This window comes from Rattus rattus, chromosome 2, assembly GCF_011064425.1.
Source record: "Rattus rattus isolate New Zealand chromosome 2, Rrattus_CSIRO_v1, whole genome shotgun sequence".
Classification (NCBI taxonomy): domain Eukaryota; kingdom Metazoa; phylum Chordata; class Mammalia; order Rodentia; family Muridae; genus Rattus; species Rattus rattus.
The window spans coordinates 42933170-43076539 of record NC_046155.1 but is presented as its reverse complement, the minus strand read 5'-3'; the positions used below and the strand labels follow the sequence as shown (position 1 = coordinate 43076539).

General features: G+C 46.4%; 3 protein-coding genes and 1 pseudogene across 5 annotated transcripts in view; 2 read left to right on the top strand and 2 right to left on the bottom strand.

The window, feature by feature from the left end:
* Window positions 1-37887: 37887 nt before the first annotated feature.
* On the top strand, window positions 37888-45005 carry LOC116893075 (annotated as a pseudogene).
* A 275-nt stretch (window positions 45006-45280) lies between these two features.
* Got1 (glutamic-oxaloacetic transaminase 1) lies at window positions 45281-69004 on the top strand. Its single transcript, XM_032892015.1, has 9 exons — window positions 45281-45495; window positions 53786-53967; window positions 61451-61574; window positions 62016-62128; window positions 62365-62469; window positions 64239-64389; window positions 64475-64640; window positions 65853-65995; window positions 68189-69004. The coding sequence occupies exons 1-9, from the start codon at window positions 45378-45380 to the stop codon at window positions 68326-68328; spliced, it is 1242 nt and encodes a 413-aa protein (XP_032747906.1). The 5' UTR covers window positions 45281-45377; the 3' UTR covers window positions 68329-69004.
* Window positions 69005-71332: 2328 nt separating this feature from the next.
* Window positions 71333-129891, bottom strand: Cnnm1 (cyclin and CBS domain divalent metal cation transport mediator 1). Of its 3 annotated transcripts, XM_032892012.1 has the most exons (12): window positions 128085-129888; window positions 105849-105992; window positions 102735-102875; window positions 99921-100090; window positions 97696-97795; window positions 97200-97247; window positions 93518-93580; window positions 85421-85584; window positions 77109-77292; window positions 76834-76983; window positions 74700-74801; window positions 71333-73541 (listed from the first exon to the last, which is right to left on the bottom strand). In XM_032892012.1, the coding sequence occupies exons 1-12, from the start codon at window positions 129655-129657 to the stop codon at window positions 73462-73464; spliced, it is 2919 nt and encodes a 972-aa protein (XP_032747903.1). In that variant the 5' UTR covers window positions 129658-129888; the 3' UTR covers window positions 71333-73461. The 3 variants fall into 3 exon arrangements, with proteins under 3 accessions (XP_032747903.1, XP_032747905.1, XP_032747904.1); XM_032892014.1 differs by lacking the exon at window positions 102735-102875 and having other exon boundaries at window positions 128085-129891; XM_032892013.1 differs by lacking the exon at window positions 93518-93580.
* Window positions 129892-135363: 5472 nt separating this feature from the next.
* Window positions 135364-143370, bottom strand: part of LOC116893074 (metallothionein-1-like) — a 10152-nt gene continuing 2145 nt past the window's right edge. Inside the window, exon 2 of the mRNA XM_032895030.1 lies at window positions 135364-135774. Coding sequence (XP_032750921.1) covers window positions 135519-135774 — 256 coding nt within the window. The 3' untranslated portion in view covers window positions 135364-135518. The remainder of the gene's footprint in view (window positions 135775-143370) is intronic.

Below are 143370 nucleotides of genomic sequence, written 5' to 3'. Positions count from 1 at the left end.
AGGAGGTGACATGAGCTGGGCACTCGGGAGGCTGAGGCAGGAGGTTAGCAAGATCAAGGCGAGCCTGTGCTACATGGTGAGATCTGTCCCAGAAAAGAGAAACGCTTGTGTGTTAGGAAGCAGCAGAACAGAAGCTGGGTTGAAAACTGCCCAGCCCAGCGTTCTTTCTGATGTATGTGAGCTTCTTGTGTCCAGATGTAAACAATGGCAGGCAGTCCGTGTGAGGCCAGAAAATTATCTCAAATATTTGGGATAAAATGGAACTTCTTGATGAATTTTTTCAAGGGAACATTTTTATTTACAGGAATAATGATGCATTGTGAGGCAGGATTCGTAATTTACATGACTTTTTACGAAAGCATGCAAGATCTCAAAGACCCCGAGACCAGCGGCTGGCGTTTCTGGCCACACTGACTCTGATGTTGTGCTTCCTGTCCCGTGCTGTTCCTGCAGATGCTCCACCGGATTCCCCCATTTCTCTTCCTCTTCATTTCTTCTTCCTTCTTGTTCTGTTGTTATTGTCCTTTATTTGGGTGGTGGGATCACCAGTGTCCCAGCGCCCGACGCCGCTAGCATATAAGATTTCTTTCAGAGGCATGAGGCTGCAGTCAGGACTGCAGTTATGGCATGAGCCAGCTTTCTCAGGGCGATGTAGGGAGGGGGGGGAGAGAACGAGTCACACCCTGGGCTTGATCTCATCACTGGGTAAAGTGGACCTGAAGTTGAACTGCTCTGCTCAAGCATGAATTCCAAGAGCCCCATGGAGGTGTATTAGTTGGCCCAGCCTGTAACAAATCGTTTAATAGTTCAATTTAGAGGCTAGAAGTTGAGATCACTTAAGGGGCCAGCATGGTCAGGTTCTGGAGAGAGCTGTCTTCCTAGAGTTTAGGTCACTACCTTCTTGCTGTGTCCTTATAAGAAAGGGGTGGTGCTGTCTCTTCCTCTAAGGATACTAATCCTCTCATCAGAGCCCCATTCTCACGACCTCATCTAAACCTAAATACTTCCCAAAGACCCAGTCTTCAAATGTCATTACAGTGGGGCTTCAGTGTAAGGCTTTGGGGGTGGGGGTGGGGGTGGGGAGTAGAATGTGGCGCATGGCAGAAACTCAAGACAGTTACAGTTATGGGTAAGAGAAGAACCAACTCAATGGGGCTTAAGCACAAAGGGATTCTGTTGACCTAGATAGCTGCAGGCAAACTGGGGCCGGCCTCAGGAACAGCTGGATCAGGAACAGCCTGTAGCATTCCTAGCATGAGTTTCAATTGAAGACTGACCATTCTGTTATTTGTAAAAAATTATTATTACTATTTTATTTTTTGAAAATTTCATACACAAGTACACTGCATTTATATTCTCTCCATCTCTTCTCCTCATTTCCTACTCCTTCCATGTCCCCCACAACTCTTTTTATTATTTATTGATCTCTTTTTTTTGTTGTTGTTATACACACACACACCCTCTATTTTTTTTAAAGATTTATTTATTAATTGTGTACAGTGTTCTGCCTGTATATGCCTGCAGGCCAGAAGAAGGTACAAGATCTTATTACAGATGTTGCGAGCCACCATGTGGTTGCCGGGAATTGAACTCAGGACCTCTGGAAGAGCAGTCAGTGCTCTTAACCACTGAGCCATCCCTCCAGCCCACACACCCTCTATTGTATGCATTTGGTGTTGCTCATGTGTACAAGTATTCAGGACTAACCACTGGGATTGGATAACCCATCAGGTGCTCATCCTTGGAGAGAATCAGTCCTTTTCCCCTCCTCAGCAGCCATTCGTTGCCTGTAGTTCATCTAGGGGTTGGGCCTTGTGAAATTCCCCTGTCCACTTTGGCATATTGGCTGGTGTGGTCATTATGTAGGTCTCATTAAAGGGAGCTGTTCAGTTGTGGCACCACTGGAGCAGAATGCCTGTCACGTCTAGAAGCCAGCGTCTCATAGTAGGTGATTTGCTGTGTTTAAAAAAAAAAACTTTCGGGGGCTGGGGATTTAGCTCAGTGGTAGAGCGCTTGCCTAGCAAGCGCAAGGCCCTGGGTTCGGTCCCCAGCTCCTAAAAAAAGAAAAGAAAAGAAAAAAAAAACTTTACTACTCTTCCTCAGCATCTCTAGAGATTGGGGTGTCAGGGTTGTGTTGGGGCTGTACCAGTTGGGACTGGGTACCCCAAATCACTCACTGTCTGAGCTTTGACCAACTGTGGATTGCTGTAGGAGCCTTGGCCTTCTTTGATGAGGAGTGGGATTTACACTTATTTGTGGAAATAGGGTCAGGGATTTAGAATACATCGAGAAATTATACTGTTTCATGAAAATGTCAGTGAAACTTAGTGTTTAGAATATTCTAGGCTTCTTGCTTCCCGGTTCAACAAATGGACACATCTCGTTCATTGGAATTATGTCATAAGCTCATTACCAAACCAGCCACTGAGGCTAGGATGATGGGCTACACCAATTTACCTAAATCTTGAGAGCTCAAGGACCAACCATCTAAATTACCCAACTGCTTCATAATCTGGGGAAGGGAAGAATAGAGGTTACAGGAGGCAACTTTGTTCTCCACTTCAATTTACCCCTCAGAAACGTTCACTTTAACTGTTGGCTCCGTCTGCAATGTAGCCGTTCTGAGTAAACATGAGTTGTCTAACTGCACGTCTGCCCGGGTATTAAAGCTACGGTGAGCCTTCTGGGAATGTGTAATGACGGGGCAGGTGCTTCAAAACGGAAAGGCCGTCGATCTTAAGGTCAGCTCTTCTCTGAACCTGTGTTGTGGCAACACAGAGGCATTCGAGACAGGCAGAAGTACCTGGTTCCAGTGCTGCATTCGGGACGAATGGGACCACGTGTCACCTGCACTGGCTCCTCCTCTCACGTCTAGGAAAAGCCACCTCCCTTCTTCCACGTGGAAACTGGGCTGTGACATATGCCTCAGCCATTTTGCAAATGTCTTGGGAATAGATCTAGTTTGAAAATTGGGAGTTCTCACTGTGAGTGAAATGTCACCAAGAGACAAACACCCCGTGGTACCACCTTAGGGACGTTCCTGGAGTAGCCATCTCCATAGAAAAGGAAAGCAGGCCCAATGGTTGGGGAAGCTGGAGGGTGAGGTGAACGGGAGTTGTGTTTAATGGATGCAGGATTTTGGTTTCACAAGAGAAGACTCCTGGAGGAGGGTGGACAACAACCTGAATGGGTTTAATGCCGTTGTACTGTGTGCTTACAAGTGGGCAAGACAGCAATTTCTACGTTAGGTGCATTTCACCACACAAGGACTAGGAGTCACGGGTGGTTTCCTCTTTCCTTTTTTAAAAAATGAGACAAAGTCACAGATAGGCATTTAGCAAAATGTTAGCTGGCATCCTAGGGGTTGGGGGCCTGTGGTAGGGTTGCAGTTTTCCCAGAGTAGGGAAGGTGTAAATGGAGTTGTACACCTGCCTCCTGGTCAACAACTGTGTGCCCAGCTCAGCATCAGGGCGAGCATCCTAAAGAGACCTCCCTGCCCTGTCTCGTGGAGTCTCAGCTTCTCATTGGTGATATTTGTGCTCTTCCTGGTGGTTCTTCCCAGGCTGAGACCCTAGACCTTTGTAGACTTGATGGGGGAGAAGCCGGCATTAGCAGCACCCACGTGCCCCAGCTGTGTGTCACACCACCCCTTTGCACCTAAACTCCAGTATGCAAAGTCAAGCTTGATGAGGTTTTAGGGACTTGAGGTGAGAAAGGGGTACCTGGTGGTCCTTGAAGCACCGCTGTCCCCAGACCTTTACTTTTCTTTTTTGCAAAACCAAGAAAGTGGTTTTGGGCTAAAGGGCACAGAAGAGGAAGCTGCCCCTGGCTCCTGTCTTGGACTAGTGGCTGCTTCTCCCAAGGGCAGCCTGGATAGGGCCTGGGCCATAGGGCACTCAATGTCCCCAGCACTGTAGACGCCACATACCTCCAACATGCCCACACAGGCCTGTTGAGACAGTATGGGGAGCTGTGTGGCTTAGGGCTATGTTACATAGACAAGCTCTTTACCTGAGGAGTGATGGGCAGGAGCCACTTGAGGCCACCCAGATGCTTCCTCTAAACTGGGGACTTCAGTGGTAGCTCGAAACCATAGAAACGGGCAACGCTGAGCAGTCCGGTCCCACTTCCACCAAGAGACAAGACCACTAGGTTTTCCAATCGATTACCATCATTCTCCTGCAGCTCTGCGGACCACGTGTCCCCGAGGTAACTAGTGAAAGATTGAAGTTAGGCTGGGACTTCTGAGAGAGCTTCACGAGGCAGACACACACCTGTGACACGTCTCTGACCTCTGACCCTGACTGAAATCCCAGAGGGCCGAGAGACTGGCCCCACCGTCCTGTGAGCGGGAGGTCTGTCTTCTCTTTTGCATGGCTCCTTGGCTTAAAGAAACGTGTGTGGTTTCTTTTTTTTTTTTTTTTATTGAGTATTTCTTATGTACATTTGGCAAACATCCTTCCTCCCCCCCTTCCTTATGGGTGTTCCCTCCCCACCCCCCCCCATTGCCGCCCTCCCCCGACAGTCTAGTTCACTGGGGGTTCAGTCTTAACAGGACCCAGGGCTTTATCCTTCCACTGGTGCTCTTACTAGGATATTCATTGCTACCTATGAGGTCAGAGTCCAGGGTCAGTCCATGTATAGTCTTTAGGTAGTGGCTTAGTCCCTGGAAGCTCTGGTTGCTTGGCATTGTTGTACATATGGAGTCTCAAGCCCCTTCAAGCTCTTCCAGTTCATTCTCTGATTCCTTCAACGGGGGTCCCGTTCTCAGTTCAGTGGTTTGCTGCTGGCATTCGCCTCTGTATTTGCTGTATTCTGGCTGTGTCTCTCAGGTTCGATCTACATCCAGCTCCTGTGGGGTCTGCACTTCTTTGCTTCATCCATCTTGTCTAATTGGGTGGCTCTATATGTATGGGCCACATGTGGGGCAGGCTCTGAATGGGTGTTCCTTCAGTCTCTGTTTTAATCTTTGCCTCTCTCTTCCCTGCCAAGGGTATTCTTTGTTCCCCTTTTAAAGAAGGTGAAGCCTTCACATTTTGATCATCCGTCTTGAGTTTCATTTGTTCTAGGCCACTAGGGTAATTCAAGCATTTGGGCTAATAGCCACTTATCAGTGAGTGCATACCATGTATGTCTTTCTGTGATTGGGTTAGCTCACTCAGAATGATATTTTCAGTTCCAACCATTTGCCTCACAATTTCATAAAAAGTCGTTGTTTTTGATAGCTGAGTAATATTCCATTGTGTAGATGTACCACATTTTCTGTATCCATTCCTCTGTTGAAGGGCATCTGGGTTCTTTCCAGCTTCTGGCTATTATAAATAAGGCTACGATGAACATAGTGGAGCACGTGTCTTTTTTATATGTTGGGGCATCTTTTGGGTATATGCCCAAGAGAGGTATAGCTGGATCCTCAGGCAGTTCAATGTCCAATTTTCTGAGGAACCTCCAGACTGATTTCAGAATGGTTGTACCAGTCTGCAATCCCACCAACAATGGAGGAGTGTTCCTCTTTCTCCACATCCTGCCAGCATTTGCTGTCACCTGAGTTTTGATCTTAGCCATTCTCACTGGTGTGAGGTGAAATCTCAGGGTTGTTTTGATTTGCATTTCCCTGATGACTAAAGATGTTGAACATTTCTTTAGGTGTTTCTCAGCCATTCGGCATTCCTCAGCTGTGAATTCTTTGTTTAGCTCTGAACCCCATTTTTTAATAGGGTTATTTGTCTCCCCTCTTGGTCTAACTTTTTGAGTTCTTTGTATATTTTGGATATAAGGCCTCTATCTGTTGTAGGATTGGTAAAGATCTTTTCCCAATCTGTTGGTTGCCGTTTTGTCCTGACCACAGTGTCCTTTGCCTTACAGAAGCTTTGTAGTTTTATGAGATCCCATTTGTCGATTCTTGATCTTAGAGCATAAGCCATTGGTGTTTTGTTCAGGAAATTTTTTCCAGTGCCCATGTGTTCCAGATGCTTCCTAGTTTTTCTTCTATTAGTTTGAGTGTGTCTGGTTTGATGTGGAGGTCCTTGATCCACTTGGACTTAAGCTTTGTACAGGGTGATAAGCATGGATCGATCTGCATTCTTCTACATGTTGACCTCCAGTTGAACCAGCACCATTTGCTGAAAATGCTATCTTTTTTTTCCATTGGATGGATTTGGCTCCTTTGTCAAAAATCAAGTGACCATAGGTGTGTGGGTTCATTTCTGGGTCTTCAATTCTATTCCATTGGTCTATCTGTCTGTCTCTGTACCAATACCATGCAGTTTTATCACAATTGCTCTGTAATACTGCTTGAGTTCAGGGATAACGATTCCCCCCGAAGTCCTTTTATTGTTGAGCATAGTTTTAGCTATCCTGGGTTTTTGTTATTCCAGATGAATTTGCAAATTGTTCTGTCTAACTCTTTGAAGAATTGGATTGGTATTTTGATGGGGATTGCATTGAACCTGTAGATCTCTTTTGGTAAATGGCCATTTTTACTATATTAATCCTTCCAATCCATGAGCATGGGAGATCTTTCCATCTTCTGAGGTCTTCTTTAATTTCTTTCTTCAGAGTCTTGAAGTTCTTGTTGTACAAATCTTTTACCTGCTTGGTTACAGTCACACCGAGGTACTTTATATTATTTGGGTCTATTATGAAGGGTGTCGTTTTCCTAATTTCTTTCTCGGCCTCTTTCTCTTTTGTGTAGAGGAAGGCTACTGATTTATTTGAGTTAATTTTATACCCAGCCACTTTGCTGAAGTTGTTTATCAGCTTTAGTAGTTCTCTAGTGGAACTTTTGGGATCACTTAAATATACTATCATATCATCTGCAAATAGTGATATTTTGACTTCTTCTTTTCGATCTGTATCCCTTGACCTCCTTTTGTTGTCTGATTGCTCTGGCTAGAACTTCAAGAACTATATTGAATAAGTAGGGAGAGAGTGGGCAGCCTTGTCTAGTCCCTGATTTTAGTGGGATTGCTTCAAGTTTCTCTCCATTTAGTTTAATGTTAGCCACTGGTTTGCTGTATATGGCTTTTACTATGTTTAGGTATGGGCCTTGGATTCCTATTCTTTCCAGGACTTTTATCATGAAGGGGTGTTGAATTTTGTCAAATGCTTTCTCAGCATCTAATGAAATGATCATGTGGTTTTGTTCTTTCAGTTTGTTTATATAATGGATCACGTTGATGGTTTTCCGTTATATTAAACCATCCTGCATGCCTGGGATGAAGCCTACTTGATCATGGTGGATGATTGTTTTGATGTGCTCTTGGATTCGGTTTGCCAGAATTTTGTTGAGTATTTTTAAATCCGATGTTCATAAGGGAAATTGGTCTGAAGTTCTCTTTTTTTTGTTGGGTCTTTGTGTGGTTTAGGTATAAAAATTGTGGCCTTCATAGAAGGAGTTGGTAGTGCTCCATCTGTTTCAATTTTGTGGAATAGTTTGGATAATATTGGTATGAGGTCTTCTATGAAGGTCTGATAGAATTCTGCACTAAACCCGTCTGGACCTGGGCTCTTTTTGGTTGGGAGACCTTTAATGACTGCTTCTATTTCCTTAGGAGTTATGGGGTTGTTTAACTGGTTTATCTGTTCCTGATTTAACTTGGTGCCTGGTATCTGTCTAGGAAATTGTCAATTTCCTGCAGATTTTCAAGTTTTGTTGAGTATAGGCTTTTATAGTAAGATCTGATGATATTTTGAATTTCCTCTGAATCTGTAGTTATGTCTCCCTTTTCATTTCTGATTTTGTTAATTTGGATACACTCTCTGTGTCCTCTCGTTAATCTGGCTAAGGGTTTATCTATCTTGTTGATTTTCTCAAAGAACCAACTTTTGGTTCTGTTGATTCTTTCTATGGTCCTTTTTGTTTCTACTTGGTTGATTTGGCTCTGAGTTTGATTATTTCCTGCCTTCTACCCTCCTGGGTGTATTTGCTTCTTTTGTTCTAGAGCTTTTAGGTGTGCTGTCAAGCTGCTGACATATGCTCTTTCCTGTTTCTTTCTGCAGGCACTCAAGCGCTATGAGTTTTCCTCTTTAGCTTTCATCGTGTCCCATAAGTTTGGGTATGTTGTACCTTCATTTTCATTAAATTCTAAAAAGTTTTTAATTTCTTTCTTTATTTCTTCCTTGACCAGGTTATCATTGAGTAGAGCATTGTTCAATTTCCACATATATGTGGGCATTCTTCCCTTATTGTTATTGAAGACCAGCTTTAGGCCGTGGTGTTCCGATAGCACGCATGGGATTATTTCTATCTTTCTGTACCTGTTGAGGCCAGTTTTTTGACCAATTATATGGTCAATTTTGGAGAAAGTACCATGAGGAGCTGAGAAGAAGGTATATCCTTTTGCATTAGGGTAGAACGTTCTATAAATATCTGTTAAGTCCATTTGGCTCATGACTTCTCTTAGTCTGTCTACGTCTCTGTTTAATTTCTGTTTCCATGATCTGTCCATTGATGAGAGTGGGGTGTTGAAGTCTCCTACTATTATTGTGTGAGGTGCAATGTGTGTTTTGAGCTTTAGTAAGGTTTCTTTTACGTATGTAGGTGCCCTTGTATTTGGGGCATAGATATTTAGGATTGAGAGTTCATCTTGGTGGATTTTTTCTTTGATAAATATAAAGTGTCCTTCCTTATCTTTTTTGATGACTTTTAGTTGAAAATTGACTTTATTTGATATTAGAATGGCTACTCCAGCTTGCTTCTTCCGACCATTTGCCTGGAAAGTTGTTTTCCAGCCTTTCACTCTGAGGTAGTGTCTGTCTTTGTCTCTGAGGTGTGTTTCCTGTAGGCAGCAGAATGCAGGGTCCTCGTTGCGTATCCAGTTTGTTAATCTATGTCTTTTTATTGGGGAGTTGAGGCCATTGATGTTGAGAGATATTAAGGAATAGTGATTATTGCTTCCTGTTATATTCATACGTGGATGTGTTATGTTTGTGTGCTTTTCTTCTCTTTGTTTTGTTGCCAAAACGATTAGTTTCTTGCCTCTTCTTGGGTATAGCTTGCCTCCTTATGTTGGGCTTTACCATTTATTATCCTTTGTAGTGCTGGATTTGTAGAAAGATATTGTGTAAATTTGGTTTTGTCATGGAATATCTTGGTTTCTCCATCTATGTTAATTGAGAGTTTTTGCAGGATACAGTAGCCTGGGCTGGCATTTGTGTTCTCTTAGGGTCTGTATGACATCAGTCCAGGATCTTCTGGCCTTCATAGTTTCTGGCGAAAAGTCTGGTGTGATTCTGATAGGTCTGCCTTTATATGTTACTTGACCTTTTTTCCTTACTGCTTTTAATATTCTTTCCTTATTTTGTGCGTTTGGTGTTTTGACTATTATGTGACGGGAGGTGTTTCTTTTCTGGTCGAATCTATTTGGAGTTCTGTAGGCTTCTTGTATGCCTATGGGTATCTCTTTTTTTAGGTTAGGGAAGTTTTCTTCTATGATTTTGTTGATGATATGTACTGGTCCTTTGAGCTGGGAGTCTTCACTCTCTTCTATACCTATTATCCTTAGGTTTGATCTTCTCATTGAGTCCTGGATTTCCTGTATGTTTTGGACCAGTAGCTTTTTCCGCTTTACATTATCTTTGACAGTTGAGTCAATGATTTCTATGGAATCTTCTGCTCCTGAGATTCTCTCTTCCATCTCTTGTATTCTGTTGGTAAAGCTTGTATCTACAGCTTCTTGTCTCTTCTTTTGGTTTTCTATATCCAGGGTTGTTTCCATGTGTTCTTTCTTGATTGCTTCTATTTCCATTTTTAATTCCTTCCAACTGTTTGATTGTGTTTTCCTGGAATTCTTTCAGGGATTTTTGTGTCTCCTCTCTATGGGCTTCTACTTGTTTATTTATGTTTTCCTGGAATTCTTTCATGCATTTTTGCGATTCCTCTCTGTAGGCTTCTACTTGTTCTCTAAGGGAGTTCATCATGTCTTTCTTGAAGTTCTCCAGCATCATGATCAAATATGATTTTGAATCTAGATCTTGCTTTTCTGGTGTGTTTGGATATTCCATGTTTGTTTTGATGGGAGAATTGGGCTCCGTTGGTGCCATGTAGTCTTGGTTTCTGTTGCTTGGGTTCCTCGCTTGCCTCTCGCCATCAAATTATCTCTAGTGTTACTTTGTTCTGCTATTTCTGACAGTGGCTAAACTGTCCTATAGGCCTGTGTGTCAGGAGTGCTGTAGACCTGTTTTCCTCTCTTTCAGTCAGTTATGGGGACAGAGTGTTCTGCTTTCGGGCGTGTAGTTTTTCCTTTCTACAGGTCTTCAGCTGTTCCTGTGGACCTGTGCCTTGAGTTCACCAGGCAGGTCACTTGCAGCAGATAAGTTAGTCTTACCTGTGGCCCCGAGGCTCGAGTTCGCTCGCGGGGTTCTGCCCACGGGCTCTCCGAGGTGGCAGCAACCGGGAAGATCTGCGCCGCCTCTTCCGGGAGCCTCCGTGCACCAGGGTTCCAGATGGCCTCCGGTGTTTTCCTCTGGAATCAGCAATGTGTGTAGAGAGCAGTCTCTTCTGGTTTCGCAGGCGTGTCTGCCTCTCTGAAGGTTTAGCTCTCCCTCCCACGGGATTTGGGTGCAGAGAACTGTTTACCCGGTCTGTTTCCTTCAGGATCCGGCGGTGTCTCAGGCAGGGCTCCTGCCTCACCTGGGCCCTCTCCCACGGGAGCCCAGAGGCCTTGTACAGTTTCCTCTTGGGCCAGGGATGTGGGCAGGGGTGGGCAGTGTTGGTGGTCTCTTCTGCTCTGCAGCCTCAGGAGTGCCCACCTGACCAGGCGGTAAGGTATCTCTCCCACGGGTTCTGGGAGCAGAGAGCTGCTGCGGGCCGGGATCCGCGGGTCGTGTGGTTTCTTTTTAACCTCACATCTGGCACTGTATTCTTAGAAGCTCTTTCCTATTCCTTCCTTCTTCCTTCCTTCCTTCCTTTCTTCCTTCCTTCCTTCCTTCCTTTCATTCTTCCTTTCTTTCTCTCTTCTTTTCTTTTGTTGCTGTTATTGTTGTTTTGATTTTGTTTTTCAAGACGGAGTTTCTCTGTGTAACATCCCTGGCTGTCCTGGAACTTGCTCTGAGGACCAGGCTGGCCTTGAATTCACAGAGGTTTAACTGCCTCTGCCTCCAGAACACTGGGATTAAAGGACTGTACCATTATGCTCAGCTTCCCGTTCCTTTTCTAAACATCTCTTTTTGACAGCAAACAAGACGACTTTCCCTGATTCTTTTAATCTTTTTAAAGCTTAAACTTAAGTATTTTGTTGAGGCTTTCTGTATTCTTTCCTACATTTGCCATGTGCCATTCTAAAATTCTCTTTTCCCTTTGTATCTGCTCAGCTGAAAGGGTAATTCTTTCTGCAACCCTATTTTCTCTCCCCAAACAGACTAATTTTAGTAATTTGCACCCCCTCTGTCCCCATCATTGCAATACTCTACTGGGAAGGTCAGAGCAGTCCAGCCAACATTGGGTAGGATTCAGCTCTCCAAATTCTAACACTTAATGGGGCTGCAAGTCATTTAATCTTCCAGGTCCTTTATGAGTACCTGGCCACAGTTTCCCTTGAGAACTGCCTAGCATCACCGCCACCCCGGGGTAAACTCAGAGAAGTTAAGTGAATGTTTTGACCTCTGAGGAGTTGGTGCCCTCAGCTCAGAGCTTTCCCTACACTGCCCTGCCTGCACCCAGGCTGTTCTAAGACCTGAAGTGATTCTGTCTTTGAATTCTTAGGGTCTGGGGTACTCTTGGCTGGAGCCAAGCAAGGCCTGCTGGGAAGAGCTTCAGGGGTGGGTGGGGCACTTCTCTGTGGTATGGGATAAGCTGTCATTTTCTTCATTTCCGTCTTCTCTTCTCCCCTCTGCCTCGTGCTTGCTTCTCTGCATCGCCTCCCAGACCTTCAACTGACATCACCACTCCTAACCCAGTCACTGGGAATTAGTCCTAGTGCTCTGAATCAATCTGATCCCCCAAACCAGGAATCTGCGTGTTCAACCGCTGAAGGGCCTTGTCCCCAATTGGGTTTTGATCATCAGTAAAGAGCCAATGGTCAATGGCCGGGCAGGCAGACTGAGGTGAGACCTTTGGATTTGGGCAAGCTACAAACTGGAAGGAGGAGGAATCGCCATGATTCAGAGGGAGACAGATCAGATTTAGAGCTGCAGAAGGAAAGTCACCTGAAATGTAGGTGGGAAGGAATGCAGTCCCTGGAAGGCTTGACCAGAAGTGTTTTGGAAAGCAAAGACTAGGGAGCTGCCCAGAAGGAGCCAGGGCAGCAAAGATAAAATATAGAATTAGAGGGCTTTAAGCCTGCATTACAGGAGGGAAATATATACTAGCCACAGGGAGGATTAGAACTGCCCAGTCTTTGAACTAGTGAAGGCATTTAACTGGTGTGTGTGTGTGTGTGGTGTGTGTGTGTGTGTGTGTGTGTGTGTGTGTGTGTGTCTTTCATTCTGGAATACATTTAAGTCCTGAGTGGGTGTGCACATGCGACTTCTGGGAACCAGAGAGGTTTAGCCCATTACGGCTACACCCAAATGACACTTTGATTGTCTTTTTTTTTTTTTTTTTTTTAAGATTTACTCATTTATTATATTTAAATACACTGCAGCTGTCTTCAAACACACCAGAAGAGGGCATCGGATCCCATTGCAGATGGTTGTGAGCCACCATGTGGTTGCTGGGAATTGAACTCATGACCTCTGGAAGAACAGTCAGTGCTCTTAACCGCTGAGCCATCTCTCCAGCCCTTGATTGTCTTCTTAAGCCAAATGACTTTCCTTTGTTCAGCAAAATCAAGGACTGCATTTTAAAAAATTAAATAAAGGAATATTTACTACAAAAGTAAGCTCTAATGCTAAACTAAACTTCTACCAGAATCCAAACCAAAACAAAAAGTGACCCACTTTATCATTGTTGACTGCAGGCCTCCCCTTGTGCCCTCAAGTCCATGCATGAGCAGAAAGCTGCAAATTCTTCCTCTGACATCATCCCTCCTTGGCTTCCGGTAGGTCTGACGGGCTAGGCAGATCACTGACCTCGGTGGGTAACTCACATCTCTCCAGGACTAAAGTAGCATCAGCCAACCTGGAGCCTAGTGTCCCTGCTCCCTATGGAGGAGCAGACAGAGAGGAACTTGACAGGAGTTTGATCCTCAAGGTTGCCCTACAAGGCATCCTCAGAGTTGAGTTCAGATTCCAGCGTCTCACTGGCTGTGGGTTCTCAGGGTAGGCAGGGGAGACTGAGGTCAGAGGGCACAGTAGCCCATGAAACCCTGAGGAAGATGTTCTCAACCTGTTGGTTGTGACCCCTTTGGGGGTTGCGTGTCAGATATCCTGCATATCAGATATTTACATTACAGTTCATAACGGTAGCAAAATTACAGTTATGAAGTAGCAACAAAATAGTTATACGGTTGGGGGGGTCACCACAACATGAGGAGCTCTGCTAAAGGGCACAGCATTAGGAAGGGAAAGCCACTGCCCTGAGATTCTTGTTTTGTCCTTAATGACCCCCAGAGCATTGTAGCAATGCATCTATTTTACCCACGAGGAAGGCTTTGAACCCATGTCTGTCAGTGTCCTCTGGATCACTGGATCACCTGAGCAAGTGTCCCCTTGTCGTCTTGCCCTCAGCAGACTGTGCATTTGTGAAGCCCCTAGAGCTGTGAACAAAGCACTGTCTGAGTCGAATGCATGAATGCCGGCGGTAGTAAAAGGAAAGGAAACGATTTGCACTGCAAGACAGCGAAAGGACAGTGCCAGAGGCTATTAATTAATTCATTTAGTCACTGGCTAATATTTACCCAGTATTCATGGAGCACCTTGCCTTATTCATGCAGATTCTACCCCTGTGTACACCAAGAGACAGTGGGGGAGGCAGGGAGGCAGTGAGAAGATGGGAAAATTGTTCTTGAAAAAGTCAGAATTATAATTTTTAACATCACTTCATCCCTTTCAGGGACTCTTAATCTTTTTTTTTTCTTTTTTCCTTTTTTCAGAGCTGGGGACCGAACCCAGGGTCTTGCGCTTGCTAGGCAAGCGCTCTACCACTGAGCTAAATCCCCAACCCCGGGACTCTTAATCTTTAAGCTGGAGTAAAAAGTGTTGCTGAGGCGAAAATGATAGAGCCATGTGAGTTTTAATAATTATATTGTGTTGAAAACATTTTTTTATCCTCAAATCTTGGTTACCCAGAAACGATGCACAGGTCTCTCAAAGCTAACAACTTTCGAAAGCCCTGGTAGAGAGGTCAAGGAAGGCCCACGCTGGAGAGTTGCTGTGAGCAGAATGGCGTTCGGAAGAAGATGCCCTGCTCGTGATTGTTGGGCGAGATTCTTGTCTGGAAGGCTTGTGTGCCTTGGCTGGGCCATTCACTTCGATTAAGAAGCACGGGTAGAAATCACAAGGATCGGGGGCTCGTGCTGTGAGCTGTAGGGTTTAACAGCACCGTAGCCGGGAGGGCCTGCTGCAGTCAGGGCTGTAGACAGACGGAAGGGAGATGGGGAAAGAAGGGGCGGATCCCAGGGCAAGAGTCCCTCAGCGTGGGCATCTGCAGGTCAAGACAGGTAGGAGAACAGACAGGTTAAAGCAGGTTGGCTCTCAGATGACACAGTGGGAAAGGGCACAGAGAAGCAGCTCTTGCAACAAGTCCTCAAAATTAGTCTTCGAGGAAGAATGACTCTGGGACCTTAGGCCTCTTAGAGCCAAGCTTGAGTCATTAAGAGGACTCGGCTGATACAGAGGGGACTCGCGAAAGCAGTTAGTCAAGCCCCACCCTACATATTGGAATCCCAGGCTGTCACAAGTTGAATGATTTTGGTAAAGTGACTTCTGGTGCCTCTGATGTCAATCGAGGGTGACAGTGACAGGGCTCTCCTCGTTTGAGGATGATTCACGAGCGTGTGGCAGACCACACCTAGGAGTACGGATTATTATTCCACAGGTAGGATCCAGAGCTGCCCGGATTGGTTAGTGAGCTCAAGCCAGAGTCTACTGGTTTAACGTGAAGCATTAAAGGACTCATTAAATCATTTGATCATCCATTGTTGCTGGTAAGATATGCTTAGGTGTTTGGGGACAGAACCTCCGCTGGCAGGGATGACTAATACCTGATGCCGAACGACTCCTTGGTAGACCGGGAGCCAACTTTTCCAGACTTTACCCACCAACAAAGAGAAGGCTCAGCCTTGGACCCGTCGCATGAGTCCGCGCTCTTGCCTGAACCTCAGTAAGTAAGGGAGACGGCAGAGGAAGCAAGGAGAAGAGTTACATAAGAAGTGAAGAAGTGCTGATTCTGAAAGGTGGGAGAGGCCTTGAAACTTCTCAAGACCACCCACTCCACACGAGACCACCCACTCCACTCAAGTAAGAGCAAGCACAGTAATGGCTCGAAGGGCAGGGAGGGAAATAAAGGAGGAAGGGGCGGGGCCAGTGCCGCTAGAAGGGGCAGGGCCAAAAACACCAGTGTGGTTCAACCTCAGCCTTGCTTCTGGTTAGACAGTGTTGTGTTCTCCAGACGACCTTCAACTCTATGTGTATCTAAGAATGACCTTAACTCTCCTGCCTCTGCCCTGCCTCCCACCACCCAAACGTTATAGGCATGTGCCGATATATCTAATTAGCTGTTTTTAAACTTGGATGGCCAAGGTGCCTAGGGTAGAGATGGGAACCTCTTCCCTAGATACCCAGGTCTCTGGCTGAAGCTCTTTCCCTCCCACAGTTGCAGCTGATGTCTATTGTGGATCTTTGTGTTGTCTAGCTGGTCAATTATAACAAGTTTCCTCCCTAGTCAGTATTTTGTGTATCTTTAGTGCTTATTCATGTTACCATCTTTCTTTCTTTGCAACCCATTCTTCTAGTTGAATTGATAAGTCTTTTTACATCTTTCTTGCGCTCAGAGTATAAGATTTTCCCTTAAAATCCCCCTTGTTTCCTTATTTCCACTGTTTCTCTGGCTTCTGCATGTCTGTCCTCCTGTTCAAAGGCAGAAATTCAGGATCCTTCTGGATTCTGGTTCCCCCTTATTGTGTGGATCTGCGATTCCCTTAATACTTTCAGTTCTAGACCTCAGAGTTGAAGAGAGAAGGAATCAAGACATTTGCCTCATAATACACTCCACGAGTCATCTTTCCATGGAGGTTTAGAAGACATAGATTCACTATTTACAGCACAAGGTCCGGGTTCAAATGACCCCCACGCCATGGCAGATTCACCCGACGTTCTTACAGACCTGCGTGCTCTGGTCACAGCCCCTCCATTCCTCATGGCCCACGGGGACTCTTCCTTATGTGCTTCCTTTGGAATCGGAGACTTCTGGAGCAAACGTCTTTCATGTCACAGAGCCCGTCTAGCAATGTGGTGCTTGAACCCCCAAATCCGGGGAGAGAAAAACCAACTACTTGGAAACAGTTTATTTCACTCCATGGCCAAATAACAGACTACATTTCCAAGTGAAGGATTCTCGCTTAGCTGACTCTTCTCAGTGGTAGAAGAAAGCTTACTCCTTTCCTGTCAGGGTCTTAAGAGAAAGGCTTTAAAGTTATCTGAAAACTAGATTCTTTCTTTGCGCGTGCACGAGAGAGAGAGAGAGAGAGAGAGAGAGAGAGAGAGAGAGAGAGAGAGAGAGTCCACTCATGCTCACATTCTTGGGCATGTGTTTGTATGTATGTGGTACATGAGTGGGTGCACCTATGTTTATCTGAACAAAGTGTGTGTATGTATGTGTGCCCATGCATGTGCAGAGGCTAGGAAGGTTGGAAGCCCTCCTCATTCCCTTGAGACAGGGTAGGGACCTATAGCTGGCCATTTGGTTTTGTTTGGTTTTGGGGGGTAGGCTAACTAGCAAGCCTCTGAGTTCTACCTGTTTCTATCCCCCCTCCTCTTCCTCCTCCGAGCAGGGGCTATGCTTGCCTTTTATGTGGGTGCAGGTGATCCAAACTCAGGTGCTCATGCACTAAGCAGTCTTACCCACTGCGCCATCACCCCAGTCCTGGACTGTGTCTCCACGCAATTTCCAGAGGGATGTGTCTAAAAATGTTGGTAGCAATGAGTCCCTGGACAATAGAAGTAGCTAATGTGCCAGGCACCATTCTGAGTATTTTGTGCACACCAAATCAAGAACAAGGTCGTGTCTCTAAGCTAGTTGTCCTGCATGCAGGTCTATAAGAGCACAGAATACATCACAACAGAAGAACTCGTCTAACTCAACCCCCACCTTTCCAGGTAAGTCCAAAGGACAGGCTTAGAACTGTCTGTCTGGTCTCCAACACTGTGCTCCAGAAAACATTCCAGTCACGTCTGCCATTACTGCAGGAACAAGCTAGCCGCTTGTGGCCAGTATCAGCCAAGGCATTTTAGGAACTCTAAACCCATTTCGCTGTAGCAAGGACCACAAACATGTGCTCTGAAACTCTCATGCTTACAAAACAAAACAAAACAAGCCTTCCTAATACACTGGGTGTTTATTTGAAGTAAGACAGAGTTTCTGGGTTGATAATAAGACGGGGCTTTACACTTCTCTGCCATCAATGCTTTTGACAGAGACATATTTGAGAGCTGTTGGGCTGGCTCCACAGTGGCTTCTGGGAAGCAGGAGTCTCAGGCCTGGGGACCCAGGGAAGACTGGAGCTGTAGATGGCTGCTTGACTGGCCAGAGGATGAAGGGACATTTCCCAGCTTCGAGCAGACCAGCTTTATTGATGTTCCCATCCGTGGACACCCACCCTCTTTAGACAGTTCAAAAGCACCATATGGAAACTCCCTACCCAGCTCTGGTTCTGAACCTTTCTTACCAAGAGCCTCTGTTCTGGCGACACAAATGGGGAAGCCAGACATCGGAACACATGGCTGGTCTAAGTCGCACTAGCGTTTCAGCAGGGCCTCTGTGAATCCATGTGACCAACACAGGACATTTGAAAAATCATATTTGCTTCCAGTGGCGACAGATTTTTAAACAGTATAGACAAGGACAAATGAGTCACATTTATTTAAAACTAACACTAACCACATAGCAAAAACTATTTTGTTGTATAAAATGTTATTTGGAATTTGTTTATTGCATTTGAATGCTTTCAAATTGTACGAAGAGATTACTATAGCTGGATCTGTGGGGTGGGAGAAATACACAGAGATTGATTGATTGAATTTGGTTTCGGGCGAAAGCGTATTTTCTCCAACTGTCCAAATGTTTCTTTGTGTTAGTAACAAATGAGACGGGATTGTATGGATGTTAAAATCATACACATACACGGCAGGGCCCGGTCTTCATTTTACCACCAACGGTTGTGGGAACTTGTTTATGCCGCTTCAGTCTTAGAGTCTCAGCCTCCATAAATGTGGCAGTACGTACCTCACAAGCCATGATGACCTTCTAGAAGGATATTACATGCAGAGTTGGTTTTTGTAGTTCCATAGACGCTCAGTAAGTCGATAAATAGTTGTTTTCGTGTGTATGTGTGTGTGTGTGCGCGCCATCCATCTATCCATCCACTCATCCATCCATCCATCCATCTATTCATCCATCCATCTATCCATCTATCCATCCATCCACCCATCCATCTATCCATTCATCTATCCATCCATCCATCCATCCATCCATCCATCCATCCACCCATCCATCTATCCATTCATCTATCCATCTATCCCTCCATCTATCCATCCATCCATCCATCCATCCACCACCCACCCACCCACCCACACCCAAGCATCTATTGGATATCTACATGTGAGGCACTGTCCCACATTCATTGGCAAACAAACACAGCAGGGTCTCTGCATTCATCAAGCTCCCCTTAGCCAGTCCCCAAACAGAAACTTAAAATGTTAGAATATAAGAAGACATGAATCCTCTCGGTTACCAGGGACTTGAAAACCAAACACACACCAGAAAAGAATTGGCGTGGTGATGCATGCTTGCAATACCATCAGAGACAGGAATATTGAGAGGCTAGCCTGGGCTACATAGTAAGACGTTGCCCGAAAGCTCCCTCCCACAATATAACACTACTACCAGAATCAACACCACAGCCACTACTAACAATAAGAACACAATCAGAAAGGAAACGAAGTGAGAGAGTGCCATTACGGAGACGCATGGAAGATGCGTCTTTGTGCATTTGGGATCTTCTGCCAAGTGACCAGCAGAACTCTCCCTGGAGGAGTCTGCAACACTCCAGAGGCAAGACTTCTCCATTTGTCCATCAGGTCATTAGGATGTAAAGGCATTCGTATTTTTGGAGTTTGGGGAGTGAGGAATAGAATCTGTCTTTAACTTTGGAGACTAGACTAGCTCAGAGGTGTGGTAGGTTAGAGGAAAAAGCAGGTGGGAACATCTTGAAATTGAGACAACCAGCCAAAACGTTCTTTGGAAACAACAGAAAAACCCCAAATACTACATGAGACAAGGACTCATGCTGTGAGCTCTGTGCATGCCGTGGGGAAGGGGTTGGGGGTTGGGGGTTGGGGTGGGGTGGGGAGGGCTAGTGACTGGGGTGGGCAAATGAACGGAAGTCCTCAGGCAAAAGCTCCTGGTCCTTGTCGGTTCTGAGAGACATACACCCTTCACAAAATCACTTAACCGTCTCTTCCTTAGAGTCTCAGTCTTTCTTCCCTCTGCAGATCTCCAGAGAGATGACCTTTCACCCCTCATCTCGGACTGAATGCCTGTTGGATCCCAGCAGAAGCAACACTAACTGTCGAATTTACTCAGAACAGCCTATGAGAAGGCCTGGAGGCCGCCCGATTGGCAGAAAGAATTCCAGGCAAATCTTTCAGGTTGGAGGAGACAACAGGTCCTCTCCGAGGTATTCCTAAAACAAAGCAGAGTGCCGTGCTGTTCAGGGGGTTAATATCCTCCACTCTGCCCCCCAACTTGCTGCCAGAGATCAGCTAATCTGATAATTACGACAACAAACACAGTTTAGACAAACAGACCTGACCCTGAGGGTTTGGAATGAAAACAACATCTCTCTCTCTCTCTCTCTCTCTCTCTCTCTCTCTCTCTCTCTCTCTCTGTGTGTGTGTGTGTGTGTGTGTGTGTGGTCTCTCTGTCTCTCTCTCTGTGTCTCTCTCTCTCTCTCTCTCTCTCTCTTTCTCTCTCTCTCTCCCTCTCTCCCTCTCTGTCTCTCTGTCTCTCTCTCCTCTGTCTCTCTCTCTCTCTCTCTCTCTCTCTCTCTCTCTCTCTCTCTCTCTTTCCCCAGAGAGACGCCTGGAGCTCTCATACACAGAGGCACTGGGGAAATTACCCTTGTGTTGGAGCTGTGGGGTTAAAACATCTGTGTGAGGAGGGGCCATGATGGTGAGACTCAGAGCACTTTTGGAGCAGACAGAAAGTATATCAATCCCTGGACATGCAAGCACATTGTAATTGATTTTTTTTCCTCAACAGACAGAGTAAAAGGAAAGGTAGCAAGGGGTGCAGGATTGGGCAGAAGGATCTAGGAGTACCTAATGGAGAAACATGGGTTTGAGTGAGGGAGAAGGAAGCCTAGTCACACTTCTAGAGAACTTGATATCTGCCCCTGGAGGGAGCCCTGCATTCTCATAGAAGCTACCAGGTCATTTTCTCTGATCCCATTTTGGCTAATAAGTAGAACAATGTGCCCTTTCCCCCTCCTTACTTGCTTCAAATAGGCCTATCCCCCACACCTCTTTTACTTCTGAAATATGTCTTCCTTGATAAGTTCTTCCTTATATAGGAAGTTCCAAGTCTGGCTTCCTTCAGCTTAGAATTCAGCAAGTCTTCCGTTCCCCACTAGACCTTCAAGTTTTGCCTCATGTGTCCAAGCTTAGCTTCAGACATTCTCTTTTTCACACGTCTTTGGCGCTGTATCACTTGGCCAACCCAACTCCATTAGAACTTAGCAGTTTTCTTCAGCCGTTCACATCGTCGGGGCTTTTGCAGATCATCTGTCTGCATGGACCACTTTGCTTCAACAATCCATTTCTCAGCTATAGTATGGAAAACCTATAAGTTTATGGAAAAGAAAAAAATTGGGGCAACTTTTGGGGGCAATGACTATGGGCTTAAATAATGATTACAATTATAGTAGGCATTGATAAAAACAATCCTGTCATGGTATCATGGTAATACTGGTTTTTTTTCTTTTCTTTTTTTTTGGAGCTGGGGACCAAACCCAGGGCCTTGCGCTTCCTAGGCAAGCGCTCTACCACTGAGCTAAATCCCCAACCCCAGTAATACTGTTAATAAGGGACAGTAGAGTGGGGCAGAACACATGATTATTTCTCCTTCCTTATTTTTCTTCTTTTTCTTCCTCTCTCTCTCTCTCTCTCTCTCTCTCTCTCTCTCTCTCTCTCTCTCTCTCTCGCCTAATGACCAGGCATGTAGTGCAGAAGACTGTGTAAAATACTTTTATCCTGTTTGAGTTTTGGCTGATTTATTTCAGGCTAAGCCCTCTATTGTAATTTGTACAGACAAGCTTTGCCATGGCAGCTCTCTTACCCTGTTTGGCTGCTTCCACTTCTCTTACGTTTTGAACCTTCTTGGCTCTCTTGGCTTTGCCTCAAGTGGTCTGTTGGAGACACCTCACCAACAGAGGGACACTAAGCAATCTTCTCACTGTTACTCACTTTAACATGGCGATTTGCTTGCTCATTTATCTACTCTGCATCCATCTATCCACCCGTCAATCCATTAATCCACCTAACTACCCACCTACCCATACATCCACTCATCTATCCATCCATTCATCCATCTACCATCCATCCATCTATCCATCCATCCATTCATCCATCCATCCATCCACCCACCCACCCATCCATCCATCCATCCATCCATCCCATCCATCCATCCACCCACCCATCCATCCATCCCCATCCATCCATCCATCCATCCACCCATCCATCCACCCATCCATCCATCCACTCATCCATCCATACATCCATCTATCCATCCATCCATCTACCCATCCATCCATCCATCCATCCATCCATCCATCCATCCATCCATCCATCCATCCATCTATCCATCCATCTATCCATCCATCCATCTATCCATCCATCCATCCATCCCCATCCATCCATCATCATCCATCCATCCATCAATCCACTCATCCATCCAGTCATCCATCCATCCATCCATCCATCCATCCATCCATCCATCAATCCATCCATCCACCCATCCACCCACCTACCTACCACCCACCCACACACCCAAGCATCTATTGGATATCTACGTGTGAGGCACTGTCCCACATTCATTGGCAAACAAACACAGCAGGGTCTCTGCATTCATCAAGCTCACCTTAGCCAGTCCCCAAACGGAAACTTGAAATGTTAGAATATAAGAAGATATGAATCCTCTCCTGGTTACCAGGGACTTGAAAACCCTCCTACCTTCTGCCTAAGCTTTGCAGATCATCATCAAAACTAGCTGTCGGGGCCTGGAAAGATGGCTCAGTGGTTAAGAGCACTGACAGCTCTTCCAGGGGTCCTGAGTTCAATTCCCAGCAACCACAGGGTGGCTCACGACCATCTGTAATGGGATTTGATGCCCTCTTCTGGTGTGTCTGAAGACAGCAACAGATGTTATTCATGTTCATAAAATAAATAAATAAATCTTTAAAAAAATAACTAGTTGTAGCTCTACTTCCTCCCTGGAGGCCAAGCTACTCTGAGTCTGGGTTCCCCCCTCACTATTGCTCTGGGGTTTGTAGCTCCCGATAGGGCTGCCAACCCCTCTCTAATTGCTTCCCCAATGCTCCCTTTGCCTCCTTAACAGAATTATTTGAGGCTGTAGGACATAGCTTCAGTTTAAATATGGTCAGCCAGTCTCTAGCTAGAATGCTCTTTAAAGGGGTCGAAAGCACAATTCAAACATGAGTTCAAGTTTTAAAGCCAATTCCTGGTAACAGGAGCCGGTCCTCGGTGCCTCCTAAATCCTGTAGCATAAGGCCGTAAGGTGAGGACAGTGGTTTGTTTGTTGAACCTACATCCTCCAGAGTCTTAGCCTCTGTAAGAAGAGCATTAAAACAACAAACATCCCTTCCTCTGAGTAGCAGCAGGATTAGAGGGAGAGGGAAACACCCAACCCGCTAAAGAGGGAGGGAAGGGAAGGACAAACCTGGCACATTTGCAGTCTGAAACTTTTAGCAAGGCAACATTCTTCTGGGCTCCTGGCTACGGTCTGCAGAACAAAGGAGTCCAAAGCCTCCCAGGAACAGCTCAAATGGACTCAAAAGGACGGTTAAAGCACTAAGGGCTTTTGTACCCCACAGACTGGGTGGCAGAGAGGAGAAAGCGAAGGAAGCCGTCACCCTGACAGGAAGATCATCACACAGCTTACGAAGCAGGTCTCAGGCTGGGGTGCAGCCTGCTGTTGAGTGCCTTCATGGGGTGTGCAAACCCCAGCACCCCATTTCCCAGAGAGTTAAAGCTCCAGGTCTAACGACAAGTGGCCGATGGTAACGTCAAAACGACACCCATTGCTTTCTATGCTAGGTTTTAAAGTCAACTCAAGACATTTCCAGGCTAAGCTAGTTTTAGAACAATATAGGCAGTTTGTACCTTTTCATTTAAAAGGGTGTTTAGATATGCACACATGTATTGAAAATTATATATAAGCATCTAGGCCCAATTGTCAACAATGAATAGTTCTGGATTGAGATTAATGAAGTTGTAGGAAATGAGTGGGGTGGGAGACAGATAGAAGGGGAAGTTAACTGTTTTTTTTTTTTAAGTTTATACACAGTCAGGTATGGTGGCTTACACTTTGATCCCAGCACTTTCGGAGAGGAAAAAGGAGGTAGATCTTGGAGGCTGAGGCCAACCTAGGATACAGAATGAGTTTCAGGACAGCCAGGGCTACACAGAGAAACCCTGTCTCTAAAAACCAAGTCACACCAAACCAAAGCAGTAACAACCAAAAAACAAAACAAAATAAAACAAACAAAAAAAACCATGTTTGGAATGTTTTACATCTCACGTCTGTCTATCATCTACCTATCATTAATCGATAATCAATAAATCTATCTATCTATCTATCTATCTATCTATCTATCTATCTATCATCTATTATCTATCTAGCTACCTATCTATCATCTATCTATCATATCTATCTATCATCTATCATCTATTTATCTATCTATTATCTATCTTCTATCATCTAACTGACATCTATCATATCTATCATCTATCTATTTATCTATCATCTATCTATATGTCTATCTATCTATCATCTATTTATCTATCTATCTATCTATCTATTTATCTATCTATCATCTATCCACTTACACTTTGTTTAAAAATGGCAATGGACTATTTAAATAAAACAATAAACTACAGAAGCAGTGATGTTCATTAACCTGCCTTTTGAAGGAGACATATATGTTGGTGGAGGAAACAAGATTACTGCTAACATTTAATTTGTTCCTTGGAGGATTGTGGCTACCCAGAGTGACTCCTGGATGTGCGTAGATGGCCCTGTGCCATATGGGAAGACTTCTGAGGAGAAATCCTAAGTGTCCGTTAATGGACGGCATCCCTTGAGGGACATACTGAGGTAAAGCACAAAACATAGCCCAGCGGAAGGCATGACCACCTTGCAGGCTATCACCAGCCAGCCAGAAGACAGGAGTTTGCTTCCTCAGCAGAACTCAGGGGGTGCTCTCAATAATCACGTCTCAGATTTTGTTGTAAGAACAAACGAACTCCTGCAAAATACAGATACTTTGTATCTACTATGATTTTAGATGCTCAGGAAAAGTTATATTTGAGATACTGAGTTCAAATTTAGAGAGTTTGAGTTCTAAACTCTGGTTACAACTTGCGTAGTCCTGGGGGACCTTATGTCAGCTGTCTGGGTCTCTTTCCCTCTCTCTTGCTGCCATCTTTGGCTTTTATCACTGAGGTCTTCTCTGCTAGGGTTCAGGCATCATTGCATGCTTCTGACATGTGTCTTGTCCTCAGATCAGGCCAGAACACCCTTAGCTCCGTACACGCTCTGCCCACTACTTTAATAGTTCAGTTGCATGTGCAATGTTTACACTTTACAAGGCCCATTAAAACCTGGACTCGGTGTGTCTTTCCGAGCTCGCTCACTGCTCAGCCCCTCCCCTCTGCTTTACCCATACCTTATGATTCCGAAGGATTTTCCTTGTGTGTCTTATGTTCTCTTAACTCCAGCCTTTTAAACACCGATCTTCTCTCCAGCTCTCTTAGCTAACTCACGCCCGCCTTCAGACTGCAGCTTGGCCCTCAGTTCTTCTGAGAGGCCTCCCCTGGTCCTCCTTCTCTAGCCTCTGTCCTCACTCTGCAGGGAACAGTGTGCTTATGCTTTTGGAGGATCAGTCACTGCATTGTGGGAACCAAAGGCAGGGCAAAGCTCTCTTCTCTGTCACAGTATCTTTGTAGGGCAATCCCTAATGCAGGCCCAGGGTCTCAGACTCCTGATCTATAAATGCAAGCGAGGCAATGGTGGCCAAGACGTGGGCTCTGGGTTCTGATCTTAACTCCACTGCCTAGCAGCTGTGCAAACCTTGCCCTGTTAGGTTCTCTGTGCTTCAGCTTCCTCAGCTGCTAACCTGTGGAAAGTGCTTATATCAGGGTCAGGTTAATAAAAGAAACCACATACACACAAAGAACAAAAATACTCGGCAGATGGTCTTATGTATTTGTGCACACACACACACACACACATACACAAAATGTGTGTAATCAAAGAGGATATCAGTTTGAGAGTTGGGGAAGCATAGGAGGGATTGGAGGGGGGACTGGGAAAGTGATATACTCTATCATAATTATAATGTGTAGACATTATAACTAAATATCTAATTGACCTAATAAATACTCATTACTATCATCATTATACTTTTTATAACGTTAAAAATAACCTTTAGTCACCTTGCAAAGTTCAAGTTTTTGTTAATCCTGCTGTAATCCTAGGGCTGGGGGTGAGACAGGAGGATCGTAGTGAGTTTGAGGTTATAGTTTAAGAACATGTCTCAAAGAAAAAAATAACAATTAAAATTTTCGGTTGTAGATCTCTTGCTAAGAATACCTATTCTTGTAGCTTTTCCTCTAGGAAGGTGTTTGGATGCTCTGATGGAGGATTATTGGGCAAACAAGCAATTGGATTTTCTGTCGATAATGTTTGAGAGTTCTGTATTTGTAATACATTGGTTGGACTTTGAAAATAGTATTGTTAAGCTAGGTGTGGTGGCATTTGCCTTAAATCCCAGCATTTGGGAAGGCAGATCTCCGTGACTTTGAAGTCAGGCTGGTCTATGTACCAAGCTCCACCAAGGCCAGTGCTACGTAGGTGAGGCCCTATCTAAAAAAATAGGACATATATGTATGTATATATGTATATGTATGTATAGATGCATATATGTAAATGCATGTATATATGTATGTATAGATTTATATGTAAATATAAATGTATGTGTATATGTATATACGTAAATATATGTATATATTATGTACATATATAACTCTGTGTGTGTGTGTGTGTGTGTGTGTGTGTTTTCTTCAGTGCTGTCAGTAGATGGTTCTACAGCCATGCACACACAGTGGACTTAGTTGATGAGGGGAGAACATGAATTTGGGAGAGGAAAGTGGTTAGGGGATCGGGGAGGAGCTGGAGGGAGAGAATGGAGAACAGATTTTATTAAAACGCATCATATGAGCGTATGAAATAGTCAAAGTAACGCTATCTCTATGACGTTCCTTTTAAGTGGCAGTTCTTAAGCGTTGGCTTGGGCGAGTCTTCCCTGCTGGTTAGTGAACTACTTACTAAGCAGTTTCTGCCCCAGGGTGGCTCTGGGATGGGGCCTGGGCCTTAGACTTTAATGACACTCCTGGGAATTCTGATGCATACCAAGGTTTGAGGACCTGGGAGCTACTTTTGAAGAATTGGTTCAAATCAGCAGCTACCGGTGACAAAACCACACCGCTGCGCTGGCTCAGCAGAGTTTCCTCCCAGAGGGAACGTTCACCAGAGCTGGGTAGCGGTACAGGGGGACGCCGCTGCTGCTGGTACCATCTCCAGGGACTCTGGTCACCTTCAGGGTGAATATTTCCAGGTGATTAACTGGCCTTTTCTCAAATGAGGACAGCCACTGAGAACCAGCTCCAGGCTTAGCAGGCAAGGGGGAGAGACTCTCACCGAGAGGTGTGGTTGGCAGTGCCATTAGGAGCCTTGCCAAAGGTATCGCCATAGGTACCAGAAGGTGTTTAAAGGGCTTCCGGAAGGGCCGAAATCGCCTGTCTCCAGAACCAGCTAGGTCTCGGCTGGTTGCATGCTCGTTGCGCACGGAAAGCCATGTTTGCTCCTCAGGCGCGGTGATGCATGCCGGTGTAATCCCAGCAGTCAGGAGGTGGAGGCAGGAGAACGATTCAAGGATTTGTTCGCCGAGTGTGAAGCTAGCCTGGGCTACAATAAGACCCTGTTTCAAACACAAAAACAAGTAACATAGAATCAACTGATGCTCGAATGCCGATTCCTTGGCTCGACGCCCCGCCTTCTGAACCAGGCTCTGTAGTTTAAATGGGTTTCCCCATTGTTTCTGAGGCATGTCAGAATCAGAGAACAAGGGGGCATCCTGTGAAGACTTGGCAGTGCTGCTCAGTCCAGCCTCTCTGGGGGCGTGGACAGGTAGTTTTGTTCATTTATATTCCTGTGTAAGGTGGCAAAATCCTAGGCCCAGACTCCCCAGCATCGAACCTTGGGCCGATTTCTCAGCTCTTGAATTGGCCATGAGCCCTGAAAGTCCAGCTGGACGGACTGAACCAGAAAATATGTGGAAATCAAAGCTCATTCGTTTGCCTTCTCTGACAGTACCTTTCTGAGGAAAATTAAAATGAACACTCTGTTTCTGCTTCAAAGTGAATTTATTTCTCAAGAAATCTGAATTGTGGTAGATGGATCTTGATCTGGTATCTTCCCACTGGGTCTTTTGAGGGTGACGGGGCTGTCCTGGAGCACTTGTTTCAGGTGAGAGAAATGTTTTGTAGGTGACATCTACTCTGTCTGTCACAGATAAATGAGCAGGACTCTCCTCCCTCGGGGGATGTCACTACAAGTTTCCTTGTCAAGCTCTGTCAAGCTCTGTCAGGCTCTGTAACTTGAAATAAAACGGGAGCGGGAGAGGGTGAAGGAAAGGTTCTGAGGAGCTCACTGGGCTCTCTGGGGTCTGGAAGCCTCTCTCTGTTGGCCAGCCTCAGCTCTAACTCTGTTCACTGCTGTTAGAGTGATACCCTCATGTCCCCTCATGTCTGAGGGGATGGCCTGGGGTGAGGAGGCGTGACTCCTCACTAGCCGCTCTCATTATGCACTTCCAGGGCTAGCTCTTCTACAGACTAAGAACCATGGGGGACCAGACAGGACAGAGATCCCCCCAACTCCTCACTCCTTACCTCATCCCCTCGCCCCCACTCCCGCTACAGAGTAACTCACCTATTTGCTTCATCTACCTAAATGGGGGAGGACCTACTCAGGCAGGCATAGTAGGTGGTCTCTGTCCCCTGAGAATGTACAAAGTGTGTCACAGGATTCCTTCTAGAGTTGAGCTGTTTGAATAGGTAGGTGAGTTACCTGGAGAGCCAGAGTCAGAATCTATGTAAGCCTAAGGTTGCATGGGAGGAGGGGCCAGAGGGACTCCCCGCCCCCATCCCCTAGTTAAGAAGCAGCAGGCTTAATGACAAAAGTCAGAGGTGCCCTAGCAGGTTTTACTTTGAACTGATACTATAGATTTGTTTTATTTTTATCAGCCCACTGTACCAGTCACCACACAATTCTACATTTTAATATTATATAACACTAACATAGTAATTACTTCAAATAATGTTTTTTTTTCTTTTTTCTTTTTTTTTGGAGCTGGGGACCGAACCCAGGGCCTTGCGCTTGCTAGGCAAGTGCTCTACCACTGAGCTAAATCCCCAACCCCCAAATAATGTTTTTTAACCAGGACTACAGACAGCATGAGGAACAGCAGCTCTGGAATATGTTCACAATAGTCACGCTTGCCCTCACCCTCCTGCATTCCCAGAGATAACCACTCTCAACATTCGGTGAGTATCCTCCAATGGTCTGTTTAAGCATTTACTTATGCGCGCACACACACACACACACACACACACACACACACACACACTCACGCACACACACACAGAGTTCTGTTTTCTAGAACTAAGATTACGCATCACATATTGTTATGCAACTATGCTTTGTTTTGCGTGAATAGTCTTAGAGCCGTTTCCTGGGGTACAGACAATTCTGCCTCATTCATTTAGATTTAGTGCAACAATGCCCTCTAGGAGAAGCCTACTGTGTAATCATTCACCAACAGTAGACACTAAATTGTTTCCAAAACCTTCGTCATACACACAACAGAGACTCTTTGTGCATGTATGTCTGTGTACACGTGTTTTGGCAAGATAGATTCTTGGGGCTAGAACTGCAGGGTCGGTCGGTAAGGCTCAAACCATGCTTCAGGTCACTATTTATTACACGTTGTGCCTTAGTGAAGACCTGTATTTCCCCCTCTCATATCTTATCATGCTCTCTAAAAATTGTTATTGTGTGCTCACATGCACGCACACGGGTGTATAGGTACCGTGTCACAAGTGTGAAGGTCAGAGGGCAGCTCTGTAGAGTGGGTTTTCTCTCTCTCTCTACCTTTATGTTAGTCCTGGGAATTGGATTCAGATACTAGGCTTGGACAGCAAGCCCTTTTCCCACCAAGCCATCTCACTAGACCTGTATCTCCCCCACCCCAACTCCTGCTCTCTCAGTCTTTTTGAGGTAGAATTTTTCTCTCTCTAGTCCTGGCTGTCCTGGAATTCACTCTGTACACCAGGCTGGCCTGGAACTCACAGAGATCTTCCTGTCTCTGCCTCTGGAGTGCCAGGATTAAAGGCATGTGCAACTGTGTCTGGCCCCGCCATATTCCACTTTTGATGGTCAATTCTGGGAATATATTAGATTTACCTGAGGAACTTCAAAATTATTATTATTATTGTTGTTATTATCAGTAGTTGTGTATATAAATGATGTGCATGTAATGTGTGTTTGTTTAATAAAAAGAAAAAGCTGAGACTTTAAAATCCAGGTTCTGAGTCAGTGACCTGACTTTGCAGTTCTGACAGACACCTAGGCAACATTGTGTTGCTGACTTGAGAACACCGTGAACCTATCTATATAAAACAGATAAAACGCAGTGAGCTCAGGACAGTACAAACTCTTATTCCATAGTCTCGGTGCGACTTTGTATAACACAAGGGTGAAAGGAGAAAGGAACACAGGCAGGATGGAGAACAGAGAGGCCCTTCATCCTCATCAGCTGAGATGCCGTCACCCTCGTCCCATGACTTACACGAGGGCATATTCTGGAACAGCATCGAGTGTCCGCGATGCTGGCTGTCATACCATCAATGGGCTATGAGGATGGCGCTTTCTTCCTGTCTTGCCTCTGACAACAGCCTTCTCTTCTGCGGTTCCTGATAGAAGTTCCTCACCAACCTTCCTTGCCTCAGTCACAGCCAGACACGCCCCCCCGGGGGTGGAGGGGGGGAACCAGAGGTGCCAGCTGTGACTTTGTCTCTGCCAGCATCTACTCTTTCTGACGCGATGATCTCCAGAGACCGTTCTGCAGCCCCACTTGGCATCCATGCCCAACTCTCTGGGCAGTGCCAGTCATTCATGCTCTGTCTCACTGCTATAAGGATCCTAAGTAAAATAAAACTAATTCGGACGTATTTTCCTCCTCTTTTCCTTCTGTGTTTACGTGGGTATGTGTATAGGTGGAGACGCTGGAAGACCGATGTTTGCTGGCCTTCTCAGTTGTGGTCCACCTCAGTTTTCGACGGGATTTCTTTGTGACTCTGGAACTCACCAGTTTAGCTCGGCTGACCGGTCGCCGAGCTTCGGAGAACTTCCTGTCTGCATCTTACCAGCGTGGAGATTACGCATGTGCACCACTGCTCCCGGCTTTCCATCTGGGTGTCCTGGATTTGAATTTAGATTCTCCTGCCTCAGCAGGAAACACTGTTACCGACTAAGCTGTCTCCCAGTCTCCCACTTTCCCTTTCCCCCACCTTCCTCTTCCTCATTTTTTTTTTTTTGAGAGAGAAGGTTTTGGGGTATCTGGGATGATCTCGAACTCATTTTTGTAGCTAAGGGTGATTTTTTTTTTTTTAAACTCCTGATCCTCCTGCCTCTGTTTTCTAAGGGATAGGGTTACAAGTGTCACCACCACACCTGCCTATTTCTCGCTATAACTCAGATGTATGTTATGATTACATTTTGAATTTTATTCACGTTTCTCTCTTTACTCTTTTCTTTCTTTTTGTTTTGTTTTGAGATTTCTCTGTGTAGCCCTTGCTATCCTGGAACTTGCTCTATAGATCAGGCTGGCCTCGAACTCACAGAGATCCACTCTGCCTCCCAAATCTTTCTTCTGGGACTTTTCTTTCTTTTCTTTCTTTTCATTTTCTTTTCTTTCTTTCTTTCTCTTCTCTTCTCTCTTCTTCTTTCTTTCTTTCTTTCTTTCTTTCTATTTAATTCTATGTGCCTTGGTGTGAGGGGTTCAGGTCCTCTGGAACTGGAGTTACAGACAGTTGTGAGCTGCTGTGTGGGTGCTGGAAATTGACCCCAGGACCTATAGAAAACAGCCAGTGCTCTTAACCACTGAGCCATCTCTCCATCACCTTCCTCACAAATCTTAATCAGTTAAAAGTGTTTGTATTTTGTTATCACGAATTATAATACGTGTCATGGTATCTTTGTGCTTTAGCCTTTTGGAATAGGAGCTAAAAATGATAGGAAAACAAAAGTCAAAAATGATACTTTACCCTCATATGGAGTTAAAATTTAGTTAATAAATATTAATGCTTTTAACGTTTTCCTTAAAACCATGTGACTGCCCATACAGAAGGCAGAACTTTGACAATTATGTCCTATTTACCACCGGATGCGATGCTGCCCACTGTAGATGCTGAGCAAAGACCTAGAAACAGAGTGAGTCACGAAGATGAAGACACTGACACCAGGTTGTGGGATGAAGTTAAACTAAAATGGAAACGAAATGAAACTTGGAGAAAAATGCAAACTTTCAAGTTTAGGACTAGAGGGTTGCTGGGGACACTTTTGTTTGAGTTACATGGAAACATACACACACATTCACTCACATTACACTCACACACACAACTCACCCACACACATTCACACACACACACACTCATACACACACACACACGTACAAATATACACATACACTCTCTCACACACACATATCAAATACACATACACCTACTCACACACCTACTCACACACACTCACATACACACACATTCACTCACATTACACTCACACACACAACTCACCTACACACATTCACACATACACACTCATACACACACATTCAAATATACACATACACTCTCTCTCACACACATATCAAATACACAAACACCTACTCACACACACTCTCACACACACTCACACACACATACATTCACTTCCATTACACTCTCTCACACACACATTCACTCACTCATATTACACTCACACACACACTCATACACAACTCACACACACATTCACACACACACTCATACATATACACATACACTCACACACATATTCACACACGCACACACTCATACAATACACACATACACTCTCTCACACACTCACTCACATTATACTCTCATACACACGCTAACTCACACACACTCACACACACCCACACACACTCACACACACCCCCACACCCCTTACTCTGTAAATAGTTCCGGCACAGGTAATTCTTCGAATGTTTCCTCCATTTCTAGAGCAGGCTCTTTTTTTCTGTCTAGAAATTGGAACTGTTGTCCTAGAAATTATTGTGATGTCAGAAAGCAAATGCAGTGACCACATACAGGGGCAGGAACTCCCTCCCTCTCGGCAAACATAATAACAGGGTGTGGTAGCATTTGCTTTAATCTTGGCATTTGAGAGTCTGAGGCAGAAGGAACCTGAGCTTGAGGTCAGCCTGGGCTACAAAGCGAGAAGCCGTTTCAAAAAACCCAAACCACCACCACCCATCCTTACTTAGACCCACAAACGGTGACCCAGTCACACACGGTTATCTTCTTAAAATCGTTTTCTCTCTCAAAGGGAGGCTATGGGAATGATTTCTAGGTATGAAAAATAAAGTATTCTGAGATCCTCTGACAAAAGCGCTGTATGATTTTTCTCTCCAGCGATGCCTGCCTTCTATAAGTTTTCTCACGTGGGAAGCAGCCTGGCAAGGTGGAACGGGGACTGCGGGCAGCCTGCCTGTGCTCACATCCGTATTATCTTGACTAGCTGAGCCAACTTGGGCGAATCGCTTGACTGCTTTTTGCCTTAATTACCTCATCTGTTAGATGGGATAAGACCACCTACTTCAGTTGTTATACAATTAGAATGAGCTAGTATTTGTAAAGCACTTAGCCGGTACCTGGAAGACAGTGAGCGTTATATAAATGTCGTTAAATAAATACAGCCCTACAATGGGTGAGGCAGTTAGAAGCACCAATAGATCCAGGGAAAATACTGAGCTGCTCCTACCTACAGATGCTTGTGTCTGGTAGGTGCTAGGCACTAGGAGAGTTGGCGTCAACTCCTGTAAAGACTCAGATAGAACAATAATGCTATTTATTTTTATAACTTTTTCTTGACTGGCCACTAGATCCCAGAAAGGATCTCAATTGCAGGATGAAGTATCTTGGGATATATGCTTATTTTTATTTGTGTGTGTGTGTGTGTGTGTGTGTGTGTGTGTGTGTGTGTGTGCGCGCGCGCGCGCGCGCATGCAGGTGCAACCCCACGCCACAGCATAGATGTGGCATTCAGAGGACAGATGACAAGAATCAGTTTTCTGCTTGGGTCTTGGGGCTTGCCTGTAGGTGCTCTGGCTTGGTGGCAGATGTCTTTCTTGCTGAACTATCTCCCTGCCCTTTATATTTTTAGAAACCACCAGTTTGTTAGCAAAGGGTCTGTCTCTTTGCTTGTTTTTGAGACACTGTCTCACCAAGGAGCTCTGGCTGTCCTGGAACTTACTATGTAGACCAGGCTGGCCTTGAACACACAGAGACCCACCTGCTTTTGTCTCCTGAGTGCTAGGGTAAAGGTTCTCACCACCACACCAGCTAGCAAGGGCTTTGCAATACTCGTTAGGCTTTCCAACTAGCCTCAGACTGTAGCTTGGCTATCAACTTTACTGAGAAACACATTACGTTTTAAAGTACTGCATGTGTGATTGACAGAACCTGTTTATGCTCCCCCGTTTTCTACCCAATTTTCATTCTACATTAATTTGTATCCTTATGAAATCCCTTTCAAATCTGTTAGTTTTCAACAAAAGTATGACTTCAGAGTTTATAAAAACAATACTATTATTTGCTAGGTTTTTTTTTGTTGTTGTTGTTAAAACAGTGCTGCAGTGCACGTTGTCTGTGTAACTGCCTGTCTTTGCAGACCTGCACACATTTCACCGGGGCAGGCTCTTAGAGCAGACGTGGTGTGCACACTTTCATGTTGTGGAGATGCTCTCTCAGAGTCTATGCAGTGGCACTGTCCTCCACGGTGATGCTGACACGGTCTCCCCAACGGTAATCAGTATTTTACATTTTCATCTGCTTGGCGGATGGGCATCACCCACCAAAACTGGTGATCTCCAATTTAATAATGAGAGTGATTTGTTGGATATTTGTTGGCGGCTTGAGTTTGTGATCAATTATTGGTTTTGTTTGTTTGTTTTGAGGGGGGCTCTGGAGACATTGCTCAGAGGTTAAGAGCACGTATTCCTCGTGCAGGGCTCGGTTCCCAGCACCCACATCATAGCTCACAACTGTCTGTAACTCCAGTTCCAGGGGATCCAACAACATGTCCTCACTTCTGAGGGCACTGCGCACACGGTACGCACAAAAACATGCAGGCAAAACACTCACACACTTAAAAAAATCATTGTTTTCACCATGTAACATTACTCAGTTATTCTGAAAATCAAATAATTGTGAAAGTGAATTTATACTTTTTGCCCTAATAGTTTTCTTCTCATTAGTGTTCAGTTACGTACCAGACATAAACGATTCCTGAAAGTGTTTCTTCTCTGGTGCCTCCGCCCAGGCCTATAGCCTGTGGCTAATCCACAGCTTAGGGAGCCTAGTGCAGACTGTCCACAGGGAAGGACAGAAGCCTCTGGGTGAACATAGTCACACCTCCCCCTAACAGCAAAACTCCTAAAATGCCTGTATTCCTTTCTTGTTTTGCTTAGTCAATGAAGAAGCTTCTTGGACCTAGGAACCGGCAACGTGGGAGGGTTCGTCCTGGATGGCGCTGTTACACAACCATTAGAACATGACTAACGCTGCTGTAAAAAGATGGTCAAGGCTGTAATGTCCTTTTTTTTAAACATAGTAAAAGAGCTTGTTTTGTAATTATGTAGTTTTAAAGAGCTTGTCTTTAATCAATCGACAAATATTCATGTTCCAATTAGGCACCAAATACCTTTTTTTTGTCATGGAAAATGAAAAAAGTTAGGTCTAATGGTTTTGGGGGTTTAGAAGCCAGCAATCAAGTTAGGGAGATAGTTAAGGTTACCTGACAATTAGCCAACAATCCAGGCAGTGTAAAGATCCCAGATGGGAGGAGACAGAATATCTTTTGTGTTTAGAACAGTTACTAATCTCTTTGGGCTACAGTGATAGAAAAACGTATTGAGTATCTAAACAGCTTTTAAAGCAATTAAAAATTTACTCATTTATTTATTTTTATGTGTATGGCTGTTTCGTCTGCCTATATGTCTGTGTGCCACACGTATGTGTAGTGCTCACAGAGGCTGGAAGAAGGCATGAGATCCCCTGGGATTGGAGTTACAGACAGTTGTTAGCAGCCATGTGGTGCTGGGAATCAAACCAGGGTCCTGTGGAAGAGCAGCCAGGGCTCTAACCATTGAGCCATGCCATTTTCTAAATCAACCCTTCTAATAAATTCCGTAAGAGTGGAGGAAATGGACTCAGAGGTTATAATTTGCCCAGTTGACAAGACAAGGCTGAGGCTAGACTCAATGTCTGTCCCCACTTTCTCCTCAGAAGGTTTGTTTAAGTTAGCACTGAAGAGTCGCTGCCAAAAATCTTTCCAGGGTCAGGACAGAACCCAAATACACTAAGAATACTTGGGTTATGTATTTTCTAAAATTAGGATTATTGCTTCTCTCTGTTCTCCTGACAAAGAGAGTGAACTACATTTAGTACAAAAGTCACAGATTTCTCCTCCCTCCCCCTTTATTGCTTAGAGAAATTCAAATCATAGTGTAATAGAATCAGGCTAGCATACAAACTGTTTACAAAAACCTTTCAGATAACCTCAGCTTCCGTAAAGAAGTTCCTCCCCCACCCTGTGGAACATCGCTCCTTAAAGTCACAATACCTGGGCTCCATCTGCGTTTGCCCTGATCCGCCCCAAGTGTGCTAGAAATGAACACTGACACAGCGGAATGAAGTCAGTGAGTAGGAATTTAGAAGCCATCATCAGGGTTATGACCATATGATTTACACACATTAAAAAAACCACATCCTGCTTCAGAAAGACTATCTAGAAAGTTCAGAAGCATTTACTGTGTTCACACATACTGCCATCTGGTTACCTAAGGTTTACCTTTGCCAGACGCATACCCGGCAGGACGGCTGAAACCTGTTTTTCACTAATTGCACCATCTTCCACTTATTAAGCAACAAAAGGTGTGGGATTCTTTCTATAAAATCACATAAGCAATAAGAAAAATAAATCTCAAGAGAGCTTGCATGGGTAAAGTAAGATTAAAAATAAAAATGACAACCGTTGGAAGCTTTTTCCCTAGATGCTCAACATTTCTCAGAAAAGGCAGTGCTGCCCTCTACTGGCAAATGTTGAAATGTTAGGAGCGCGTCTCTGCTGGCTTTGAGCAAGAGTAGAGCCAACAACTACAGCGTCTTGAGATACTGCCTTAGGATACCATATTGTATTTAATGACCATGCGTCCTCAGTCTCTGCGAGGTGGGGCAGTCTTCAGGGTTTCTTTATCTTCACATCCTTGACTCTTCCGAAGGGCACCGTCCAGTTCTTTCCTTGAACGTCCCTCGATTTGAGTTTTGGTTTCTCAGAATTACACTGGTGATGCTATCCTCAGTGCACTTCGTCAAAGAATAATCCACACGAGCTTTTACTGATGGTGTGAGCTCTGCTCAGTTAAGGTCGCATTTGTTTTGTTGTTCTCTTTCCACACTGCTATGCCCTTCCATTTCAGTAATGACAGCGTCTTGTTCAAACTCCTCAAAAATAAGTTGCCAAAACTGTGCCTCACCGAATGGGAGAGGAATTACAGCCTTACATCCTGTGTGGATGGAGGTCGGCAGGGCAGCTTACAGAGAGATGCTAATGACACGACGGAGGTATCGGGAATGGTAACTCATGCCTGAAATCCCATCGCGCTGGAGACTGAAGCCAGAGCATTGTGCATTTGAGGCTCTGCTGGATGACAGACTTAGACTCTTATCTTAAAAACCAAAACAAAACATCCGGTAAGAGTGGTTACCACAGAGCCTGATGATTTGAGTTCAAACCCCAGAACTTGCAAAACACCAACTTCAAGTCTTCCATAGACCTCCCCATATGTGTGCTGGGGCATGCTCGTAAACCCAAAATACAGATACACATACACAAAATAAATACAAATTAAAATTCTAGAAAGAAAGCTCTTTCTACAGTTCCTAAACCGGACCCTAAACTAGAGAAGTGACATTAGTGGGTAAAAATCCACACTCACAGGTCTATGAAGGGCTAGACATCATCACCAAGGGACTCTGCCCAAGAGCAGAAAGATGTGTCAGCACATGATCAGTTTTGTGAACCCACTTGTGACCAGCTACACCGTGATAGACTTTAGGAACAGAGCAACTGCCCTGATTGAAGATATTTTTGCTTGAGACAAAATTCCCATTGTGGTGGGAGGAACCAATTATTATACTGAGTCTCTGCTCTGGAAAGTTCTAGTAACTACCAGGCCCCAGGGGATGGGCACCAGGAAAGCGGTTGATCACAAAGTAGAGCTTGAAAGGAAGATGGTCATGAACTCCATAAACGGCTAAGCCCGGTGGACCCAAAAATGGCCGCCAAGCTACGCCCACATGACAAACGCAAAGTGGTCAGTTCTGGATGAGCGCTTGGCTAAGAGAGTGGATGGCATGCTGGCTGCCGGACCCTTGGAAGAGCTGAGAGATTTTCACAGACTCTAAAATCTTAAGAACATTTCAGAAACTAGGTGTTGGGGCTCTGAAATAAGTAACTAAGAGAAATGCTGGGAAACAGAACCGATGGGTTAAAAACAAAAACCCGCTTTTTGAGCGCGCTCCCCCGCGCGCCTTATTGATGTTTCCAAGTGGGAGGAGTCTGTTCTGGAACCTGCTCTCCATATAGTACAAAGTTTCATCCAGGGCTACAAACTTACAGCCACTCGGGTGAAGATGCCGTACAAAGAAACAGAACAAGAGAAGTTGCCACATATGTGACCTTTGTGATTGGATCATCATTGGGGACCAGGAATGGGCAGCACATTGGACTTAGACGCTGTCAGTGCCCTAGGAAGCCAAAATAATTCACCAGACTGTGGCTCGGGACGCAGAGAGGTGAGGGCAGCACGATCAAGAGCTCAAGGCCAGTCAGTGTTTGAGAGACATGCTAGTGGCCTTTTCAGAGATGTGGGGATCAAGCCCAGGAGGGAGGGGAGTGTTGCTCTCCCACGCCTGGATGAGGAACACTGGGAGGAAGGCCCCGCCATCTTTCATTCTGTGGTGTGGTTTTCAGCCCTTTGTGTGCCTGTTGTGTCTGGTAATGATGTAGTTCAGAGGGGGATTTTTCCCCCTTCAAACCTTAAAGGTTTTATTTTAGAAAGAGGCACAGGTTGCACATTTTCTACTTGATCTTTTTTTAGTGGCAAATACCAAGATTCAGTACATCCTTTAAAAGAGAGTTCTTGTCCCTGGCGCTGGCTAAAAGTAATCTCATTTCCAGAGGCTTTTGTAGATGACGGAAGTGTTGTAAGGCACAGTCAGGAGTTCTGGATGGGGGAACTGCAGGAAGGAGTGGCCCAGAGAGATGATTAAGCGAGCTGCCCCAGCTCTGTGAATCTACAGCAGAGGGGGTCAGGCTCAGGTGGTTGTGACCCGGATCTTGAAGACTAAAGAAAGAATCTGAGTCTGTTGAGCTGCTCCTGTGCTTGGTGGCTGTGGTCGCTGCCCATCTAGGGCAGAAATCTACAGATTCTTTTGAAATGTAAATTAAAAGATTTGTAAAAGCCCCGGGGTGGGGGAGAGAGAATATATATATTTTCATTCTACTTTAGCCTGGAGAGATGACTCAGTGGTTAGGAACGCTGACTGCTCTTCCAGAGGTCCTGAGTTCAATTCCCAGCAACCACGTGATGGCTCACAACCATCTGTAATGGGATCGGATGCCCTCTTCTGGTGTGTCTGAGGACAGCTACAATGTATCATTTACATAAATAAAGCTTTTTTAGACAAAGATACTGTTAAGAGTTCAGCCTTCAGGCAAAGACATTGAACCTGCTTTGCCTTTATCTTTTCATTTGCATCCACCTTGTGCCAAAGCTTATGACCTGAGGTCACGTCCAACTCAACAGATGGGAAAAGGGCCCAACTCAGGGGGATGAAATAGAAGTCACTGGGGCTGGACTCGGCTGCCACAAGATCAGCTCCTGACCTTCAAGAGGACTCCATTCAGCCTGCGTGTAAGCCTAACTCCAAGGAGTTCGATGCCCTCTTCTGGCCTCTCTGAGCACATGCTTGCGGTAGCATCCGTTCATGAAAATGCAGGCAATGAAATCTCCAAAAAAGAAAGTAAGCATCACGTCAGCGCAAGACATCGCATCCATAATCAGCAGGTCTAGGTAGACACAGGGCGGCATGGGAGGGATCTGTTTTGATTTTAAGACCCGCTCTGAAGTGTTTTCGTTTGTTGTTTTTTTTTTTTTTTTTTTTTTTTTGTTTTTTTTTTTGCTTAGGCAGTATACTTCTTTTTGTGATTTATTTTAATATTTATTTTATTATTTTTATAATTTTAATATTTATTTATTTATTGCTGTTTTAAGTCAGTGGTTCTCAATCTATGAGTGAAGATCCCTCACCCCCTCCCGGTCTTCCTCCATATCAGACATTTACATTATGATTCATAACAGTAGCAAACTTATATTTATGAAGTAGCAACAAAATATTCTTATGGTTGGGGGTCGCCACAACATGAGGAACTGTGTTACAAAGTTGCAGCATTAGAAAGGTTGAGAACCACTGTTTTAAGTGGAAATGAAGGTTCCCCCAGATGTTAGAAGGATTATGCGATGGTTTCTAAGACTTTTTTTTCCCTCTTGTGGAGAAAGATGTAAAAGGCAACTATTACCATGTTCATATTTTAGTTTGTTTTTTTGAATATATTATCTCCTTTCCTTTAAACTTTGTTAGCATTCACAGATCTTTACAAAGCTTCTTAGAATCATGGCGTATGGAAGGCTGACCTCAAACTCTCCTTCTAAGTGCTGGGATTACAGGCATGCTCTGCTCTGCCACAGCTGGCCTCTTTTGCACTTAGAGCACATTTCAGAGTGCATACTCACAAAGAGGCCAGATCAAACAGACTTCAAAGAGAGCCCAACCATTACCTTCCAGCTGTCTAGGGACTAAAGTGGAATCTCAATGACAATAATAATAACATCTACCCATGTGCTGTGTGCACATCTATCTGCTACTACTTTGCAGATAAGAACGGTAAAACTCACTTTAAGTAACTCAATGTCTCAAAACTAGTAAGAGGCAAAGCTGTTTTTTGAGACAGGATCTCTCAGTGTATGTCCCGGAACCGGCTCTGTAGACCAGGCTGGTCCTGAACTCAGAGATCCACTTGCCTCTGCCTCCCGAGTGCTGGGGTTAGCCAACACCACCACCCGGGGCAAAGCTGCACTTGTATTCTGAATCTGAGTTTAGATGTAATTCACCTGCATTGCTCATCGTCGTTCAATAAAGAGCAGAGTTCGTGATGTCAGGGATGAAGATGAACCTTATTAACACTTGGCGAGCACTGTTAGCATTTGCTGAATTCTTGTGAGATACAAGTCAAAGGGCTTTCACACGGAACCGCTCGACTGCATTAAACAAGTTAATCTTCCTGGCAACCCCCTGCAGTAGAACTATTATTACCTTCATATTGCAGGTGAGGAAACGGAGACACGCAGAGGAAATCCACTTCCAGAGGTCAGGCTTTTAGCTGTTGTACTTAGGATACTTCTTAAGCACAAAAATTACACAGCACGACGATTTCTAAATGGTGCTCTGGGAGTTAATTACAGTCAACAGTAGAGGGTAGCATTCAAAGCACTCAGGTCTGTTGATATCTTTGAAGCATAAAGGTCTTCGGAGCCTTAAATAAAACCTGCACATGTGAGTATCCAGTCCAGAACTAAGTTTAGACCCCGTCTGCTCCAGGCCTCACTGGGTGTGTCCTTCTGTGAGATAAGACACGGCAAGGCACATTCTGGTTTGGTACAACCATGAGGTAGTCAGGGTTTTGGGGCTGGGGATATGCTGGTGGAGGAGCTGTACGTGGAGGAGGAGGACATTGTAGGGGTAAGCACAAAGTTAAGCTTCCACCAAAGCTTACCCAGGATCCGGCTAGTTAATCTCAGGGAGAAGCTGAAAACTGACTGCTTTCTATAGCCTAAGAATTCAGTTACCATCCCAGAACACAACCCCTTTAGTGGGGTTCATGCTTGGTGAACCCAGCATTTGGCCACATAGAGACCCTTGAACATATCTTCTCTTGCAGCTTAGGTTTCTAAAGAAATATTGGTTCAACATAAAACTCAGCTCCTTAATGCCCTTAGCGACAGCACACGAACACCCAGACAAAGCATCCCAAAGCATTTTGTGCTTTGAGTGCAAAGTGCTATAAACTCTTCCCTTCCCAACTTGTTCTTGAGCTTAGACATCCTGGGCAATCAGGGGTAAGACGGAGTCAAATATAAGGTGTGGCTTAGCTTAGCGGCCCGGACAGTTGCCACAGATGCTCTACCCCCTGTGTTTTTGGACAGTATTGCTACCTGGAGGTTTCAGGTTTCCAAAAGAATATATTCTAAAGAAATATATTCTGAAGGAATGATCCAGATACAGCTGTTGCCAGGTGGCTTCCCAATCCCTCTTTTGCAGTTTTGCTTTTTGAAGAAAAGAGGTGAGGATGGGGTGGGGTGGGAGACAGAAAGGAGACAGTAGGACTCTCCTCGAGCAGTTTTAGAAGCTTGTCAGAAGATCATGAGACTTACAGACTCGTTGTCTTTTGACCTCAGCTGCCCTTTCTCTGGCCACTCGGGCTGACTGCCTGGTTCTACTCTTCATAAGCCCTGTGCTTGGCTCATTTCCTCAGCAAGGAGGCAGTGTTGAGTCAATTCTAAGTCAAATCGTTAAAATTAGAACGACCTAGAAGGCATTTTGTTTATTTCAAGCTTGGCCTTTTACTCAGGGAATAGCTTACAAGGTTCAAGACAGAAGAGTTCTAAATGCAAAATCCAAGAGTTTCACATTCCTGGGAGCAGGAGGTGGGAGGAGGACATTTAAATCCTATATAAAAGGCAGGCATCCTTCCCCACCTTTCCAAGCCCCTAAAATTCACGTGTTATGTACAGGACAGGAATAACAACTGTATACAGCACCTTCCACATCCGTCCACATCTGTCTTAGTTAGGGTTTCAAGTGCTGTGGTGAAATACCATGACCAAAAGCAAGTTGGGGAGGAAAGGGTTTATTTGGCTTATACTTCCACATCCAAGTCTATCACTGAAGTAACTCAGGACAGAAACTCAAGCAGGGCTAGAACCTAGAGGCAGGAGCTGATGCAGAGGCCATGGAGGGGAACTGGCTGACACCCCACCCCACCCCACCCCGCACTCGCTTACTCAGCGTGCTTTCTAATAGAATCCAGGACACCATCCCAGAGGTGGTACCACCCACAAAGGGCGAGCCACTCCACCCTCCCACGATCACTAATGAATATAATGTCCTACAGGTGGATCTTATGGTGGCCTTCTCTCAACCGAAGTCCTTCCTCTCATTTGACTCCAGCTTGTGTCAAGTTGACATAAAACTATCCAGCAACCCATCACACAGGTTTGACTGTGGAGGTTTTTAGGCTGTCAGTAGGCAATATGTATTTATTTGGAGGCTGGGGCGATGACTCGTCCGGTAAAAGTGCTAAGGGCTTGCTGTACAAACCTCAGGACCTGAGCTTGGAACCCCAGCACACATGTGGAGGCCAAGAGAGAGAGAAAGTGTGCTTGTATCTTCCGTGCTGGAGAGCAGAGACCCGCAAGTCTCTGAAACCCATTGACCTGAGAGTCTAGTAGAATTTGTGAGGTCCAGGTTCAGTGAGAGACCCTGTCTCAAATAATAAGGTGGAAAGCAACCGAGGAAGTCACCTGATGTTCACCTCTGGCCTCTACTCCAGATGCAGACGTGTGCAAATCCGCCCCACCCCACCAATATGTGCTGCTGTGTACCTAACTGAACGGAGCACATGCGCACACACACAGAGAAATATTTATTTGTTCTTAGCCAAACCGACAGTGTTTAGGTAACCCAGGGTTGCTTTTCTCCCTGGAAATGACGCAGAGAGTGACCATGACATTGTTGCCTAACGCTGTGAAGACCACACTTCTAAATTAAATTCTAGGAAGCCTAGGGTGCAGAGTTGCCCTCGGGCTGTGAGTTTTGGACGCACTGAAAGTGCTCGACCCTGGTTGTTGGACCTTCACAATTAGCTTGTGACTGTTAGGGGAAAACATTCATGAAACTCGATGGAAGGTTTCCTTAAAAAGACAAGGTGATGCTTTTGAAAAGAAAAAGACAGAAAACCTTAGCAAGCACTGCCCAAAGTTTGATGGCTTATGTTTACCCTCTGAATGGGAAACTCATGTGAAGATTTATCATGTCACCCAAAGGAAGCCACGATGCTGTCTTCTCACAAAACACCAAGGAACTGGCTGCTTCTAGCATTGGTTGAACATCCAGTGTAAGAAGCGGAGGAAGGTTTCCCAGATCCCAGGCTATCTACGAGGGGGTGTGGAGCCTGTGTCATAACAAAGCTAGTATTTAGAGAGCACTTACTGTGTGCGACTAAACACTTTATGTGTCTTAACGCACCTAATCCCCACAACAACCCGGAGGAAAACACTATTATCTCCATCTCACAGAGCAGGAACGGGCCTGCCCCAAGTAAGTCAGTGGCAGCCAGCATCTATACCTAACTTGCCTGGCTCCAGAGTCGGGCTCCTACTCATCAGGATACTTTCTAAAATTGTAACAACAATTTTAGCAACAAAACGCCCCAACGCACAGAGAGACGGAGTATTAAGAGAAGGTTTTATGGATGGCTGACAGATGTGAATCTTCAAGGTCAACAGGTGGAGAAAGGATCTGGACAGAAATAGAATCTCAGGGGAAGAAGCAGCCTGACCTGACAAAAGGCAGCAGCAGTTTGGGGATCTGCCAATCGCTGACAGCTCGCGTGGGAGGAACACTGCACAGGGAGGCCTCACTAGATCTTTGAAGGTCTTTTAGGGCTAAGGCTTCCTCCGCCCCTGTTACCTACCGGGGTGGGGGCGGGGATGGTAAAATTCTCAAACTAGCCTGTGCTCATCCCTTTACCTTCTGCAGGGTCTCTCCTGCCAGCGATCAAGGCAGACAACACCCCCAGGTTTCTTTCTGGGGAAGCACTGAGTGGAGATGGTCAAGGTCACCCGCGATCGGGTACAGCGTGTCCAGGCGGACCACTAGAGTCCAGTGTCGGGGACTTGGCTGTCAGCCCGGCCTGGCTAACGCAGGAACGTGCGCAGGAACGGAGCCTGGCGGGGACAGCCACCTGCTCAGCTGGTACAGAAAGACCTGTTCTCTACTCTTCCCGCGGGCGGGCCACCGCCCCAGGTCTCCAGGACCCAGAAGGTCAGGAGGCTGTCCTCTAGGGACTCCCGCCACCCGCACCATCCTCATCACCCTAAGGAATAAAAGCCTCAGCGATTGGAACACGCTATGCCAATCATCCTAGTCTTTGCCCACGCCTCCTCCGGTGTCCATTGCATTGGTTGCATCGTACAAGCCTCCGATAAGATCCTCCTCTTGAATTGGCTAATAGAGCCTTGTCCCGCCTAACCCTTCTTTGTCGGAAGGTTGTGATTGGTTAAGCGCGTTGCCAAGCTCCGGACGCGGCTCGGTCATTGGAAGCCGCGGGCTGCCCCGCCCGCCGGTGAAGGTGAGAGTCTCCTCCAGTCACCGGTCCCCGCACCGCACCGAGCAGCTCCCAGCTCGTGCTCGAGGTCCCCTCAGATTCCATCGCGATGGCCCCTCCATCAGTCTTTGCCCAGGTTCCACAGGCCCCGCCGGTTCTGGTCTTTAAGCTCACTGCGGACTTCCGGGATGATCCAGATCCCCGCAAGGTTAACCTCGGCGTGGGAGGTAAGGATGCAGTGCCCTGGAATGCGAGCAGCTTGGTGGGGGGAGGTGGGCTTAGGAGGAACTGAGGCTTAGTTTGGTGCCTCCCTGAGAGGGGACCGGGGAGAGAAGGCTGGGACCACGAGGGCATCACCAACCTACCCATTTCCCAGATGGTGATACAGAGTCCTTGGAAAGAGGCGGTGTTCAAGGTCATGCAGGACAGGTGTAACATCTGGGACACATGCCGTTTTTGTTTCTTCACCCTGTCTTCTATATAGTACTTGTTCTAAAGCAACGATGGGGTGGTAAGGAGAGAGAAGTCTGGTAGCTTTGGCGTCATGGTCAGCTGTTAGCCTGATGGAGCTGCAGGCTCCAGTTAGGAAGCCTGTTAACCCATACGAGGAAGATGTAGGTTTGGTTTATTCTCAGAGTGGAGCAGATGAGGTGAGAGCCCAGCTCAGACCTCACACATCTGGGTCTTCATCTCCCGATTGTTTGCCTTGAACCAAGTTAGCCTTCCTCCAAGGACCTTTATGTTGTAAAGTCTCTAAAGCCCTTTAACTCGAGCCTCCAGCGACCTTGTCATAACTGGCGTCTTGATGTTTGAAGCTCTACAGAGCTTGGTTTGCGTTTGGCCACGTGCAGAGGCCAGCCAAGGAGAGAGAAGTGAGCAAAAAGATGCCCTCAGCAGGGAACCAAGCGGAACCGAAAGCGCTAGAACATTAGAAAGAAGAGATGGGATTGTTTTGCAGTAGAGGGTGAGTGAGGTGAAGGGGATTCAGAATCTAAGTTCTTAGAATGTGCACACACAGCCCTTGTGTGCGTTCTCTCTCTCCCTCTCTCTCCCTCCCTCCCTCCTTCCCTCCCCCCACCCACTGTCATGAGAGAAAACCCTAAAGTGATGTTTTATGGATGGTGCCTGGACGTAAGTGATAGATCCTATTTTCTCAACTTCTGTGTGTGCCTGAAACTTCTCAAAATAAAACATCAAAAGGTCCGTATTAGTTGTTTTGCCAATGGAGAGAAATTTGATGTTCTTAGCAGCCAGCAGAACAGGAGAAATACTGAAAGATAAAAACCACAATGGTCACCATATAAGCTCTTTATTTAAACCCAGCCCAGAACTCCCACGTGTTTGTTTACAGCCTAACGTAGATAGGAGAGCTAGCAAGGTCGATTGCTTGACCAATCTTGCAGGGCTTTTGTGGCGACTTAATGCAATCAGTGCTTTGTGTGTGGGGGTAGGGTGGGGTGGGGGGTGTCTGGTATATAAGTAGGAGTTATGCACGTGTGAGGTATTTCTGCTGTTGTCTGTCCTTTCTTTGAGTGGCCCCTTGAAAGACGTTGTACAAACGTTTTCAGCCTAAGAACCGAAAAATGAAACTTAGGACATCGATTCAGGAATGAAATATTCAAGAACACAAAAACTTCCAGTCCAGACGGCCTGAGTCAGCCTTTGGTTGAGATACCCATTTCTCAGCAGTGACCCGACTTTGTCACTGTTTCCAGGAACCCAAGAACATGAGTTACGCATGTGAGTGTTCGTTCTGCCTACAGCAATTATGGGAGGTTGTTTTCTTGCTCCCCTGTTTGCAAGGAAGGAGGCTGAAGCCCAGTAAGAAAGCATAGTTTGACCCTTAGGAGAGATGGGATTCTGGGCGGGCCTCAGGCCTCAGGGTCTCTGGACCCTTCTCTGCTTGGGATATTTTAGCTGGCCTGGGGGTAACCAGTAACCTGCAGAGAGAAGAGGCGTGAGACCTGGGTGCCTATGGCTCTGACAGAGGTTGTCTGATGTCTTTGAAGCTGAGGAAGAATGAGGTGACAGGAATGAATGACAATTAGAATCTATCAAAAATCCACTCCAAGGTTTCCCAGCACCTCCATCATTCGACTAATAGCGATTAATAGGGTAGTGCTATAGTGTAGGAGTAATTGTATTGACCCCAACAATTAACCAAGGGCCAACAAGCCAGGAACCATTACGTGTGAAGTGTGATCTGGCCCTATGTCCTATGTGATCCTGCCCTTGACCTGTTCTGTTCTGTGATAGATGCTCACAGAGGAGTGATCAAAACAGGGGAATGAAAGGCCTCTTTCTGCCTGTGTCTGTCCTGTTGTACTTACACACACACACCCCTCAGTACACTCTCTGTGAAGGAAATTAATTAATTACTGATTGAAAAGGTTGCTCCTCCCAAGGCCAAAGGTAATGGAGCTCCCTCTCGGGTTCTATCTGTCAGTGCTGGGCAGTTTTAGAATAAACCGCCCTTGTAATCTCATTAGCTGGTTCCTACTTGCAGATAGCTTCCTGGGAGATTTTTCTCCTCGCTGGACTGATTTCAATAGCTTTCTTGTCATTAAACAGAGCAGCGGGTCCCGGTTTTCACTGCTTATTGAGCGGGTAGGCTTAGTGTTTCTCATTTCTCAAAGCGCATTTGGGGACAGGGAGACACAGGTCCAACATGATGCAAAGTCTACATTTTAACTTTTTTTTTTTTTTTTTATTTACTCTGTGTGCATGTGTTTGTATGTGTATGCATTCATGTGGAGGCCAGTTGCTGGCACAGAGCATCTTGCGCTACTGTTTCTACTTTATCTTCTGAGACAGTGTTTCTCACGGAACCTAATGCTCACTGATGGCCTGACTGGCTGGCCAGTGATCTCAGGGATTTGTGTCTCTACTGCTCAGAGCTCTAGGATTACATAACCACGCCCAACTCTACATGTGTGTGCCGGGGATCTGAAGTCAGGTGTTACATGTGTGTAATAGGCACTCAGAGGCAGAGCTCTTTCTCTCTCTCTCTCTCTCTCTCTCTCTCTCTCTCTCTCTCTCTCTCTCTCTCTCTCCCCCCCCCCCCTTTTTAAAATGAGAACTTATTCTTCTTTCTTTTGGTCCGGTGTAGTAGTTTTTGATGTGGTTTCTCGCCTCTTCAGATGGGATTGCTGGTAAGGTGAGCTGTATCAGGTGTTCCTCAGAGCGGAAGTTGGAGGAGCACTTAGAGGATTGGGTGCAGGTAGGTGAGGGAAGGGGAACCCTCAGGGGCATGAAGACGCGATGGTCTGTGTTCTTCCTTTCTGCAAACAAGACTGCTGGGCCTGTCTATAACTGTGTGACTGTCCCGGAAGCTTACTCAGGAAGAAAGGCCATGCATAGGTCACAGAGCAGAGCTCAGCTGCATGCTGATAAGAAGGCTCCTCCAGTGCTCTGGGCTGAGGGCTTTAGGATTTCCTAAGGCATTGGCTATTACAGAGAGAGGGGGGAGGGGCAGAAGGAGGGGGAGAGAGAGATCAGAAAGAGACAGAGACAGAGAGACAGAGAGAGACAGAGAGACAGAGACAGGGAGACAGAGACAGGGAGAGAGAGAGAGACAGAGACAGAGAGACAGAGACAGAGACAGAGACAGAGAGACAGAGAGACAGAAAGAAAGAGCGTGTATCAGCCTAACTCTTATTATCGTTGGCAAATAATTTCTGGCCTCAGTTTCCAGACTCCTAATACCTATGTATTTTGTGGTTTGTTAAAATAATTAAATGAGAATAAAGAAATGTACAAAGTATTTAGTAAATCCTTGTTATTACCGTGGCTTCAGTTTTCTGGAGTGTCTATAATTATGAGAGCTCGCCATTCTAGGTCTCCTGTCCCGGGGCCCTTCTTACTACCGCCATATGTTCACCGGCTCCCTGCCCCCACCCACACATTATCCAGATGGATATGGGGATCACAAGCCACCCTTTCCTGCCCCACCAGTATGAGTCTGGTCTTTGGGTTCTTGTTTTTTTTTTCCACATCCTCAGAGGTCTGTCTGTTTATCTTCCCTTTTCTTTTTCTTTCTTTTCTTTTTTTTAAAGATTTATTTATTTATTTCATGTATCTGGATATCCTGTCGCTGTCTTCAAACACACCAGAAGAGGGCATCTGATCCCCATTACAGATGGTTGTGAGCCACCATGTGGTTGCTGGGAATTGAACTCAGGACCTCTGGAAGAGCAGTCAGCGCTCTTAACCCCTGAGCCATCTCTCCAGCCCTATCTTCCCTTTTCTTTATCCCGCCATCATTGCCTTGTTTCAGGTCTTCATTATTTCTCTTCTGGATCATTTCGGGAGCCTTCCGCTCTCAGGTCTCTGGGGTTTGGCCCTGTGGTGTCGCTCAGGTGAATCTGTAAATGTACAGTTGTTGGCGTCACCCCTTTTGGATGTTCCCATTAAAACAGAAGATTCTTGAGAGAAACTCCCCAGACTGTAAGCTTCCCGTGGTTCCACCACAGAGCCTGCTCCAGAGACAGGGAAATGCAGAGCCTCTAACGGCTTAGCTGTCCTGCTGATGACCTTGCGTAGGTGTCCCTCAGATTGGAATGCCCCTCTTCCCCTGTCTACCTTTTAAACTTCCTTATTCACTATTTGAACTTCATCCTCTGTGAGATCTTCCCTGGCCCACCATGGACAATTTAAGGCTCAGCATGCCATGTTTCCTGGAAGAGAGGGGGATATCTCGGTGTAGCAGCGTCTTCTAGCCAGTGCCTGGCACAGAGGGTGGCAGGAGGAGCACAATAGGACAGGGACAAGCATGACTTGCCTTCGTTGCTCCTGTCACCTTAGGCAGTGAGAGGCTGAATTGGGCAATTCTCTCCTCACAGTATAGTTAACCTCACTCTCAAGTATTGCAGGGTAGTTTTTTGGGGGTGGGGGGATATAGGGTGGGCAGAGTGTATAAGAATGGTAAGAGCAACCGCACAGTGGCTTTTTCTTTCTCCTGCATGTTTTAGAATAATAATTTAGGAATGACGTCATCATGAATACTAACAGACAGTATAGCTACGTTATAGCGTGTATGCAATATCCAGTCACAGATTTGACGTTAATAGGGCTGACTTTTCTAAAACTGCTCACTTATGGTGAGTCTAGATGGAGTCCTCTCTGTGCAGTTCAGACATGTATCCATTCCGTGACTCTGGGAGTCCTCTTTTGAGGTGGCCTGGAGTGATAGGACTCCCATAGGAGAGAGCATCTCTTTACATCTGTCTCTATCCGCACCAACCAGTTTATTCAGCTCTGCTCGCCGGTACTGTTGCGGGTACCACATCTCCCAGTATTAAGTTGGTTTTCAAAGGATGAAGATTTGGTAGAATCGAGGACCTTCGCGGTAATAACATCCCATCTAAAATCAGACAGCCCAGAGACTTCCAGGAGCACTTTGGCAGTGTTAGCCTCGGATCTGACCAGGTGTACCAAGACCAGCTCTTCCTCAGAAGGAGGTATTTTGTTATGTCTTTAAAGAAACCCAATCAGGTTCCACCTGGTTAAGTAAACTTTGAATATTTGTTGAAGGGAGTTAAGAGTATGTGAATACCGTAAGTCATGTTCTGAGGCTGTCCCCAGCCCAGAGACTAGACTGTAGGTGGTGAGGAGCTGTTCCAGGTCAGATTTCTATTATTGCAATGATACATTTCATGGACTTATAGATGGCCTATTTCTGGAAAATGTAGTTATCTGATGGAATAGATTTATATTTCTATTAAAAGTGCATGACCTAGGGGTTGGGGATTTAGCTCAGTGGTAAAGCGCTTGCCTAGCAAGCACAAGGCCCTGGGTTCGGTCCCCAGCTCCGAAAAACAGAAAAAAAAAAAAAGTGCATGACCTTAAATGGACTTAGAAATGCTGAAGTATTTTTGTTTCTTGTATACATTTTGCCTTGGTCTACTTAGAGGTATTTTCCGTGGGAAGAGCGTCATCTCGCCCATGGTGACGTTGTAGATGGCTCAGCATATGGAAAGTTCCCACTTGCATGCATAATAAGAAATGCAAATGAAACCGGCTTGACACAAAGTGTGCATTCATACTGGTAGTTTTCTAGGTGAGGCTGTGGGGAAGTGGGCCTCCTCACGTTGCTGGTTCATGTGAATTGATGGTTGTCATGGAGAGCCCTGGAGAGCAACTTGGAAGTACCTGTCCAAACACGCATCCATCAGCACTTCTGTTGCAAGCCTGCGACTTACAGATGTATTTGTTGACACAGGAGACGACCTGTGTGGGGGGTGGTTCGCTGTTGCTTTAATAACCTACGGGGGTTGGGGATTTAGCTCAGTGGTAGAGCGCTTGCCTAGCAAGCGCAAGGCCCTGGGTTCGGTCCCCAGCTCTGAAAAAAAGAAAAAGAAAAAAAAGAAAAATCTACGTAGTAAACAACTTGGACGCCCAACGTGAGGCTGTCAAAGTAAGATCTGGTTTACTCCTCAGTGAAGCAGCTATGAAGAAGAACAAAGAATCTTTCTGTGCATGAACATGAGGAGATCATCGTGTGCCAAAAGCAGGGAACGGCACAGTGTGTGTAACACCCTGTAGATTACCAGATGCAGGAAGCCAGATTTGCCTGTGTGTTATGGGGAAATTCTGGACGGATGCATAAGAAACCAGTAACAGTTGTGTGTAGAGAGGAGGATTTGGGAACTAGGCAGATGTGGAGGACAGAGTGGGGGCATGAAGATACATCACCTGTCAGAATGATACTGACGATAAAAGACTCTCATAAGGGCTGGAGGGATGGCTCAGTGGTTAAGAGCACTGGCTGCTCTTCTGAAGGACCTGGGTTCAACCCCCAGCACCCAGATGGCAGCTCACAACTGTCTGTAACTCCAGTTCCAAAGGGTCTGACAGACACCCTCACACCAGTGTACATAAAATGAGATTAAATAAATGAAGCCCCATTAGTTTAGCAAGCTAATTAAAAAGATACCTATAGGGGTTGGGGATTTAGCTCAGTGGTAGAGCGCTTGCAAGCAAGCGCAAGGCCCTGGGTTCGGTCCCTAGCCCCAAAAAAAAGAAAAGAAAAGAAAAAAAAAGATACCTATAACATATAATTAAGTGGGGCTGGGGATTTAGCTCAGTGGTAGAGCACTTACCTAGGAAGCGCAAGGCCCTGGGTTCGGTCCCCAGCTCCGAAAAAAAAGAACCAAAAAAAAAAAAAAAAAACCATATAATTAAGTGAAAAGAAACACACGTGTTGGAAACGCTCTGATGGCATGACCCATATTTTATAAAAGTGTATGCACACTGGCCATAGGGATAAGGAGGTTGTATGTTCACTCCCAGGACCAGAATGCTGGGACTGTGTTGTCTAATGTAATGTTAAATGTTTACACTTGGGCTAAGCTAAAATCTTTATAGTTAACGCGTGTTGTTCCGTGAGACATCCCAAGATATACACCCTAAGATACGAGTTAAAATTTAGTCAGAATCACTCTTAGAGCTTGGTCTCACCGGCTCAGGCACCGGATTGCTAGGTCACTCAGTAGAGACGGAAGTGACCCCGCTTGGGATCAGCTCAGAGATTATAGGCTCGGGTCAAGGCCAAAGCAGCTGCTTGCAGAGTCCAGCATAACTTTAGAGTAGTGTGTGGGGGTGAAATCGGAAGGAGAAGAGGTCAGAGCAGCCCAAGAATATACCACATGCACTGGAATGTTGAAGGAATGCCTACGAGTTCACCGAGTGGCCTGTTTAAATGTCGTGAACTGGATAAAATTAGACCCCGTGGGAGGCAAATGGGAGTCAGCGAGTGTCTGATCAGTGAAAATGTAAACACCGGCCGATTTCAAAATACACAGAGAGGACAAAGATGTGTTTAAGTGGGTCCCTGGTCATTGTGTAACTGCTTGCTGTGCCCCAGGCCCAGGACTCGGGCTTCCTGTGTGACGTGTATCTGCATTTTTATGTCAGCTGGAGGAGGCAGACGTTCTTTGTTTTTCTCCTCCTCCCTCCGTGGTTGAGTCTGGAGGTGCGAAGATTTTTGTGATATAGGTCCAAGCCAGATGCATCCAACCTTTTGACATGGCATTCTGACATTGTCATTGTCTATAGACCTGTTGGGTCGTGTCCATAGCTATCCTGGGACCACGTGCAGGCTGGCTGTAGGCTGCAGTTTGGACACACCCAACCTAGGCTCTTCTGGAACGCTCTTGGAAGGCCTGGAGATGGGATCTCTGGGCCGTTGGTTATAGAGAGGTGATCGCAGAGATGGCTTCCACTCACAGGAAATGGCTTTCACTCGGTTGCTTGACCGCGGTGTTTGTAGTATCCCAATTTTTCCAGCTTTCCAGTTCTGGAGATCACATTAAAAGCTGTCTGATTTGAATGGGGGGAAGGGAGGCTGTCCCGTGTGCCCAGCGCTGACCCAGAGCTTGATGCAGCAAGCGAATGCACTGTGTGTTTCTGTCTGTGTCCTGCTTTGCTAGAAGGTGGTGGAATTTTCTCTGTCCGTAGTTCCGCGCGCTGGCTTGGACAATGCCTGATGTTCCTGTGCATCTCTTTTTCCTCACTCAGCGTACCGCACAGATGACTCTCAGCCCTGGGTTTTGCCGGTAGTGAGGAAGGTCGAACAGAAGATTGCTAACGACAGCAGTCTCAACCACGAGTACTTGCCCATCCTGGGCCTGGCGGAGTTCCGGAGCTGTGCTACTCAGCTAGTACTTGGGGACAACAGCCCAGCTCTCAGGGAGAATCGGGTGAGTTTGGGGGTGGGGTGCAGATAGTTTCTCATTAGGGTCCCTAAATGTCTTTAAAAAAAAATTAAAAGTTCAGTTTGCATGAAGGTATTCAAAGTTATGCCTTGAGAATTCTCAGAAAATACGTTTTTTTGTTATTTGTTTCTTGGAAGGTAAGTGGACCTCTTTTACGTTTTTATTTATTTTATGTGTGTGAGCATTGTGCTTGCTGTATACCTGTGCCTTATGTGAGTGCCTGGTGCTCAGGGAGGCCAGGAGAGTGCACTGGATCCCCTGGGACTGGAGTTACAGATGACTGTATATTGCTACATGGGTGCTGGAAGTCAAACCTGGGTCCTCTGAAAGAGCAGCCAGGGCTCTTAAAGACTGAGCCACCTCTCCAGCCCACCAAGTACATTTTTAGTCAGTGTAAGCGGATAATTATGGCCGTATCCGGAGCTCAGTTTGGTTCAGTACGTTATCAGATTTCAGCTGCTGGCGTTGAAGCCCGGAGTTCAGGGTTTGTATAGACTCGTCTCTGCCACTCCTTTTGGCCGTAGGCAAATCATTTACCTACTTGCTCTGTTTCTTGAATTTAGAAAGAAAATATTTTGTAGCTAATAATCCCACTAGGGGTTCTTGCATAGGGCTTTCCTCTGAAATTATATGCAGAATTTGGTTATTTCTGGGGAAAAGTTTCCTTAATTTTACCCAGATTCTCAGACGGCGTTTAGTGATCCCTCAGCCTTCAAGGACCAGAATTCCCTGCCCTTTCTTACCTGTGGTAATTCTTGTAGCCTCTCCCTCAGTCACGCTCATTGAACTGCCTGTGCTATAACCACAGATGTATGCGAGAATGAGTGTTTTAGAAGCAGACACTGTGAGGTGGGGTGTACACGGTGGGAAGTGCGGATGGAGAGATTCAGGGGTGGGGGAGACTCTTGGGGCTGCAAATGGGACTTGAGCTAAAATGTGTACCCAGGACTCTGGCTCTGAGCTCTTGCTGGATATTAGCATTGCCTGCAAGTTATAAGCTGGACCCTGTGAACCCCTGCCAAGCCAATTTAATCAGAATCTTGAAGGGGCGCTGCCCTCTTTCCCCCTACAACCCCAATGGGAGATTTTTCTCCCTTTTTATTTTTACTTTTATTTTTTTAAGAAAGTGTTTCTCTGTGCAGCCCTGGCTGTCCTGGAACTCACTCTGTAGAATAGGCTGGCCTCCACCTAGAGATCCACCTGCTTCTGCCTCCTAAGCACTGGGATCAGGGCATGCGCCACCACCACCTACCTGGCTTGGGAGCGTTTTTAAAAGGTGCCCCCAATGACTCCAAACTATATCTAGGTTTGAAGAACCACAGGGTAGAGAAGGTTAGAAAGCATCGGTTCTCTTACTGGGACAGGGGTGTGTGGGGTGGCCCAGGGACAGAGGTAGACAGAAGCAAGTCTGGGTTCTACAGAGATTCCCCTGAAAACCACAGTGTGTGCAGGGGTCACCTGAGGAAAGTGTTGTTTGAGCCAGGTGAACCTGGCCGGCTGGGTGGGAGGGGAGAGCAAGAGTCCGCTTAGGTGTTGTGTAATTGAAATCAGCTGCGCTCCTCACCCTCCCCTCCCCTCCCCTCCCCCAGGCCACAGGTAATGCAGGCCATGGTTCACACTCTTTGGAGCCATTGGAGGTTCTCCTCACCTGTTGTTTACAGCAGGTTTTTCTTCTCCAGATGCCCCGATAACGGCAAGGTGAGGTAAAGGTGGCTCACACACTTGCTTTCCTGAAGCAGGGAGGTTCTGACGAAGGTCACTGATTAAACAAGTAATCAATCAAAGTTCGCACTCACTAGATTGCTGTGTAAGGCTTCGTCTTGCCGTGGGGAACGGAAGGTGTGGGATTTGCATTCCTGGGGGGTAGAGGGTGGTATGGAAGAGCTGCTCTGAAAACCCTGCGTTTCCCCAGACGGAGGTTGGGCAGTCTGTTTTAAAACTCTACACGTTTTATCACTCCTCTGAGAACTTCATGCAGTGTAATTGGGTCACACCCTTCTCTGTTTTTCACAGACCCCCTCCCAGCCCTGTGTCTTCACTTTTTTTTTTTTTTTTTTTGGTTCTTTTTTTTGGAGCTGGGGACCAACCCAGGGCCTTGTGCTTCCTAGGCAAGCGCCTACCACTGAGCTAAATCCCCAACCCCATGTCTTCACTTTTTAAAAAAGCCAATACACCGAGTTCAGTTCGTGCTGCCCATAAACACATAGATGTGAGGCCTCCATTGGAGCGTGAGGCCAACCATGTTGCCTACCAGGAGCCACAGCCTTAAGAAAAACCAGCCTTCCCTTCCCACAGAAGCCAACAGCACCCGGTAGCTCCTCAGGGATGGGGGCTCACGAACTCCTTCCCACTCCATGCTGTTGGCCTTACATGGGAGCACCACTGCTGTGAGTCCCTTGGTGCAAGTGTCCCGTCATGTTCAGGATAACACAGTTGTGTTCGGTGGTCCCTGAGCCCTGTGTGTGTGTGTGTGTGTGTCTGTGTGTCTGTGTGTCTCTGTGTTATAGATGTCCCATTGGCTCGACACTCCACTGGCATTTACTCTCCGAAGTTTGACCAGTTGCAAGCTTCTGTATTTACCACAATCCAAAAGTAGACAAACTTAATGAAATTTGAAAGTGGGGAACTTGAGTAACCGGGAGTGGGGTACCTCTCTCGGCATTCGCTCTAGATTAATCAGTTGGGGCTGCTGGTGGCAAGTCAGAGGCCGTATTGGGGAGCTGCTTCTCTAAGAAAACTGTATTCTCAACATGGCTGCTTCGTTGACAGTGTTCCTCTGTCCATGGATCTAGGGTTTGACCTCCTAAGACTGTAAGGCCTGGGGCTCATGGCCTTGACCTGGGGACATATTCTTTTCTCTAGGTCTAGCTCGTCTCCATTGTGCTTTGATTACAGAACAAACTTAAATGACAGTCTTTTTGGCATCAGGTACATAAAGTGCCTGTTTAGGATACTTTCTGGCATCTGCCTTTTCCCAGGCACCCCTGCTCCTGAGCTCCGAGCCTTTCTTTTTCCCCCGGAAGTTCTCTGCATCCCTGGACCACTGTGGCAGTTCAGCCAGCCATCAGCTCATGAGATTCCTGTAATTGTCCCACTGGCCTTCCAGTTTCCCTTTCATTTCAGCCTGTTTTCCACGCTACAAGTAGAGACATCCTCCTTTAAAAAGAGCTGATGGTGCTACCCGCCCCCTTCCTCTGCATGGTGCACCTTCGTTGCTGTCTCCAGAGTGTGGTCCAGTCTCTGGCTTGGCATCTCTCTCCCTGCCCTTCCTCGATTCGCCAGCTCTCCAGTCCGCACCTCTCAGAACTTCAAGACTTGACCAAAGGTCACTCCTGTGCTGAGTCGTTCACTTTCTCAGGTGTGGCCAGTTATTTGTGTTCTCTGAGTTACGGTGTGGCCCTTTGAAGTCTGGGAATAGCAGAGCGCACCGCGGCTTTATTCTAATGCTTACATTAGAATGTCTTTATCTTATGTGTGCACGTATTTGCTTGCTTGTCTACGTGCATTGGTGCCCATGGAAGTCAGAAGAGCATTTCAGATCGTCTGAAACTGGAGATCCAGAGAGCTGTGAGTCACCCTGCGGACGTAGGGAACTGAAACCAGGTCCCTTGTAAGAGCAGCAAGTTCTCTTAACGGCTGAGCTGGCTCCCCAGCTCCCCACAGCGTCTAATTTTCTAAGGCCTTTCTGTCTGTCTGTCTGTCTGTCTGTCTGTCTGTCTGTCTCTCTCTCTCTCACAGTTTGTGATCCTGGTTAGGGATCATCTCACAATTTGTGATCCTGGCTAGGGATCATGGTTTGCGTTTTCGTTTTGTACACGTTCCACGGTTAGCTCTCGGGACTTCTGAGGGTCTCAGATGTGTGAGTTAGTCACTTGTCCGAAGAGCCAGGCAAAGTACTAGGTGCTAGGACCCAGCAGTGACCAAACGTACATGTGACCACAGAGACAGCCCCTGCTTCCGTTTACTGTGTTAAAGTTGTCAGACGCTGCGGAAAGGGAGAAGGAAGAGGAGGCCTGTCAGCTGCGGAAAGGGAGAAGGAAGAGGAGGCCTGTCAGCCCTGGGGAAGGGAGGGCGGCTGGATTCAGTTTTAACCGGAGTGGCCAGCATAGGAGAAGGGGAAGTGGAGACAAGAGGTGAAAAATGAACAAGAAGGCAGACGGTAACGTCTCCTTCCTTAAACGCATTCCTTCCAAAGTTTAAAGCCACCACCTGCTTCAAAAGAGCCCAGTTTCTGGGACCCTCACTGCTTCTTATTACTTTTCTGTCTTCAGAATTTGTCCATCTGTCTGTCAGACAAAATGTCCGTTTTCCTCTCCCACAGAGCAGTGTTTCGGGCCCTGCCATTACTGAGCCTTGGCAGGCACAGCAGGTAGCCCCACAGACCTGACTTGATGCCCTTTAACCTTTTTATTATTTCAATTACTATAATGACCTACATCACATGACTTTATCACATGACTTCAAGGTCATCTGTATGACCTTGTGAATCTTGTATAAAATGGAACCAGTGCCAGAACAAATTCAAGATAGCTGAATACGTTTTTTTAAAATATGAAATTTTACAAATACACAGGAACATATCTTTTTGTGTGCCTTTATAGGACTGGAGAGACGGCTTATGGTTCCTGCTCTACCTGAGGGCTGGGGTTTGGATCCTATAGCGTTCACACTGGGCAGCTTACAAATGCCTGTAACTCCAGCTCCAAGTGTTTCAAAACCTGTTGCTGGCCTCTGTGGGCACGCATACACACATATACCCCACACACCACACCCCCCCCATCTTAAAACCAACTTGCACACACACATGTACCCCCCCACACACACACATCTTAAAACCAACTTACAGAACAAGGTCCCTTTCTTTCCACTGTGACTATTCCTAGAGTCTTTCACAAAGTTACCACTGTTAGGAGATTGCTACTTGTCCCTCAGTATTAATTATTTTTTGGTACCATGATAAAATACCAGGACCAAAAACATCTTATGGAGGAGAGTTCATTTTGGCCTATGGTTCTGGAGGGTTCGGGTCCTTAGTGAAGGGAGCTGTGGCAGGCAGCTGAGAGTGAAGGGAGCTGTGGCGGGCAGCTGAGAGTTACATCTTCAGCCTTGTGCAGGAAGCAGAGAACGAACAGGAAGTGGAGTGAGGTGTAAACCCTCAAAGTCCCTCCCCAATGAGTACTTCTTCCACAGAACTGTACCTGTTAAAGGTTACATCCCCTCCCCACACTGCCATCTACTGGGATCACAGGATTCAGACACCTCAGCCTCTGGTGGGCATTTTCCATTCAAACCATGCCCTTCTTTTGTTGTTTTGTTTTATTTTGTTTTGAGACTGGGTTTCTCTGTGTAACAGCCCTGGCTGTTCTAGAACTCGCTCTGTAGACCAGGCTGGCCACAAACTCATAGAGATCCACTTGCCTCTGCCTCCTGAGCGCTGGGATTAAAGGTGTGTGCCTCTATTGCCTGGTGCTTGCGCTATCTGTCTGTCTGTCTGTCTTTCTCCCTCTCCCTCTCCCCCTCCCTCTCCTTCCCCCTCCCCCTTTCTCTAGGAGATTGGACCCAGAGCCCTTCACGTGTTAGGTGAATGTTTCTAGTACTACCTGTGTGGTGGTTTGACTATCTTGGCCTAGGGAATGGCACTATTAGGAGGTGTGGCCTTGCTGGAGGAAGTGTGTTGCTGTGGGGGTGAGCTTGGAGATTCTCCTCCTAGCCATGTGGGAGCCGGTCTTCTCCTGGCTGCCTTCCAATCAAGATGTAGAACTCCTGTCTCCTTCAGCACCACATTTGTCTGGACACTACCATGCTTCCTGCTTTGATGACAATGGACTGAACGTTTGAACTTGCAGTCCAGCCCCAATTAAATATCCTTTGTAAGAATTGCCTTGGTCATGGTGTCTCTTCACAGCAATGGAAACCCTAAGACAACATCCTAGCTGCCTTCCTTTATTTACAGACTTTTATGTGATCCCTTTGTTTTCCTTAATCTTGTAGACATAGTAGGCAACATTTAATTTATTTATGTTTTTTATATCTACGGAAAGAGTTATGCTGAAGCCTCATTATTATTTGAAGGATCAGATCAAAAACAGATGGATGGAGTGACGTACAGAAGACAGAGTGAGCAGATCCAGAGCTGGAAGACCTCATTCATGCCCATCCATTCAGAGCTGGAAGACCTCATTCATGCCCATCCAATCAGAGCTGGAAGACCTCATCCATGCCCATCCATCTAGAACTGGAAGACCTCATCCATGCCCACCAAGAGCTGGAAGTCCTCATTCATGCCCTTCTACCCAGAGCTGGAAGACCTCATTCATACCCATCCATCCAGAGCTGGAAGACCTCATCCATGCCCATCCATCTAGAACTGGAAGTCCTCATTCATGCCCTTCTACCCAGAGCTGGAAGACCTCATCCATACCCATCCATCCAGAGCTGGAAGACCTCATTCATGCCCTTCTACCCAGAGCTAGAAGACCTCATCCATACCCATCCATCCAGAACTGGAAGACCTCATCCATGCCCATCCATCTAGAACTGGAAGACCTCATCCATGCCCACCAAGAGCTGGAAGTCCTCATTCATGCCCTTCTACCCAGAGCTGGAAGACCTCATCCATACCCATCCATCCAGAGCTGGAAGACCTCATCCATGCCCATCCATCTAGAACTGGAAGACCTCATTCATGCCCTTCTACCCAGAGCTGGAAGACCTCATCCATACCCATCCATCCAGAGCTGGAAGACCTCATTCATGCCTGTCCATCCAGAGCGGGAAGACCTCGTTCATACCCATCCATGCTCTTTTTCCTTTTGTGAAGCACTGATTTCTCTCAGTCTGTTTCCTCCTTTGTCAACTGGGGACATAGGGTTTACTTTGTAGAGTGTGAAAGACAAATGGGACTGTAGGTGAAGGTATTTTTCTAAATGGTGAAACAGAGGACTTGCATTTTTGCCTGTAGTAGGACTCTTTAGGCTGAGAGGAAACGGAACAGAGGTGGGGAAAATCTGCCTGTCATCTTTATTTGAGAGAACACATTTCCGGGGATTAGTACAACTGCATTCCATAGATAGATGGGAATCAAGGGCCAGCTTGAAGTAGATGTCCAGGATCCTACTGAAAGGAGCGACCTTGGGATGGGTGCTCAACAGATGGGGTTCCCTTCCAAGGCACACATTAGCGTGGCCTAGGGCCTTCTACCTCGTTCAAGAGGGAGGTTCCTCCTGGAGTCAGAACTATGAGGTCGAAGACATGGCTGTCCCGCTCACTGGTGACTGAGCAGGGACGTCACCTCTTACCTTTCTGTCTCCGTGATCTTCTGGTCGTTGTTGGAAGTTTTGATGAACTCATACACTTACGGGGCTTTAGACAGAAAAAGGACAAAGTATGTCGTCATGATTGCTTTACTCTTTCGAATATTAGCCGATCTCACCATTGTCAACCTGTGACCCCAAATCTTCTCTTTCAGGTTGGAAGTGTGCAGTCTTTGGGAGGGACCGGCGCACTTCGAATTGGAGCTGACTTCTTAGGGCGATGGTACAATGGCACAGACAACAAGAACACGCCCGTCTACGTATCATCGCCGACCTGGGGTGAGCCTGCTAGCTGTGGAGAGAGGAGCCAAGCAGCTGGGGGGGCTGTCCTTATGACACTCAGTGACTGAATGGAAGATGTGATCTGTCCCTGAAAGGGCTAGATTTTGGGGGTCATGGAGCTCTGGATTATAGCAGCACCCAGAGGAAGCTACTGCTTAAATTTCAGCTGGGGGCGCCTTTGCCCAGATTCTTCGTAATCTTGTATTGTATTCTATCTATCCTTAGGGTTCCCACCATAAAGGTGGATATAGAAGGCAGGCAGCCCTGTCGTAGGCTGCAAGCCTGGAGTTCTTATAACTGGTCGAACTTGTTCCTGGTATAACGCAATAGCGAGCCTAGTGGACGCTGGGCCTGAGGGCCAGAAGCTCACCTGTGTTCCTTCTGACTCTGCCACCTTGTGTTTGAAAAGCACTTAACCTCCTTCCCTTTGCTCCACAGAGAACCATAATGCCGTGTTTTCTGCCGCCGGTTTTAAAGACATTCGGTCCTATCGATACTGGGATGCAGAGAAGAGAGGACTTGACCTCCAGGGTTTCCTGAATGATCTGGAGGTGGGTGATAAAGAAGAGCAGTAGAGAACCCTGTTCAGGAGCCGCGGGAGAAGCGTTTGGATCAGTTGATAAGTGAGAAGCTGAGTCTCAGAGTAGATTTTGAGGCAGCACATGAGAGAGCGGTACGAGACACTGATATGTCGGCTAATGCTTGCCCCCTTCTGGGACCCGTGTTCTGCTGACCATGTCCTGGCATCCCTGCTCTGTCGGAGCTGATGTAACCTCCTTCTCCTCAGAATGCTCCTGAGTTCTCCATCTTTGTCCTCCACGCCTGTGCACACAACCCAACGGGGACCGACCCAACTGAAGAGGAGTGGAAGCAGATCGCCGCCGTCATGAAGGTAACGGCTCTTGCCGAGCATCTCCGTCAAGGAGGCTGCGTGGATTCGCCTTGTTTGGTTGTCGCTTCTCAATTATTTAAAAGCACAGCCTGCTTACTGAAGGGTCCCAGAAGTGGAGGGAAGGCCAAAGAGGAGAATAGATACTAACTAGAGTGTTCTGGTGGACGGAGTGTCCGAGAGTGTGTGCTTCTTAAAGTATAGGAAACATTTTGTTAATATTTTGCAGCATTTCCCCTTTTATTTCTTTATATACACAATTTTGAATCGTTTATAGCATGATTTTTCATGCCACGTGATCCTTTCATGGAGATATTGGGTAAATCGATTGAGGAATGTTTAATTTCAGATTTCTTGACCTGATTTATTTATGTAGTAAAACATACACACTCTCTTTCTCTTTCTTTCTCTCTCTCTCCTCTCTCTTTTCTCTCTCTCTTTCTCTCACTCTCTTCTCTCTCTTTTCTCTCTCTCTCTTTCTCTCTCTTTTCTCTCCTCTCTTTCTCTTTCTCTCCTCTCTTTTTTCTCTCTTTCTCTCTCTCTTTCTCTCTCTCTTTCTCTCTCTCTCTCTTTCTCTCTCTCTCTCTCTAATCAGTTTTTTGAGACAAGGTTTTTCGTACAGCCCTGGCTGTCCTGGAACTCGCTCTCTAGACCAGGCCAGCCTCGAACTCACAAAGATCCACATGCCTCTGCCTCCTGAGCGCTGTAATTAAAGGTGTGCGTGTGCCACCACTGACTGGCAAAACCTTATCTCTTTAGGATTGCTTTCCAGATGAGAATTTCTAGCTCAAAGTGTATATTCTCCGTCAACGTGCTTCTGGGATACTTACGAAGCAGCTGTTAGGCGTTGGGTACCACTGGGGTCTGGGAGTGAACACAGCAGATAAAGCCCCTGCCCTGAAGAGCAGATAGTTTGTCTGGCAAGAACTCAGGGATTAGTATTCAAGTAATTCCAATATTGTGAGATCAGGCTTGGGTGAGTTCTGTCGGGCATACAGCACAGATTTTATTGCTGGCGATGGATAAAGCTTTCAGGAAGAAGTGGTTCGAACGAACGCTGAGTCTTTCCAAGGAGGAGATAAGAAGACATTGCCCTTAGGGAGCAATGGGGGGGAAGGGGGAGAGGGATGGGAAGCACAACCACAGCGCCACCCAGGCAGACCGTATGACCATTTAAGGAGCTGAAGGACATTCTCATTACTCCCTTGAGTTCTGGGAGTGGGGAAGGTAACGTGATGTGGAATTGAGCTGAGTGAGCTGGGAGAGAAGTTAGGTGTTGCCCGGGTGGGAGTGAAGGCACTCCCACCCGAAGGACAGTTCAGGAGGGGAAGAGGTTTGTCCTACAGTCTGAGGGTGATTAGAATGGAGAGCCTGCTTCCTCCTGAGAAGCTGGGAAGGCAGCACTGACGGGAGGACCCTGGGTTGCCAGACCTCATTAATTAGCTTAATTCCTGAAGAAGGATCCATGATGTAACAGCAGCACTAAGCTTCAGAAAGGACTGGTTGCCAAAGCCGCATCTTGACCCTGGGGTACAGCACCCAGTTAAGGAGGGATTACGAACCCAGTGTTTCTGCTTCGCAAAACAGACTTAGATGCGGAGTGGCGGGCAGATAAATGAATGCATATAAACAACAACAACAACAACAACAACAAAACCCTCAAGGTTTTGTATAGAAATTCCTTCCAGGCACCTAGTGGGAAGGAAGGGCCCGTGTCCCAGGCCTCTTCCGGAGGAGGACGTCCTACCCTGACTCGCTTTCCTTCCTCGCAGCGCCGTTTTCTGTTCCCCTTCTTTGACTCAGCCTATCAGGGCTTTGCATCTGGAGACCTAGAGAAAGATGCCTGGGCTATTCGCTATTTTGTGTCTGAAGGCTTCGAGCTCTTCTGTGCCCAGTCCTTCTCCAAGAACTTCGGGCTCTACAGTGAGTGCTTTCCAGAGTCGCAGCCCTGCCCCCCTGCCCCTCAACGCCGGGTCAGCGGCTGAGCCCATTTCTGTCTTCTCCTTAGATGAGAGAGTGGGGAATCTGACCGTGGTCGGAAAAGAGCATGACAGCGTCCTGCGGGTCCTTTCCCAGATGGAGAAGATTGTACGAATCACCTGGTCCAATCCCCCTGCCCAGGGAGCTCGGATCGTGGCCATCACCCTCTCCAACCCTGACCTCTTTAAGGAGTGGTAAGGGGCTTGAGTTCTCAAGGACGAGGGCAGGGATGCATAGCTGAATTGTTCCGCTGCATTTGCCTTTTAATCTCGAGAGAGGCAGGGTGCAATTTTTTAAAACTTTCTTTGCTTGCTTTCATATATAAGTACCCCATTACATGTATACCTGAATGTCACCAGATCCCATTACAGATGGCTGTGAGCCACCATGTGGGTGCTGAGAATTGAACTCAGGACCTCTGGTTGAGCAGCCAGTGCTCTTAACCACTGAGCCATCTCTCCAGCCCCAGGATGCGATTGTTTTTGGTACCCACATCACCTGTGCAGGGTGGCACAGCATCTGAAGTGTGGAGAAGCCCTATAGTGGATGTCAGTTCCTCCATAGCCTAGTCTAGCTTCTGTAAAGCTGGAGGGCAGGGATTCCCAATGAGCAGACCGTCCGACTTCGAGGCAGTGTGACCATGTTGGGGGCTCTCCCTTCTCTTCCTGTGTCTACACAGGATGATGAAATTTAGCTTATAGACTGCACGTAGTAGAAAAGGCTCCTGACAGTAACCACTAACGGAGTGGAGCCATCATAGTATAGACTTTGACAGTAGCTACTTCAAGCTTATGAAACCTTTACTTTAAATTTTCCACTTCATGTTTTCCGACTGTGGTTAACCAACGGTACCTGAAATCACGGGAATCCGAAATGTAGATAAGAGTGAAGACCTTGTTTTATCTGAGAAGACCATGGTTTTCATGTCATGGCTAAGTGTATGATAAATAGATCAGCTAGGCCCAGTGGAGTACCTGATACTGTTGGTATCAGTACTCCAGGGAGGCCGGAAAGGGTGTTAGTGTATTATAGCTGGGCTTTATTTCTAAGTATAGTCCTTGCTGACTCCCCTCTGTGTCTGTGTCACTGGCTGTTCATTTACCTGGCCAGGAACCCAGGTACCATAATGGACAGGTTGTGAGCTCATGATAAGCTTTCAGTCTGAATTGCGGGGTGTTTTTTTATGTGTGTGTTTGGGCACAGGGTCTTGCTGTGGGTTGCAGGCCAGCCTGGAACTCCAGACCAGTCTGGCCTCAAGCTCACAGGGCTCTTCCTGTCTCTGCCTCCTGACTGCTGGGGCTAAGGGCACACAACGCCACCGCCTGGCCTGAATTACAGCTTTTAAACCTATGTGTGTGAACCCTGTCTTCATGCATGGGTGTTGATGACCACTGCTCATGTCCCAGGAAAGGAAACGTGAAGACAATGGCTGACCGGATTCTGACCATGAGATCCGAACTCAGGGCGCGACTAGAAGCTCTCAAGACTCCCGGGACTTGGTCTCACATCACGGAGCAGATCGGAATGTTCAGCTTCACCGGGTTGAACCGTAAGTGGCTCCCCCCATGTACGCACATGTACGCACACAGGTGCAACAGTAGCACATGCACGCACACAGGTGCAACAGTTCTTAGGCAGCCGTTGCCAATCGGTCAGACGTCACTTTGGACCAGCGCAAGTTAGGTCTTCTCAGTCTGACCTCCCCAGCTCCTCCGGTCTCAAGAGCATTGTCCTGGTCTGGCCTTTTGACCCATGATTTTGTTACTTTATTTATTTATTTATTTATTTTTTTTAGGTCAGAAACTAACTTAGAGCTTGCTTGGAAATAACGGGATCTTTTAATTTATAACCAGTTTCTCATAAATCGTCGAGTGCTTCTGGCTTTACCTTAATTAGTGTAAATGCTACATGTGATTCCTTAGGGACCGAACTTAACAGGGCTTTTGCAGTCTCCAGGTAGTACTCTTGAAAAGATGTTGTAAAGTTATCTTTCCTTGTCATTAATTTAAAAATTGGGTAGGTAGTTGGGATTAAAAGCTGATTGGAGATCCAGTGGGCTTGGTTTGGGCCAGCTGTCAGCAGAGTTCCATTATGATAGAGGAACCATTTCTTACTAAGGAGTTTCTCAGTGCCTGCTGGATACCTGCTGTCAGACTGCTACAGACGACCCACTTACCTCTCATCCTGGTGGCTCCAGGGGCGGATACATGTTGCAGTCTGTTGTCAGGGAAACACTAGGGGCCCCAGACAATGTCAGGGCTGTCAGTTCTGGCTTGAAATGGGCTGAGGAACAAACCAAAGGAGATAAACAGGAAGATGTGATCAAGATTGTGTTATAGATTTGTATTGAAATGAGGCTGCCCCAGAAAGTGGCGAGCGGCTTGGCTAGCAGTAGGGGTCCTCACGATTGTGGGGTAGAGTTCGTTGAAAAGTCATCTTTGTGCAGCTGGAAATAAAAATGGGACCGAGGATGGTGTGTGAGCCTCTAAAGAGCTCACAGAAGGGGGATCCCCACGAGAGCATTCTTCTCCTACTCTTCAGAGTAGGAAAATGATTTTGTCCTAACTCTGCAAAAAGTGGTAGGAATAGACTGATGCCTCTGACACCAGTCATCATTTTGGTTTTGGTTTTGCGTTTTCTGGGGGTATTGGGGGAGAGTTCCAAGATAGGGTTTCTCTGTGTAGTTCTGACTGTCCTGGAACTTGCTCTGTAGATCAGCCTGGCCTGAGACTCAGAGATCTGCCTGCCTCTGCCTCCCAAGTGCTGGGATTAAAGGTGCGCACCACCACCACCACCAGCTTCATTCACTGTATTTTAACAACAGTGTTTGTTCTATGCTTCCCCCCCCCCATTTTATTAAGAAAACATTCGGATCCAGGTGTGGTGGCACACAGCTTTTCATTCAGCACTCGGGAGGCAGGCAGAGGAGAGCGTTGAACTTTTCCTCTGCCCATCTGTGAAATGGGCATGAACCGACACGCTTGCAACACTGCCCCCAGCATGCCACATTGCCCGCCACTTTGTGTGATTTTATTACCCTCCGTTTTCGACGTGCTAATTAAGCAAAACAATATGATAGAATTCTGTCACAGTTTTGCAGAGAAACACAATCACGGTAGTGATTGAGGGAGTGCGGGTGTCTGTCCCCTTCTGCTTTCGTATGTGGGTTTTTTTTTCTGCAAACATGGAATCCCTGCTGCCTCCAGGGAGGCTGAGGAGTGAATGGTCCAGAGGGTAGGATCTGATGGTCCTAGGTCACAGGGCCTGGGTAGTGTCTCAGCCTGTTGGTTCACTTCCATGTTGGTTATCTGAACTTTGGGATGAGCTCCTGTCTGATGTACTGTGGAATGAAATGCTGGAGACCGAGCTTGTTGGATGTTCAGGACTACGCAGCCAAACTGGGGGAGACCCAAAGCCGGTGTCGAGTAACCAGTTTTCCGATCAGGGTACTGCCCTTGTGTCTGATGGGCGTTCTCAGTTGAGAGGGGTATCTAATATGCAAAGTCTGACTGGGAGGTCATCCGGGAGTCAAAGCTTTCCCCTTCTGCTGTAGTGATATTGTGAACGCCCTGAGAACTGAACATGAATTACGGGGGAAGTCTTTGTGGGATCTCGTGAGTAGTTTTCTGTTTGTTGATTGCACAAAAGGACAAAGAAGCTCCTTTGGTTTAGCTCGTCTTGTGTTAGGGAGAAGAAGGATCCACTGCTTAAGTCAGTGTCTACCCTCCTGTCTTCTCTACAGCCAAGCAGGTCGAGTATTTGGTCAACGAGAAGCACATCTATCTGCTGCCGAGCGGTCGGATCAACATGTGCGGCTTGACTACCAAGAACCTAGATTACGTGGCTACCTCCATCAACGAAGCTGTCACCAAATTCCAGTGAAGAAACACTGAGTAGTTCATACCACCAAAGCGGTTCCTGTCACAGCTTTCCTGCCTGCGCAAACCTAGCCGTACATGTTGTTTATTAGAGATGACCACCATGGGGGAGGCAGCCGCTGTTTAGCTGGCCCCACAAGAGAAGACATTTCTTGAAATGAACCTGGGTGGGGTGGGGGGTCGACTGGGGTTAGAGCCTTTTGGAAACCAGAGCAGATTAAAGTTATTTAAGAATAAAAAGCCCTTTGATATGAGATGTAATCACCTTGCCTTCCTCTGTAGTATCCTGCAGGAGTGTTGCCCACGGAGCCGTGGGCTTCTGCACATTGCTTGAGTCTGTACAGAGTCCTGTCCCCAAAATCAAGTTGTCTGAGGAGCTGGCTGTGACTGTGGATGTTGGCATTAAAACTCACCATTTCCATCGTCTCTGTCTCTCGGCCCCCTGATCTTTCCGCATGGTTGTGACCCTGGTCTTGGAACATTAGTTTTTTAAGGCCACTGTGGCCAGTATTTATATCATGACACACAAGTGGATTTACATATTTAACTGAGATGAAAGTTCCGCTAAACGGTATTTGCTCTTGTGATACGTGGCGCATTGTGACATTTTCTTAGTCTCTTCTGTCGTGTTCTGTTTCATTTAAAAAAATAAAAATGCTGATCAAGACAAATGGAATTAATTGAGTTTGTGATCCATTAATGAGTTGTGACCCACAATTTAGAATGAAGTCTTTAGAGGGATTTGCTAATGGCAAAAGGTAGAAAAACAAAACAAAACAAAATGTGTTTTCGAAATCGAAAGTTCCAGTGGGATCTCGGCTGTAAGTCCATGCTGCTTTTGCACGTTTATCATTCAGATGCCCACCATTTTCTTATTTTTCTTAAGAAACTGGGATGATATCATTTAGAGGGACTCTAGAATACCAGCTCTTCCCGTAACTACTGGAACTGTTACGTCCCTAGCGAATTGGAAAAATTACAGCTGTTTAAACACACCACAATTTCCAGAGTCCCTGAACTCTGTGAATGGTGGTTGTGGAAAAATTGGTGGAGTTTTGCTTTACTTTAAGCAACAGAGTAACCACTTTTAAATGTTTCAGAATATTTCAAAATATTTAAGAGTGGCTTTTCAGATTTCCCAGGACTCCCGTGCGGTATAAAATCCTAAAGTTTTAAAGATGATGGGCTCCAGAAGTCACCAGGTCCAGCCTGGCTCCCCCAGTGAATCAGCCTGCTTCCTGTCGTCCCTGACTCACCCTCTTTCCTCTGGGTGTGGTGAGGAATTCCTCCCAAGTTTACTAAGGCACCCTGTTCTGTCAGTAGTGCCTTTTAGTTAAAAAAAGATCTCGGACCTTGATCCAGAATTTGGTTTGCTTTTGTCGTTCCTTATTCCTTTCTTTGAATCAGTCTGTTGGTACCGAACAGGCGGCCTTCCTGCCTCTTGAGAGCAACAGTGTTACCCCTGGTCTGGCTTTCCTGCACAAAGCTCTCCGCCCTCATGCCTTCTGTCTGGAAGGCGCCCAAGGCTGGTGGGTGTGGATGAAGTAAAGGTTATTAGATGTTAGCTTGTCACTTGTTTCCTTTTGTATCCTCCATCAACCTTTGTTCCTTCAACTTTAAGATGTTGCCATCCCAGCATGAGTTTCTTGCGTTCTCCCTTGGTGTGACCTAAGCCATCAGACACAGTACCTCTGTTGGGGACAGACTTGGTTGAGGTTTGATTTGGCAGGCACGATGGCTCGGCAGTTAAGATTCCTTGTTGCTCTTTCTCAGGACTGGGGTTTCCTTTCCAGCACCCACATGACCTCTCATAACTGCCAGGAATTGCAGTTCAAGGGGATCTGACACCCTCTTCTAGTTTCCAGGGGGTACCTACATATGCTAAGGCATACACATGAATAAATTAAAAAAATAATTTTGATCCATGTGGCCCTCCAAAATGTCCTTCCCAGTAAACTCAGTAGGGCGTATTTTTCTTGTTCAGGGAAAGAGAATCTCTCTCTAGGGGAAGTGCCAAAACTATTTAAATTAAGGAAACAGCTTTAAGTCTCAATGCCAGTACCAACATGCTGAAAATGATTTTTAGTATTTTAAAGGAAAAAAATGAAGTGGGAATTTGACCTCGTGTGTTCATACATCTTGGTTAGCATGTCCTGTACTGTGTCTGGGGCTCTGGATGTTTGGGGTACCCTGCAGGACCTCTCAGACACGGGTGCATGGTAGACTTCAGAGGTGGGCAAACAGGAAACTTCAACTCAGGATGTTGGGGGCCACACTCAGACACGCCCCTGAGAGGTGGCAGGACAACCTCTAGCAAGTTATCTAAAGTCTCAGGCAGATCAATGCCTTTGAGGGGCAGATTTGAGAAATGAGCTGATGGGTCCTTATTAGATCTGGTAAGTATAGCCCAGAGGAAACAGTTGTTGTGGGGTTAAGGAATGAATCTTAAATTGTTCCGGTTTAGCCCAGTAACGGTCTTGTTACTCAGCTTGTCAGCTGCCGGCTGGTCCATCTCCGAGCTAGCTTTCAGTGCACATGGAGCCTCTGGCCCACTGCTCTCTTTCCTGCCTCTAGTCTTTGCTTAGAGACTGCTGGGATGGGGTCATCTTGATGTCCAGGAAGGTCTGAAGAACCTCACTAGTGAAGCCAGCAGAGTCTCAGGGGCGTGTCTGCGTCTGGCCTCCAACGTCCTGATCCTTTCTCATGGTCACGTGGGTTCAGCAGCCGCTGGCCCTAATCATTATCCTCTTAATACCCCTTTTGTCTCCATTTATACCCAGGTTTCTGTTTACTTCCCAGTCATTCCTATAAAAACCCTGACCCACCTGGCTTCCCAAAGCAAAATATCAGAACTTTGCTGTAACCTTACCTCAGCTTCCCACCTGCCTCGAGGGGCGTATCCTCAGGTGGGCCACAGGTGGGATGTGACACCTGTGCACTGTCCAGCATGCATCTCAAATGAAATTGCTTTGGAACTCCGGAATCCCTCGGGCAGGCAAAGCAGCTAGTCCAGGAGATACATTTTTTTTTTATTTTATTTAAAAATTATTTACAATTTATTGAGTCTTCATAAATGCTTTATTTTAAAATCTTTTTTTTAAAATGTATTTTAACCTGAAGAAAATCTGGGGTGGGGGTGGGGCTTGGGAGCTAGGGAAAGGAATGGTGACAGGTCCCTTAGAGGTTCTGCAGAGGGAGGGGCTAATGTGACAGCAGGGGTGGCCAAAGGGTTAATGAGAGGGAACTTCATTTACCTAGCAGGCTCCCTTGCGAGATCTTGTTCCAAACTCATCACTTACTGGCCTAGGTCTGAGACACCCAGCACTAAGTGCTAGCACTGGATTCCGAGCAGGCAGGAGCAGGTAGGGAGAGGTGGTGTGGACTTAGCTAGAACACATGCATGGCCCCTCAGGGCAGCCAGGCTAAACAAGGGGCATGTGAAGTCAGTGACACACGCAGAGGAGGCATCTCTGGCTCCAATCTTCCCTCCTGTGGGCTGACCCTCTTGGCAACACCTACTGTGGTTTTGGTAGACAGTGGGCAAAAGTTATATGGGATGTAGGTTGTCACCCTACTGTGTGATGTGTCAGCGATTTCTGAGGACCCTGTCTTAGTGGGTGTCAACCTTGCCCCACCGACAAGAATGCTTGACCACCTATACCTAAACACTATTCTCAAGTGTCCCAGCGTTCGCTCTGCATTGCAGAAACATTGGGCTGAAAGTTCCATTACTTAAAACTGTTAAAAAGCCTTCGTGGATCTGGGAACTTTGAGAACATGAAGAAAGCTTACGTCAGCTTACGTCTCTGGAAAACACACAAAAACACTAAGTTCCGACAGTTTTAAGGGCTCCTTAGCTCCCCTGGAGTCAAACAATGGACTGCCCTGGGGTAACAGCCCCAGGTTAACAACCCCTGAGTTAAAGTTCCTGTGGGCAAGTATTTTCCTGTGACTGAATAGGGGCGGGGGCTGGGGGTGGCAGCTAGGGAATGGTTTGGAGATTCAGCAGGCAGCACGGAATCTCTGGGCACTGGCTGGAGGTGTGCAAGGACGGGGTGGGAAATAAATCAGAAACTCAAACTTGACTTTTAAATTTCCCTTGGGCTGGCTGTGTTTCCCAACACCTACATTAGTCTTAGGAGTAGATATGCACGGTCATTCTGCCACCTTGTGGTTACGATTAGAATTGCATCTGCCCCCACATCCAGGACTAAAACCCCTGGATCTGGTAGGCTTTTGGAATACTTAGCTTACCATCAAGGGATGTAGTAAGAGGCTTGAGGTGGGGGTATGTGGAAAAGAAAAGTGAGCATTCAACATTCCTGTGTCAAGCACAGTGAAGTCCCGTGACAGCACGGAGCACCCTTCCTGGCCGACCTGGGCACTCTTTGGTTTATCATGGCTACACAAACTGAACAACTTACAATCTTTTCATGAAGTTTTTTTTTCCTGCTTTGATTTTCACTTAAAACCTGAAGTTCTGTGTCTGGCTCACAACTTGGCCTCTATGCTCCCTGAACCTCCTCTTCTGAAGCAAACGTATAGAGAGATTAATCTCTAGACGTCCAAACTGACATCCCCAGGAGACACAGTGACTTAGGGCTTCCTCTCGCTTCATTCAGCTGATCTGTCCTTCCCCGGGCTTCGGGGAGAACCATCCCTGTCCATCCCTGGAGCTGACTTTCACGTCAGCCCCTCTATACTCCAGTACTCCTCTCTGCCAACTTCACTGTCTGAGTTGACGCGGATCATGAACTATGGTAGAAAGGGTTATTTTGTCCTGGAAGAAAGAATGGTGAATTTCAGGACACGGGTCTCCCGTGGCCCAGGGACACCAAAGAACAACGGTTATCACTGGGAACCTCAGAATGGCATTGTCAGCTTGGCGTCATCCCCTGGCCAGTTCTAGACTATGCTACAGACAAGACCGTTTCTAGCATCTTCCACCACAGGTATCTCCTTCTGTGTCAGACAGGAGGCAGCTCGTAAAACTTGCCAAACTGACTGAGGGGTGAAAGGTGGAGGGCAGAATGTTCTGTCACCGATGGGAGGCCTTGGGGGGGAAGTGAGTGACGGGAGGGTGGGTCTTCCCCCAAAGCCTCTGAGTCTCACGCTCAGCCAAGGAGGGAAGACCTCGTCATGTGATCAGGGGCGTTAAATTGGAGTTTTCCTCAGAGGCTCTCTCTCCGTCTGCTGACTTCTTTCTCTTCCGGCCACCTGAAAAAAAACAAACAAACAAACAAACAAAACAGGCTGTCAGCATCCGCCTGTAGCTAGGGAGAGCACTCATGCCATGGCAGCAGCCTGAGGACTCTTCAACACAGATGCAGGAGGGGAGGCATAGCCCCGCTCTGGAACTCATGCGATGGAACCTGCATGGGGCTGATGGGAGCACATTTACTCCTTGAAGCACTTTCCCATAAGAGGGACAATTCTGAAAAGCCACAGCTCCTGGCACTAGCTTATGGTAGAGGGTGCACAGAAGGGATTGAAGTAGGTAGGCCCTGGAAGGCCTTCTCTCTCTTCCCTGGAAGGCCCCAGCTCAGGTGACTGCCAGACACCACAGAGTACTACTCTCCCAGGCTTTGGTGTCCCAGGGGCCACAGTTGGTGGCTAGAGCTGAGAGCCATTCTCTGCTTCAGAGCATCTCCCGCCTACTCTGGTCAGGTGATGCTGACTGACAAAGACAGACTTGTTTGTAGCTCTTGGGAGTTTTCAGGAACGTTTTCCTCCTGCTCTCTCTGCCATTGACCTCTGTCTCAGGAGGACACTGCTCTCTTTCCCCTCTTTAAAGAATATTTATTTCATGTGTGTGCATTTGCACATGTGTGTATGCACGTGTGGGGTTGTGTGGGTGCCATGGTGTGCAAATGAGGTCAGTTCTCTCCTCTAATGGTGTGGGTCCTGGGCCTCAAACTCGGGCCCTCAGTCTTGGCACCAAGCAAGCACCCTTACCCACGGAGACATCTCCCGGCCCTTCACATTCCGTTCTTGGAGTCTCCTAGACACAGGGCTCCTCCCAACCCCCAAAGGACTATACAGTAAATATTATGGGTTTTGCAGTCTCTAAAGTCTTTGTCACAATTGTTCAACCTTGCTACTGTGGCTACACATGACAAATGACCTATGACCCTGAGGTCCCCACCTATAAAAACACGTGAGAGAGGTCAGATTTTGGCTTAAGGACACGTCTGTAGAGTCCTGTCCTGGGGATCACCAACACGATTGGACAGATAGAGCAGTATCACAGGCCCTGCTGTGGATTTCCAGAGTGGCGTCTCGTAAGAGTTTGCAAGCCTTCCCCCCGGGAGGACCAGCCTGATATGCTATTCCTACTACTTGGTGAGGAGCTTTGGCCTGGGAGAAGATACCCACTCAAGGTCCTTAGCAGCTTCTTGCCCATGGTTTCCTCAGAGTCACTGCTGCAGGGGCTGGCCTCTGGGTCCAGGTGGATATTACAGCATTCAGTCTCTGAAGCTGAAAGGAGAGAACGCTCAGGCCTCCAGCCTAAATGTTAGCATGGAGGTTCTGAAGGGTGCCTTTCTGAGAGTAGCAGGATTGAAGGGTGGGGCCTTTCTGTGAGTGACAGGGTTGAAGGGCGGGACCTCTGTGAGTGACAGTGTCAGAGAGGGGGGAGGAGGGAGGGAGGGAGAGAGGGGGGGGAGGGAGAGGGAGAGAGACTCCTGAAAGGTGTTATTAGTTGGCAAATGACATTTTACTGCCACAAAGGGAACAGACAGACAGACAACAGGGACCTGTAATCCAGCAGTCTACTTACTCTAAGACAGAATAATTACAACTCCTCAAATACCATCTGGCAGGAGAGGGAGAGAAATACTAGGTGTTCTACCTAGTGTCTGCCAGACAAAAAGCACATCCAAGGCCACAGGATTTCACTTTCTTTTACCTGTATAACCAAGTGCTCAGCCGCACAGGGCACACGCCTGTGTCTTCTTAGAATCTCAGAGCCCAGAAAGGAGCCAAGCCTCACACCAACTGAGATCTGACCCTGGGGGGCAGGATGGTGTGTTGGAAACTGACCTGCTCCAGAAGCCCTGATGTGGAGTCCATGTCTAACATGGTCTTTGGGTTCGGGTGAGCCATTTCCCAAATTCTGGGAGTTGTATGCCTCAGTTTTCTGGGTTCAACACATGTTGCCTCTCTTTCTATGTCTTTGCTTCGTATATTTGGTGTGGAAGAGGCCAGGCCTGACATACTGGTCAGAGGAACTACTGGCCTGGTATATGGAGTGTCAAACGCTTGGGGTCTGCCTCAGTGAAGCAAGCCAGATCTCACTGCTACTGGGGCACAGGGAGTTTCGAGCAACTCCGTTGTCAAGGCAGAAATGCACCGTGTCTCAAACGAAGGGATCTGAGAACGCAGGGAACCCCTCACAAACTGGTCCAGAGGCAGGGAAGGCCCTAACAGTAGGGGTAAGGGCTGTGTCAGTCTTCTTATCGTGGGGTAGTTCTAATATTTATAGAGCGGGATAACATACACTGATGTGCCCGATGCAGACACTGTGCCACTTGAAACCGCCTTATGGTGTAACGACATTATTTATGCTCATTCGCTTACTTAAGGGAAACCTACCGACTGAGGAACCTGAAGCTCAGGTTGGGTAATTTATGTAACATTGCCCAGCTCCTAAAACCCCACTGTGGCGGTCCAAGCCCGTAACCTAGCAACGGAGGCAGACGCTGGAGGTACGGAAGCTCAAGGTGATTCTCTGTACAGAGTAAGCTTGAGGCCAGCTTGGGCGGTTAGGGTCTGAGTCCCGGCAGAATAGGCTCCTACCATTGCCCAGGTTTTCCTGGAAAGATGAATTAGATGGGCCCAATACAGGATTGGTGCTTGGTAAATGCTGACCCGCTCCCCCCACCTCCGGGGTGTGTGTGTGTATGTGTGTGTGTGTGTGTGTGAGGGAGAGAGAGAGAGAGAGAGAGAGAGAGAGAGAGAGAGAGAGAGAGACAGACAGACAGACAGACAGACAGACAGGACAGAGGAGCTGGAGAGAGACAGACAGACAGACAGACAGGACAAAGGAGCTGGAGAGAGAGACAGACAGACAGACAGGACAGAGGAGCTGGAGAGAGAGACAGACAGACAGACAGACAGACAGGACAGAGGAGAGGAGAGAGACAGACAGACAGACAGACAGGACAGAGGAGCTGGAGAGAGAGAGAGACAGACAGACAGGAGAGAAAAGGAGAGGGAGAGAGAGAGAGAGACAGACAGACAGGGGAGAGGGAGAGAGAGAGAGAGACAGACAGACAGACAGGACAGAGGAGCTGGAGAGAGAGACAGACAGACAGACAGACAGGACAGAGGAGCTGGAGAGAGAGAGACAGACAGACAGACAGGACAGAGGAGCTGGAGAGACAGACAGACAGACAGGACAGGACAGAGGAGCTGGAGACCCAGGGCTTCCCCCCAAGCCAGCTTGCTCTGAACCATGCTTGTATCCCAGAGTGGTGATGTCCCTTTCTGCTCTGGACCCAGCCCTGACCTGCCGCTGTAGGAACAGTCACAGGGGACAGCGAGACTTGCTGTGCCTTGTGCTCCTCAAAGTTGGGCATCTCTTCCTGGGGGAAGGCCATCTCCTCCATCCTTAGGTACACCACCTCGCCCGGGCTTCTCAGACCATCTGAGCGGCTGCCTACGGAGGACAGCAAGTAGGTTACCTCTGTGCCTGGGAGGAGACCTTGGACTTTGTGAGGCACAAGACGGCTGCTGGGCAGACGTGGAGGAGAACAGCCCAACCCATCTTCCAGACTGACTCACACGGCAAGCTGGTCCTGTTACTCAGGAGTGTGAGGACCGGGTCGTCCTTTGGAGTCTGGGGTGTGCCTCGGGTGGTGGGGGCCTTGGTGGAGTCGCCGTCGGTGAAGGCCTCCATATCTGGGGACTGGGGTGAGCTGTCCATGTGGCAGGCCGTGAGTGCGTTCTGGTACTGTTGCCGTGTGATCTGGAAGGAAGTAGAAGTGGACAGAGGCTCAGGAGAGCTACAGAGACACTCCATCCACACAGCCAGCTCTCCTGAGCAAACTCCACGGGGGTGCTGTGGAATGCCTGCTCTGAGGCCTGAGGTCGTGAAGTGGGAGCCCTAGCCAAGCTGTGCTAAGCCCAGCAGCAGAAAGGCAATGAATACTGACCATTTACCTGCTAGCCATAATTGACCGTTTACCTGCTAGCCTCGGTTGTGGCCCATCCCACAGTTCATTTATATTTGCTGTAGAGTTTGTAGTGTGCTTGAAAGAACCTGCACGAACCCGTTCTGGGTTGCTGTAGCGAAAATATCTGAGCCTTGTACTTTAGGTTTTAGAAAAGAGTTTTATTTGGCTCAAGGTCCTGGTGGCTGGAAAGTACCCAGCATGGGGCCGATGCCGGTCGAGAGCCTCCCTGGCTGTGTCACCGTGAGAGCCTATAAAGGGAAGCAGCTGACTGCAGCAAGGGGCTAAGCACATAGGCCAGCCTCGTTTGATAACAACCAATCCAGTCCTAGGAAAAATATAATAATCCCCTCCAAGGATGGGGCTCCCTAAAACCTACTCGCTTTCCACTGGGTTCTGTCTCCGGAAGATCCACCTCATAATAGTGTTACGTTGGGGACCTTGTTAACCGTTGGGGGACACGGTTAAGCCATACCACTCAGAGGATGTGGAGCATACAATACCATGACTCTCACACCTCAGTATCAGGACTCGAAGGGCTTGTTACATCTGGGTTTCTGCACCCTAGTCTGAAAGGTTTCAATTTCCTAGGTCAGGATCTGAAACAGAATTTGCGTTTCTAGCAAGTTCCATGTAAGGCTACAGATATGGTGGCACTCTGGGATCCACTGGCCAAGATCTACTTATCTGAGGCACAAGTTCTGCTCGGGGTCAGTTCTCTCCCTGTGAAACATTTTGAAGGACACAGCAGCACTGTGCTCGTAACTGGCTTCAGTAGTTTTCAGGCGGAAACTAGGCTTTCTACTTTATAACTTGGGAAATGTGGGTCTCAGCTCACCATCTGCCCAAAGCTTCAACAGAGTCAGGGCTCTTGTGGAGAATGACTCATATCCCAGCCCCTGCCTTCTTCCCTCACTGAGAAGTCGAAGTCAGGTTTCCAAAAGGACAGGAAAATTCTGACATGAGACTTGATAAACCCATGAAAGCAGCGGACTCTACCACCGTAGCTGTGTTCTTTAAAGAATTTTTTTTATCTTATTTGTTCCTAAATTTTAATTTGCCTGTGTGAATGCACACCTAGGTGAGTCTGCAAGTTTGTGTGTGCCATGTGTGTTTGTGGTGTCTGTGTGTGTCTGTGTATGCTGTGTGTGTTTGTGGTGTCTGTGTGTGTCTGTGTATGCTGTGTGTGTTTGTGGTATCTATGTGTCTGTGTATGCTGTGTGTGTTTGTGGTGTCTATGTGTCTGTGTATGCTGTGTGTGATTGTGGTGTCTGTGTGTGTCTGTGTGTCTGTCTGTGGTGTCTGTGTGTGTCTGTTTGTGTCTGTGTATGCTGTGTGTGTGTTTGTGGTGTCTGTGTGTGATGTGTCTGTGTATGCTGTGTGTGATTGTGGTGTCTGTGTGTGTCTGGGTGTCTGTGTGTCTGTATATGCTGTGTGTGTTTGTGGTGTCTGTGTGTCTGTGTATGCTATGTGTGATTGTGGTGTCTGTGTGTCTGTATATGCTGTGTGTGATTGTGGTGTCTGTGTGTCTGTTTATGCTGTGTGTGTCTGGGCGTCTGTGTGTCTGTGTATGCTGTGTGTGTTTGTGGTGTCTGTGTGTGTCTGTGTATGCTGTGTGTGATTGTGATGTCTGTGTGTCTGTATATGCTGTGTGTGATTGTGGTGTCTGTGTGTCTGTATATGCTGTGTGTGTTTGTGGTATCTATGTGTGTCTGTGTATGCTGTGTGTGTCTGTGTGTCTGTGTATGCTGTGTGTGCCCCTGCAGAGGGCGGAGAGGGTACTGAATCTCCTGGAGCTGCAGTTACAGGTGGTTGTGAACTGCTCCACAAGGGTGCTGGGAACCAGGACCTCTGGAAGGTTAGGCAGTCTCAATTACTAAGCCATCGCCCCAGCCCCCAGCTGTCTTCCTTAAAATATTAATTTGTATTTGTTTTCTACTTTAATCAAATAAGGCAAAAGGATCCTTTACCCAGAGAGCATAGCAGGAAACTTGCTATCTGCTCAGCACCCACGGCTCAAGTCTTTGTTTTGCCACTTTTGATCTGGGTCACGCTAGCCAGATCACTAGCCCCTCTGGGTTTGTAAAACATGCTTGGAGAAGCTCATTACACTCCCATGATACATCTCTCGATTTGATTTTGTAACAGACACACATCTCAAACTCACCATCTTATTTCTCCTTCTAAATGGTCTGTGACATGCCGTGAGGTGGGGGAGGGGGAGAGAGAGGGACAGCGGCCTTCACTCAGTGGGATTGGTGGTGTTGGGAAGACAAGTCTAGAAGCTTGGTAGAGTTGAAGCTTTCAGTAAGAAAACAGCCAAAGAGGACAGCAGAAGAGTCTGGTGCAGGGCAGTGGCAGTGGCAGTGGCAGTGGCTGGATGAGGGGGACATCCTGACTTTGATGAGGAACAGTGTTGTGGCAGTGTAAACCAAGCAGACCCTTTCCTCTCCAAGTCGCTTTGGTCATGGTGCTTCATCAGAGCAAGAGAAACTGGAACTAAGATGCCCGCTAAAGAGACGATCCAGAGAGCTACAGCCGGGGCTGGGCATTAGGAGGAATGCTCTGTGTGTGTGTGCGTGCGTGTGTGCGTGCGTGCGCGCGTGCGCGCTAGGGGGAGTGGTTGCCCTGGGCACTGGATACAGGGTAGAGCTGGGGGCGTGGCCTGCATGTCAGTGGGTAGCTGTAGAGAAGGGAAGGTACTACCGATTTGCTATCTCTTTCTGTTCTCATGGCCTTGCTTTCACACTGCTCTGAGGGGGAAAATACATTTTAAACTTTAAAGTACTGCTGTGCTAATGTATCACTGTAAGATATGCTGTTGGCATAAGGGGCTGGAGAGATGGCTTGGCTGCGAAGAGCGTTTGTTGTTCTTGCAGAGGACCTGGGTTCGATTCCCAGGAATGCACATGGTACATAGACAGGTATGTGAGCAAAATACTCAAAATAAAATGAACCTAAGAAAAACTAAAAAAGATAAGCCGCTGACCTAAACTCTGACCTTAGAAAGTGGTCTCAGGCCCAGGTCCCCTCTCGCCACTTCTCCCGTTGGGCGAGTTTTGGCCTTGGTGCTAGGGAGCATATCCAGGGCTGGTACCTGCCAGGCAGATGGGCTACTGCTTAGCTACACTCCCGGCCCTGACAATGGTTCAACTTAGCACATTATTGTTAAATAGAAACATTGTCTAGTAGTTAAAGAAAACAGAAACAGGCCAACCAGAGCTACACTGTTACACCCCGTACAACAACAACAAACAAAAAAATGACAACAATAAAAGAGAGAAACGGGGAAACAATATTCTCAGTATGGCCTTCATGGTTAACAGTTACATCACCGCCACTAACCCAAAATGTGGACAGCCAGACTCTTCTCAAGGTCCCTTCACTGTGCTACATCTGCTGGCCTTCCATTCTGCTTGTGGGAGTGCCTCCTTCCACATGACACTGCCTTGATATGACCCCTCTGGTTCCTTCACAAAATTCAAAGGTCCAGATATTGTCCACATAACACAGTGCTTTCAAAAAGCCACATAGTTTTTTGGCCTGAAGAAAAGCCACATAGTTTAGTGGCCCGAAAAAAAAGCCACATAGTTTAGTGGTCTGAAAAGAATGTCACATAGTTTAGTGGCCTGAAGAAAAGCCACATAGTTTAGTGGTCTGGAAAGAATGTCACATAGTTTAGTGGCCTGCACTGGTCATTTTCATTTAGCTTCTTTTTCTCCTCTTAACGACTTGCAAGGCAGTTTTATATAAAACATTTACATTATTATATCTTGACATTCTGTTTTAGTTTGATTTTTTTTTAATTTACTGTATCTTGAGTGTTTTGCTTGCACGCACGTTTGTGCTGCTTGTGTGTGCCGAGTGCCTGTGGAGGCCAGAAGAGGGCATCCCCTGCAACTGGGGTCACAGACGGTTGTGAGCCACCATGTGGTTTCTGGGAATCAAAACCAGGCCCTCCCTCTGGAAGAGCAGCCAGTGCTCCTAACCACTGAGCCATCTCTCCCGGCCCCATATTTGTATCTTATATTCAAACATATTTAATGTACTACTCAGTACCCAAAGAAGATTGATAATGCTCAGGAAATACCCATTGATTGGCTGATGGAGCTAAACATGTTCAGAAGACACTTTTTTCTTTTTTCTTTTCTCTCTTCTCTGCTGCTGTGCAATGTCTTAGCAATCGTGTGAGTTTAGATTGCCTTTCGAAGTTTGACCAGTTAATAATCTAGGCAATCTAAGTTATCATCTCCAGATTAACAAAAGGTAATATTTCCCTTTTGGGCAATATTACCTTAGCAGCCCAATGCACCCAGAACTTAACCTTTAGGCTAGTGGATGTCTTGTGCCATTTTATGAACTTGTGACTTGGGGATAGTTTACTAGCCCTCAAAACAGGACGCTGCAATTTAGGAATTCCACCACTAGATGGTGATGGGAATCAGGTCAAAGTTATATAACACCATAAAGTGGTTGCTAAATGTTCTTAGCTTAACAAGGATCCCTACAGGACAGATACAAAATAAATAAATAAATAAATAAATAAATAAATAAATAAATAAATAAAGTCACAAGGATTCTTTGGGGACTTCACAATGTAGTAACATCTATGAAGCATGGCTTTGTTCAAAGCCTTACCCAGAAAACCGTAAGATGTGCCTTTCTGGCTTACTTTATACTTGTCTTGAAATCATGTTACTCCTGAACATAATAATCTGGGAACTTTAGTTTATTGGACAAGGAAGGTCACTCAGGACATTTTCTAGAGCCAGAAGCTGGAGCTTGGGCCAGGGAAAGCACTTTTGCGTGCAGTGTTCGCTTTATGTCCCCAGGGACTATGTGGCTCAGGAGTAGAGCACTTGACTGGGATGTCTGAGGCCCCACATTCAATCCTTAGCACAAGAGAGGGAGGGAGGGAGGGAGGGAGGGCCCCAAGCATCTCCTGAATTGGGAGGAAGTGATTTCTAGCTTATGGTTTACGAAAAATCATACATTACACAGCAAAGGAGTAAACAAAACCCTAACACACTTCTTGAATTTGAAAAGGGCCCCTCAGAAGGAGTAAAAGTTCTCTGAAGCCACAGGTTTGAAGAGAGTTTAATGCTTTCGGTAGCCATCCTTCTCAATTTAAAAATGTTTAGGTGGGAAAATGACCGCGTTTGGCGCTTCCCAGCAGCGTGGACCAGAGCATGATCCTCTGGTGTGACAAAAAGAATATGCACTTCTCCGTTCTCCCGAGATTTGTCCTTGGGTTCCGGTTCCAACCACCACTGTCATTTGTGGAAGTCACCTTCCCTTAGCGCCAGGGATGGGGACTTAGGGGACATTACTCTCAACTCAGTTCTCAGGAGCTGCCAAGTCCAGGTCTCATTGTCCTATCCCCTCTATCCAAGACAAAGGACACCCCTCTCCACCCTCGGCCTCAGAGCTGCTTATTTAAGCCCAGTGGTTAGGAGTCTCATTGAATTTTCACCCCACAGTACCAAAGCAAATATACACTGATTCTTTTTGAGATTCAGCCATAAATGGTACCATGTGAGTCCCAAACTCTACACACTATGTGCTGACACCTAATCCTGAAGAAGGTATGGGGGGTGTCAGAAGGCGACCAGGACCCTCTGACTTCTCTTGTATGCAGACTTGCTCCCCTTCTCTGCTCTCTAACGTCTGAGGACCCAAGGTTCATGAGGAAGTGGCCCTCAACACATGCTGGACCTTCTGGCCCCTTGACCCTTCCCAGGCAAGCAGTGTAAACTAGACAATTTGTCACAGTAGCCTGAAGTGACTTAGGTGAACAGGGAGACCCAAGGGGGTGGGGGGACTAAAGAGCTGGCCCTCATTTTTCCCCATCTAAAAAGTCTTAAAGTTGAGAAGGGTGGCCAATTAAAGCATTCGTCAAACTCTCTTTAAAACCTGTGGCTTCAGAAAACTTTTAGTCCTACTTAATGGTTTTCTTCCCCCATTGCTGGGGAAATGCACTAAAAATAGAATCCAAATTCCATGTGCTGCCCCAGAGGGCCCGGGGACTCTGCTTCTGATGCACCATTCCCATCATACCACACTGCCCTGTGCTTGTCACAGGGCAGGGCTCAGATCCCTGACAACACCCCCCCCATGACACACACACACACACACACACACACACACACACACACACACACACACACACACACTGCTGTAGGACTATTCTGAGCTCCCCCCCCGTTCTCAGCAAGTGTCCTCTGATGGCCACTTCAAAGGTAACTAAGTCTTCTCTGCCCAATCTGTTTATGCCATGGCTCAGTCACTGGCATTTGAACTTACCTGGGTTACTGTGTGCTTACCTGTCCCCCTCACCCCTGCTATTGCCATGAGGTCCCTAGAAAAGCGGCTGTCACCACATCTCACCGATGCCAAGCACAAAGCAGACATCGGTGAGACAGCTGACACTCTGTGCCCTGAAATTATGAGCCCAGCACTGTGAGCCAGCAGTGTATCCTGCACTCCTGCTACCCCCACCTCCGAGGAAGGTCTGCGTTAGCACTGAGAAGTCTTTTAGGCTGGAAGTCACGGGCTGTGGTTTTCTCAGGTTAGCCTCTCCACCCTCAGACTTGCTGGATATTCAGGCATACCTGGGTTAACTTTCTACAGCTCTCCCTGATGTCCCAGGGCTCGGGCTACAGAAGCAGACAGAAGTGTCAATTCTAAAGCTTGATTCTAATTTTTCAGCCAGATGACCTTATTGCTCAAAGACCTACTTCGTTTGCACAAGGGGAATGACAGTAGCGGCTCCCACCCCCTGAGGGCAGTAGTGAGATCTAACAGGTGATTCACATAAAGGACTCAGAAAAGCTCCTTGAGGGACGCTCTCCATCCTGTAGCCCTCATCCTGCCTCATTTGGCAAGTTCTGCCCCTTCTGCTGATAATATTCAATGGTTCCTTTCCTTCTGTCCATCTGTCTATCTGTCCATCTGCCTGCCTTTCTTTCTTTCTTCCTTCCTTCCTTCCTTCCTTCCTTCCTTCCTTCCTTCCTTCCTTCCTTCCTTTCTTTCTTTCTTTCTTTCTTCATGGCCACTTCTATTGGCTGACCATCTGCAGAGTCCCGGCACACAAAACCAGCCAGCACACCCCGGAAGTTATCCGTGTTCCAGGCAGAAAGCAATTACTTTCTGCCGCTGTGTGATTTCAGAGGCTGGTACAGCTCTCAAGTGTATTCACCGATGGATGTTTCATTGGACTGGGCTAAGAGGGGCTCTAGCTAAGGTCTCAAGGCCATGTTTATAATGGCTTGCTGAATGTCAGAAAATAAAATCCAATCCGGTAGAGCAAGAGAAAGGGAGAAAATCTAAAAGGCTCCTGTGTATTGCAAGGTTAAGGAAAGAGCAAGGCGGCCTTTCTTAAGTGCAGGCCACTGAGGGTGGCCACATCTGTCCATGACGCACTGTAAGAGTGGTTCTTCAGTGACCCATTTTAACATTTTGGCTTAGAAATTCCATCAAATAAGTCAATATGCTATCACAGAAGATCATGGTTTTCTACATGCTTGCATTATTTACCCCTTGCCAACTGACCTTAAGAGAGAAATGAATGAAATCACTCTGGTGCCAATGCCAGGGGTCCAAAAGAGACAGTTCCGTTAGAAACGCATCTCAGACAAGCTCCCCTCCCTTAATTTGTGCCTTAGCATCTCCATAGGAAATACAGGAACCAGAGATCCATGACTCATGAGTAGCAATAACTATGATAGGCAGTAACAGTGGAGCTTGCTAAAAGCAGGGCTTTGCACGGTCAGGAAGAACTGTCACCCAGCAGGCTAAGGGACAGGGAGATGGCATCCCTAAGGGACAGGGAGGGTGGCATCCCTAAGGGACGGGGAGGTGGCACACACATGATGCCTCGGTCTGTCCCGCTCGTCCAGCCCGCTGCCCTTCTGGAGGAGTTACCTTCACAAACTGCACGTCGCTGAGGATGTGCACAGAGTAGTCGGGTGTGTAGAGGTTGTTGCTGCCGCTGCACAGCTGCGTGTTGCTCCCGCCGAAGTCACTGCGCTCTCGGTTTGGAGACTCGGAACGATTCAACCCGCTGCAGCGAGAAGGGGACCGGTTTACTGCAGATGGTGAGGAAGAGGGAGGGGAATGAGAGAGGAGACAAGGAGTGGCGGGCGGGGAAAAGAGAGGAAGAACGAGAGGAAGGAGGAAGAGAGAGAAAGGCGCTGTTTACCGAGGTCCCATGGCACTACGAGGAAGCTAGCTATGGCATTGTAAGGACCCATAACCCCCCACTACAGCCCAAGAAGGGGGTCACTTCCTGTGACACATGACCTGGTCTGGGGAGGAAGCCAGAGTGCTCTGTTTCCCTAGATGGGGTGGGGGGGAGGGGCAGAGGTAGGAGGCCATCTTGGCTCTTGTCTTAGGACCCCCAAATACACAAGAATAGTACTGGGTATATGGCGCTTCTCTACTGGGGCGAGGTACTGCACTATGACAGAAAGACCAAGGCCTTAAACTTATCTTTTCAGAATCACCTGTCATTTCACCATAGCCCTATCTGAGTGGGGCTAACTTGGCCTGCCTTAGCAATGGTAGGCTGTGGGTCCATGAGCCATAAGGGTAAATAGTTACAAGTTGTATAGCATGTTAATACGCAGCGAAAATGTTTTATCCTTGCCTTATACACCGGTTTATACCAACCTGTAAAGCAAGGCTCAACTCCTTGAGTTTTGTAGCAGAAACAGGTAGTGTGGGGTGGTGAGCCAGGCTCTGGTGTTAGGATTCTTGGACTCAGTATCTTTTAGGGATGTTTGGTTGTGGAACACTACAACTCTGAGATACGTAGTGGGAGGAACATGGGCTCACGGTGGACATAGCCCCTCGACTATTATGAATGTTTTGCTTTATCCAGAGGGCGAGCACGGAGGAGAGCGATCCTTGAAAATGTGGGTCAGAGGGAGGCTTATCTGTCATAAATAGAACCTGGAATAATCCACAGACTTTCAGCCAAAGAGACAAATGTCCCCATAGTGTCTTTAAATTCAGTAAAGACTAGGCCGTTTGGTTTCCAAATGGACAGTGATCTGTCTCTCTTCCCTAGGACGAATAGGAGTGAGGAAAGCTAAAAGTCACCCTACACATTGTCTCAACACTGGGTCTGCCCAACAAGAGAATGCAAGGCCCTTCTCATCCCGTTTCCCAACTGATGCCTTCTGCATGTCTTCCAAGACACTAAGGAGGCTGCTGGCCTCTCAGAACCCAGATCTACCTCAGCTCAAGTGAAGACTCAAAAGTCTTCAAAGTTCTATTCGGGTAGAAACGTAGGGGTTTAATTCTGCCCCTTATGATGATGCTCATGTCAATCAGGATGTCTGGTTAGCACCTGCTGGCATCTGTCCCAGAGTCGGATGACTTGTCTACTTGCCAAGTCATTACAGCCTGGCAAACCACGCAGCAGAAACATTAAACAGAGGTTGAATCTCTCTAGAACCACGGGATCACCGCTTTCATACGATCATAGAACCAAGGATCCCACTTTTACCTCAGTCATCTCTGCAAATACCAATAACTTGTTTGAAGCTATTTATCCCCAGAAACCTGGGATCAGCCTTGACTCCCCTACTCTCTTGGGACCACATCGATACCTGCCCTTGGCCTCTGACCTAAAGGGTGTTCTGTTTTCTCTCTCTTTCTACCCAAGGACAGCTACCATCAGTTTTGTCTGGGCCACAATCTGTTCTCCTTACTAATTTACTAATCTCAAACAGTTTCTTCCTCCTCCTCTTCCTCCTCCTCCTCCTCCTCCTTATCCTCCTCTTCTTCTACCTCCTCCTCCTCCTCCTCCTCCTCCTCCCCCCCCCTCTCTGTGTATCCCACAACTCTAGTCCAATGCCAGACACTCCAATAGTAAAAACCCAATTTATAAATTTATATGTTGGGTTTCCCCTTCCTCGAATACATATGATAAAATTTAATTTACGATTTAGATACAGTAAGAGATCATTTATCACTAAGTATTAACTAATGAAGTGGAATTATAATATACACAACGATAAAGGTTGTTTATACACTGCGAGTTCCCCATTTCCTAAATTTTCAATTTAATATTTATGGATCTTGATTACCATGGGCAACGGAAATCACAAAAAAAGTGGGAGCGTGGACAAAAAGAGACCACTGAGATCTGTTTCCACGAATTCATTTCTGATTCTACCTGAGCAAACCCTGACTCCTTGCTGACCCCCACTTTCCTGACTGATTTAGTCTTGGGTCCCCCTCTCTTCTCTTGGCCTCTGGCTTCCTTGGGCGTCCTCGATCATGGAAGTGCCTCTCTCTGAGAAGATACCAGCCTCTTGGTTCCCAGGCCTGCCTGCCAAGGTGGCTTCCTGCTTAATCCCTAGCTGTCTCTGGAGATGCTCACTTCTCTGGGTGCCCCGAGAAGCTTCCCCGTTCACTGTTACTGCCTCTTTCCAGTCCTTCGAAAAGTACTTTTCACAAAAACAATTACATATTCGTTAGAGATGTTTGACTCTGATACTCAGTCATGCCCTTTGCGGGCATCATCAATACGCACCCAGGGAGCCTGACTGGGGCAGGTACTCAGTACAAATGCAGAATGAACAAATCTGTACCTATCAGCCCTTGAAGGGATTTTAATTTAGAATCTAAATCCTGTTTAAAGGGAGGTTTTTAGAGCTCCCTTTCCTCCATGAACTATAGTCACCTGGGGAAGCCATTTCTCTAAGAAGCTAGGGCCGATTGCAGGATTCCGGAAGTGTTGCTGTATACAGTTAAATCCAAGTCACCTCAGGCCTTGGCCTAGCAGCTAGTGGAGAGGCCACAGGGCACCAAGAGTCTGCCTTCTCTTTAATAGTAGTGCTTGAGGCAAGGGGTCCTGGAATCAGGCCTGTGGAAGTGGCTCATTCTCAGGTGTTGAAGGACCAGACCGTCCATAGTGACTGAGGACTGACAAGTCAGTGACCGAGAACACAGGGACACCAGTGGCTGTGGGTTATAAGACTGCTGTGGTCTTGGTTCCTTGAAAACAAACCGATGGGTCCTGGCTTGGCCAGATCTACCTGTTACTCTTTAGGGTGGCTGCTGGCGAAGAAAGCCAGAGCTCTGTCCTCTGGGGTAGCTGTGTGAGTAGCAGGTAGTTTTGTAGGAAGGAGGGCAGCTTCTTTGGCTTTGTGATCAGGGTCTGCAAAACTGGCTAGGCTTCCACTGAGTCAGGCATAGCTCAAGGGAGGAGTCTTGGTTGCATCTGGCACCTTTCCTGACCAATCAGGGGCTTTGCAGCCCGCAGCCTCTGCCCCACATGCTGATCTTAGGTCAGGTTTCTATGCACTATTTGGAAAGGGTGATGGAGATAGGACCTATCTTATCTACTGAACTTTCCCCATCTGCCTGAATCACTTCCATTCCTGATAGGGAACAGAGGTAGAGGTAACAATAGAGGCAAAGACATCCTAGTTCTCCATAGAGCTCTCACCATGAGCATCTAGGATAAGAAGATCACCTTGCTTTTACTCAGGGCCTCATGTGTGTGTGTGTGTGTGTGTGTGTGTGTGTGTGTTGTGTGTGTGTTGTGTGTGTATATATATTCGCTTTTGTGTTGTAAGGAGAAACACATTTTGACTTTTTTTTCAAAAGTAAATATACCATTGGATGTTTACTTATAAAATCCCAAAGATTTTCAATCCCAGTATCTTGTAAAACGGGGGGAGAGAGAGAGAGAGAGAGAGAGAGAGAGAGAGAGAGAGAGAGAGAGAGAGAGGCCCTCATTTCGTGACAAAGACACTCGCCGCTCATCGGAATGCTGTGCGAGATGGATGGATGCTTGGGCGTCCCAGGGCCTGACATTCCTCAATAGGTAGGACACTGATGACTCGGCAGTTTGGTAATTGTGCACACACTCTGAGGCTTCAGAGCAAGGGAGATGGAAATGGAAATGCTTTTAATAAAAAAGGAGAAGAAATCAGTAACAGACGAGTGTCCCAGCAGCATGGCAAACTAGTTCAAGTTGTCTAATTCCCCTTGGCATTTCCTAAGAGCACAGAGGCACAGCTTGGGGGATGAAGCAAAGTGGAAAACCCCTAGTGTGGTGCAAGAGGGTTTGGATGCAGCCGAGCTCATCAATGCTGACCGCAGAGACACCAACAGGACCTGGGCCAAGTGGCCAGCATGCCTCTGGCCTGCTTTTGGTCTCATACCATACTAGCTGGCTCCAGGGTGACGGGGTAGAAGGGAACACTGCTTCCTACTTAGCATGACTAACTGCTCCGGAGGACCGTAGTAGACCTTGGTCTACACTGCAGCCAGTGTGTGGTCATTCTGCGAGAGCTGTCTGTCCTGGCTAGCAGCTTAGAGTGACTGTGGTTGGGTGGAGAATATGTTGCAGTAAACTTTGGGGCAGTAGAGGAAGGCATGCGGGGATATTTTACACAGTAATCGATGCTGGATAGACTCTCCTTTGATCTGTACTAATATACAGGCCCCTTGAAGACTCTCACACAACTCTGGGACTCTTGCCTCTCTTGTGCCTACCTTTACCTAGGGAATCCTCATAGGGAACAAAACTCAAAATGCACAAGCATCATGCTTGACTCCCCTTTGGAGCATGAAGATTTGGGGGCTCTGTGCCCGCCTGTCTACATCTTTTGGATCATCAGAGAGGGATGAGGGGGAACGGCTTTCCTTTGGTCATGGTTACTACCACAGGCCATCTGTGTTCCCCAAATTAGATAGGGGTGGGGTTTAATTACACAGGCTTATAAGAGTACAAACTAAGATTATTAAAATTCATCATTCTTGGTAGTTTTTTTTTTAACATCAGACAACCAAATGCCAAGAGCCAGCCCTCCGTCAAGCCCCACGTGAACCCTGCAAGTCAGCCCCAGTTACGATCCCAGATGAACTTGCTCACGTTTCAAGGAGTGTGTTAATGGTTCCCAAATGTTTACTGCACAAGAGCCAACCCCAAGGAATATTTCCATTTGCCACATTGTACAAAGCTGGAGGATTATTTTTAGGGACTCCTTGTATTCTCTGGGAGAAGACGCCGTCATCTTTGATCTCAAAGCACACTACGGATAGACAATAGCCTTGGTTGTGATGTCTCCTTCTCTGTGTCTTTGTGGATTTAGGAGGATTGCCATGGGAGAGTCAATATTGTCCCCACTGGGAGAAGAATGAAGGGATGAATTTGGTGAGAGGGAGTGATAACTGCACTGGGGCCAAGGTGAAGTTTCATTTTTAAACAAAAGCACCTGCAGTTAGCTAATTGCACTGTTCTCTGGAGGTGATCCATGGACCACTAAGCTCTCCTTACTTCGGACTCAAAGAAATGCCTCGTGGATAATGATTTGCAATCACATGCTCAGTATTTTTGAAATATTTGGTATAAGGACTCTTGGACTCAGTCCAATGTGAGCACCATATTCATAAGCACGGCTAATGCACACATTGCCCTCTAGGGGGCGCACAATGCCTACACGTAGAGATGCAGTAACTGTCCCAGGCAGAGAAAGACGGATCTAGGGACCCGGATTTCTCATCTCTCTACCTACTTAGGACACATACAAGACTGACCAGATGGCTTAATGTCTGTGTGTCTGTCTCCCTGCCATGATTCCTGCCCATCTCCCAGAGCCGCTGTGGGGGTAGAATACAAAATTTTCTTTTAGGAAATTTAACTTTCAAAATTTACTTGTATGTGTGCAAGTGTTTTGTCTGCAAGTGTATATGTACACCGGGTAGAATGCCTACTACCTACTGAGGCCAGAAGAGGGCGCTGGATTCCCAGTATTTGGAGTTCCAGAGGGTTCTGAGCTGCCATGTGGGTACTGGGAACTCAACCTGGGTCATCTGCAAGAGCCTCAGGTGCTCTTAAGTTTTGACTTCTCTTTCCAGAACTCTGATTTGTTTTTAAAACACTTTCATTTCCAGGGGTTATCTTTTTCCCTGTGCAAGACAAGTTAAGGATGGATATATATATATATATATATATATATCCAGAAATATATATATATATTTCTGGAACAGAAATAAAGACCAGGACCAGAAGGAACCCATGATTTCTTGCCACAAAATTCCCAGGCATCTGAGACATCTTTGCTAACGTGGGACAGAAACAAGAGTGGGTGTAAGAGGTAATGTTGTAGTGTAGGGCTCTGAGAATGTCCACCAGCTATCACGGAGGCTAACAGTTGTCCAAAGATAGACTAGCCCAGCAGCAAGAATGGTGGAAAAAGCAGAAAGAGAAGGGATTGGCTGCTTCTACTTTTCTCTTGCTGCACCTATGACTGGTCTACTCTGCAGAGCTGAACCAAGACTGGGAAAAAGATGGGCTTGTTCTCAACTTGTTTTTTGTTTTTGTTTTTTTGCAGTTTCCCATTGGATTAGATATCCATAGTCATGAAGAATGGGGAGAAGGCTGCAAGAACTCCCCGGGGTACATATCAGCCAGAGTAGGAGGAAGTCTCTGTCCCTGGTGGGAGAAGGGCTACACAGCGAGTGTTTATTCTCTGGCATTGGGTTACAGACATTTCTCATGATAATATTGTGAGCTATCACTATCCTTTACACTGAGAAGTTATAATTAACTGGGTTGTCTGGCTAGTTAAGGGTTAATTAAAAAGAAAACTATATGCCTGCTTTGGTTCTTCTGGTTTAAAATCCTGTAAAAATACGCACTCCCCTCCCTGCAGCTCAGTGGCATCTGCCAAGATCTGAAGGTCCGTGATGTGGTCCTCTCTAATGCGGCTGGCATGCGGGGGGTTAGACCGCTTAGCTGGTGTGTATACCAGATTGGCATTTCACACGGACTGTTCTAGCCTGTAGCCATTGGGAAGGCATGAATTCTCACAAAGCAAGAAGAGCTTTATTTCTTAGTGGAAAATTACCATCCACGGAGACAGAAAACTTGGGTGAAATTTGAGAAGGTGGTTAAGTTGTCTTGAACAGATAAACATGGGAACCAGATGGTTTTGATGGGAAAATGTGATTTGGGAGACAAGTTAAAATAACTGTGTTTGAGGTTATGAATGTGAGGTTTGAGGTCTCAGGACATGGTCTTTTCAATGTGGAAGGTCAACTGACCAGACATCACAGGGTTTTGGGTCACTGAGGATACAGTGGGTTTGGAGAGGGAAACACAGACGAAGCAACCACAGGGGATAGACTTTTCCCCCTTAGTATAAAAGGAAGTTTATTTGGGATCTGGGAAGGGGGTCTCGGGAAGGGAGTAGAGACAGAGAAAGAAAGGGGGCAGAGAAGGACAGAAAGAAGGGAAGAAGCCAGCGGGAACATGTAGAGAGAGAGGAAGAAGATAGAGGGAGGGAAAGAGAAAGGGAGAAAGGGAGTGGGGAGGGGGAGAAAGGGATGGGAGAATGGATTTTTTTAACTGCAGGGAAATGTATCTAATACATTCCTGCTTTGGTCTTCACTCCATGGTACTAAGAGATCAACTTCTAAAGACAGAAACAATGTAAACAGCTATTTAATTATTCAGATTTACTGTATCCAAAGCAGTCATCCGAGTACTCTAATAGGTCTCATTAGATTTAAAAAGAAAACCATCAAGTTTTATTTCATTAACAGGAGGAGTTACACCTAATAAAAAGCTATCTGGGCCCCTTCGTATGGGCGGAAATGCAACTACCACTCAGTAGAGTACTGAGAAGAGGGGGATGGGTTAGGAGCTAACTACAGGGAAGCACAGGTCAAAGAAAGAGATTCTAGGAAGGTAGGCCACTGCTCCATCATCACCTTGGTCTTTCCTGCTGCACTTTTAATCCCTCCAATCGGCAAGAATCAAATTACGTGGGAGAACTTACATCGCTTCTCACCTCAACCATGATTCCACGCATATACACAGATATAGAGGGACATAGATTATATCCTGCAGAAATATTCCTGACTCTATGCAAATGAGTGTGTTATTTGTGTGATGCCTTCTGTCTTAGTCATCGACATGCCTGGGGGTAGAGACGGTGAAAGGGGACCAAATGCCTCCTGCTAACCCAACCAGAGATACTCATGCATGTTTACCTGGGGAGCCTGCCAGAGAGTCCCCTCTGCTGAAGGCGAAGGTACGAGACACAGAGACGGGCACTAAGGAGTCGGGGGAGGGGCAAGGGCACGTGAGTGGCAAAGGGAAGATAAACACAAAAGAAGAGAGACAAAGAGCAAAGTGGGTGAGACCGGCTGTTCCTGGTTCTTCACAATATCACATTTCTTGGCAAAAATAAACCTTGCTTTGGAAAGCACAGGAACTCTATGTTTACGGAGTCGCCCTCCAGAGAGACAAAATAAAATGAACTCCACTGAAGGTCTCCTGAGAGGATGTGCCATCACCTCAGTGGGACTCACAGATGCCAGCGACTAGCATAGCCAGCGCCCTTGGAGGGAGCACATAAACAGCAGTATCTCTGGGGAGCCCACCTTAAGCTAGTAGGTTTGCAAGAGCCCAGCCCTGTGCCCTGTCCTCCGCTCTCCCAGTGGTCTCATGTAGCCTGTTCAACTACATGAGAGCACTCAGTAGACATTCAGAGGCCAAGGTGCTCCTGTGAGAGCATCTGCTAGGCTGGATCCTGCCTGGGCCCCCAGGTACTACGTGTTTGGCCAGAGACCTTAGGCAAGGTCAGGGCAGGATTCTAGTGGCTCAACTGTGAGTCTTACTTTATGAACCAAATCGGGAGAGATCACAATTGATCCAAAGCACCTCTTTCTTTTCTTCTCTTTTCTCTCCCCCTTTCTCTGTTCACAGACAGAAATGGTGCTGGCCATCACTCCTGGCTCAGTGGGGTGGACTGCACAGGACGTCTGTCCTTTCCTCATGTTAATCCTGATGCGCTGGTCTACACAGAACTCTGTCTAACCTGACCGTTCTCAGAATCCCTTTCCAGGACCCGAAGGCACATGAAATAGGTAGCTTCTGGGTCCTTATTTCCTGCAGCACAGATTTGATCTGAAATTACTTATCTAAGCAGGGGAAGGCGAGGGGTTTTTATACCTACCTGGTAACCATTCTGCCATAGGGTGTTAGTGAGTGCTTGAACTGGCCTCTGTTTGGAGACACACTGGAGCAAGACACCCCAGTCTCCAGGAGAATCAGTTCTTCCTATATTAAATGTCTACTCTGCTAAGCAAATGGAAGGCCCCTTTCCCCCCTCCCCTGCCCCCTGCATGTCTCTGTGTGCACCTGAAGTATCTGAGCTCATGTGAGCTTCCTCCAGACAGCCAGGCTCCCTCCTCATGGGCTCCGGGATTTCTTGGCAATCAAAATCAAGATATAGAGTGTGGGTCAGGCACAGTGGCGCGCAGACAGAGGCAGGCAGATCTCTGTGAGTTCTAGTCTACCTAGCAAGTTCTAAGCCAGTCGGGACTACTCAGTGAGACCCTGTCTCAAATAGGGGTAGAGAAAAGAGGATGGATTGTGCTTCCGAGGCACAGAATTCAGGAGAATTCTCTGTAATCTCAGGTTCAACGTTGAGACACAAATCACAGGTGTTCAACCTACTAAGTCAAGATCCTGCAAGAGTACGCTGATGTTTCCTGGCTGGAAAATGTGGAGCTGGGGGGGCTTCTAGACCTTGACATCAGCTCCAGCCGGGAGAACAATACTGGGGTGGGGTGGACTTTGCATTCAGCTGAGTTTCCCTCAGGGAGAAGGATTTGCTGGAGATGGACAACCTCTTTCCCTCTCCTGGGCAATGTTCTTTGTCTTTCCTGAGCATGTATGTAACCAAGGCTCAGAAGCATGGGAAAGGAAAGGGAATTCAATGTTTCCTTTCAGTTAGATACAAAGTATAACAATTCGTGTACACTCGTGAGGATGCCAAGATAAGACCTATCGCTTTGTATGTTACCTTAAAAAAATTAATAAAATAAGAAGAGAAAAGGTTACAGTTGCAAGTTAACTCTTCTCACTGATTAAGCGGAAGGATTTTTTGATGGAACTAGGATCCCAGGAAGTCAGATAATATCTTCTTACTTGACATTGTTTTTGGTTTATTTATTTGTGGGTCTGTGGGTGGGTGTGGCATAGCCTGTGGGTGAAGGTCAGTTATTTTCTTTTTCAATGTGGGCTCCAGTCAGTTATCAGACTTAGCAGCAAGGCTTCTTTCCTGCTGAGCTCTTTTTAAAGAATGTCAGATGAATTGGGGAGGGGAGGGGAGGGAGAGGCCTATGAAACTCTTTGTTTTCTGGTTTTTGTGTTTTGTTTTTCACAGCTCTTTGTGAAGAGCTAGAGCAGAGTCAGAATTTCTAGGTAGCATCTTATGGTCCTAGGAGCAGGGTCTAAAGCGAAGCACTGTGCCTTTCTGAGAATGAAGGGGTTACGTGTCACCTGGTCCTGGAAACTGCCTCTCACCTTTTCATCTCTCTATACTGATAATTGTTGCTTCTTTTATCAACCTTGCTCAACAGACAGTCATTGGCTGACATAAATACCATATTACATTACAGTTTCTCTCCTTCTCCCTCTCCCCCCCCCCCCAAACAAATATGCTTCTACTCAAGTTCTATATCCCCATGGGTAGAGCAGATACTTCATTTCAGCCAGCTGGTGGGCTATAAAGTAAAATGCCATGGTAAATTATTCTATCATTTCCATACAGCAATTGAATTCCGGACTACAACGAATCTAAAATATGTATTCATTGTGCTCTGTGAACTAGTCACGACACAGGAGATGTCTCATCTAGTTACACCATCAACCGGCTAGGTGATTTGGGACAAATCATTTCTTCACCTTGTCTTATTAAAATTTTAATTAACAAACTTATTTATTTATTATCTATTTTTTGTAGGGGGCTGGATTTGAACTCAGGGCTTTGCCCTTGCTAGACAACTACTTGACCACTGCTCTGTACACCCAGCCTTTTTTATCTCATTCTGAAGTGACATCTACCTTGCTTTTCTTGGCATACAATGCTTTGAAGCCTTCTGATAAATTCAAATATAAAACACCATGTAAAAATCTCTTTGATGATGAAAGGAAACACCTCATTTGACATTAAAGTGGCCACTGCAAAACTTGAACCTAAGAGTTTAAAGAAAGTTCCTTCTAGATTACATTTAGATCACAACTGAAGCCATGCTTTCTACACACAAACACACCAGTTCTGCACAGAAACTAGCAAGAAGGTGGAGCACAGAAGGGCAGAGCCACCAGCCCCGTGCCAGTCCGCACCCCCAAGCAGCATGCGTGGCCAGTTGGCAGAGGTTGCAGGCAAGGAAAGAGCAGTGTCTAAGCAACAGATTGCACCAGCCTTGATTTACAATACGGAATGTCACAGTCACCTTTTCCTGAGGACAAACATCACAGACAAAAAAAAAAATTATAGCACTTCAGATAAAGGCCAAGGGTGGGTGATGACCACTGCAGAGAAGGAAAGACTGAACCGACACCACAGCATGCAGACCCACTGCCTGCATTCCCTGGCAGGGGGCAACTCATGGTGCCCCCACCCAAGCCACACTTCCATTCATCACTGTGCATGAACAGAGAAGCCACAGCACGGGTTCCAGACACACAAAAGTTAAGCTTCCGTGCTCTGCGGGTACCTGGTGGGAGGCAGTGTTCCAGGCCAGCCGAGCTTTACAAAGAAGGTGCCAGCATTCCTGTTAACCCAGCCCATGTACAAATAGCTTGGTTCAGGTTCCCAAAGTGGGCTGAGGTAGGACCATGGCAGGGAAGACATGAGGAAGGGGTTTGAGAGATACATACGGAAGACAGAGGATCCAGCCAGACTTCCAACCTTCCGCACATCGTTATCTAAGGACAGAAAGGGGCAGTGGATTTCAGAAATAATTCAGAAAACATAACGTCTTATGGAAATCTCCCTTCTACTCCACCCCTGCACCAATTAACCCCGCGGTAATCAGGCAATCAGGCAGGAGGGTAGGGAAGAGCGGTAAAAGAGAAACAACTTGTCCTTTCTTACTGAAAACCACCTTCTCCACCCCCAGCACTTGCTACATGATTACCTTTTCCACTCCCCGCTCAGTTTTCTTCTGCTTATTTTTAAAGTTAAACAAAATCTGAAGAAAAGTTATTTTTATGCCCCCTTTGAACAGAAGGAAAAAATGAGAACCAAGGGAGCGAAGCAGCTTATTTTGAAGGTCTTTAACAGGAGTCAAAACAAGGGTCGTGACTTGAGCCTAGACTTTTCTTGAGGATCCCACTGCTTCCCTGATGAGCTAGGGCTTGAGGACTGGGATACCTGAGCAGGCGCTGGTCATGATGGCTGGGACACCATAGTAGGTAAAGGCTCCATTCTCAAAACGAAGGCCTTCCTTACCGACCTCCACTTCCACTTTCCCCTGGAGAGAGAAGGGGTACATAAGGAGGGTCCTGAGGCTGGGAGGGCACTTCAAGCTCTTGCATCTGCTCAGACCCCAAAGACTTTTGTGAGCATTGACAAATGGACTCCCATTATCATGGGGCAGAGTTAATTCTGCCTAGATTTACTGATAGAAACACAAGCTCCCACTTTAGAAGCCCCTCAGTGAATTCACTGCCTTATCAGTCCTAAAGCAGCACCTGGGCGGGAATAGCCATGCTTTCCCGATACACTGTAGCTGCCTGTCGAGAACCAGGCCTAAAGCAACAGCTAAGTCAGAATGTAGTAAACAGCTTCACTGACTTAGTGTTTGAGATGACATCATTTCTGGGTCTGGCTGTGACAGAATCTGCTCTTGTCCAATTCACCACTGGTGCCAATGCTAACTAATATTCCTTGTCAGTGACAGTGATGGCTACCATGAGTGTGTATAGCTACATTTGTGCAGCTGATACTGTTAAGTGCACCTTGTGGATTCTCACAGTCAGCCCTGCAGGGTTTCTCTGTAGCCCTGACTGTCACAGAACTTACTCTGTAGACCAGGCTGGTCTTGAACTCAGAGACCCGCCTGTCTCTGCCTTCCAGGTGCTGGAATTAAAGGCATGCGACACCACGCCTGGCACCTTTGCATTTTTCAAAATAAACATTTGCAAATGGGAGGACTAGGAGTCCTTGACAAAATGTTGACAGTTGTTGAAGGTAGGTAATAGTTATATTTTTCTTCTTTCTACTTTTTGGCTAATTTCCTATAATAAAATGTTTAAGATAAACGCTGCTTTCTGTCACATGTAACATTTTCATGTCCACTTGACAGATGAATTGATTCAGGCTCAGAGAAGATCACTGGCTTAGCCCAGGTTTGCTAGCAAATAGAAACAATGACATTTTAAACATTTCGGCAAAACATCCCCTTTCCGTCCCAGCCGCCTAACAAGTTCACTTCTTTCTATTGAGGGCTCCCCTTCCACTGGTGCTTTTTTTTTTTTTTTAGGTAGTGGCTTAGTCCCCCTCTGGTGGCTTGGCATTGACATTTTAAAGGCAAATCTTTTTTATTTGAAAACTTTTTATTAAAACTTTTGTTAACACAAGATGAAGGATTGCACATTATGTACACAACGTAACACGATCCACTTCTGCACAGTGAAGAGAACGCCCCCACTTATGGGGGTGGAGCAATCATTTTACTGAGGTTACTTGGAATGGCATAAAAAGGACCGGCTGAAGTGGACTGTATGGAACCGAGGCCAGTTCTCTCTCAATGTGATCTTGACTAGGATCTGAAGCCATTGTTGTTTCTAGAGCCTATAGAACTCTGCTGGGAAGAGACATGGAGCCCGTGATGGGGCTCATGGAGGGGGCAGGGTAAGCTGTGCTCCAGTGGAACTGCGCCTGGCACTTTTAATTAAGTAATTAATTAATTTTATTTCGAGACAGAGTCTTGACAAGTAGCTCTGCCTGCCCCCAACCTAGTATGTAGATCGGACTATTCTAAAACTCACAGCTCTCCTCCTGCCTTTGCTTCTTCAGTGCTGGGATAACAGGCGTGTGCCATCATGCCCGGCTGTGATATATACTTAAGACAGGCCTGTGCGGGTATCCAGGAAAGACAACTGATACCTTTGTCCATTCAGTCATTGCCTTTCTTCCTGGCCCTCTGCAGAGGGAGGGAGATGTTTCAGGAAACCACAGATAATAAATGTATCCCATGGGGTCCAGGAGCCCAGGCCAGTGTGGAAGTCAGAGATGCTGACAGTCAGAGCAACAGAAGAGAGCACTGAAGAAGAATCAACTACACACCAGGAGGCAGTGGGGGACACTGGAGCAGACAGCCCACGATATCAGATTCCACAGGCCCTTTCGGTTCAGAAGCAGAATGCCTTTACTGAACGTACACACCTCTCGCTATCCTCCAAACAAGAGTGCGCAGATGAAAGGCCATAGGGGAAATTACAGTTCCCAGGGTACCACTCTTACACGGTCATGGCTTTCCCGTGGGTAACGCAAGGATGCCTACCCCATTGGCCTTGTTCTCTAGGCACTCTGCAAGAAGGGCAGAGCAACCACAGGAATTTCCCCTTCACCCTTCCCCTGACCTTGACACCCACCTGTAAAAGCAGCACAAAATAGTCCACGGGGCGGCTGCGCTGGTAGAGGTAGTGTTCTGGGGCTTTCTTGTTCCTCTCATCAAACTTAAGCTCCTGGATCACGTTGGGATGTTTCAGAAGCCGGAGCAGGATCTTCTCGGAAAGGTAGAGAGACTTAAAGGGCTCCACCTCTGGAAGGCAGCAGGGGGCGGTGGTGGACATCAGCATTTCTGTGCTTCCCCCATTCCAGCAGCAAAAGCTGGCCGGAGGCGAGCGCAGCATCTGGGGTTTCATCTAGAACAAGACTCTTAAGTAGGCTGGGGGTTCTGCTAATCCCTCAGAGATTGAGGAATTTTAATCCCCAGTGAGCATCCCGGGGCCTTCTCTATGCCTTCTGGGGATGACTATTGCTTCTATGGTATCTCGGGAGAAACAGGTCAGCATCTGGGCAATACTGGTTTTGTTATGATTTTTCTCCTTGATTTTATTTAGTGTTGGACCCTGAACAACAAAGTCTTGGGCACAACAAAGTCTTTAATTTTACAGTAGAATGACGCACAGAGAATCACGTCTGGCTTTTCTGGACAATATTCACCTGCTGGCTGAAATGAAATCCCAGGTTAATAGAGAGGTAGTGGCTTAAATAATAATTTGTCAGTAATGTAAAATATCATTTATCATACTTAACTATTAATAGGTATTATATATCGATCCTTGCAGCCTTAGGCTAAGCAGATGAAGCTGCTTTGCTTTGAGGAATTGATCCATGATTTTTTTTTTTTAAAATTAGATTCAGACAAGATTACATGTTGAAAAGTCTACTGTAAGGAGGCTGTGCTTTATAGTTACCCACCTTCTAGGACCCGGAACAGCTCTGGCCAGCCCTCACCATATCCTCAGTAAGTATGTATTAGCTACAGATGGAACTGAGTCATGGACTGACTGTTCTAGGTGAGCATATTAATTAGGGCTGAGTGATGTCAGAGAGTTCGAAGGCGAATCCTAGGCTCTCATAAAAAGGAGCTTGGTTCCTATGCCTGCTCTCCTCCCTCCCTCCCTCCCTCCCTCCCTGCCTTCCTTCCTTCCTTCCTTCCTCCCTTCCTTCCTTCCTTTCTTCCTTCTGTCCTTCCTTCCTTGCTTCTTTTTTTCTTTTATTGGACTTTTTAAAATTTACATTTTAAATGTTATCATCTTTCCCAGTGTCTCCTTCAGACATCCACTATCCCATCCCCCCCCTTCTCTTACCCATCCACCCACTCCCTCCCACCTTCCCACCCTGACATTCCCCTACACTGGGGCATCAAGCCTTGGCAGGACCAAGGTCCTCTCCTCCCATGATGCCCAATAAGGCCATCCTCTGCTACATAGGCAGCTGGGGCCATAGGTCCATCCCTGTGTTCTCTTGGGCTGGTGGTTTAGTCCCTGGGAGCTCTAGGGGACTGGGGAGAGCGGTCTGGTTGGTTGATATTGTTGTTCTTCTTAGGAGGTTGAAAACCCCTTCAGCTCCTTCAGTCCTTTCTCTAACTCCTCCATTGGGGACCCTGTGATCAGTCCAATGGTTGGCTGTGAGCATCTGCCTCTGTATTTGTCAGGCTCTGGCAGAGCCTCTCAGGAGAAAGCTATATCAGGCTCCTGTAAGCACGCACTTCTTGGCATCTGCAATATTGTCTGGGTTTGGTGTCTGTATATGAGATGGGTCCCCAGGTGGGGCAGTCTTTGGGTGGCCTTTCCTTCTGTCTCTGCTCTAAACGTTGTCTCCATATTTCCTCCTGTGAGTATTTTTGTTTCCCCTTCTAAGAAACTCTAAAGCATCCACACTTTGGTCTTCCTTCTTCTCGAGCTTCATGTGGTTTCTGAATTGTATCTTGGGTAATCCAAGCTTTTGGGCTAATATCCACTTATCAGTGAGCGCATATCATGTGTGTTCTTTTGTGAATGGGTTACCTCACTCAGGATGATATTTTCATCAGGGAAATGCAAATCAAACAACTCTGAGATTTCACCTCACACCAGTCAGAATGGCTAAGATCAAAAACTCAGATGACAGCAGATGCTGGCGAAGATGTGGAGAAAGAGGAAGACTCCTCCATTGTTGGTGGAACTGCAAGCTGGTACAACCACTCTGGAAATTAGCCTGGTGGTTCCTCAGGAAATTGGACATAGTACTGAGGACCCAGCTATACCACTCCTGGGCATATACCCAAAAGATGCCCCAACATATAACAAAGACACATGCTCCACTATGTTCATAGAAGCCTTTATTTATAATAGCCAGAAGCTGGAAAGAACCCAGATGTCCTTCAACAGAGGAATGGATACAGAAAATGTGGTACATCTACACAATGGAATATTACTCAGCTATCAAAAAACAATGACTTCATGAAATTCTTAGGCAAATGGATGGAACTGTTTTTCTTTTTAAGGTCACCAGGATTCCCATTCCAGACTCCAGGTGGAGACCAAAATGCTGGGGCTTGTTGCTTGGAAGGATAATGCTTTTCCCTCTGAGACAAAGGTCTGGGGCACCCCAATCCCAGTAGGATGGAGGAGGCTGTCTTTAGGGCTCCACTGGGAAGTGAGCAGAGGAAGTGGAAATTCTGCAGTGGTTTCCCTACCTCTCGTCTGGTAGAGAGTACTCACTTCCTCTCTACCACACAGCAGGGAGCTTGGAGCTACCACAGGACCCCGCAGGAGGCAGCCTCCTTCCTCAAACCCTGGTTCTCAGTGGCAGTGCACACCAGGATGGGGATGAGGATATTAAGAGATGTGGTGCCTGGTGCCATGACAGGTTCTGCTACAAGTGTGGAGGTAGGGGGTGGGCGGGGCAGGTCCTACCTGTGGCCATGAAGCGATGTGTGGCGAGCAAGAGCTGTGGCGAGATCTTGACTCTGATCTCTGAGTCTGAAAGCTTGAACAGAGAGAAATCATGCCGCCTCCTCTCCCGGTGTGGGACCCTCTGCTTTTTCCGATTGTCAGCTGTAGGGCCACAGGGGAAATATGGCGGTCAGAATCGTCGTTGGTCTTTGGCTGCTTACACAGGCTCTTTGGGGCCACACACTTCTGCAGTGCCAACTGTAGGAGGCTCAGCCATCCCCCTCCCAGTAGGAGCCGGCAGGCAGCAGATGGTTCGGTGTTGTTTGTGCTTAGGTGGTAGATGAAGGGGCGGGGAAAGCTGGTGGGGGCCGTGGGGTGTGAGGGGAGGTGCCCCTGCCCAGAGTTCCAAGGCTGGTTCCGTTACCTGAGAGCTGTGCAAACTCTTGATGCATCAGAGTTTTTTACTTGCTTTAATCCATACAAGACATTCAATAACAGAAAAGTTATGTTGCCTTTGCAGTGACTGCCGGACTCTAATAGGCAACCGTACGTGACAGTGTTCATACAAGGTCATATTGACATAAGCGGCTGGTAATCTTGGCATTAAGGGGGTTAGGGTCTGTCCATCTGTCCTCTTCCGTCCCCTAGAGCAGGGTTCACCTAGTCCCTTTCCTGTGGGTTAAAGGCACGATAGGAGTGGCAGCTAAGCCATGTCACTCTCTCACCACTCACAATTCTCCTGCTTCCCTCGGGTCCCTCCGGAGAAAGGATCATGGGAAACACGAGGACCAGGAATGCAAAAGAAGTAAACATGACTCCATAATTTTCCAAAGGCGGATTCTTGAGATGAGGGCTCAGGCAGAGCCTACGCACTGAGAAACTGAGAAATGAACTTTCTCCAATCTAGTCTTTCACTTGCTTTTTAAAAAGGAAAAGTCCAGGGGCCTGGAGAGATGGCTCAGCGGTTAAGAGCACTGACTCCTCTTCCAGAGGTCCTGAGTTCAATTCCCAGCAACCACATGGTGGCTCACAACCATCTGTAATGGAATCCGATGCCTCTTCTGGTGGGTCTGAAGACAGCGACAGTGTGCTCACATGTATAAAGTAAATCTGCTTAGTAAAAAAAGGAAAAGTCTACATATGTATACACATGTGTGGATTCACGTTTGTGTACATTGTAAGTGTATAGATACATTTTTTTTTCAAGTGGAGGAAGTGTTTTCTTCGACCACTTCTCTGTTGCTTTCCCAGAGTGTTGAAAATAAACGGGAAGTGGTAACCCACCTCACCTGTGCTGAGGGGGAGGGGGAAGATGTGTCTCTGTTCTCTTCAACCTTGGTGGCCTGGAAAACAACAGGGCCACAGGGCTCGCAGTAAAGTGGCCCAGACACACTGGAGACCAAAGGATGTGTCCCACAGCAGGAAACCAGGGCCCCAGACTCCAGCTTCCTTCCCCACACCCTCTTCTTTTGGACCCTGCTTCTTTCAGCCCTTTGGATTGCCTCCTATCTACACAGCTCTAGTGGGCCTGCCTGTGCCTGTGCCTGTGTGGGCGCCTGGCTCTCACCTCAGCCCTACTTTTGCTCTGTGTTCTGGTTGGGAGATTCTGACCCAAGTATCCAGAGTGTGTAACAAATCCCAGTCACATAAGAAGAAACACAGTGTTCTGACTTCTCCGCCTTTTTGTGGCCCTTAGGGATCAGAGTGGGAACCGCTGGCCCTCTCCTCCAGGGAGAGGCTCATCCAGAAAGGCAGCCTCAAGGAGAGAGATTTAGAACCCATTTTCTCTGCTGTCGCTGGCGAGCGGCCTCTGATTTTTATGACGTATTTGCTTATGTGTCTGCCAGCATGTCATTAACCTTTCCTAGTAGAGACGTCCCTATAGTCTCTTCCTTTATCACTTCGATTTTAATAGTGGGTACTTGAAGCATTGGGGTTATTTAAATCACTACTCTTGATAGAGACTACTAATTTTGCCTTCCACCAACAATTAACATTTCAGTGTGGTCTTTGCCAATTTGCATTTAAGGACACCTGGGAGTTCTAGAGCAAGGGCGGTGGGCAGAGAAGGGAGCCTGGAGTGGGAGAGGTCCTTTCCGAGCTCCACCTTGATTGAAAATGCTCAGTACTGCACTCCCAGGTCCCTGAAGGGAGGCGCAGAGACACTCAGGTTGTTTTCAGTGAGGGCTGGCCCGTGTTTTAGATTTGATCTCTTCTTGGCCCACAGTTATCACTGCCATATGGTATCACAGCCTTTTGCTGTGAGGAAGCAGTTTCTGGAAGATTGCTCTGGCAAGCAGAAGCTGCTCATCTCAAATGAGTTATCCCCAGGAAGGGAATGGGGTGGCTATCCTAGGAGATGAAGCTCTGGGGAGGAAACGTCTCCTGGCCAGAGACTCCCATGGATTAGATAATATTCCAATTCTGTAGACAAAGCAAGCCCCTTTATTGCTGGCAAACAAAGCATTGATGAGGCCCACGGGCCTAAAGCTGTCATTCACTATAAAGAGGAGGCCATATTGTTCCTGAGGGGTGCAGGGAGAGGAAGAGACCAGAGACGGGAGCAGGCACAGGGCCCATACAGGGACTTGATCCAGGAGGCAGGAAAGAGAATGGAAAATTTGGCAGGGGTGCTGCTAAAAGGCACGAGGGCCCGGAACAGCATCCAACAAGGGCCATTTAACCTTTTGGCTTGAGCACAAGGCAGTGCCATGACAATGTTCACTGCTCACTGGTGGTTGGGTGGGAGGAGTTCCAAGAGGACCTGGGCTCTGCCTCCAGGAGACAAAGAGCTCCCATGAACACAATGGAGGGGGCAGAAACAAGAGCCAAGAGCTCTCTGGGCCTGCCCTGGGCACACTGTATTTCCCTTGACCATTTTTTTTTTCCATTTAAAGATCAAGCTATCTTTCCCCAGTTTTAACTGTGTTCTGGAACGTTCCCTTCTGATAACCTCAGCAGCATGCTCCCAGTGACTCAGGATAATGTGGGCCAGGGTATCCGGCCATGCTAGCACTGGATGGCGGTGGTGGATGACACGCCAGTGCCCAGACTTGCCCTGACACCCTATTCCATTGCTTATCAAACTGATGCGTTCCTGGGCGTCTCAGGGGAGCAGGACGGACACACGCTTACTGTAGAGGTCAGTTTCATCTAGGATCTCCGACTTGATGATCTCTTCTATGATGTCCTCCAGTGTGACGATGCCCATCACCTCATAGAAAGGGTCTCCTTCACCCTCGTTGTTCACTCTCTGGACAATGGCCAGGTGTGATTTTCCTGGAGAACAAAGGAAACCGCACTGAGCTCAGCCCAGGACCATCTGAAAATAGGAAATTTGTGTGCAAGTTCTTACCAATGGAAGCTTGGTACTCAGAGGAAATACAGACCTGTGTTGCTCAGTGAGAGAGGCAGGCTCTCAGACCGGAACTGTTAAGCAGTTTCACTGTGTGACACACAGTGCACAGAGGACATGTGCACTGGGTCGTTTTCTGTCAACTTAACACAAGTTACAGTCATCAGAGGAAGGAGCCTCAATTGAGACAATGTCTGCATACATTAGGGGCTGTCTGTAAGCCTGTGGGACATTTTCTCAATTAATGATGGATGGGGTTGGGTCCAGCCCGTTGTGGGCAGTGCTGTCCCTCGGCTGATGGTCCTGACTTCTGTGAGAAAGCAAGCTTAGCAAGCCAGTAAGCAGCACTCTTCCATGGCCTCTGCATCAGGTTCCTGCCCTGTTTGAGCTCCTGCCTGGCTTCCCACAACGGAATGATATGTAAGCCAAATAAACCCCTTCCTCCCTAACTTGCATTTGGTCATGGTGTTTTACCACAGCAATAGAAACCCTAACTAAGGGCTGGAGGGATGGCTCAGTGGTGAAGAGCACTGACTGCTCTTCCAGAGGTCCTGAGTTCAAATCCCAGCAACCACATGGTGGCTCACAACCATCTGGAATGGGATCTGATGCCCTCTTCTGGTGTGTCTGAAGATAGCTACAGTGTACTTATATATAATAAATAAAATAAATATTTTTTAAAAAACCCTAAGATAGCACTTATGCAAACTAATGGTTATGTCACAACCAATGACATAATGGTATGCCATCACTAGATGACGATTTTATAAGACCATTCTACATAGTTGGTTATAATATCACCATGTGGCACTTGGTTGTATTTTATAATGGTTAGTTTGCACATAGGTTGGACACATTTATAGGGTACAATGTGACATTTGAAAATGTTTACACAAGGGCTGGAGAGATGGTTCAGTGGTTGAGAGCACTGACTGCTCTTCCTGAGTTCAAATCCCAGCAACCACATGGTGGCTCACAACCATCTGTAGTGTGATTTGATGTCCTCTTCTGATGTGTCTGAAGAGAGCAACAGTGTACTCATATATATTAAATAAATAAATAAAATGTTTAAAAAAAAAAGAAGCCACAATGCCTATCTAGCACACCACTGTACCTGCTAGCCACATTCCCCCCCGTCCTTCCTCACCTCTACCTGCTTCTGGCTTCTGAAACCCTTCTATGTTTCTTTTTAGGGAAGCTTTCTAACATGTATCTAAAATGTGACCCAGTTATATTTTTTTCTTTGAGCTTTCACACATTGACAAGCATATATTAGCAGAAGGAGACTGAAGAGCCTCACTGAGACGGGAGGAAAATTAGATTAGAAGTTAGCCTCCCTGTTTAGTCGTACTGGTTACCACCTTCTGGCAAGTTATTTAATCGCCACTGATTTGTCCCCACTCAGGTGGAATCAGGGACTAGAAAAGTGTATCCATTCAAAAACAAGGCTGATGAATTCCTGGAACTGGAAGGCTTGGCTAATATGTCCTGCCCCTGAACCTGGGTGGCATTATGACTGCCTGAACCATCACCACTTAGGAGAGTCTGTTCTGTTCTCCTGAGTCCAGGCGATAAAAGACAACTTCCCCTGTGGAGACCCTGTGAGACGTTTGTTGACTACCCTGAGGCGACCACGGTTTGAACCACCTTGAAAGTGGTTGCCTCAGTCTCAGAGGACCCAGGCTCTCTTGTCTTCCCTAGTGATGGCCTAAGTACGGTAAAGCAGAGAAAAGTTATCCTATTGTGCCTTTCTTAGAAGCCATTAGTGTAATAAGATGGGGGTTGTTTTCTATCTCTTTGGTGGTGGTGGGGTGACTTGTTAGCAATACTTTAGCTGGCATACCCAGTGCCCACGAACTGGCTACACAGCTGGTAGATTTATAAAAAGGTTTTATAAGCTATAATGTAGCACAGGCTGACATGGGGGCCATCTTGATTGCCGACTTGGCTGAGTTGAGAGATATCCAGGACATTAGTAATGCACACTTCTGGGTGTTTCTATGAAGGCAATTCTAGGAAGGGTTAAGAGGAAGAGGAAGCTTCACTCTAGGTGCCTGGGCATCATCAACATTCCTCAGCCCAGAAGGGCTATAAGGGGGAAAAGGAGAAGGTTTGTTTTAACAGCCATTTTCTCTCTGCTTCCTGGTTGCCTTGGTGTGGGGTGCTCTCTCCCGGCCACCTTGTCTCTCCATGGGAACAGATGAAACCAGGAGCCAAAGAAACCCTTCCTTGTTTAAGGCGTTTTATGTCGGGAGCATTCTGACTAATGTTGAAGAGTTTTGTTTTTGCTGCCTAACAATGTAACAAGCGCTAACATTTCTCGAGCTCTTGTTTCACGCCAGACACTATTTGGAACACTTGACACACGTCAAATGATTTAATCCTCCAAAGAGCCCGAGAGTGGGTAGCAGCATTACACTCAAAGAAAGGGAGCACACGTGGGGTTAGTGATAAACCTCAGTGGCACAGCCCAAGGGGGGATGAGCTGGATCTCGGCTGCGTAACTGGATCCAGTCCTAACCTAAAGCCTGACCTTCCTTTCCCTTAATCCCCCCTTTTTCCTGATAGAATTGAACCTAGGAAAAAAATTGCCTAGAAACCCCCCGCCCCCAACATTTTATTTTGTGACAAGGCCTCACAAAGTTACCCAGGCTGGCCTTGAACTTGGATGTTCCTGCCTTATGAGAAGCTGGGATTACAGGGCATTTGCCATTAGACCTGGCTAAAGTATTTTCTAACTGCCTTCCTCCAGGTCAATCTGTTTCCTTTTATAATATAGACACATTTCCTGGTCCTGTTTCTAGAATGCAAACTGAGTGGTTCTTCTTTCTTGGCTACGAGGCATTTATAAGGAGAAAATCTGAGGTGCTGACTCAGATGAATTAGTCCTGAAAAAAAAAATTCCCCAAAGCAGCTTTTGCTTATTGTTAAAGGCATCATTCAAGAATGAAGAAGGGCAGTTGGTTTTCCAGAAGCACAATTAGCTATCATTTAATTTTCCTGTTGCTGTGATAAAACATCTGGCCAGAACAACTTAAGGGAGAAAGGGTTTATTTCAGCTCACAGTTTGAGGTTCCAGCCCATCACAGTGAGGATCACAGCAGAAACTTGAGGACCACTGTATCATCTATCATGAAGCCCAGAAAGTCAGATGTCCACGTTTAGCTCACTTTTCCCTCTATACAGTTCAGTACCCCAGCCTAGGGAATTGTGCCACCCTCGGGTGGCTCTTCCCACTCCCATTAACCCAATCAAGATAAACTCTCACAAGTAACCCTGGAGGACCATCTCCCAGGTAATTCTAGATGCCATCAAATTGGTGAATGGTATTAACCATCACAGCTATCAAAAGGCAAAGATTCTCCTTGGGATTTGAAATGGAAATGATACTTGAAAGATGGTATTTTTACCACCTGTGAACGGTCTCTAAAATTTCCCCATCTTCTACCTACACTTCAACCTGCTTCTATGCTTCTAGCCATGTTCAAGAACTTTTCATGTAATGATTAATGTTGACCGTCAACTTGACAGGGTCTAGAATCACCTGAGACACAAGCCTCCGGGTATGTCTGAGAGAAATCATCTAGATAGACTCCTACTGACTAAAAGTGGAAGGGAGCTGGGCACAGCATTTGGCACCTTCTGCTTGCCAAGTGAAGATTCAGTGTGGCCTAGCACACTAAGCTCCTTGTTTCTTCCATGGTGGACACATATATAATCTGGAACTGACAGCCAAAGAAACTCTTTAAGTTGCTCTTGTAGTTCTTTTGCCACGGTGACAGGAAAAGTGTCTACTGAGGTAGCAGACAGTAACTAAAACGGCACTTAGAGAATCAAGTCTAAACTCAAGTTGTTTAGTAAAATCAAGACTGTACATTGTGGCTCTTCCCAATATTCCCATCTACTCTGCCATACGCCATCAGGAATCTATCCTCTGGGTATTCCAGATCAACTCCACTTCCTGAGTTTCGTTCTGGTGCCCTTTCTAATAGTTCACAGTATGGCTTTCCCCATCCCATCTCTGTTGGCCCTTCAGACTACAGCTTCAGAAGAAGCTCTCCCAGACTGACCCCATTCTGAATCGGACCGGATCTCCTGCTGCCTTGGCCTCCAAAGCCTTTAGTACTATTGCAGCTTTCTGCTTCTTGTAACTAGCGACTCATGTGTCCTACATTAGTGTGACTTTCTTGGAGGGTGAGCTCCTTCAGAACAAAGGGTCACATCTTTGGTTCTTTTTTTTTTTTTTTTTGGAGCTGGGGACCGAACCCAGGGCCTTGCGCTTCCTAGGCAAGTGCTCTACCACTGAGCTAAATCCCTAACCCCAAAGGGTCACATCTTTAAACAAGTTCTTTCACCCCTCCAACACCTGGCGAGTGTTTGATAAGCTGAACGAGGCTGGAGACCAAATAAACATACGAAGCTAGTACGACAGATGCCATCAAGAACCTTTAATTTCTGATAGCATATTATAGGTTTAAATGAATATTTCAACCCTCCCCCCAGGCTCTAGAAAGTTACCCTATGAAGCAACTATTTCCTATCCGATGGACCGAAGTGTTTTGCAGCTTAAATTAGATTATGCTAATTGTTAGAATGTGTGAGGCTTAAAGATTAAAACAATTCCAAACACAGTTTTTCCTTAAACCTATGGTGCCTGTTCTCACTTTTCTGCTAACATGTGCTAGCAGATGACAAAACAAGTGAGTAATGTCACGGAAAAATCTAGGCAAACCGATTTCTTAAACCTGTTTGCTATAACTGAATGCCTTTTGTGTTGTGGGGCGTCAGGCTGCTCATAGGACAGGCGCAGTCTCCACAGTTCGTATGCTTAGCTCATATGCTAGAACCAAATTCACGCACAGTTTCCTGCTACTGTTTTATAAACAATTTCTACATTATGGACACCCAAAGTTGTCCTCATACACAAGAAGATATGCACACCCACCCCAGCAAAGACAAACACACACACACAAACACACACACACACACACACACACAGATGTCTATGAGGTTCTATATCTTATAAGGTCAATTTGAGGGTCACAAAGGAATTTTAAGGTTTACTTATACGCTAATCAAGAGACTGAGATACAGTCCCTATGAAATCCACTTAGAAACATTTTATAGCCAGCCTCCGAGATACCCTTCAGGGTTGTGGAGATGATCATGTGCATATATGAACGTCACAATGAAGTCCATCGTTTTGTACATTTAATCTACACTAATAAGAGGTAAGGATTTCCCATCACAGCCATAGAAATTGACAAACAAATGAAGGAAACTGTCCTTCTTAGGCTCGGACTGGGATAGGAAACGGGATGGTGATCATAAAGCCCCCCTTTTGAGCTAACACAACAGTGAGACAACCAGCTGTCTCCATGGTAAACACACCTAAGGTTCTTCCTTCTCATGAAAAAGTTGGTCTTTCAGAGCCCTATCCCTGCATCCCCCTTTTCCTAGGCCTCAGGAGGGAGTGTTGTAGGTGGTCTTATGTGAAGCCAATCTGTAGATATGGAATACTTTCACTCCCTTCTTTCCTGTCACCGTACTCTGTGAATATTTCTCTACAGTTAGGACAATAGCTATTATTACTATCGTTTTTACAGAAGCTGATATTTATCACATACATTCTCTAGTGCCTAGCATCGGACATACGTCATTGTACAATGACCCACCTCTGGAATATTATGAAGAAATACTCAATCTCATGAAAAGACAACCCAGTTGCAAAAATGACAGATGGTCTGAATAGGTGCTTCTGTAAGGGAGATGCTTAATTGATCAACAAGCATGCGAAAAATGCTGAACACACATTATAGCCATTAGGGAAACTCAAATCGAATGGAAACAGAATATCTCGATGTATTTACTGGAATGGCTATAAGCATCACAAGTGTTGGAGAGGATATAGGGAACGAGGATCCAACATCACTGCTGTCATGCTCTGGAAATTCTTCAAACTATTAAACTATCACACGATCCAGCAATTCCACTCCTACACGGAGGATGGATGGCCTAGGAGTATCCTCAACCCATGTTTTGAAGCAAATAAAACTTGGTAAGTCTATGCAATGGGATGTTCTTTGGCCACAAAAAGGGATAAAGTAATGCTGTCAAACACCCATGCCTTGAAGACACAGCAAACCTAAGAAGCCAGGGCTCATGCCTGCCTGCTGTACGATTCCATTCACGAGAAATATCCAAAATAGGCAAGTCTACCAAGGAAGACAATAGATTAGTGGCTGCCAGAAATGGCGGAAAGAAGAAAATAGGTAGCTACTGGGTTCAGAATATCTTTTGGGGATGAGGAATTATTCTGGGATTAGATGACTTTGATGCTTACGTTAATTCTGTTAGTATGCTAAAGACGTGAATTAAACATTTAAAAGAGTAAATTTTATGACATGTGAGTTATGTCTCTATTAAAATTTCTTTTAAATAAAAAGCCCCACTAGCTCATGGCCGAAGGTACGGGAAGTTAGTAAAGCTTGAAGCTACGAACCACTTGAAAGTGTGAGACAGAAGCGGGTTTGTGGGGCTGGGGAGATGGCTCAGTGGTTAAGAGCACTGACTGCTCTTCCAGAGGTCCTGAGTTCAAATCCCAGCAACCACATGGTGGCTCACAACCATCTGTAATGGGATCTGATGCCCTCTTCTGGTGTGTCTGAAGACAGCAACAGTGTACTCATATACATACAATAAATACTTTTTAAAAAAGAAGTGGGTTTGTAAGGGGAATAATTTGAAAGGAAGGAAAGGACACCATTTGTGCTCCTGTATGGAAGAGGAAATCATGAAAAGAGGCACGGTCTTGGCCACAGATGGCAGGGGGAGAATCTGAAAGCAAATGAAGGCAAAGCTGGGCTGTGGGAGGTCATCTCTGTCACCAGACGTTTCATTGGCTCTCAGGACATAAGAGTGCTTAAAACTCACAGAATGGGGCAAGCCTGGAGTAACAGGGCTCTAATAGCCTAATTGTCTGTTTTCATTTTTCTCAGCAAATGTTAATCTCCACCCTGTGTTATTTCTCTCCAGTGGGTCACTGCTGTGTTTGGAAGAGTGGCTTACACTTGCCTACTTCCTCCTTCTGCTTCCTTACGAGATTCCATGAATTTGGACTGTGACCTCCTCTGCTGGGCTGACTAGGAACTGTCAAATGCCTTCCTATCATGACAAACCCATTCCTCTCAGCTTGTCCCTAATTTTGTAGAAAAGTAGGCTATCTGTCAGACAATTTAAGTTAGTGACTATTACAATTACATAGAACTTTCCAGTTTGCCAAGGGACATTCTAGGTGCTACAGAAAAGCCTTGGAATGAATGAGACGCTATTGAGAACTACATGCATTTCCTAAGGAATGAACGAGAAATGATTTTATAGGTCCCAGCCTGCTTTTGAACCCACTGAGACGTACGTGTCCTATGTACAGTCTTTAACAAGTTAACTCTCCCTTTCAAATTCCATTTAATAGTCTCCTCTCACGTGGCGGCCATATTCTTAGGGCAGGCAGTGTCCTTTTAGAATCATGACTGCCAACCAGAGAACATGTGCACAAAAGCAAGGCTGTGCCAAGCTACATCTGCGGAGGCGCAGGCTAAACTGAATGATCTGCTTTGCACACCCTTGGCAGTGTTCAAAGCAATGGAGGCCTGGCACAGTTACCCCCTCTGTTTCTAAAAATAGCCAGTGTAACAAGCTTTAAGTCAGCTAAGTCCATGGGTACACTGTATCTCCTTATGATTCATCAGAGGCAAGAGGTAGTTCTTCAGACAGAAACCTCTCCAAGACTAGTTACCGGGCTTGAGACACTTTTACATGTCCCTCCACCATACAGTGGTGACATGGATGGAAAACCTCTGGGTGGTGGTGAAAAGCAGTGAGGTTTAGGCTAATGCATGTCCCCCTTGCCATATGTATGCTGGGCACATGTACGTGTTTGTATATCTGTGTACATGGAGGCCAGAGGTCAACACTGAGCGTCCCCCTCTATTCTTGTCCTCCTTATTCTTTGGAGACAAGGTCCCTCACTGAACTTCTCAGTAATTTAGTAAGACTAGCTGGCCAGCCATCCTCAGGAACCCTCCTGTCTCTGTCACAGCTCTGCACATTTTTTGTTTTTGTTTGTTTAAGTGATGGGGATCCAAATTCAGATCCTCCAGTAGCAGGAACATTACTAACTGAGCCATCTCCCCAGCCCTGGTACTCTACGGTATTCTAATCCAATCTTCCTCCTCCTCTTCCTCTTCCTCCTCTTCCTCCTCCTCCTCCTTCTCCTCCTCCTCCTCCCCCTCCTCCTCTTCCTCCTCCTCCTCCACCTCCTCCTCTTTTGTGAGACAGGATCTCACCATGTAGCCCTGGCTGGCCTGGCATTCACTCTGTAGACCAGACTGGTCTCAAATCCACAGAGATTTGCTTGCCTTTCCAATGGACTTTTAAAAAATGAAGTATATATTTGTCTCTGAAATATAAGAAAATATATTTTACTCTGGGTTCACTTGTATCCTACTTCTAAACTGGTAACCATACCATCTCTGATGTCTGGTATAAATCTGGTACCTAGACAATGGTCCTGGGATTTGAACTCAGGACCTTTGGAAGAGCAGTCTACCCCTACCCTGATGGCTTAAGCTCACTGGCCTTGTTTTTTTCTTGATTTCTAGAAGCTCTGGGCTCTTTAACCAGAGATTTGTTTGCCTCTCTCTCTCGTTTATAAGCTCTAGGTCCAATGCTGCCCACATCCCAATAAGACACAGAGTAGAGAACAGGTACCTACATCCTGACCCTTGCCTGCAGCACACCAGCAGGGTGGTTTTATTGAAGCCAAACACATAAACCTTAATGAATCTGGAGAAGGTAAAGTCACATTTCTGTAGGATTGAGTGGGATTTATGGTGATCGATCTTCTCTCTATTAAATAGTACTACAGGAAAGATCCCTTCTCTCTGAATGCTTTGAGCCTCTTCACCTAACTCAATGGCTTATCCTAACTCCAACGCTGCTCACACTCACGACTGGTTTGGGGTAGAGTCGTGACATCAATGTTCAAAGTTTGGTTCCAGGAGCAGCAGTAGCAGTGTCACTGAACTAGCTGGAAATAAGTTATCAGGTACTATCCCAGACTCTCTGAGTCTAAGTTTTATAGGTTATTTCAATACAGGCTAAAACACAATTTAAAGGGAGGATTTGTGTCACCATAGTTATTGTCTGACACCTATGAAGAAGGGGGGAAATATTGAGATGTCTATCAAACCATAGGCCCTTTCAGCGCATCTAGTTTAAGATGCTAGGTCTTCACAGGAAGGAGAAGATCTTTCTGAATTTACAAAGAATGGCCGTAGTCAAAAGCTAAGTACTGCATTCTCTTACAGGACAGTATCGGGTAGCTATAATGTTTCTGTTGACGAAATTGTTGGTGGATGTTAAAGCTGGGCGTAGGAAGGCATCTTTTGTGGCCTTTGTACCAATCACTTCTGAGAGAGGTTTGACCATGTTACACTATTAGGCTCTTGATACGTCGGAGGTTAATTAACTTCCGCTCTACTGTAAGTCAGGTAGTCTTGTTACTCAGGACTCAAGGTGCGTTCCTAGTGCTGGGCATTGCTGATTCTTTGTATAAGTTCCTATCACCACCTGGCATCACCCTCCAAAGTCCAAGGCAGATCACTTCGATGGTTAACTATATATTAAGACAACAATTGAAAGACTGGTTATCAACGGGGGGAGGTTTTGCCTATTCCCTACCCCTGAATAACATCTGGCAATTCCTGGAGTTGAATTGACTGTTACAACTCGGAGTTCATGTTTAGTGAGCAGAAACCAAGGATGAGGCTAATCCTATGATGTACAAGATGGCTGCCCCAGAATTCAACATCGCTGAGGCTGGAAGTCTTGCTTGAAAGAGATGGAAAGTTGGGTAATTAAAGAAACGGTTACGTTATGCGTTTGTATTGGAAGAAGCTGACACGTCCTTCAAGGGCTTGAACAACGTGAGGTACTGTGCTATATACGGTTTAGGTGTGGCCCTCAGAGAGCTTTCACGGACCTTGTTAGATTACGTCCTCCGCTGTGAGAAAACAGCCAATAATTGACTTGATTCCTCATTGTTTCAAAAATAGCCACAGCCCTTTGGTAAAGTGATTGTTTCCAGCACTGAAAATAGACGCTAGGAGGAGAGCATATTGCTTGGTAACAGAGAACAAAGGAGATCAGAAGCCCTGCATTCACGACCTCCACTTTGTAAAATGCAGTCTCCCGGTACGCACCTTCTGCCATCCCTGAAGCATCTTTCATTCTTTGGGCGGACAGCGCTCCCTGACTGAGCGACAGCAGGAACATGACCTGGGACCCCACTTCTGAGGCGCAGAATCAGGATCCTGGGGGTGAGCTGGGAGTCAGACATTCTAAAAGGATGAACTCTGCACAAGATTCTTACACAAAGTCTGAGGACCAGTGGTCTTGACACTTGCTACTCAGTGTGTGGGTCCTTGGCCAGAAGACTGGCAGCACCTGGAAACTGGTTTGGAGCTTCCAAAGCTCAGAGCCCACCCCAGTTCTCCAGTCAGAATCTGCATTTCACTAAGACCCGTAGGTGGTTCTTATTTGAATTTGAGTATGAGAAACACTGGCCCGGAGGAACCCTAAACCTAATCCTTGACACTTGGTTGGCAGGTACCACATGCCTCACTCATTTAATAAAGAATTTTTAAAAATGCTGACCTCCTTAGTCATAGTAAGCAAAACCAAGCTTCTGTTTTGAAAAGATTTTTACAAATGTAAAGGCTTTGCAACTAAGAGGGATTATCGTTGCTATTTCTCTCCCAAGGCATCTGGTTTTTGCTATCTTAATACTAAAGGTTGGGAGGGGGGAGCATGGTGGTAATGCCTGCAAATTCTAGCCCTTAGGAGGCCAGGCAGGGAGATTTGGAGTTGAAGGTCAACCTGGTCAACACAATGAAACCCAGACTCAAAAAAAAACCCAAATAGTTTAAAAATTAAAAGTTGGGATCAAAGTTCTTTTTCTAAACGTTTTTTCTAAATACTGTTATAAGTCTAAATAAATGCAGGCTGCAAGAGCAGTTTGATTTTGCAGGGTGCCTCTTTTTGGATTATATGTATTTAAGAATGCCTTTTATTGATGATTAGCCGATGGACTCGGGGAGGGAGGCACCTGGGTGTGCACGCGCCATGGTGCATACGCTGGTACGGAAGTCAAAGGACAACTTGCAGGAACTAACTCTCGTCTTCCACCATGTGGATCTTAGGGATCTACTCAGGGGGAGGAGCCTGGCTCATCAGGTTTGGTGGCAAGCACCTTTTACATGCTAAGCCATCTTATCGACCCTAGAGGTTTAATTGTGCCAACGGTTACAGCCTTTGTGTTAACAAAGAGCTCTGTGCCCCTACTGTTTATAGCTTAATACTCTAGCATCCCACGGGAAGGAAGAGCTACTGTACAATAGGCTACGGGGTTCTTATCATTTCTATACATTCGCCATCTAACAAATCCAGAAGAGAACACAAAGACATTTGCCCCATTAATCCTACATCAAGCACACTGAACTGAAGAAACAACACTCTTCTTTTCCCCCTGATTAAAAATCAAGGAACTGCAGCCACCTTTTGAGGTCACCATCTTGTTCTACAGAAATAATAAGCGACATCTTTATCACTAAAAAAAGAAAACAAAAATCTGTTGAGCCACTAAAAGGCAATTATAAAAAAGCCAACTGTGTCATCCAGAGTACCATGGTAACTAACATCACCAGGGCATGAAAAAACAGTTGTTAGTCACTAGAATCAAAGCCAGTTGGCAACTTGGCTTGCTAAGCAACACGACATAAAGAGCGAGTAGAGGCTCTTTCTGAGCAGATCTGACTCTGCATAGCTTGGAATCCGGCTCCAGAAGGGACTACCCAGGTCTCTCCATCCACCTGAGCATGAGGCTCCCGATCCAAGTCAAACCCATCACCCACTTAACCAGCATTTATCAAAGCTTGTTGCATCCGAGACAGATGGTTTCATAACACACGTTTACTTGGGTTTTCGGCTGAACGGGAGCCGTGAAATGCTGGATAGAGCAAGGGTCGTTCTGCCAGGAGCATGGTGGGGGAGGGTTTGCCTGAGATGGACTCAAAGAGAACTAACAGATGACCATCAGAGGACAGAGAGAACTGTAAAGAGTAAAAGAGCTGGTTCTAATGCAGCATAAAGTAACTACATTCTCATGACCGTGCTCCTGCGTCAATGAGAAAAAGACAAAGTTATATTAGCTTCGTTAGGAGAGGCAAGAGTGGGTACAAGCTGTTTTAGAACTATCACCATCAAAATGATAAGACATGCTTTTTTAGCATGCACGGGAACTAATACTTCACTTTCCCGAGTTTCTGATTTTGGTAGAAGAGACTCAGGCATAGGAGAATTGCTTTAGCACATGAAGATGCATGGCTGTCTCTGTTCTGCCTTTCTTTTTCTAGCTTAAACTCCTGCCTCAGCTAGAATGGCCTTTTCTTTCCTAATCGCTGATCACAGTCCTTTCAAGGCCAAGCAAAAATTGCACTTTCTCAGATCACCCAAGGACTTACTGTTCCTTCCTCTCTTCACCCACAGACGCCCTTGCCTGTACCCCAGGCTGTCTCTTACCATCCTTTGAACGAAGGCCCTTTCTCCCTTTGTGTTTCCACATTCCGTCTGCGTCTGTCGGCCCTGGCTCCAGTGCTGTAGGGAACAGTGCTGACCTGAACTGCAGTGGTGATAGCCACAGGGAAGCCGAAGGGAAGTTGGTTGGTTTCCCTAACGAGTGGAACACAGCCCAGAGGGAACCTTGGATGTTGCTACCTGCTTTCCCTCTACACGTTTACCGCCACCTTTTGGGAACCTTTTGTTTGGAGAAACTTTTCATGTTCTTTAGGGTTTAGCTCAAATATCTGGGGACTAAGGAGTCTACTTTGACCCACAAACCAGCTGAGTGTGTTCAAATACAATCCCATTCTGTAATAATTTGTCAGCTAGTGTTGTTCTCTCTGCTTAACTGCAGACTGGACAGCCCACAGTGGTGTTTACCTGTTACTATATCCCCGTGCAGAACAGAGCCCCATCAATACATGGAAGGTAGGCTGCAAAGAATGGGGGAAAAAGAGAATCTCGGTTTGGTATGGAACATGGATCAGGGAATAAGAAGGATGAAGATTTTGGGTTCCTAAGAGTGTGCCTAGAGGTAAGCCAGCTTTGGAGAATACCAGGAAAGCCCACAGAACCTCCTTTGAGAAACCCAAAGGCTCGAAAGAAGCTAGGAGCAGGCCACATGTATCTGGGGAGGTTAAAACATGGAACTGGGGTAAGCTTCAGTCCACAGTATCTTTTGAATAAGAGAGAACTCCGGAGAGATGATAAAAAGAAGAAATGGAATTTCACTGCAGCCTGTGGGATTTAGACTAGATATAAAGACAGAGTGACAATGAGGACTGGATGGCCTAGAAATGAAGGCTAAATCTAAAAAGGGAAAACACTAGGAATTAGACTCTCCTTCGGGTTCCTCAGTGCTCCTTTTGGCCCGGGTTGTATTGTTTTCTACTTCTCTTGCCAGACTGGGCTGAGGGGTGGGATAGGCAGAGAGAATACCGCAGGGAAACATTACAACGACTGCACCGAAAAATGCTAAAAAAAGAAAAATAAGCCTACAATTTTGTCATCGTGTATAGTTATTTTCATTTTTCTTGTTTCCCTTTCTTTTTCTCCCTGTGTGTGACAGACCCTGCTTTGTCTACTGCTTGCTCTGGTGATTCAAAGATTCACAGCTCGTTCCAAACCTCACTAATTACTTAGCAATACTTAACACATTTAATAACATCTTGCCTTTAATTTTAACCAGCATACTTCAATATTGTATCTCAGTGTCACCAACCAAAGCCTTGGTGTTTTGACAGGCAGCCTCTATCAGAATTAACCAATGAAAAGTTAATTCTTCCTACTGAAAAAAAAATCTCACCTCAGAATTTGGGGTACGAGATAAAACACTGACTTTTCGATTATTCACCAGTGAAAAGATTACGATCTGTAAGTGAGGCAGGGGCATTTCCTTGATGGATGGAAATCCTTTAGGTAAAGATCCCTTGCAAGAAGACCCAGGATTGGGGTTGGAGATTTAGCTCAGCATGAGCGCTTGCCTAGCAAGCGCAAGGCCTAAGTTGGTCCCCAGCTCCGGAAAAAAAAAAAAAAAAAAAAGACCCAGGATTGAAAAGGGCACACCTTGCTGTCCCATGGTGGACTGACACCACTGTATTCCCAGGTTTCAGGGTTCAACTAAAATGTTTAAATGAATCAATGGATGAGTCAAGACTGTGCCTCAATACACGAACACAGCAGTAGGCTATTTTTATAGCCATGCTAGTCTGCAGGTGGAGTAACTAGCATAGGTGGGTAGAGTTGCAAAGAGCACACTACTATTTGGCAATGCATCCTTTAAGAGAGTTAACCATCAACACTCTAAAGCCCATGGGGCTCTGACGTCAGAATAGTTTCATGCCTCCTCTGTGACTACACAGGGTTAGTTTTCTCTTAAAACATCTCCTAGGGAGTAAACTCTATGCTAAGTAAAATAAACCTCAAAGTGAACACTGTAGTAAAAAATAATACGTGAGACAGCCACGTAGAGCATTAGATTTGTAGATGAGAGCAGGATCCCGTTTCTCCCCCCCCTTTTTCCCCAAAAATGTAAGGTGGTGCTTATGTGCAGTTACGCATTTAAAATACTAGTAAGAATTATTTCATGAGAGGCAGGGGAGATGGCTCAGCATTTAAGAGTATGTGCTTTTGCAGAGGACCTGTGTACCATTCCTAGCATCCATATTGGCTTGCTCATATCTGCCTGTTCTAGGTTATCTGATGCCTTCTTCTGGCCTCCCTGGGTATCTGCACACACACTGTGCACACACAGACAAGCGGGCAAAAACACATACACATAGAAGTAAACCTTTAAAAAGGTTATTTCATGACAATGGGATTCTTTTCATATGTTTTTCACACTTCTTTTTTTTCTGTTGTGTTATTTCTAAATTTTTCTATATAAAGTATAGAAATCTATAAACTTCAGTACGATTTATATGGAAGCAAAATATGTCATTTAATCAGTTGCTCTGACCTCTGTGTTTCTATTGCATCTTTACATTTCTATTATAGCATTTTATCATAATGGTTTTTGTATAGGTTTTTGTAATAGTTTTGTCTTACACATATGTACTGAGCTATGACTCATGAACTGTGATGTCATTGGAAGTTATGGGGAAAGATGGGTTAGCCTGCTCCCTAGCTGGCAAAGAGGAATATTATTCTTGGCCTTAGGTTCTTGGCTTCTGGGAGTAGATTTTCTACTTCCTATACTTGGTCTGTGTAGTGTAGACTGGCCTCGAACTGGGGGCCCTTCCGCCTCTACTTCTGAGTGACTGCAGGTTTGCATCACCTTGTTTTAGAACAGCATTTTGAATATTAAAAACAATTGTAACAGTTGTTTCTAAACAGAGAGGTAAACAATATAGGTAGCATCTTTCCTCTACTGTTTAAGGTTCAATATGTCCTGTCCTATATCCAAAGCTATTAGGTTAAAGACAACTGAAGATTTGCTTACTAGAGCTCTGCAGAACTCACCTATTACATTCTATAAGATCCTTGGTAATCCATTCACCCTTTCAAAAAACATTTATGATGTACTGAGCAAGACATGGTGGTGAATGCCTATAACCCCAGAACTCTCAAGGCCAACACAGGAAGATTATTACTTCGTATCATGCATTGATGAACTGGGGAGGTAGCTCAGTTGGTAAAATGCTTGCCTTGTAAGCAGGATAACCTTACTCAATTCTACTCCGAGTATCTATTTTAATAGCTAGGCCCACATAAAAAGCTAAGTATGGTGGCTCACACTTGAAATCCCAGTGCTGGGGAGGCAGGGGCAGGGGCAGGGGCAGGGGCAGGGGCAGGGGCAGGGGCAGAGGCAGAGGCAGAGGAGGTGGATCCTCAGGGCTCACTGGTCAGCAACCTTAGTTTAGTGGGCAAACTCCAGACTAGTGAGAGATACTGTCCTCAAAATCAAGTGGGCGGTGTTTTTGATACCCCATTTTTTCCTCTCATGTTAAACACGCACACAAACATGCACATTCACCTAACGAGTTTGGACACAACAGAGCTTTACAAGAGATCCTTCTAGACAGGGTGTCCCCTAACCTGAGCACTAAGGAGGGGGTTGGCACTGGACAGTCAGGATGTGAACGTGCAGCCCATTCTGTTCTCCTACAGTGTGAGAAAGGGGGCAGATGAGGCACAGCCCTGCACTGCTGTGGGCACCTAAAGCTCTGGCAGAGAGCAGGGATGCTGAGGCTGTAAATGTGGTCAGACAGCAGTCACCAGGGCACCCGCGGCCCCATCACTGCTTAGACTCCGCCCCCTTTGGGTTTTAACAGAGGATTTAAAACCTGGAGATTATTTCTCTGACACTAGAGAGGACAGACTGTAGGGACAAAATGGTTTGAAGAAGGATAACTTCTTAGGAGACATTTTCACAAAGGAGTAATAGCTAACCACAGCTAACACGTAGCACCTGTGACAGGTGCAAAGTCAGCATAGCCATGCCATGGTCTTACCAACAGCCTATGAATAAATACTATTATCTCTGTTACATATCTAATGAGATCGACAGAGGTGAGCGATTTGGTCAGGACCAGTACCAAGCTAGTATCTGGCACCACACTTCTGCTCTTGAGCTCCACCTCATTTCCTTAATGTCCATCTCTTTGATTGGACGGAAGTTTCCATACAGAGAAGGAGTCACACTGGCAGTCGGTATTAGCCACTGTGTCTACACCCTGGGGACAAAGTAATTACTTGTTGAATGAAACAATGAATAATCTACATGGAAGAAATAGTGGGATAAATCATGTAGGTTCAAGGGTCTGGATGCAATATTGATAACTGGTATTTTCCTGAGGAGAGACCATTGTTCTCTTGCTCTCTCTTCACATGCACCAAGGACAGGTCACGTGGGAACACAGAAAGAAAGAGGCGGCCCAAGGCAAGCCAGGAAGAGAGTCTGAACTAGGAACTGAGCTAGCAGGAACCTTGATCTGGAATCTCACTTAGAAGGGGAATAACATAGTCATAAGAGGCAGATGGAAGGAGGGGGCAAGGTGTGAGAGAGTGGAGAGGGGAACCAAGGGCTCAGGATCAGTTGTGGGGAAGGGCAGGAGAGATGGCTAGATGGCCATGAAAATGAATGGAAATCTGCAACTGATGCGGGGCGAGGTTAGGATTATCTCCAGGAGGAGACAGAAACCTTGGTAAAGGAGGTGCCCAAGAATCAATGGGGGTGACAATTAGCTGTGACTCATTTCACTGGGGATATGGAACCGAAAGAGGCCACCTCCTGTAGCCAAGCAGGAGCCCCAGTGGAGCAATAGAGACACCAACCCACCCACAAAACTTTCAACCCAAATTTATCCTACCAGCACGGGGGATGGAACAGAGATTGAAGGAATGACAAACTAACAATTGAACCAATTTGATGTCCATCCCAGGGCAAACACAGATCCCTGACACTGTTAACGATACTCTACTATGCATGCAGACTATGCATGTTGTCTATGCTCTACTATGCATGTTGTCCTTTGAGAGGTTCCACACAGCAGTTGACTCAGACGGATACAGACACCCACAGCCAAGCAGTGGATGGAGCTTGGGGACTCTTACAGAAGAAGAGGAGGAAGGATTGCAGCCCCAAAGGGGATAGAACTCCACAGGAAGACCAACACAGTCAACTAACTTGGACGCTTGGGGCTCTCAGAGTCTAAACCACCAACCAAAGAGCATACATGCGCTGGACCCAGGCCTCCCTTCACATAAGCAGATGTGCACTTGGTCTTCGTGTGGGTCCTGAACAACTGGAATGGGGGTTATCCCTAAAGCTGTTGCCTGTGTGTGGGATGTGTTCTACTAGCTGGGCTGTGTTGTCTGGCCTCAGTGGGAGAGGGAGTGCCCAGCCTCTCAGAGACTTTAAGTGACAGGGTGGGTAGACACCTGGGGACTCCACCCTCTCAGAGGAGAAGAGGTGGGGGGCATGGGGGAAGGATTATGGGAGGGAGCAGTGAGCAGGATATAAAGTGAATAAATGAAAAAAAAATAAAAAAAACCCCAAAAACCAAAACAAAACCCAACCAAACAAAAAGATTAATACGAGAAGGATGGGTAGTAAAGGAGAAGTTTCTAACCTGGCACAGTGGAGGGAGCTGAGAAGTGCAAGGACAGTACCCTACACAGACCAAGAGCTTTGGGTCATGTGATCTGCATTAGACTCTAGGTTATACAGGTTCATCGGTGATCTAGGACTGGCCCTTAGGGTCAGTCCTTGTAACTGCAGAATCAGATAAGGGAAGGTGGGTAGAATCCTACAGTGGAATATATCTGTTAGTGGTTGTTACAATGATTAAACTGCGTTTGCAACCCAAAGGGAAGAAAGCCATGGGCAGCAAGTCAGGAAAAAAGGTCCAGTTTTCACCACCATAGTAGGCAGCAGAAATTCCAGGTTGGAGGAGCAAGGTTAGAGCAGCAGGAGTCAGAGTAGCAGACAAACAGGCTTTGGGCCTCTGCGGACTTACCTGGTTCAATCACAGTTCAACCAGTTAGCACCTATGGAAAGTTGAGTAAGTCGAAAGCTATCGATCTAAGCTTTAGTTGTTTTACCTACAAAATGGAGTTCATAATACCTACCCAGGAGGGCTGTTCTGGGTATAAAAAAAGGCTTGGCATGGTGCCTGGCAGAATTGTCACTCAATTAATGGCAACGGTTGCTCCTAATAAGATAATCATTCCCCTCTTTTGCCTCCTAAGGGATTTGTTCAGATGGTTAAGTTACTTGAGATTCGAGGACGTGAGGGAAATGGAGGAGCTATTAAAGACTAGCTTGAAAGTTATTTTTAAATATAAAGAAAAGCAGTTTAACTTGGCTTGCTTCTCCTGACATGTGGTGTACGCATAAGTCATAGAAATTGGCCACTGTTCTAGGGCTCAGAGCCTGATATAACCTCCTTGTTAATGATTCCTTGTCTCCCACCCAAAGTAGGTCTTCCAAGAAGTGTTAACAAGGGTTCTCTGAGGGTGTTGGATTCTTTTCCAACTCTAATATAAACTCAAGTCACCCGAGGGCTTGTTAAAAATGCAGATTTTCATCTAGGAGATTTAGAGCAGGGCATGGAATTCTGAATTGCTAATGAGCTCCCGTGTGACTCAGAAGGATGGCGCTCTGAGGAAGTGGCTAGGCGCCGAGAAGACACAGAAATATCACTGTCGGCCTAGTGCTTGTTATCACGACCTACTTCTCTTTAATGATCTACCTAATAACAGACTATTAATAGAATATGAAAAAGCTTGTTTCAGACCAGATTTGGAAATTCTGCTTATGGATTCATTTCAAATCAATATCAACTATTTTGAACAATTTCCTGGAACACAAAGTTTGCTTCTAAAGACTTTTCTTATTAACCTTGTATACAGCATAGGCTGTTAACTTCCTGAAGGCAGTCTTGCTTCCACTGATACCTACAACTGTGTATCAAGAGATACGAAGAGATGAACGAAAGGAATCATAGAGTCTCCTCAAAAGTCTTTTGGTCAGAGGCTGTCAAAAATTCTAGTATACCTCCTGGGATACCACCTCTTGAGTGGTTGTTCAGAGATATCCTGGAGAACCCTCCCAAACATGACAGACTACTGCCATTGCTCTGACTGTTCACTAAAATTTTATGGTAAGACCCTATTGCTGAAGACACCATATACTTTGCTCATAAGTTATGGAGGGAATCACATTGGTATCAACTAGGAGGCTTCCTTGTAGTTACTTTCAGAGTATTGGAAGGTGCTATGTAGGTTGCTGGAGGCGGGGGTAGGGGGAAGCCATTAACAGTCTTACACAGCTGTGAACATGGTGAATCGAAATAATGACTTGTTGTGGTAAGATACCCATGGCAGCAATAGTGGCATGACTGCTATAGGGTAACACACTGCTTTCTGATTGGATTTAAGGCCCACTTTACAGGAGGAAATATTCCTGGTCCTATATACCTAGTAAAGAACCCATGCTTGGGGAGCTCACAGGCCCTGGTAGGGGAGAAAAAAACCCACCAGTCATTATTCTGCTAAACAGATTTAGTATGAGATTGCCCTCTAAGTCTGTGTCTCTACCCGTAGGATAGCATAGCTCTCAGACCTTATCAGGGAAGGTTCTTTGTACAGTAGATAGTGGTTAGTGAGGAAGCTTACAGTTGGCCAAAGCACAGAGAATAAGTGTCAGAGCTGAGGGCTCAGTAAGAAATCTGTATCATCACCTGCCCTAAGGTTCATGTAGCAGCACAGAAGATGGGGCAGAAACATTGTAAAAGCCAAGGCTTGAGGAGGATCAGAGTGAAACAATGTATCCTGGACATGACAGGCATTCATAAACTCACAGCTGCTGTGGCTGAAGGCACAAGATCAAGCCAGTGAACAATTAAGCCCAGGGAGGAGGGAGTTCATAAGTCTCCCCCTTTATCTGAGGAGCTATAGACCGTTGATGGCTTTTGAGGCAGGTAGGATCGTTTTCTTCTGTGGTGTGGCCCCTGATAGGCTGACTGTACTCTTGTGGATATGGGGGGAAAGATGACAAGATGTTGGTAGAATCAGTACATGAAGTGAATCTAAGAAGAGGAATGGGGTTGAAAATGATCATAATACATTATATAAAATAACCAAAGAATAAATAAAATTATTTTTTAAAAACATCTTCCAGCACTACAAGACAATGAGACACTTTCTCAGACCAACTGGGGTTGTTCTCAGCAGAAATGTAAGCCTTGGTAAGTCTCAGGGACAAACTACAAGTGAGAGAAAATGAATCCAGAATATGGCAACCTGTGAGCCAAGCAGAGCGGAAGAGGCCTGGAGTTCAGCCAACTGCAAGCAAGTCAGGGAAGATGAGACTGTGTTTTGAATATTCTCTATGGCGACCCCTGGAAGCAGATCTGATTAAAAACAACAATCACGTGGCAGTTCTGGGACAGGTGTGGTGAACAAGGGGCAGGACAAACACAAGGCCAAGGGGGTTGGCTAGCTCTAAAGTCTGCAGGGTATTTGTACTCGGGCCCGGAAAGTAATATCCAAAGAGAAACCCTGTCCACGAAGTCTAGCGCCATACAACTTGCTGTAGCACCACGCTTGAGGTTAGCAGGGCTGGGGAGATGGAGATGGTGTTGAAAGAAACCCATTCATCTGGGTGCAAGTTTTCTGGAGTCTTCACTCTGAAGAAGTATTTCCTAAGTCGCCACCTGCCCTACTGAGATGAGCAAACACTCTTGGCAATACAAAGATTCCACAGCATTGGCTAACTTTGAATCCCTAACCTGGCCATTTTTTTTTTTTTTTTAATGTCAGATGAATGGCTGCCAGTAAGATAGAAATGGGGAAGCATGCTCAAGGAGCCCGCTGCTTATTCTCCCTCACTCAAAGGGGGCAGAACTAGAAACGCTGGAGACTTCTGTTTCTGCTCCCTGTATGGAAGGCACTTTCAGCAGCTGGAGCTGTCCAGCAATAGAGTTCATTCTCTTTGGAGATGGGGAGCTTCCAGCTCTAGGACTTTGAGGCAAAGGCTATTGGGACTCTGTAGAGGGAACTCTGTAGTGTGTAGTGAGGTATGCCAACGAACTCCTAACGCTCTCCTGGGCTCAGTCTCACAATACCTCGCACTTGGTAGACCCCAGGAAGGATTAGGGTGGGAGAAAATGGATCAGAAATATGGGTTAGCTGGTGAGCCAAGTAAAGTGGAAGAGGGTCAGCTAGCTGCCAGCCAGGTAGAAAGACATGAGACATCCAGGGAGCCAATAGTAAACCTTCCTTGAGTTTTAGCTCCATAGATCAGTGGGTGCCTGAAGCCTCCCATGGTTATGAAAAGGCAGTTACCTTTGAAGGGGGATAGGAGCTGGGGAAGGATAAAGACCACTGCTCACCCTTCTTAAACTCCTCCAGTACTGTGTCCAGCCGGGTATCATTGAAGACGCAATGCAGGGGCCTGTTGTAGAAGCGGGTGACTGTGAGCAGCGGGGTACAGTCGTCCGGGTCCACAAAGGCCAAGTCTTTGACGAACAGGATGTCCACAATATTGTGCCTCTGGTCGCCCTCGTACACCGGGATGCGAGTGTAGCCACTACGGAGGATCTCGGATACAGTGGCGAAGTCAAGCACAGCGTCGGAGCGCAGCATGAAGCAGTCCCCGAGAGGGGTCAGCACCTCCTCTACCACCTTGGTGCGCAGCTCCAGGGCGCCCTGGATGATGTTGAGCTCTTCCTTCACCAGGTCGCTGTAAGGATCGGCGGCCCTCAGCGTCTCCAGCAGCTTCTCCCTCGTGTAGAAGGTGCTGATCTCCTGGCGCAGAGCCCAGTCCAGGAGGCGGCCCAGCGGGTAGCACACCGGGAAGGCGGCCGCCATGAGGAGCCGGGTTAGGCACACACTGTGAGAGGCGATGGCCAGCCCGTGGCGTGAGCACACGGAGTACGGACAGATCTCGGCTCCCAGGAACACGGCGCCGGTGCACACGAGCGCCGGCAGCCACGGGAAATGAACCCCCGCCTCGCCGGAGTCCTCCCCGGGGTCCCCGACGCCCGGTGGCAGCGAGGCGTACAGCCAGCCGGCCAGCGCGGCATTGGCGCCGGCTTGGCCCAGGAGCAGGGTGCAGAGCAGATGGGTCCCCCTGCCGCGCACGGCCTGCACGCGGCGCGCCTGCTCCTGCTCGGCGGCCGAGCCACTGTTCCGCAGCACCCGTAACTCCACCGGGTCCAGCGAGAGCAGGCTCAGGCGCAGGCCGCTGAACAGGGCGGACAGGGCCAACAGCAGGAGCGCCCCGAGCGCTCGCAGCCACGCGGGCGGCAGCAGGTCCCCACCCGGGCCGTAGAGGCGCGGGCGGACGCGCAGCAGGAAGCCGCCGGCTGCGCCGTGGTGGTGCCAAGCGCGCCCGTCCCAGGCGCACAGCGAAAAGAGCTTCCCGCCGCCGCCCGCGCCGCCGCGCTCCGCCTCGCCCTTCCGCAGCTCCCGCACCCGCACCTGGACCAGGGCCGAGCCCGCCACGCCCCCGGGGCGCAGGGGCCCCAGGACCTCCACGTCCGACGCCCAGTCGCTCTGCTCGCGACAGCGCTGCGGTCCCGGGGGACGCGTGGGGACCGCGCTGGGCGCCGCGCCGCCGGCGCCGGGGGGCTCCTCGATGAATACGAGCCGCGGGGCCCAATCGCCCGTGCTGTTCTCCCCCGGGGCCAGGGAGGGTGCGGGCACCGGCGCGGCGGGGACCGCCGGCCCAGGCTGGAAGTAGACCCGCAAGAGGAAGCTGGTGCCTTCGGCCGCCCGCAGGGTGCCCCCCTCCAGCGACACGCGGCCTCCGGCAGTGTCTTCAGGTCGCAGACCTAGCAGCCAGGCAGCGGCGGCCGGGGGCCGAGGGGACAGGGAGAAGAAGAGGAGGAGTACGGCGCCCCGGCTGCAGCAGTCCCGGAGCCTGACACCCAGCGCTGCTGCCGCCGCGGCCGCCGCCGCCATCCTGCACCCGGCGCGGTTGCACGTGATACTGCAGCAAGCCGAGCGCGAGCTGGAGGGGAGGGAGGAGGAGCTGGAGCCCGGAATCCGGCCCCAGGCAGGTCACCACGTGTGCTCCCCTTGCGCGCGTGGGCTGGAGGCGGGGGTGGGGTGGGGGAGGTGATGGTGGGAGTGGTAGGAACTCGCCTGGGAGGGGTCCCTGCGGGCGGCCGGGGGTGGCCACGCACGGTCACAGTGCCTAGCCTGGCCATACTTAAGTGTATCCGAGCCCTGGGGAGGCTGGGTGTGGAGCAAGGCCTCCTACATCTGTCGTTTCTCCTCTTCAACCTCCCCCATTTCACTCCCAGCCCTTATGGTGAAATTCCTGGCAGTAATTCCAAATGCAGGCTCACTGCTTCCCAGTGGACCCAGGAAATTTCCCAGAGTTTCCCCTCTGTCTCTCGTGTGTTCTTGCTTCTAATTAAAAGATATTCTGATGGTTGGTCCTATGAAACCTGTGAAAATTTTTGGTCTCAATTCTAGTTAATCTTTCACATTGTAAAAATTTCCAGATTATTTAAGTGCAATTCCTTGTTAAGATAACAGTGTTCGTCAATAAATCGAAGTGCATTATGGGACCACTTTGGGGTAGAGTACTATGCATCCAGGAAAAGATTGTACACTATCCAATGTATATGTAGTCCTGAAAAGTCATCACAGCAGTAGAAAAATAGTAAGGTTCAAAATGATGATGTAATATACACTATTATGTTAAAAGTATTCACGAATAAAGTTTATGCACATGTGTGTGCCAAGATCAGGTTTCAAATGGGAAGGATGCACAAGAAACAGAACAGGATTAGTCTCAATGTGTGATGAACAAGAAGTTGCAAACCAAACAATACAGAGAAGCACTTCTGCTTTTCACTCAGTTCCTTCCACCGTTTACATCAACAGCAGGAAACTGACAGCGGGGTAAAACTCCTATCATTTTGTCCTATCTAAATTTGCGTAACCACCATCACCATAGTGAAAATGCACAGCTGACTCTTCCCTATCAAGATCTGGGAGATTTTTTCCCCCACTGACTTGCTTGCGTTATTTCTAGCCACCATCTGCTTGTATTGCTTTATTTTTACGTCTCGTTTCTTAAGTGTATGTAGCAAAATTCCCATTTTGGTTATATTGCTATGTGAGTTCCATTGCGTTTTGAGACTGGGTCTCATGTCACAGAGGCCAAGCTCACTAGATTGCCAAGAATGACCTTGCACACCTGATTCCAGGATTATTCATGTGCACCACAGCTCTCTGCAGTGTTATACATACATGTCAATGGGCGTATATTCACGTACCCATCACAGTAGAAAGTAGTTCCAGACTGAACTGCGGATGGAGCTCTCTTGCCCAGCACACAGTAGGCCCTGGATTCCACCCCCCACACCACGCCTGCACTTGGAGTGGGTGGTTCCATCATCTGCCTTCTCCTCTGTAGCCTCCTTTTCCAGAAAGCGTTTGGGAGATGCCATTGCTCACTGTGTACACTTAACATTCATCCAAGCCGCACTTGCCAATAGCTCATCCATTTGTAGATGAGCAGAATTGATTAAGTGGATAAGTCACAGTTTGTTCATTAGTTAAGGAATAATTGAATTATTTCCTTTTTTTTTTTTGGCAGTTCTAATAAAAAGCTCTAGGCATTTGGTAGCATTTTTCATTTCTTTAGGTGACTATACCGTAGATCCATACAATATTTAATTGAATAATTGTTTATTCTGGTCACATTTGTGTGTGTGTGTGTGTGTGTGTGTGTGTGTCTTTGTGTGGGTGCACATGTATATGTGTGCGTTTACCATTCATCTTGCTATGCTTTTGAGGCCATGTTTCTCATAGGTTTGTCTAGTTCTGCTAGGCCGGCTGGTCAGCAAGCCCCTAGATTCCTCCTGGTTCCACTTCCCCAGCACTGGGATTCCAAGCAAGTACTATGAGCCCCCCTCTCTTTTGTATTTCTGGGGATCTAATTCTAGCCCTCAGGCTTCATGGAAAGCACTTTACTGAGTTATATCCCCACAGTTTGCTCATCTAAGGCTCATTTTTATTTTATTTATTTTGATACTGAGGATTAAACTTGGGACCTGAGTGCTAAAGTCTGCCTCTGGTTTTATGGTTGGTACAAGTATGGGTATGGGATGATCACATTAAGGCCATCAACACCTGTCCCCTTGAACATCTTTGTGGAAATGAAAATTAGAATTTTCATTTAGCGTTTCGTTTCGTTTCGTTTAGAATCTTCCTTTAGCGCTTTGGAGGTGTCCTGGATATCAGCTGGAGTCAGCTGGCTGCCCAGTGGAGCACCAGGCTTCCCAGGCTCGCTCCTCCCACTGAGCTGTCACTTTGTAGCCATTGAACGGAGTCTCCTTTTCTAGGTCAACCTCCTCAGCAGCTGCTGATAAACACGTTCTATTCAGCTCCCATCAGTCAGACCCTTTCTTTCTTTCTTTTTCTCTTAGACCACATGTGTGTTTTTAGATTTTACACGGCTTTATTTGGGCATTTGCCTGTGTGCGTATGTGTGCACGTCAGGTAGGTGGGGGCAGGAAGAAAATGTCAGACCTTCTGGAGCCGGAGTTATAGACGGTTGTGGGCTGCCCCATGTGGGGCTGGGTACTGAACTCTTCCTCTGGAAGAACAAATGCTCTTAATTGTTGAGCCACCTCTCCAGCCTTTTCTTGGGCTCCACTACCCATTAATCATGTGACTGTCATAAAATCACCCAGATATGATCTCATTTTTTTCCCACTCATGAAGACTACAAGGGACAATGTGCTTGGTACAGGGTAAGAGCTCAACACATGATAACAGATTTTATTATTAGGAATATTAATATTTTTTTTTAGTTTTATAAAAGTAGTATACAAAGGTCAGAATGCATGGGGGCCCATCTATAATACGACTAACTAAGGCTAAAGGAACATCACTGAAGAGGGGAAGGAAAGATTGTAAGAGGCAAAGGACCAAGATGCCGGCTGCCAGCTAGTGTTTTTCTGTGTATGACAGGGAAGCCGCACCCCACCCATCACATCTCAGCAGTATGGTTGCCTAAATGAAACCTGACCTAAATGAAAAATGACAGTGTGCATTGGGGAAGTCTCACAGGGCCCTACCCTTAGATGAAGAGCAACAGAAAAATCAATGTCTGTTGAGAGGAGAATGAGCCCCCTGATCAATTACCCAATCCCTACCCATTAGCTCTAAACGCATATACATATGAGCAATATTAAATAAACTCAGCAAGTTGTACTTATATATTTATTTGTTATTAATAATATAATTATTATGTTAATAATACAATAACACTATAGTTATTAACAATAATAACTAAAGAAAAAGAGGCTATGAATTTGAGAGGGAGCAGGCTGGGGGTGGGGATCTCATGGGGTGAGGTTGGTGGAAGAAGAGGGGGCATATGTATAGTCCACATATTTGAAGTTACAAAATAAGTTTATAAAAGGTTAAAAAAATAAAGAATAAATTAAAATAGTATTAAAAGGAAATATAAAACAAAATATTTTCACAATTCTTCAAATGCATAAACTCTTCTATTTCCATTGTGCGTGCATGTGTGTGTGTGTGAGTGTGTGTATTTGTGTGCGAATGTGTGAGTGTGTGTGTTTGTGTGTGCATGTGTGAGTATGTGTGGTGTGTATGTGAGTGTGAGTGTGTGTGTGTGTGTGTGTGCTAGTTTCAAGTTTTCTCTCTATGTGGACCCAAAGTTATACATCCTCACTAAGATCTCTCATGTCTCTCCTGGCAAATTTCTTTCCTCCTCAACCGAACCCTCTAACAGGGAGACACTGGTTTATGATAAGGGTTCTTGCACCTTTATTAAGCCGGAGAGTTGATCATCATGAGAGTATCACATAACACCTTTATCAATCTGTAGATGCCCATGAGATCCCTATGGAACAGAAATAATTACATCGTTTTACAGGTTAGGGTGAGCGGCCAGCAAGTCATTTTGGGAACTCAATGTTCATGTTCTTTCCACCATGAAGAATGGAGCAGCAAACAAAATGAATTCTTCCAGAAATATTAAACTAGGAATTTAAAACCTAGATTTCTGATAAAAGAGGATCCTGTGCTCACGATAATAAAATTTTAACACAGAAGAGCATGAATAAAATAACTTGTAGAACAACCAGAGATAAATGCGAAATCTTCAGGCATATTCTTTAGAAAGAATTCTACATAGATAAGAATGCTCACACACTCGGGTTCATGGCATTTTTATATTTTCTAGTTATTTACAAAAGTCTACTGTTTTCTGCCGCTCAACACATCGAGATCTTCTTCTCTGATGTAACAGAAAATTCTTGCAAAAATAATCATATTCGCTCTTATCCACTCCCTTGTCTGCTCTCAAGTACCCCATCAATGCCTCGGGCACACAAAGTGTGAGTTTTTCTGCCAAGCTACATTGTAGCCCCTCATAAAAGTCAGTTTACAATGAGAAGAGAGGGAGAGGGATAGGGAAAGGGCAAAGGAGAGGAGAGGGAGGGGGAGGGAGAAGAGGAGGGGGAGAGGGAGGGGGAGGGATAAGGGTGAGCATGTTCTACGTCTCATCAGATCTATAAACAAGTGTTTGGCTTAGAAAATCAATTAGTTTTCTGAGGCTAGTTCCTCATCTGTGAAATGAGTTTTCAGCTCTCTGCCCCCTCATGAGTCAGCACGGAAGGGCTAATGACCCCCAGGTGAAGATAATCAGAGAGACGAGTACTTTTCCTTTAGCTGACACGAGGTCCTGGAAAAGTACTGGGTTTCCTGAGCTCTGCTGTAATGGCAGGGATCCTTGGAGGGGGGGGGGGCAGGTTCAGCAATCTTGATTGTCCTAAGGAGGAGCCTACAAAAATAGCTCCCAGAAACCAAATGTCCTCTCTCCTTCTCATTTGTAAGGTAGCAATTCCCCACTTCCTAGAGAGAGGGAGGAAGTAATACTGACCTCCATCCAATGCCATCCAAGCACTGTTTCAGAATACACTTACTAGGAAGCTTTCTTTGGCTTCTGCCATCACATCTTTGCAAAAAATGTGTTAACCCACGAAGTGCCGGGTCCTGGGCTCTACATCGGCACCATCCTTGCCACACTGGACCTTAGATTTGCTAGGAAGACAGGCAGGAAGGGAAACTGCTCACTTACTGAATTAGGGAGATAGTCAAAGTACACGGAGCGATGTATCTTCAAACTGTGGAGAAGAGTCTAGAAAATGATGTCTCGAAATGAGATGTAATGAAAACAGGAGTTTATAAATTTGGAGAACGAGGAAAATATTGCCTTCTGCCTCCCATGTCTTTTAATAGTACTTTTACAGCTGTGAAACTGTATTAGTGATGTCCCCAGTGACAATCTGTTAACATGTATTCTCTGCACCACGCCCTTTATCCTTACAACCTTCATAACGGTCAAGAAAACTATTTGGTTGGGTGATTCTGTGAATTACACCGTTAATGAATCTGCATTGTGCCTACAATGAGATGTATTTACATCTATCTATTTTTGTGTGTTCATATATGTGTGGATGTGTATGCCATGGTCCTTATGTGGAGGTTAGAGGATACCTTTCAGTGTGAGGGATCCTCAGATTAGTCCCAGGTTGTCAGACTCGGTGCCAACCACCTATACCTGTTAAGCCATCTTGCTAGCCCTCCAAAGCCTATAGTTTATTGGTTTTTATATTTATTTTATTTTTTTTTTTAGAATAAAACAGGCTTTTATTATTCACATGCTCGGTAGAAAACGGGGTTTAGTAAACTGGGTGGAGCTGTACGGCAAGACTCTAAGTTGGTCCAGAAATTATTTACACCTGAGGGCAGCAGCACTGTTCATCACTTCAGGCACAGCACGTGCACTTGTCCGAGGCACCTTTGCAGACACAGCCCTGGGCACATTTGGAGCAGCCCACGGGGCAGCAGGAGCAGCAGCTCTTCTTGCAGGAGGTGCATTTGCAGTTCTTGCAGCCACAGGAGGTGGAGCAGGTGCAGGAGCCGCCGGTGGAGCAGGAGCAGTTGGGGTCTATTCCGAGATCTGGTGAATCTGGAACAACGGTGTAAGCGACAAGAAGGCAGTCAGGCTGCTGAAGTCGGGATCTTATATTTATTTTTAATTGTGTGGATACACGTGTGTTTCTGTGTGGGGAGACTGTGCACTTCAGTGCGAGTGCCTGTGGAGACAGGCGTATGTAGGATTCCCTGGAACTGGACTCACAGGTGGTTATGAGGTTCCCAAGACAGGTGTTGGGAACCGAACCCCAGTCCTCTGCTAGAGAAGTACATGCTCTTAACCACCGAGCCATCTTCCCAGGTCACCTCCTTTGCTATTTTTTAAAATCAGCATACAGGGCTGGAGAGATGGCTCAGTGGTTAAGAGCACTGACTGCTCTTCCAGAGGACCTGAGTTCAATCCCAGCAACCACATGGTGGCTCACGACCATCTGTAATGGGATTCGATGCCCTCTTCTGGTGTGTCTGAAGACAGCTCAGTGTACTCATATACATAAAATAAATAAATATTTTAAGAAATATCAGCATACAGATGATGGATTTTGATTTTTATGCTCTCAAGCATGTTCAGTATTGTGCATTGCTCAAATTTCCCCTTCCATTAACGTCTCTGGACACCTCTTTCCTTTCCCTCTCTGGATCTTCTTGACCCCAAATAGTTCCCTTCCTCCTCTCATGACACATATGCATATAATATGTGTATTTAAATCCAGATTCCACATAGGAGGAAAATAGAGTATTTATCTTCCTGTGCCTACTTTGTTTCATGTGAGGATTTCCAGTCACATGCATTGTATTAGAAAACTATCTTCTTTTCCTCTGTGGGCAAATAATACTCCATTGTCTATATACCACACTTTGTTTACCCATTCATCAACTAGTGGTCAACTAGGCTGATCTATATCTTGGCTATTGTGAACAGAGACACAAAAATGGGCATTTTCAGGCATTTCTGTGATATGCTGACTTATGTTCCTTTGATCAAATATCTAGATTTCTACTAGGGATGAGCACCCCAGGTCTCCCACCGCTGGCCAAGTACCATCAACACCATTTGTTGCTTGTTTTCTTGATGGTAGCGTACTTTTGACTGTCTGTCCCTGATGCAGAGTTTACTATTTAAAAGTTAGGAAGATAGGGCTAGCAGGATGACTCAGCACGAGGGTGCTTGCTGTCAAGTCTGAAGATAGGAGGAATTCAGTCGCTGGAACCAACAAGTGGTGGGAGGAGAGACTTGACTCCTGATTGCTGTCCTCTGATCTCACCTCGCATGCAAGTCGTTGCTGGAATGCACGTGTGTATACACACAGAGAGAGGCACACACACATGGGCAGGAGAGAATACATGAATAAATACATGCAAATAAAAAAATTAAAGTTAGCGTCTTAGTTTGGGTTTCATTGCCGTGGAGAGGCACCATGACCAAGGCAACTCTTACAAAGGCAAAGAATTCAACTGGGGCTGGCTTACAGTTTCAGAGGTTCAGGCCATTCTCATCATGGTGGAAAACATGGCATCATGCAGGCAGACATAGTGCTGGAGGAGCCAAGAGTTCTACATCTCGATCCAAAGGCGGCCTGAAGGAGTCTGTCTTCCACAAGCAGCCAGGAGGAGGCTCTTAAAGCCTACCCCCACGGGACACACTTTCTCCAACAAGACCACACGCATGTGTTCCAACAAAGCCAAACCTCCTAACGGTGCCACTTCCCATGTGCCAAGCATATTCAAACCACCATAGTTAGGGATATGGTATGGAACCATCTGACTACTTTGACAGAAGGCTTACTATGCATTAGATATGAAGTAACTCGCTTAGTTTTTTTCAGAAAAATCTTTAGATGTTGGCAAGCGCAGCTACAGAGTGATTAAATACTCAGCTCATCAAGATTTATCCACTACACACAACATTTTACACTGTGTCAGAACCGTACTATCTACTGTCATTTGTTCATTTACATATATAGTTTTACATGCTGTACTTACAATGTCCTTGGACATTTTTAGATTTTTAATGTTCCCTCCCTTCTTCTTCCCCCTCTCCCTCCCTTTTCCTCTTCTTTTTTTTTTTATCAATTCTTTATTCTTTTTTTTTTTGTTTTTTTTGACCAATTGGATGTTAAACAGCACCAGGCTTTCTCTTTCTTTTTCTTTTTCTTTTCTTTTCTTTTTTTTTTTTTTTTTTAACTTGAGTATTTCTTATTTACATTTCAATGTTATTCCCTTTCCTGGTTTCGGGCAAACATCCCCCCTAATCCCTCGCCTCCCTTCTTTATGGGTGTTCCCTCCCCACCCTTCCCCCCATTGCCGCCTCTCCCAACAGTCTAGTTCACTGGGGGTTCAGTCTTAGCAGGACCCAGGGCTTCCCTTCCACTGGTGCTCTTACTAGGATATTCATTGCTACCTATGAGGTCAGAGTCCAGGGTCAGTCCATGTATAGTCTTTAGGTAGTGGCTTAGTCCCTGGAAGCTCTGGTTGCTTGGCATTGTTGTTCATATGGGTCTCGAGCCCCTTCAAGCTCTTCCAGTTCTTTCTCTGATTCCTTCAATGGGGGTCTTATTCTCAGTTCAGTGGTTTGCTGCTGGCATTCGCCTCTGTATTTGCTGTATTCTGGCTGTGTCTCTCAGGATCAATTCTTTATTCTTATTCGTGATTTCTAGGTACAGTACCTAGCTAATAAGTAAACAGGAGAAAGATTCCCCCAACGATTCTTTTCTAGCCACATCCTGTTCACAAATATGCTAATGAAATTCTCAGATGACTTTAAAAGAAGACATGTTGCAGAACCTCGGGCAAAGCCAAAGAAATGTAAAACATTAGGAATATGGCAGAGGGAATGACACTCAACTTGGAACAAAGTCAAGGACAGGTACTTGGGGGAAAGTAATCGGAAGGAAAAACTTTTACAGGGAGGGCAACATCTGTAAAATAGTAGTGGTTGCAGAGACCCCAGGGTGCTGCTGAACAGCAGGTCATATACATGCTTGCTGTGTGATATCGTGAGAAAATTATGACACTGGCCTCTTGTCATAAAGCAGGGGAATAATGGCTCTTTCCGCTGGCCATGATGACAGGTGGCACCTGGGATGCTGTGTTTGGTTTTGGACACTTAATTAGGAGAAACCTGTCGATTAGCATTTGGGAATTTGGAGGCAAGAAGCAAGAACAATTACTAGCGTTTATTAGGCATGACTCACCCATTCCAATCCAATGGTGCAGCGGGATAAAGGGCTGTAGCTCTGTGTGTAGCATGAGTGGTTGAAAAACCCAAGTCTCTTCATTTTAAATTTAGCACAGAGCCGTGGATTGTTGAATCAGGGAGGAACTTCGGAGATGGCTTTTTGGGACCTGAAAGTTCTCAGGCTAAAATTCTGTTAGCAGGGAACCTTTGCCCTTTGGCTAGGTTAGACATCCAGAAGGTTTCTTAAAACATAGATTTGATAGTATTGATATTACTTACCTGCTTTAAAACTTCAGTAGCTTCCTACAGCACTTAAAATAAAGTCAGCCATGTTTCAGGGACCCAGAAGGCTTTGCTGAATGTGGCCTTTACCTGGATCTCGACTTCGGTGACTACCACTCCACCAATCAGGTCTCCTGCCTTCTTAACTGCTTCTAGAATTCCCCCATGCTCCTAGACCAGCTTCTTTCCCCCTTTTTTATTGGTTATTTTATTTATTTACGTTTCAAATGTTATCCCCCTTCCTGGTTTCCCCTCCACAAATCAATCCCCTATTTCCCTTCCCTCTCCCCCTTGCTTCTATGAGGGTGCTCCCCCACCCATCCTCCCACTCTTTCCTCACCACCCTAGCATTTCCCTATGCTGGGACATCGAGCCTCCACAGGGCCAAGGGCTTTCCTCCATTGATGCCATTCTCTGGTACATATACAGCTGGAGCCATGGGTCCCTCCATGTGTGCTCTTTGGTTTGTGGTTTGTTCCTGGGAGCTCTGGGTGGTCCAGTTAGTTGATATTGTTCTTCCTATAGAGTTGCAATCCCCTTCAGCTCCTTCAGTCCTTTCTCTAGCTCTTCCATTGGGGTCCTGGACTCAGTCTGATGGTTGGCTCTGAGTATCTGAATCTGCATTGATTTGATCAGGTGCTGGTAGAGCCTCTCAGGGAACAGCTATACCAGGCTCCTGTCAGTAAGTGCTTCTTGATATCAGCAATAGTGTCTGGGTTTGGTGTCCACAGATGGGCTGGATCCCTAGGTGGGGCAGTCTCTGGATGGCTTGAAAAAAGACCTTTCTTGTCTCATTCCTTCTTGATTCCAGGGCTTAGCATGTGATATTAGTTAATACTGTGTTCTGAGAATATTCCTGACATTATTCACTGTTTTTCAAAAATCTACCCATTTATTACTCAGAGATCTTATGCAGTAGTGCTCTCATTAGCTCCATCAGAACGAGCCCGTGACACATAGAAAACAGGAGGCAGAGCTAGGATTACATCTGGAGAACACGAGTTGCCCAGGATCTGAAGCTGAATTACGTGCATAGTTACATGCTATCTTCTCCCCCAGAGAAGAATTCTGGCAAAGAATTCTCCATACTTGGAAAGTCACCAGTCACCCCCATTGTGGAAAATAAGAAAATGTAGGGAGACTAGTTGAGGAGAGAGCAACCGGGGTCAAAACAGATGTAGACCATGTGAAGGGATAAGAGGTGTGCTTTGTGTGATACAGTCTTGGAAGAGGCACGTAAAGTAAGAGTTGCACTTCCTGGTTTATGAGGAAGCGGAGAATTGGGCTGGAGCGAAGGGGTAGGTGGCAGGCACCTTGAATGAGTTTATTTATCAGAGGTCGAAACAGAATCTCATAACTGTTTTGGAGTGAGATCTGAGAAATACTTGCTTAACTAGGAAAAAACAGCTACAGTGTTTCCAAAATTGAGCCTTAAAATATTTTTTTTTTCCCTGGGAATTGAAACCCAAATCTTGTGAGTGCTACACGTGTGCCACTGAGTCACACCCTCGATCTTTCCAGTGCCTTTTTAAATTGAAAATTCAAGTGACTCTGTGTTTATTATCTGTGGAAGCAAGGGTATGGGATCCAAGGACAACCCCATGTTAGACCACAGAAAGACATTTTGATGAAGGAACATAACGCTTTAGTTTGCATGCTTTTTGCTGCCGGGCAGAACAGGTTTGTAAATACCCTGTCAAAACGGGAAGGATTTCAGCAGGAAAGGCTTGGTGATGTCCTGGAATTATTTGGACAAACCACTATTATTTGTGTAGGTGAGTGTTATCACTAACAACATTTTCCTTTTGATTAGCAGGAATGAAAACATATTTATAAGGAATTTTGTTAGCCCACTATTGTGGCCTTGCTTTCTTTAAACTTATTTTGCCTGTATCTGGTCCTGTTTTGTTGTTTCTGTTCTCCATTATTATTTTTTGACACTTTTCAGAGCAATATTTGGAACTCACTGTCCTGTTTTGGACCTTCCAGTGGTTTTCTAGTGCTTATAGAATGAAATGTGAGCTACTTACCAGGGCCCACCGAAGTCCTTCCCAAGTCACTTTCTCTAACCTTCTGCCTCATTTCTGTGTGTTAGCAAGTGGCAGAGCTCAGATTTGATCTGAGAATAAGCTACATTCAGAGCCAATATTATTTTTAAAAAATGCATTATTGGAGTTGGGGATTTAGCTCAGTGGTAGAGCGCTTGCCTAGCAAGCGCAAGGCCCTGGGTTCGGTCCCCAGCTCCGAAAAAAAAAAGAAAAGAAAAAATGCACTATTGTTTTATGTGCACGAGTGTTTTGCCTACATGTATGTATGTGTACCAGCAGGGTGCAGTGCCCATGGAAGTCAGAAGGATACTTTAGATCCTCTGGAGCTGGAATTATAGAGCAACTATGTATGCTCTTGGGAACTGAACCCCAATCCTCTGAAACAGCAGTCAATTCTCCTATTCACTGAGGCATTTCTTTAGTCATAGAGTTTCTCTGGGTAGCCCTGGCTGTCCTGGAACTAGTCAGTAGGCCAGGCTAGCCTCCAACTCATAGAGATGCACCTGTCTCTGCCTTCCCAGTGCTGGGATCAAAGGCATGCATTAGTAATCTTCTTTGCCTCCATTGCCTCAGGAGTCAGCCATCTTGAACACATTTCCCAGTTTCTTCTATTGGTTGCATGTTCTCGTGTCTTAAGTTTTGCCACATATCACTGCCTCTGCGTGGACCCCACACCCCCTCCCGTTTTTCACTCTCTTGCTTAAAAATCACCCCCCTTAAGCTTGTTTATTGACAATAGACAGCTTTCTAGGACTTTATTCTACTTGACTTTTCTTTTAAAAAATACTCCATTTGTTTTGAAAGTGTGATGAATAAGCTAAATTTCATTTCTCTCTAAACATGGCAATTGGTTTCTAGTCCTTATCCATGAAACTCATGTTACAAAAGCAATCTTTCAAAAGAAAAGCACTTTCATATTATCCTTCAGATTTCATCTTGGAACCTTCTTCAAGATGCTTCCAGTTATTTTCCTCATATTGAGTTGAAGTCTTGTGCCTTATGTTATGACACATCCCCGTCTCCTGGCATCCAGCATTCACTATATAGATATTTGCACCCATGATAGTTTTGTTTATGCTGTTTTGACTTTGTGGCAGTGAAAAGTGATACACATATTCATTAGACTGATTCTTTTTAGAAGGGTCTTGCTATGTTTCTCATGCAGATCTTGAACTTGTTATCCTCCTGCCTCAATTTGCCAAGTGCTGGAATCAGAGAAGTACAGCCATCGTGTTTGGCTATTTCATTGTTAATTTTTATTTTTAATGGGCTCGCAATACGTGGCACTGTGACAGAACAGCTAGCTAGGAAATAGAGGGGAGATTAAAAGGTTCTGATTTTCTTTTCTTTCCTTTTTTTTTTTTTTATTTTTGGCAGACACATAGGAATTTTGACATAAGTAGGCAGACCATCTGTGAAAGTGCTGAATTCCCTTTTCTGAGAAACATCTTAAACAAGGCTGAAAATGGGTAATGGATTATGTCTTAAGTCCACGTGAACTACGTCACAAGCATCCTTGTAATCTATGTATATGTTAAGTATTCCTCTGAGCAGTTTTATTTCCACTAGCCCTCCTGCCTGAATTTGTAAGCTGGCATGGTGAACCTTAAATGTTTCCTCATCAAGAACAGAATTTTGTTGATATGACAAAGGAATCTACCAGCAACACTTTATAATATCCTAAATTAGTGACGGATTAGGTAGCTTCAAAGTCCCAAGTCATGGATCTAGCTGGAACTGAGTCATTTCAGGGCTTTCCTCTCCCGCCTACGCCTCATCTCGACTTTCTTCAACTGCCAAATGCTTAGCCAATACTTTGTCTCACTCTGTGTATAAGTTACTCTGTTTATTGCCGTGATAAAACACCACAACCAAGGCAGCTTATAGAGAAACATTTACTTTGTGCTTATGGTTCCGGAAGGTTAGAATGGAGTAAAGGCATGTCAGTCAGCAGGGGCAGGAAGCTGAAGGCTCACATCTTGAACCACAAGCATAAAGTAAAGAGAGGAAATTGGGGAATGGTGCAGAGCTTTGAAACCTAAGAGCCTTCCTACCCCCAAAAGTGTCACCACCCTGGGTACCAGGTAATCAAATACTTGAAACTATAGGGGATATTTCAAATCACATCCTCACCCCCTCTGAAACTTTTTTTCTGTGGAGGAAATCAAGGACGCA

Excerpts from the sequence above, each read along its gene's own strand:
- Cnnm1 (XM_032892012.1), bottom strand. The coding sequence starts at position 129,657 with ATGGCGGCGGCGGCCGCGGCGGCAGCAGCGCTGGGTGTCAGGCTCCGG. Across the intron at positions 102,876-105,848 it reads AGATGAAACTGACCTCTACA|CTGACAATCGGAAAAAGCAG; the intron begins GTAAGCGTGTGT and ends GTGGCCCTACAG. Across the intron at positions 100,091-102,734 it reads ACATCGCTTCATGGCCACAG|AGGTGGAGCCCTTTAAGTCT; the intron begins GTAGGACCTGCC and ends GCTGCCTTCCAG.
- Got1 (XM_032892015.1), top strand. The coding sequence starts at position 45,378 with ATGGCCCCTCCATCAGTCTTTGCCCAGGTTCCACAGGCCCCGCCGGTT. Across the intron at positions 53,968-61,450 it reads CAGCTCTCAGGGAGAATCGG|GTTGGAAGTGTGCAGTCTTT; the intron begins GTGAGTTTGGGG and ends CTTCTCTTTCAG. Across the intron at positions 65,996-68,188 it reads CAGCTTCACCGGGTTGAACC|CCAAGCAGGTCGAGTATTTG; the intron begins GTAAGTGGCTCC and ends TCTTCTCTACAG.